The 140,995-nt window shown below is 54.2% G+C and overlaps 2 protein-coding genes, 1 long non-coding RNA gene and 1 pseudogene across 5 annotated transcripts; 3 read left to right on the top strand and 1 right to left on the bottom strand.

The window, feature by feature from the left end:
- Positions 1-6,984: 6,984 nt before the first annotated feature.
- JPH3 (junctophilin 3) lies at positions 6,985-84,223 on the top strand. Its single transcript, XM_042231529.1, has 5 exons — positions 6,985-7,653; positions 37,425-38,202; positions 78,967-79,091; positions 80,044-80,942; positions 82,465-84,223. The coding sequence occupies exons 1-5, from the start codon at positions 7,272-7,274 to the stop codon at positions 82,543-82,545; spliced, it is 2,265 nt and encodes a 754-aa protein (XP_042087463.1). The 5' UTR covers positions 6,985-7,271; the 3' UTR covers positions 82,546-84,223.
- Positions 84,224-87,105: 2,882 nt separating this feature from the next.
- On the bottom strand, positions 87,106-118,887 carry KLHDC4 (kelch domain containing 4). Of its 3 annotated transcripts, XM_027977715.3 has the most exons (12): positions 118,713-118,887; positions 115,059-115,150; positions 112,507-112,585; positions 111,832-111,930; positions 107,883-108,019; positions 96,929-97,021; positions 95,759-95,918; positions 91,577-91,652; positions 89,615-89,823; positions 88,760-89,162; positions 88,162-88,293; positions 87,106-87,595 (listed from the first exon to the last, which is right to left on the bottom strand). In XM_027977715.3, the coding sequence occupies exons 1-12, from the start codon at positions 118,809-118,811 to the stop codon at positions 87,384-87,386; spliced, it is 1,791 nt and encodes a 596-aa protein (XP_027833516.1). In that variant the 5' UTR covers positions 118,812-118,887; the 3' UTR covers positions 87,106-87,383. The 3 variants fall into 3 exon arrangements, with proteins under 3 accessions (XP_027833516.1, XP_027833519.1, XP_042087464.1); XM_027977718.3 differs by lacking the exons at positions 107,883-108,019; positions 118,713-118,887 and having other exon boundaries at positions 112,530-112,585; positions 115,059-115,116; XM_042231530.1 differs by lacking the exons at positions 107,883-108,019; positions 118,713-118,887 and having other exon boundaries at positions 115,059-115,098.
- LOC114117792 (large ribosomal subunit protein uL1-like) lies at positions 105,089-105,678 on the top strand (annotated as a pseudogene).
- Positions 118,888-118,912: 25 nt separating the features above from the next.
- LOC114117863 (uncharacterized) lies at positions 118,913-121,282 on the top strand. Its single transcript, XR_003591451.2, has 2 exons — positions 118,913-119,095; positions 121,103-121,282. It is a non-coding gene; the product is annotated as an uncharacterized LOC114117863 (long non-coding RNA).
- The last annotated feature ends 19,713 nt before the right edge of the window (positions 121,283-140,995 follow it).

Genomic DNA, 140,995 nt, shown 5'->3' on the forward strand with positions numbered 1-140,995 from the left:
GAGAAATGCCAGGCTGGAAGAAGCACAAGCTGGAATCAAGTTTGCCAGGAGAAATATCAATAACCTCAGATATGCAGATGACACCACCCTTATGGCAGAAAGTGAAGAGGAACTAAAAAGCCTCTTGATGAAAGTGAAAGTGGAGAGTGAAAAAATTGGCTTAAAGCTCCACATTCAGAAAACGAAGATCATGGCATCTGGTCCCATCACTTCATGGGAAATAGATGGGGAAACAGTGGAAACAGAGTCAGACTTTATTTTTTGAGGCTCCAAAATCACTGCAGATGGTGACTGCAGCCATGAAATTAAAAGACGCTTACTCTTTGGAAGAAAAGTTATGACCAACCTAGATAGCATATTGAAAAGCAGAGACATTACTTGGCCAACAAAGGTCTGTCTAGTCAAGGCTATGATTTTTCCAGTGGTCACGGATGGATGTGAGGGTTGGACTGCGAAGAAAGCTGAGCACCGCAGAATTGATGCTTTTGAACTGGGGTGTTGGAGAAGACTCTTGAGAGTCCCTTGGACTGCAAGGAGATCCAACCAGTCCATTCTGAAGGAGATCAGCCCTGGGATTTCTTGGGAAGGAATGATGCTAAAGCTGAAACTGCAGTACTTTGGCCACCTCATGCGAAGAGTTGACTCATTGGAAAAGACTGTGATGCTGGGAGGGATTGGGGGCAGGAGGAGAAGGGGACGACGGAAGATGAGATGGCTGGATGGAATCACTAACTCGGTGGACGCTGAACCTGAGTGAACTCTGAGAGTTGGTGATGGACAGGGAGGGCTGGTGTGCTGCGATTCATGGGGTCGCAAAGAGTTGGACACGACTGAGCGACTGAACTGAACTGATATAATAGAATATATGTGTTATTTGTATCATATGTATGTGTGTGTATATATATTATACAAATAATCTGAAAAAGTATACATATATAATATATATATTATTTTTAGATTATTTCTCTTCTAGGTTATTATAAAATATTGAGTATAGTGCCTGTGCTATACAGTAGGTCCTTGTTGGTTATCTATTTTACATATAGTCATGTGTATAAATTAATCCCACCCTCCTAATTTATCCTTCCCTACCCTTTCCCCTTTGGTAACCATAAGTTTGTTTTCTATGTCTGTGGGTCTAGTTCTGTCTTGTAAATAAGTTCATTTGTATCTTTTTATAAAAGATTTCACATATGAGTGATAGCATATGATATTTGTGTTTCTCTGTATGACTTACTTCACTCAGTATGTAAAATGTATATGTAAAACAGATAACCAACAAGGACCTACTATATAGCACAGGGCACTATACTCAATATTTTATAATAACCTAGGAGAGAAATAATCTGAAAATAATATATATATACTTTTCAGATTATTTGTATAATATATACACACACATACATATGATACAAATAATACATATACATATAATACATATACAAATAATACTTCACTCAATTTCTAAGTCAATCCATGTTGCTGAAAATGGCAATACCTCATTTTTTATGGCTGAGTAATATTTCATTGTATGTATATATATATATATATCTCACATGTTCTTTATCCATGTGAAATAGAAAGATATAGATATGATGAAATATTATTCAGCCATAAAAATGAATGAAATCTTGTCATTTGCAACAACATGGATGGATCATGAGGGCATTATGCTAAGTGAATTAAGTCAGACAGAGAAAGACAAATATTTCATTGCAACTATGTGTGGAATCTTTTTTTAAAAGGGGGGAAAGAAGCTCACAGATACAGGGAACGAACAGATTGGATTGAATGTTGCAGGGGAGGTGGGTGGGCGGAAAGGGTGAAGCAGGTCAAAAGGTACAGACTTCCATGTATGAAACAAGTAAGTCAGGGGGGTGTCATGTACCGCATGCTGTTGCTGCTAAGTCACTTCAGTCGTGTCCGACTCTGTGCAACCCCATAGACGGCAGCCCACCAGGCTCCCCCGTTCCTGGGATTCTCCAGGGAAGAACACTGGAGTGGGCTGCCATTTCCTTCTCCAATGCATGAAAGTGAAAAGCGAAAGTGAAGTCGCTCAGTCGTATCCGACTCTCAGCGACCCCATGGACTGCCGCCTACCAGGCTCCTCCATCCATGGGATTTTCCAGGCAAGAGTACTGGAGTGGGGTGCCATCGCCTGGCCTCTAGTTAACAACACTGACTGCATATTTGAAAGCTGCTAAGACTGTAAACCTTAATGTTGTCATCACGAAAAAACAATTCTATGACTCTGTGTGGTGATGGATGTTCATTTTAATTAGACTTATTGTGGCGGTCACTTTGCCGTATATACAAATATCAAATCATCATGTTGTACACCTGAAACTGGTAAAATGTATGTCAGTCATACCTCAAAAAGAAAAGAAGTATGAAAATCTCTAGGTCCATCCATGGTTGCTGCAAATGGCATTATCTCATTCATTTTTATGGCTAAGTAATATTTCATTGTATGTATACATATATACACCGTATTCTTTATCCACGTGAGATAGAGGAAATATAGATCATCATATAGACATGATAAAATATTATTATGTGGAATTATAACAAGGCATGGTGAAGAAAGCCCTGTGGGTGGGGTCTTGATCCACGTGGCAGACCTACTTTCAAAATGGTATGCTTACAGAGCTGTCACCTGGGACCGGCTGTGCGCCAGGAGTCCAGCTGGGCTGACAGCTGGAGGCTCTGTTTCTCTCCCGGCGCTGCTTGGGTTTCCTGACATCATGGCGAGTGGGGTCCAAGCTCTCCAGGATCTCAAGAGCATGAAGCAGAAGCTGCCTTTACGCTGTAACCTTCAAAATCACATTGCGCCCCCTCTGCTACACTCACCAGCCAGCCCACCTCCTGGCAGGAGAAGTATCCGCATTACGTTCTAAGAGAGCAGGAAGGAAGGGAGCTCTTGATGCAGGCATCTCACAGCGTGGGGTAAACACAGGCACATTCGTGAAGTTTCTGTTCAGTTACTCAGTCATGTCCGACACTTTGCAACCCCATGGACTGCAGCACGCCAGTCTTCCCTGTCCTTCACTATCTCCCAGAGTTTGCTCAGACTTATGTCCATTGAGTAGATGATGCCATCCAATCAGCTCATCCTCTGTCACCCACTTCTCCTCCTGCCTTCAATCTTTCCAGCATCAAGATCTTTTCCAATGAGTCAATTCTTCACATTAGGTGTCCAATGTATTGGAGTTTCAGCTTCAGCATCAGTCCTTCCAATGAATATTCAGGGTTGATTTCCTCGAGGATTGACCGGTTTGATCTCCTTGCTGTCAAGGGACTCTCAAGAGTCTTCTCCAGCACCACAGTTTGAAAACATCAATTCTTTGGTGCTCAGCCTTCTTTATGGTCCAACTCTTGCATCCATACATGACTACTGGAAAAACCATAGCTTTGACTACACAGAACTTTGTTGGCAAAGTGATGTCTCTGCTTTTTAATATGCTGTCTAGATTGGTCATAGCTTTTCTTCCAAGGAGCAAACATCTTAATTTCGTGGCTGCGGTCACCATCAGCTGTGATTCATGAAGATGAACCGTAAACTGTAGACTGAAGCTCAGTTCTCTGAAGGAAACACACAGGCTTCTGTGGAGGTGAAATGGGGCCGTTCTTTAGATAGGGAAGCCAAGAAGCCTTTCTGAAGCCAAAATCAGAAAACTTCTTGGTCACAGGAAGAGGGAGTGCGCAGGGAAATGGGGGCTTTCACTCCTGGAGGCTGGAAAACTGGACAGCTTGGGCTGGAATCCTGCTCAGTCATTATTTTTCCTTTGGCCAAGCACTTCACAGAGACAGCTCCAAGCTGGTGTGGTTTTTTTGTTTTTAATTTAGTATTTATTTATTTGGCTGTGTTGGGTCTTAGTCGGAGTATGGGAGATCTTTCTTTAGCTGCAGCATGTGGGATCTAGTTCTCTGACCAGGGATGGAACCTGGGCCCCCTGCATTGGGAGTATGGCGTCCTAGCCACTGGATCACCAAAGTCCCCTCCAAGCTGGCCTTTGTGGAAGCTGAGTGGGTAAGCCCAGGTCACCTGAGGAGTGCCCTGAGGTCACTACTGTGAGCTGTTCACCCCAGAGCCTGGTGCACAGAGTCGTGAAATTCCACATGGGGATCTGGCTTTTTGTGTTTTCTCCCTGGTCTGTATTTTGAAATTGCTGGGTGGTAGGTACTACGTTTATAACCTTAGAGAGTTTCCTCCAAAATGAAATCAATACCGTCAGCCCTACTTTATGGGAGAATGATTTCCAAATTGCAAAAAATGAATGCCTCTAATATCTGCATTTCAGGAAAGAGAGTCTGAAACCGCTGGAGCTAATCTGACCAAACCTGGAGAGGAGGGAGGGGTCCTGGGGGTGTGCACTAGAATTGCCTGGGGCAATTAGCTAGAGGCAGAAGGTGCTGGCCAGTAGTTACTTGGAACCAATCACCATTTCCCAATGAGATCTCAGTTGCAATCCACTGCTTGTGTGAGGAAGGGCCGCTGAATCAGCAAAAGACAGCTTGGAAATAAAATGGAAGAAAGAAAGTGCAGTGTCCAAGAGAAATGGCAATTTTATGTCAGCTATGTTAAGGGGAGCAGGCTGAAGGCTGGGTGTCTCATGTAGAAAGCCATGACCTTTGCTGGGGGTTGGCCTTCTAGTAACATCACATCCCATGTCTTGAGCACCTACGAGGTGCTGGGCACTCAGTTCAGATAAATCCTCACAGTGCTCTGATGGAAACTGTTATTGTGCCCACTTTACAGATGAGAAAAATGAGCTCAGAGACTTTAAGGGACTGCCCAGAGCCACACAGCTGCCAGTCCCTGGAGGCAGGATTTCAATCTGAATTGTGAGGAAAGTCTATAGCCCTTCACAACATTTAATCTTTCATTTACACGGAACAGCTCTGAAACGCTATTTCATATCCATTTAGAGAGACAAATGGCAACCCACTCCAGTACTATTGCCTGGAAAATCCCATGGACGGAGGAGCGTTGTAGGCTACAGTCCATGGGGTCGCAGAGTTGGACACGACTGAGCGACTTTACTTTACTTTAGAGAGACAAAATACAATAAAAGCAGACCTAAGCCTGATAACACTGAATTTCAGCTGAGGAACAGAGAACCAGAAACCCAGGGCACTTGCTCCAGGTGTTCTGGAGGGCTGATCGGCTACTTCCATTAAGTCTAAGACAGGCTAGGCCCAAGAACTCCACCCTGGGCAGGTAGGAAAACCTCCCAGAGGGCACAGGGAGGCGCCACCTAGAAAGTGCACTGAATCCCAGTAACTCCAAGTCACAAAGCAAAACTGAAAACTCCCTAATTGTCCCTCTGATGAGGGGTGGTGAAGAGGGTACAGCCCTGCAGGCTGATGGCTCTTCAGAGAGGGGGCTTTGGTTATCCCAGGCAGAAAAGAAACTGAACTTGAATTCTAGGAGGAGGAGGGGCTGGTTTTCTTTTGAGAGCCAAAGGTGGGAACACTGCTGGCTGGAGGTGTAACCCCGTCCCCTCACTCTGCCCCCGGAAGTGCAGCTCTCCTGGCCTGCCTAAACCTCAGCTGCAAAGTCTGCTCCTCTGAGTAACCCCCACCCCCCATCCCCCACGGCAACCAGCGGCGACCCTGTGCAATTTCGCGGTGCAGCACTTGGCTGCTGCCAGTTGCCCAACACGTTCCGGAGAGCTGGGAACTCGGGCTCCTGCCTGCGGATTTATGGTCCAGGAAATGCACTTCAAATTGGTCCCAGGATACCCGGATCCAGGAATCAGACACCATCTCTTGGGGGTGGGGGGTGGGAGTGTGTGTTGAGAGAGACCTAATGACGCCTGAGAGGCGATTCCACTTTGTTCCCCCAAAGCGCAACGGCTCACGGGATGGAAGGGGGCTACCTGTTGGCCGGGGTGCAGGGGAGGAACGGAATTTGGGTGTCTTTACTTTAAGGTCTCTGCGTAGCTGGACTTTCTCTTAATTTATGGGGAGGGGCCAATGGCCAAATACCAGTTTTCTAAGGCGAGCATCCCCTTTCCCCCACATGTGGACCCAAATCGCCTGTAAGGAAAAAGGAAGGATCATTTGTCATAGAGAAAACCACCTGTGGTCCGCCGAGAGCCTCTCCAGTCAAGTCAGGGCCAGGCGTCCCAGGCAGGAGTCCGGCGCGAGGGGCGAGGCGCGCGGTGGGCGAGCCGAAACATGCGGGGCGCCCCTGGCCTGCCCAAGGCCTACGGCGCCCGGCTTCAACTCGTGGCTCCCGGGAGGGGGCAGCGAGCGCCCTGGGTGCTGGGCGCCTTCCCGTTACGCAGTTCCTGTCCCTTTAAACCCAAGTCCCGGGAAAGATGGGGGGAGGGGGGGCGTCTGGGGCGCCGCGGCTGGACCCCTATTTCCAGGCCGATCGGAGGAAGAGGTGACGCCGGGCGGGCGGGGCGCCCCGGGTCCCCGCCTGCGCCACGCGCCCTCAGCCAGGCGGGCCAGCTCCCCTCTCCAGGCCGCGGGCGCGCCGGGGGCGGGGGTCCGGGCGGCCGGGCGGGGGCGCGCGGGCGGCGGGGTGCGGGGGCGCGCGCGCGGGCGGGGCGCGGAGTGCAGGCGCGCGCCGCGCCGGCCCGAGCGCGCGAGCCGGGCCCAGAGCGCACGCCGCCGCCGCCGCCACCGCCGCCGCCGCCGCCGCCGCCCGACCCGCCGCATTGCTGCTGCCGCCGCCGCCCGGCCCGGCCCGGCCCGCGGCCCCCAATATGGTGCAGCCGCCCGCGCCGCCGCCCGTGCCGCCGCCGCCCGCGGGCCCCGCCGCCGCCCTCGGGCGCCCGCAGCGCGGCAGCCGCAGGTGGGGGACTGCGCCCCGGGCCTGAGCGCCGCTGTCCCCGCCTGGCCTGCGCGGCCAGCCCGGCGGGCTCGCCTCCGAGGGGCACTTGCCGCTGAGGTGGAGCCGTTCGCACCAGCCGCTCTTGCTCCTGCCCCCTCCCTCCCCCTCCCCCCCCCTCCCCCGCCCTCCTCCCCTCCGGTCCTGTCTCCAGCGGGAGCGCGAGACGCTGGTCAGGCTCCGCGGCGCAGCTCGAAAATGAATAATCGCCCCCAATTGACTTGAATTCCTCCGAAGCCGACGCCGCGGCCGTCCGCCGCCCGGGATCTGTTTGCTGTGTTTTTTGCTTTCTCCATTCTTCCTTAAAAAAAAAAAAAAAAAGCAAAACAAAACCAGCCAGCCAGCCAACCAAGACTCCGGTTTGTTGATCGCCTTTTTTTTTTTTTTTTTTTCACCGTTTGCGGGATTTGCAAACCGAGTTACATGCATGTCCAGTGGGGGCAGGTTTAATTTTGACGATGGAGGGTCCTACTGTGGAGGCTGGGAGGACGGCAAGGCGCACGGCCATGGCGTCTGCACCGGCCCCAAGGGCCAAGGCGAATACACCGGCTCGTGGAGCCACGGCTTCGAGGTACTGGGCGTCTACACCTGGCCCAGCGGCAACACGTACCAGGGCACTTGGGCGCAGGGCAAGCGCCACGGCATCGGCCTGGAGAGCAAGGGGAAGTGGGTGTACAAGGGCGAGTGGACGCACGGATTTAAGGGGCGCTACGGGGTGCGGGAGTGCACGGGCAACGGGGCCAAGTACGAAGGGACCTGGAGCAACGGGCTGCAGGACGGCTACGGCACGGAGACCTACTCCGATGGAGGTAGGTGCGCCCGGCGCGCGGGGGCTGGCGGAGGAGGGACCTTCTTCTCTCGCTTCTTCTGTTTTATCTCTGGGGAAGTCGAGCTTTTCCCTCCAGAGGGCCGTGGGCACCTGGGGCATTTCCTGGGGCTCCCTGGAGGCCACAGCGGCCTTGGCTACAGGTTGCCTCACTGCCTGGTGGGGGACAGCGCCCCTGTGCCAGCAGAAGGGTGTTGGGGGCTTTCTGGGAGCATTGCCAGGCCCAGGAGCCTCAGAGCTGAGCCGGGTGTTAGTGCATCGTCCAAGAGCAGGCCGGAAAGGCCAGGCTGGGCCCGCGGCCTCCTCTGGGACCCAGCAAGGGCGCAGGGGGGCTGGGAGAACCCCCCCCGCCCCCGGCCCCCCTGCTGGCCCAGCTCCCTGGGTGTCGGCCTCTGGGAGTCAGGCCCCTGCTCTGCTGCTTGTTTTTCCTGCGGTGCCTCCGGGCCTCTCTTAGTCCTGATCAACCCAAGCCAATGGAGAGAGAGCGGCTGGGAGAGCTAGAGGCGGGGGACGCGAACCCAAACCATCACAACGAGGCAATAAACTTCTAGGTGGTTGGACGCGGGGCCAGCGCTGTTGGAGCAGGCTGCTGGCGGGCGGGAGGGAGGGAGGCCCATCTGTTTAGCGCGAGCCCAGGAATCTCGCCTTTCAGTGGCTGAATCATTTTCACCGTTAGTTTAGGGATGCTCCGTGCCTTCATTCCAAGATGCCGCCACATTCCCGGCTGAGCCGGCGCCGGAAGCCAGCGTGCTGCCCGCCCTGCGCGGCTCTAAGATGGTTTCTGTTCAGGGAGCCCTGGCTGTCCCAGACACTCCAGTGTCCGCTCCTCAGGGCATCTGAGAGGTGTGAGGCACTTCTGTTCCTGGAAGCCAGACCCCAAGCAAGCCTGCTCCCCAGAGGCCCCTTCCCCCATCTGGGAGCTTATCCTGATGAGTGGCTCCCTCTTGGCGGCTGGCTAATTTTTCAGGCTTGGATGCCTGGGAAAGGAGTGGGAACTGGAGGGGACTTGTGTGCTTCTGCTGGGCACAAGAGTCACAAACGTACGTGCGGTCCCCTGCTTGCTCTCTGAGGCTCCTGAAGCTTGTGCTAAACACCTGCTCCCTGGCCACATCCAGGAGTGTCAGAGGGCTGGAGAGTAATTATTATTTTGGCTTATGCAACTGAGAGGCAAGGTTCGTTATTCCTGCGAGGGGAGGAGGCGTGGGGGGCAGTTAATTATATAACGCTCCTGCCTGTCAAAGCCATGGCGCCCCGTCCCAGGCGGCCTCTTCTGTGCTGTTGTTGTTTTCCTGGAGTGGGTTGGAGAGCTTCCTTGACCCTGGGGTGCCCAGGCCAGGCCGAACAGACAGCCCTCCTTGGGTTCTAGGCCGTGGGCGTGTGTGTGTGTGTGTGTGTGTGTGTGTATGTGTGCAGGCACGGCGAGGCCCAGGCAGCAGATGTGGGTGGCTGAGGTGGGCGGCCGAGCAGCCTGGCGCTCCCAGCTGGGCACTTTGGGAGCCCAGGGCAGCCGTCACCCGTGGCTCTGGTCTGGCTGCTCTGCAGATCCGTCCCTCTGGAGCTTCTGCCAGCTGTGTCTGTGCCTGGAGACTGGAGCCTGGGAGGAGAGGGGCTGGGCTGGTCCCCCGTGGGACTCGGCAGGGTGTCTGCCGGGGAGGTCCAGCACCCTGGTCGGCCCCCCTTCCCCAGAGATCTTCAGTGGCCCATGGAAGTCAAGCCTCTGTTCATCAGACACCTCCCGAGTGCCTACTGTGAACAGGTGCTTGGGACCCTGCTGGATGGAAATCTCTGCCCTCGCGGAGCTTCCATTTTAGAGGGAAGGGTGGTGGTTTCACTGGGAGGAGAGGATCCCATCCTGTGGGGGCCACGAGTGTAGGATAGGCTATGTTGTTGTGAGAAGCGCTGCTGTCATTGGGTGGACATCCTTGGGTCTCCATCGGCTACCAACCAGCTCCGCTGTGTCCACCCCCTAAAATGCTTTCCTCCACATCATCTTGCTTGAGTCTCACAGGTTGCAGGGGAGGGAGTCATGTCCACCACCTATCGAGCCAGGGAGGCCCTGAAGCCCATGGGACAGTACTGAGCCCCCAACCTTTGGTGGCAGAGGCGGGGGTTTGAACCCCCAGTCTGTCCAGGCTGGGACCCCGGACCCCCCCTTTCCTCACTCACATCCCATCACCTGTGTGCCAGCCGAGGCAGGCACAGGATGCAGGGTACCAGGCCAACTTGCTGCCTTTTGGTTGGCGACAAGGGAGCACAGAAAGTTGAACTGACCTTTGTGGCCTGGAATAATCAGGCCAGACATCTGGGGCTACTGGAACTTGGTCCGCACCCCTCACTAGGAAGGGGGTGGCTGTTGAGAATGTTTGCCCTCAAGCAGTGCACGGGGCGAGCAGAGTTGACGTGATGTTTCATAATCCACCAGAACTGAGCGGTGGTCTCCACGCCTGCTCCCAAGTCAACTGGTAGGCAGCATGGGTCATGCTTAGAGAGGGCCAGCAGAGCCTTAACGAGCTCATGGTCCTGCCTCCAACCCTGCTTTCCTCTGCACACGGGGATGGGGATGTGGGGCGGGCAGCCGCCCAGTTCCCAGTGCTGACTTGGGGAAACGGTGATTTTCATGAATAATGCACCAACGGCAAATGTATTCTACATTTAGCTGGAATTGGTATGGAATCCATTTCAACTGGGGACACTTCTGCCAACTCCTCCTCCTCCAGGTTCATCCTCCCCCAGGCGCAAGGCCGGCATTGCTCACTCAACCGAGCTGAGTGGCTTCCACTGTCTGTCAGGTGACCCTGAAGAGATGGTGAGGCCTGAGGGCACAAGGGTGGCAGGAGCACACGCTGTGGGATCGACACCCATTGGACTTGAATCCCGGTTGTGCATTTGCTCTTTTCTGTGACCTTGGGGTGAGCTACTTAACATCTCTGAGCTTCTGTTTCTGAAGCCATCCAGAGGGCCGATAGCAATGACTGTGAAGTAGGTGGGGCTTAACTGAGGTGGTATACATGGCAGTGCCAGGAATAGAGTAAGCATTCATTATTATTTAGCACCATTTCATTATTAGAGTTCACGTGCAATGAATGCCACTTACAATGATCGTTATTAGAACCAAAAGCCAGACATGATGATAATGATCGTGAAAATGTTAATAAATGGCCATGCTCAACACTTACTGTGTGCCGGGCATGTGGCGAGTGTCTGCACGACTGCAGCACTCAGTCCCAGTTCATTTCCAGGCTTGGTTTTCTCCTTCCTCCCATTTCCCACTTTGGGAAGCAGAGGCTCAGAGGAGCCAGGTGACTTGACTGCTGCGCACTGGGCGGCACCTGGAATCACACTCAGGGCTGCAGTTCCCAAGCTCTTGCTTCTGTGTGGAACACCTCTCTCTGAACTCCCTTGTGCAAAGCCCCATCCTTGTTCTTCCTCTCCCTCCACACCCTCCTCCTCCTCTGGGTGCAGCAGAGGAGTTGCAGGCAGGTGCACACGGCCAGACACCCCACCCGGGCTCTCTTCTCCGCCTGATGGACCCCTGCTTTGCTGCACAGGTAAATATTTCCTGTCGGGTGCCATGTGCACAGGATCCCTCAGACCAAAAGTTACCCCCCGCAAATAAAACCCTCCCACAGCCCGAAAGATGTGAGTCATTGCACACACCCGGCCGCTCCCCCTCACATACAGATTCCGTTCACTGGCCCAGATCCCTCGGCCCACACGAATCACACACGCCCACAGTCAAAATTCAGACCCCCCCTGCGCCTGCGTGCGTGCACACGGTACACGTCACCCAGAGACGGTCTCCACCCTGCCCCCCAAAACACAGCCACGTGCGCCCTCCAGCTCTGTTCGCTTGCCAGGTACTCCAGGTCCCCCCACCTCCACTCCTTCCGAGAAGCGGCTCTCCCTGTAAAGAGAGGGTGCCAGCCACAGAGCAGGGCTCGGGTACATATACGGGTCTGCGGCTTTGTTTCCACTTTAAACACGCATTTAGGCAGTCAGTACCCCCCTTTAAGTGGGAGAAACCCTCTATCAAAATAAATGACCATTGGTGCTTGGAATATGTGAAAAGTGAACTTTTTTAAAAAAATCCAAATGCTTAATTTAAGAGGAGCCAGGTCCATGGACATGGATATTGCGCCAGTAGGAACTCATTTCAGAAACGAAAGGGAGTTGGAGATGAAAGTGCATCTTCAGAGAGTCTTTCAGCCCCTTTGGGGAAGGAAAAGGCTCCATGAGGTGAAAGGAGAAGGGAAAGCAAATAACTAGTTCTTTGTTGCCACTAATAGCTGAGAGAGGAGTGTTACTGAAAAGTCCCCTCACCCAGCACAGCCCTGGAGCAATTTGACGGGCTTTATATTAGGAAGCCTAACTGAGCTGGTGAGGATCAGCACCCTCCGAAAATAGCCATCCGCCGGGTAGCTAGTGAGTAGCCCTCGCTGACAGTAACAGTTCATGCAGCGAACCCAAGGACAGGGGACTGTGGGTCTATGTTCTGAGGGTGCCTGTGGAGAGAGGAAGCCCCCGGGAAAAGGGTGATGGTGGCATGAGGGCAGGGCCAGGAGCGTCTGCCATTTTTCCTCAAGACTTTCTCTTTCTCATCTTCCGCCAGGCCTCCACAGCTCTAAAGACAGCTAGCTATCAACCCTGAGCTGATAAGTCTGTATAAAACACTCCTCAGGTCCTTCAATGTCAGCACGATATTAGATTTTTGAGCCCTGGAAGGACGGGTGATGTTTGAATTTTCTGCAGCGATTCGCCCCCTCTTGGATCAACTGCTCCCCAGTTTGTAGTTTCCTGGCTTGGGAAAGGGCACGTGGTTGATGAAAGTGGTGCTCTGTGGCGTCCTGGCTTTGCCAAACAGGTTCTGTGGACTAGCGCAAGGGGCCGGCTCGCCCGTTGTTCCGGAGACGGGAGCGGCCCGTTCAGCACCATGGAGAGCGCTCCCCTGTTCTGCCTGAGCTGCTGGGAGACGGCCTTGCTCCGATTCCCCCTGGGCACTTCGTCCACTAAGACCTTGTCTACTGGCCGGTTGAATGCCTTCTCAGTGTCTCGGTGTCTTCTTGTGAGCCAAGGGGGCATTTCCCAGCTAGGGTGGGCAGGATTGGAATGGGGTCCTTTGGTAGAACTCATGCAAATAAAACCTGAGGTTTACTTCTGCCTTGGGTTGTGCGTGTTCAGTTCCCATGGGGTGTACAAGGGTTACAAGTGCACACCAGGGACTTTCCTGGTCATCCAGCGGTTAAGACTGAGCTTCCACTGCAGAGAGTGTGGGTTCAATCGCTGCTCAGGGAACTAAGACCCCACATGCCACGTGGCACAGCCCCATAAAGAGAAAACGTGCACACCAGGAAGTGCACACACGGCAGCAAAGGAAGGATTTTGTCTGTTGCAGACAATGAAAGATGGCCGTGCCTCCGTTCTGTTTAAATCAGCATCAATGGATTAGTCATCTGAACCAATTCTGCCCAATCTGCATGTGGCCATTTGAATTTAAATTTGAATTAATTGCAATTAAATGAAGTTTAGAAACTCAGTGCCTCTGCCATGCTAGCTGCATTCCACACGCTCAAATGCTGCTTGTGACTTGAGGCCACCACCTTGGACAGTGCAGAGACAGAACATTTCTGTCATCACAGAAAGTCGTCTTGTACAGCACCAGTGTGGAGCGTAAGAGTAGTGCAGGAAGGGCTGTGTGTCCCGCCAGTGAAGTAGTGCCCACATACAGTGGTCACTCAGCAAATGTGTGGGATGAATCCATGGGCAAATGAAGCAGTATTTGGTAATTTCATTCACTGTCATGATTTCACACATCCATCCTGCTGTAAGAACTTAGAACTGGATGTAGACAGTTAAAGGGAAATTTAAAAACCCTCTAAAGCATCGCTGTTAAAATTCCCTGATTGGTTTTGTTTTGTTATCAGCTCTGTTGTTGCTCATAGACCTGCCAGCATTTTACGTGAGTAAGATGGATGGTGTTGAATACAGTGAATAATAGAGAAGATGTACTATGCTGTGAGGCAGTCATGCCAGGAGGCTTTGTTGGAACACTGTCTAATGAGCAACATTCATTGTAAAGTGCTAAGCAAGGGACTTTCCTGGTGGTCCAGGAAAGCCTGGACCCTGGTTGGAGAAATAAGATCCCATGTGCCATGGGGCAACGAAACCCATGTGCTGCAACTGAGCTCACGCACTCTGGAGCCCATGTGCCACAACCAAAGAAGGCTGCGTGCCACAACAGAGAGCCTGCGTGCTGCAACTGAGGCCCAATGCAGCCAAATAAGTCATTTTTTTAAGTGCTAGGAAACACTAGCAGAAAAATAAGTACCCTTTCATCTGTCCACTTTCTAACAGTCCCTTTTCCTCAGCTTGATTTGTTCAGTAATTGAGCAGCATTTACCAAGTTCCTACTATGCTCACAGCGTAAAGACTGAAACCTCATTTTCAGTGGGTCCACCTGGCAATATCGGCTGTGCCTGACTCTGTGTCTCTGTCCCTTTGGGCTGCTGCAGCAGAAAACCATAGACCAGGTAGGGGATGGGGAGGTTATAAACAACAGCATTCATTCCTCATGCTTCTGGAGGCTGAGAAGTCCCAGATCAGGGCGCTGGCAGATTCAGTGTTTGGTGAGGACCTTCTGGGTTGCAGACCACCAGCTTCTCTGTGTCCTCACATGAGGGGGAGGACAGAGGAGTTCTGTGGGGTCTCCTTCGTAAGGGCACCGATCCCACCGTGGTGGGCCCCATCCTCATGACCTCATCACTCCCAAAGCCTGCACGGTTCTGGGGGGACACAAGCATAGTCCAGAGCACTATGGATACAGTACATAGTTTGCAGTAATGTAGGCTGTTGGAAAAGAAATAAGCAAAATCTAAAACACAAGAAACAGCATGACATGACTTTTACAGAAGAATATGTAGTCGGTACAAGACTATAATGTGTAAAATAATTAGGAGTTTCTCATGCCAGACTTTGGGCATCTCAAAAGGAAATGCCATAGGTGAGGGCTCTGTGAAGGGAAGGGAGAGCCATGTCTGTCCTTAAGTGAGCCCCGGAGGCATGCTCGGAGGGGCACCTGAGCCGAGTCTGGATGATGGGGGGTAGTGTGGTCATTACACCAGGACTGAAGCTGCTGGCCTTAAAGGAGACTTGTCCTCAGCATTGGTTTTCTCATCTCCATGATGAAAGTGTTATTCCCTTCAGTTGTGTCCGACTCTTTGTGATCCCATGGCCTGTAGCCCACCAGGCTCCTCTGTCCTTGGGATTCTCTAGGCAAGATTACCGGAGTGGGCAGCCATCCCCTTCTCCAGGGGATCTTTCCGACCCAAGGATCAAACTCGGATCTCCTGCATTGCAGGCAGATTCTTTACCATTTGAGCTACCATAGCAATTTTTTCCATACATGTCATCTCACAAATTCCCAGGAATGTCAGCGTTATTGATTTGGACACAGAGAGGGCTCCCTGGTGCTTTTGGAGACCTCCAGTTGAATCAAGGGTTAGTCTTGCTGCTGGTGCTGGCCTGCCACTGTCTGTTACCCCAGGCCAGTGTGTCCTCCGCCTGATCGTGTGTGAGTCACCTGGGAGGTGTGTTAACATAGATTGCTGACCTCCTGGGTCTGAGAGGTACCCCTGGGAATTTACATTTCTTACAAGTTTCAATTGATGCTGATGCTACTGGCCCAAGGACCCCACCTCTAGAACCACAGTGCTAGGCAGCCCTTTTCATCCCCAGCCACACAGTAGCTCCACCAAGGATGGTGTCCAGGGAGACTGTTAGAAATGCAGGCCTCCCATACACCTGCAGGGTCGGAATCCTTGTGCTTGCAAGATGTCCAGGGGGTTCGCATGTGGGCAGCTCCATTCAAGTTCCTTCCTTGGCTGCATGCAGAGTCATCTGGGCACTATGAAAAATACTTGGTGCCTGGCCCCACCCAGAGATGCTGACGGGGTGATCTGGGTGTGGCCTGGGTGTTTGAGTCCTTTTTCAAGCTGCCCGGAGGATTCTTATGTGTAGTTTGGTCAATGGCCTTGCATGCAGAGCAGCCTCAGCCACACGTTGGGATCACTGGGATGGTTTGAGGGAGGGATATGTCTGGGCTCCATGCGGCACCTCTCCAGCCAGGATCTCGGACGGTGGCATCCGGCTTGGGTGTGTGACAGAGGAGGCAGGGCTGAGAGTCACCGCTCTGGACAGAGTGTTTTAAACTCTGGGTCACATGGCTTACGAAAAGGAAATAGACCAGCATTTCCCCAGCACCACATCCATGAGGGTGAGCGATGTTTCACTTCTGCCCCATCGCCAATGGCCTCCTTCTCTGTGTCTCCCCTTTGTTTCTTGAAAGGATGCCTCTCATTAGATTTAAGGCTCAGCCAAAATCCAGGGTGATCTCATCTCAAGGACTTTAAGTTCGCTGCATCTGCAGAGACCCTTTTTCTAATTAAGAGCACACAAGAGACCTCCCTGACGGTCCAGTGGCTAAGACTCCATGCTTCCACTGCAGAGGGCATGGATTTGAGCCCTAGTTGGGGAACTGATATCCCACATGCCACCTGGCCCAGCCAAAAATAAATAAAGATGTTTAAATAAGAGCACATTCCTAGGTATCAGGGTTTAGGACTTGGACATCTCTTTGGGGGGACATTTTTCAACCCACTGCAACGTCATACCAGTTTTGGTTTGAAAGAGCTCCAATGCGAATACGTGTTAACTGGAATCCTGAAGCCAGGAGATTCCTCTGGAAGAAGGATACTCACTGTCTTAACATCCACTTTGTTCCAAGGACTGAGCTGTGCACTCACCACAGGTGTTATTGCTTTTAGTCCTTTGTTCTTGTTCAGTCGCTAACTCATGTCCGACTCTTTGCAGCCCCATGGACTGCAGCACGCCAGGCTTCCCTGTCCTTCACTGTCTCCCAGAGTTTGCTCAAACTCATGTCGATTGAGTTGGTGATGCCATCCAACCATCTCACCCTCTATCACCCCCTTGTCCTCCTACTCTCAGTCTGTCCCAGCATCAGGGTCTTTTCCAGTGAGTTGGCTGTTCACATCAGGTGGCCAAATATTGGAGCTTCAGCTTTGGCATCATTCCTTCCAATGAGTATTTGGGGTTGATTTCCTTTAGGATTGACTTATTTGATCTCCTTGCAGTCCAAGGGACCCTCAGCAGTCTTCTCTAGCCCCCCAGTTTGCAAGCATCAATTGTAGTCCTTAAATCAGTGGTTTGAGGTGAGGTGTGCATGCTCAGGCGCTTCAGTCACATCCAATTTTTTCAACCCCATGAACTGTAGCCCGCCAGGCTCCTCTATCCATGGGATTCCCTCAGTCAGGAATACTGCTATTTCCTTCTCCAGGGGATCTTCCCAACCCAGGGATCAAACCCGCGTCTCCTGTATTGCAGGTGGATTCTTTACCACTGAGCCACCAGGGAAGTCCTTGGGGTGAGGCATGGGGTCTCATTTAGGGGATGAGAAGGTGAAGTGCGCAGGTTCCGAGGCTTTAGGAGGTTGCATGACTGTTGGACGTTGGGCTTAGCTGGCCCAGAGCCACCCACAGTCCCAAGCGATGGTGTTCCCCAGTGGAGCCATCAGTTCATCCCCTTCCTTACAGCTGAGGAAGCTGGGGCCAGAGGAGCCCATGTCTCACCGTGAAGCAGAGCCTGGAGAGGGTGACACCATCCTTTGAGCCTGGGCCTCCAGTGGGCCTTTGTCCACATTTGTAAACACTTGGGTTCTCCCAGGCCCCGAGAACTCTGGCCCTCTCCCAGGGGCAGGCAAGTCCTGTGACATTTTGTGGGCACCTCTGGGGGTTGCAGACTCCCCAAGGCTTCTCCGTAGACCCCAGATGAGAATCCCACCATTCTCCATGGGTGTCTGTACATGCCGAGATTTCACAGCCAGTGGGAGGTGGACAGAGGAACTGCGGACTCCTACAGGTCTGAGTCCGAGGCATAGGGCAGGAGTGGGCAGTGGGCCTCCCCTGCCCCTCCGTCCCTCTTCCCTTCTCAGGATGCTCCACTCCAGAGGCCCACAGCCCGAGGCTTCTCCCGGAAGCCTCCAGGGCCCACGCTTGCAGCCAGCCTCTGGCGCCCTGACCTTCCTCCCATCGTGCTCCCCGCAGCTACCCTCTGTCAGCTACCCTCACTCCCATGCCTGGTGAGTGTCTAGCTTTTTGAGCTGGGAGTGACCCGGCCTTCTTCTTCCTTTTTAAAAAATTTTGGCTATGCTGGGTCTTCCCTGCCACGTGTGGGTTCTTCATTGCAGTGCGTGCTCAGTAGTTGGAGCACACAAGCTTAGCTACCCGTTAGCATGTAGGATTTTAGTTCCCCTACCAGGCATTGAACCCTGCATTGGAAGTGTGGATTCTTAACCACTGAGCCACCAGGAAAGTCCCTGCCCAGGCTTCTTCCCTGTGGTCCCCTTGTGAGATAAGCATGACCCCTCCATTTTACAGATGGGGGTGGGCCTGAGGTTCAGGGAGGTAGGGGAGATGGGAAGTGCTGAAACAGGGACTGAACTACTTGTGGTCTGACCGGGGCCGCCTGGACGGGCTCCCAAAGGAGAGCCTGGGGGCCTGCAGTGGGGCTGCTTGATGCGGGTGGTCATGAGGACCATGCTGGGAAGACCTGTCCCCCCACCCCAGCACGTCTTTGCATCAGGGCTGAGGACGGCTAATGGGGACAGGAGGTGTTTCCATGTGGGCCAGGTGGCACCTGCACTGTGGGACGTCCTGGAGGGGTTTCCAATGGGAGGGTTTCAGGGACTAAGGGGGCTTGAGGGGGCCCTGCCAGGAGTGCCAGGTGAGATCCTACGTGGCCGACCACTGTCGCAAACCACGCAGGCTTTCTCGGAGACTGGCTGTAGGAGAAAAGCCAGGGGGCGTGAGCTGGGGCCCCGCTGCCTACCTGGGGATGTGCAGCCAATGCGTGTGCATTTCGAGGCCCTACCCCCAACCACTGGGTTGTTACTGGTGAGTTTGGGGACCCAGCTGCTCGTGGGTCGCTCTGAGATAACAAGCATCACTCGAAATGCACGTTGGTGAGGACAGTGAGGGTGGTCTGTGGCTTGGCAGGTGTGGCGCCCCCGCCCTCCACTGGCCCCTCGGTGCCCCTGGGCCCCCCGTGTGTGCCCGTGCTTGTGCTCTGGCTCCCGTGACATCTTCTCTCCTTGGACTGGAAACTCCAGAAGGGCAGAGGCCCGTCTGTCGAGTTCCTGGCTGTGACCCCCGGTCCAGTCACAGGGCCTGCTGCAGGGGGACTTGGGGTTGGGTGGTGAATGAATGACCCCTTAGCAGGGAGCTGGAGATGTGAGAGCGCAGCCCCGTGGAGAGCGAGAGAAGGTGCGGGCGGGGAGGACAGCACGTGCAGAGGCCAGAGGCAGGGCTCGGTCTGCAGCAGAGGTAGGCAGAGCCCAGCGGTGTCCGAGCTCAGCTTCCGGGCTGCGGGAAGGATGCTGGATTTTGTCCAGAGGCCAGGGAAGGGCTCTGAACGATTTAAGCGGGGCAGCATGCGATCTGGTGTTTGTGCTTTCGTAATTAAGTGTTTTCTTTCCAGATGATTGTAGATTCACACGCACTCGTGAGAATGATACAGGACATCCCCTGAACCCTCCACCACATGCCCCAAGGGGTAACATTTTGCAAAACTCTAGTACGGTATTATAGTCCGAATGCCAGCGTGGGTACTGTCTCAGACAGAACATCTCGTCACCATCTGGACCCTCTGTCCTCCTTTAGGGCCACATCCATCCCTCCCCATCCCACCGCACCGGTCTCCTCAGCCTCTGCGACCACAGACCTGCTCTCCATTTCTGTCATTTCTCACTCCAAGAATATTCTACAGATGTGGCCTTTGGGAGCTGCCTTTGTCGCTCGCTGTGGTTCCCTGGAGACCATCCAGGCCATTGCTCCTGCCAACAGTTGGTTCCTTTCGCTGCCCACTGTGCTCCTCCGTGAATGGAGAGGCGCCCTGTCCCCGTTGAGGGGCGTCTGGGGTGTTCCCGCAGGGGCCTGCCATGAATGCCACCGCTGCGCTCTTCCACGCAGAGGCTTTGTGCGAACCTAAGCCTTCCTATCTCTGGGATAAATGCCCAGGTGCGCGCTTGCTGGGCCGTGCGGCAGTTGTGTGGCTGTGTTTAGATGATCACTCTGGCTGCTGGGTGGGAACGGAAAAGAGGGGCTAGAGAGGAAGCTGGGGGCCCCCGGGAGGGGTGCAGGTGTCCAAGAGGGAGGGGATGATGGCCTGAGTCTGGGTCAAGACAGTGTGCAGGGGAGAACCAGAGGCCTGAGAATTTGCAGGTGGGCAGAGCAGGGGGGTGGAGTGCAGACAGACAGTGCCCGGAAACTGGGGGCTGAGGGGACCCTGGGGAGGAGTGGATGTGGGTCGGGGGAGGACAGGGTATGGTGAGGGTTGTGAGTCGGGTCTCAGGGGACATCGTCCTGTGGGAGGTGATGCTGAAAGTCAGGGGAGGCATCTTCCTAGAAGGGCCCTAGGCCTCAAAATTGGAGGAGGACGAGGAGGATTGGGGGTGAAGACAGACCGAGGGAGCAACAGGACAGAGGCGGGCCAGGGACTCAGTCCTCGCTTGTCCTGTCCACATGGGCACCACTTTCCTCCATGAGGTCATCTGATCACTCCCACATAGTGTGCCCATTTACAGACCAGGAAAGCAGGGACAGAGGATAGAGCGGCCTGCCCAAGTCATGAGGGAGAGCTGGATTCCGGAAGCCACGGACTCACAGAGCACAGGGCTGAGTTCAGAGCACAGGCTATCGGTTAAAGCCCGCGCGGGCCTTCCTGAAGGTCCATGAGCTCAGGTGAAGATTTCCGCGCTCGCACCTGGTACCCACGGACGCTCCATGAATAAGCTGCTATTGCTGCTGTTGTGGACCCTTCGCAAACCCCAGGGGTGGATGGTAGCCCCCATTCTGTGCTTCACATCCTCCCCACTTACCCTATTATATCATAAGTGGTCCCAGGTCACGCCTGTGCCCTGAGAGAAGACAAATCGTATTGTGTTTATTGAGATATAATTTACATAGAACCCACTATTTTAAAGTGCATAATTCGGTGCTCTTTAGAATGTTCATAAGGTTGCGCAGCTGTCCTCACCGCCTAATTGTAGAACATTTTTATCACCCACAAAAGAAACCCTGTTCTGCCTTAAGCAGTGACTCCCCATTGCTCGCCACCCCCCAGCCCTTGACAAGCCCTGTTCTGCTGTCTGTGGACCTGCCTGTTCCGGACGTTTCATGGGGATGGAATCCTACGCTCTGCATGTGGTCTTCTGGGTTTGGCTTATTTCACTCAGCGCCCGGGTCCATCAGCATGCCATGTATCAGAAGTTCATTCCTTTTTTTGGTTTAAAAATTTTTTTAATTTACGTTTGGCTGTGCTGGGTCTTCCCTGCTGCGTGGGCTTTCCTCTAGCTGTGGTGAGCAGGGGCCACGCTCTAGTTCCGCTCCATGGGCTTCTCACTGGGACGGCTGCTCTTGTTGCAGAGCACGGGCTCTGGGCATGCGGGCTTCAGTAGTTGCAGCCCATGGGCTAAAGTAGTTGCAGCTCCTGGGCTCTAAAGCACCGGCTCAGCTGCACAGCATGTGGGATCAGGGATTAAACTTGTGTCTCTTCCATTGGCAAGTGGATTCTTTACCACTGAGCCACCAGGGAAGCCCCTTCTTTCCTTTTTAAGACTGAGTAGCAGTCTATATGGATAGACCTCGGTTTGTTTATCCATCCATCCGTCGATGGACATTTGTACTGGTTCCACCCTTGGACTGTTGTGAATATCGCTGCTGTGAACATTTGTGGATACAGTTTCATGTGGAAATGTTTTCCATTCTCTTGGGTAAATACTCACAAGTGGAACTGTGAGGTCTGATGGTAACCGTGTTTCACCTTTTGAGGAGCTGCGGGACTCTTCCAAAGCAGCTGCATGGTTTTGCAATCCCGTCAGTCTTGGGTCTGAGGGTTCCAATCCCTCCACATCCTCTCGAACACCTGTTATATCTGTCTTTTTGATTATGGCCATCCTGGTGGGTGTGAAGTGGTGTCTCACTGTGATTTTGATTTGTGTTTCCCTAATAACCAGTGATGTTGAACATCTTTTCATGTGCTTCTTGGCCATTTGTGAGACTTCAGAGAAATGTCTGTCCAGATCCTTGCCCACTTTAAGATGGGGTTATTTGTCTTTATATTATTTGGTTCTAAAGCTATTTTTAATGTATTGTAGATATCACAGTGACTTAAACTGAACCACCTGACTCTTAGCCACCCCCAGGGTGCCCACTGGCATGCTGCCGCCCCCTTGGGTGACAGATTCCTTGAAATACATTGTGGGTGCCTTTCTCTTCGCCCGAATACCTAGCACAGTGCCAGGCACACAGCAGGGGCTCAGTAAACATTGGGACCTCGGTGCACCAGCTAAGGGGCCAGGCGGTCCTGTCTACTTCTCAGTGAGGTGGCTGTGATGGGTTGCATTTAGGCTCCGTGTTACCAGCCAGGCGAGAACGGCAGTGGTGTCTGTGGGAAAGTGGGGACCCACGCAGGTATTTACTGAGCACTGACTGTGCTGGGCAATGAGCTAGGCCTTGGGGAGAGAGGGGTCCGAGAGCCCCAGGGCGGGTTGTGTGTTTGCACAGGCTGGGGACCTGTGTCAGCAAATCCTGGACAGGACCAGCAGGTGTCTGGGCATCTGGGAACACTTTCTAGTGCGGCACTTTTCCACAGAGACTTGAGAGTTTCAGGAGAGAGGCAGGTGTCAGAGGTGCACAAGGAAGAGATGTTTAATCACCCCCAGAGGCAGAGAGAACAAGGCAGCCCCGGGAAGTACGGGTGAGGGGTGGGGGACCAGCGTGGCTGTGTCTGGCCGGGCACAACGGGCCATGCCTGGGGGCCAGACCCCCTGCCCGGTGCGTGGGGACCCTTCTGTCTGCACAAAATCAACCCGATGGTCAGGAGAAACGAGCCAGGAGGTAACCCGCTGGGGCCCAAGGTCCCAGTCCACAGCTGGGCCGGATTCTCCCAGCATCCTGCGCTGCCCAGACAGACTGGGGACCCGCGCACCCTGCGTGGGGGCCTCAGTGGCTGCGTGCAGGGGGCCGGGCCCAAATGTGGAAGAAATGAATTATGAGTCCCCGAGAGAATGCGGCAGAAATACAGCAGAAGTCAGGGTTTTCTCGGGGCTGGAGGCTGCCCTGTTACTGACTGTGTTAGTGGAGAGACAGGAGAGAGGAAGGGAGGAGAGCAGGGGAGAGAGACAGAAGGAAGGAGAGACGGGGAGGGCAGAGAGAGATGGAGGGCAGAGAGGCAGGCCTGGGGAGGAAGAGCCGAGGAGCTGGGGGCGGGCCGTGGGGGCAGCGAGAGAGAATGAGCCCTTCCGCCCCGCCAAGGGCACACGTGTTATTGCTCAGTCCCCCTTGTTCAGAAGCCCAGTGCCCAGCCCTTCCCACGCACCTTTCCATGAAGCCCCAGCAGCTGTCCCCTGAGGCCGGCTGTCCTGAAGCCCAGAGCAGCCTGAGCAGGGCCGGGGTGATGGGGGGTGGGTGGCCTGTCTCACTGCCAGCAGCCAGGCTGCTTCCGTGCTTCAGGCTTCCGTGCTCCAGGCAGGCACCCCTGCCTCAGCGTTCAGCCCTGGGCCCCCTTCTCTGGACAGTGAGGGGTCCCTGGTAGAACTGGGTCCCCATCCCCCAAGCAGCCCACACCTGATCCCACTTGAGCTGCTGTCAGTTTGGTCCAAAGTCCTGGGGTGAAAACTCAGGGCCGCCTCACCCCACTGTGGATCAGAACTCCCCAACCTGGGGACACCCCCTCCTTCTGCCCGGAGCCGCTCCCTGGGCCATCCTGTAGGAGAACCCCAGGCCTGGACCCCTGCCCGGCAAGCTGCCTGAGGGTCATCGGGGGTGATTCTGAGCGTGTGCCTCCGGAGTCCTCCCAGCGCCCTTGCCTCTCCGGAAGGTCCCCGGGCCCCTTGGGCGTTGAGTCGGAGGGGCAGTGGAGGTGGGGGGTCTGCTGGCTGGTGGACACCGTGTGGGCCTCTCCTGCCCCTCCCTCTGCCCTTGGGGTCCACGGGGCGGGTTCAGGGCAGTGGTGCTGCGTGTCCCGGGCCTAGGCGCCCCCCGGCTGGCTACTCCGGTGTCCGGCAGAGTGGGCGTGTGAGCCATGTTTTCAGCTCTCTGGCCGGCAGGCCTGGGTATAACGCTCTTCCAGGGCGTTCGCAGCCACCCTCACTGGATGTGCCGTTTCCGGGGGTGACAGTGTCCCGGGTTTGGCGACCACCACCACAGTTTGCTGCCAGTGAAATAAGGATACAATTTCTTCCCCCGCAATCCCCAATTCCTCCCTCCCCGTGGGAGCCCACCGATCCTGGGGTGGGGGTCCCTGCCCCAGCACGCCCCCACCTCGGGAGCAGATGTATGGCCTGAAGTCAGAGAGCCCACCTCCTGAGGGGGGTCCTGACCGGAGCCTTCTCCACCCTACCTGCTGCCGGGGCCTCTGGGTTTGGGGGTGTTCTGTGGGAGTTCAGGGCACAGCTTGGAAATACTCCTAGGTTGTGGGGCCCCCTTGGGCTGCAGAGCAGGCTTTCTGGGAGTCTTCGTCTGTGGGGGCCCCCATGGAACCCAGTAATCAGAGGGTTTTTTCCTGACCTTGACTGGAAGTGGTCATGTCCCCACCGGGGTGGTCAGGGGAGCTGTGATGCCTGTCAGTGGGGGTTGGGGGGACGTGCAGAGACCCCCCAGGCCCCTCCCCAAGGCAGAGGAAGGGCGGGGCCAGCTCCCCGCCAGGGCCCACCCTGCTCAAACTGCAGGGCCTCTGCGGACCAAGGCTCTGTTTTTTATGGTTTGAGCTACAGTTCATACAACACACAGTTCCCCCATTTAAGGCGTGCAATCACGTGACCTCTAGTATATTCGGAGTTGGGTAGGCATCACCAGTCAATTTTAGAGCATTTTCATCACCTCAAAAAGAAGCCCTGTGCACAGCTGTCATCACCCCTGCTCATCCCCTAGCCCCTGGCAACCAGGAATCTGCTCTCTGTCTCTGCAGATCTGTCCACCGTGGACACTTCATGGAGCTGGAACCCTGTGCTGTCTGGCTTCTTTCTCTCCCTGTACCGTTTTCGAGATCCATCCTTGTCAAAGCTTGACTACAGGCCACATGAGTATTAAGACTGGGTAATATTCCAGCATATGGAAGGACCACATTCAGTTTATCCAGTCGTCCAGTGATGGACCTCTGGGTTGTTTCACGCGGTACTGCTGTGTGAACATTCTTGTACAGGTTTGTGTGTCAACTTGTGTTTTATTCATTTCATTCTTGGGTATCAAGCCAGGAATGAAATTACTGGGTCAGGCTGGACTTCTCCACTTAAGAGAAACTGCCAGACTGCTTTCCAGAGCGTCTGAACCCTTTTACATTTCAGCTTCTTTTAAAAAGAATTTCCTGGAAGCTGAGACATTTTTACGAATCCCCCCACCCCTCACCCAAACCTGGAAATCTGTTCCTGGACATGGTGAAGTCTGTGTTTGGAGAAAATCATTTCTTGAGCACACGGTCTGTGCCGAGCGCGGAGACCGCTCAGTGTCACCCCCTGCAGGTGGCCGCACCCATGTTCCTCCCCCTGACCCCCGACCTCCGATGCCCTGCTCTAGCTTTCTTCAGGGTGCGGTTCACCTAGTGTCTCTAAATCTGTCCCCCTAAATCTCAGGTCCATGAAGTTCTTTGTTCTCTATACCCTCAGCCCCTGGCACTCAGAAGGTGTCTGGTGGTTATGGGTCGGGATAACCAGTCATTTAGAGGAGGGGCTGTCCCCAAGCCACAGGAAGCCAGGGAGGGGACAGGGAGGGACCCTGGGGAGGCTCTCACACTGAGCGTGACCAGCGAGCCTGTTCTCCACGTTTGAGGGCTTTGGAAAAAGCCCTGCACACTAGGGCCCAGGCTGGTGGGGGTGTGGGAGCCCCTGCTTTTGGTGGTGGGCTTGGGTGTTTTCCTGTGACAGTGGCTCAGAGCTCAAGTCACATCAGGAGGGTCAGATCCCTCCGAAGCCCCAATCCTCCGTCCTTCCCCGGTGTCGGCCTGCAGCCTGGGCCCAGGCCATGGTCCTGGGGTGTCTGGTGTGTGTGTACAGCACTTGTCCCTGAGAAGAGCCGGCAGGGCTCCCCAGAGAGTGTGAAACAGAGGCTGCAGCCCGGGGGGAAGCTGGGAGCTTGACCTCTGGCAGCTCTTCAGCAAAATCTTGGTCCTCAAAAAATGTAACAAAGAAAATGGTTATTGGTCCTGAAATAAGAATCACACGCAAGCTGCTTCTTTTTTTTAATGGTTATTTATTCATTTGGCGGCTCTGAGTCTCAGTCGTAGCACTCAGGATTTTCCATCTTCACTGCGGCATGTGAGATCTAGTTCCCTGACCAGGGATTGAACCCAGGCCCCCTGCATTGGGAGTGTGGAGCTTTAGCCACTGGACCACCAGGGAAGTCCCCCTCGAGTTTTTAAAACCCACCTCTGCTCAGGCCTTGCCTCTGACCACTGCATCAGCGTCTCTGGGTGGATGGGGCATCGGTCATTAGTTTAAGGTCCTGCAGGTGTTCTAACAGGACAGCCTGGGTGCTTGACCTCAAGTGCTGAGAAACCCAGAGGGTGTTATAGCCCTGGTGGTCTGCCCATCCCCAGAGTTTCTGCTTCGAGGGGCCCAGGGGAGCCTGAGAATCTGCATTTCATCGAGGTCCTGGGTTGCGGACGCTGTCGGAGACCCCAGCCCAGAGCAGCCATGGCCACCACCGTCCTTCACAGCCCCCAAGTCCTCTGCCTGGTCACATGCAAGACAGTCGTGGCTTCTGGTGTGATGTACTTAATGCAGACCCTGCCACGCACCATCGTGAGGCGCTTTGCAAGTACAAATCCACTTTCTCCCCTTGAGTGTCCCCAGGGTGGACTGTCGCCCTCCACAGAAGGGGACGCAGAGCCACAGCCACGTCAGGTGTCTCAGGGCAGCTCTGGAGGCGTTGAGTGTCGGCCTGGCTCCAGCTCCTCGCTCCTCCCCTCTTTCTTTAGCCCGAGGGGAAATAATTTTACCCCCATTTTGCAGATAGAGGCCCAGGTCGGGTCATCCTTCCAGGATCTGTGCTCAGGCCTGCCTGACTTCCAGCCACGCTGATGAAGGGCCTCCCTGAGGAGGGGGCTCCCTTGCTTCCTCCTCCCACTCCTGCCCAGTGGCCCACGCTGCCACACCTCACAATTGCTTCTGTAACCCCCTCACTTCTAAGAGGCCAGCCCTGCCGTGATTCTGCAAGTGAATCACGATATCCCCTGGGTGACCAGAGAGAGAGGCACAGGCCCAGAAGGAGGCTTCCTGGGTGGCAGGCTTGGGAACCCTGCCTTCTATTCCGCTCTCCCCTGTTCAGGCCCAGGGGGAGGGGCAGGAGAGGTGGGCAGGGGTGGTCCCTGCTCACTGAGGCCCGAGAGGAGGTACGGCTGAAGCTTGGAAGCTATGGGAGGGATGCCCAGATCTCCCCAGCCTGTGCCTTGAAAACGTTGACTCTAGAGTGGAGGCTGCACTTGACATGACTGGGTCAGAAGCAGCAGCTGCCGCCTCTGAGCGAAGCCCGGGGTCCTCCCGCCTCCCGGGGCCAGCCCCTTAGTGCCAGGCGCAGAGCTGCATCCTAAAGGGACCTCCTATGGGGTGAGTCGTCCTGCCACCCTGAGTGAGGACCACTGAGCCAGGGGCCCTGGTGTGGTGGGAGCTGGAGGCTGTGTACTTCAATGCAGACCCCTCAGAGTTTTCCGGCGGGCAGTGGAGAAAGGTTGCAGGCCTGAGAACCCAGAACATGTGGCAGGGGTCCTAAGCTGAGCCACTTCCATCAGGACTCTGGGCAAGAGCCTTAACCTCATCATGCCTCAGTTTTTCTGTCTGTAAAATGGGCAGTGTCTCCCTTGCGGCTCCCTGGGGCCTGCTGTGAGCACTCTGCAGGGAGGTCAGGGTGACTGACAGGCAAGCAGAGGGGCTCTCCCCAGGGAGTGCAGCCCAGAGGGAACCAAGCTCAGGGAAGGGACCGCTGGCTGGGGTCTACAGACCAGCCGCTCCTTAGACTCGCCCCAGAGGTGCATGCGTCAGCTGATGGTGCCGGGGGTGGGCTGGCCCCTCATCCCCACAGCCCCTTCCAGCTCTGGGGACAGCAGAGGAGGGAGGTTCAGATCTTCACCCCTGCCTGCTGTGTGGCCTTGGACAAGTCACCCCACCACTCTGAGCTCCCTGATGTGACGGCAGGTCCTGGCCCTCCGTAGATGGTGAGAGCTCAGCGGATGTCAGCGGATGGTGTCCCCGAACGCTGTGGCTGTGGTTCCCAACCCGAGTGCCCTGGAGTGTTTTCTTGGTGCCTCCAGCTGAGAAGGTAGCCAGTGCAGGGAAGTTCAGTAGAACCCTGACTTGACAGGGCTCAGCTGTGAAGAAGCCCCCTGCAATGTGGGAGACCTGGGTTCGATCCCTGGGGTGGGAAGATCCCCTGGAGAAGGGAAGGCTACCCGCTCCAGTATTCTGGCCTGGAGAATTCCATGGACTGTATGGTCCATGGGGTCACAAAGAGTCGGACACGACTGAGCCGACTTTCACTTCACTTAACAGCGTTCGTTCATCTGAGGTTAGACCCATCTCTTTGTTTTCCTGATCTGGAAAAGACCTTCCATTTATTCGTAATCACCAAAACTTAGGCAACAAAGGTACTCTTGAGTTGGAGTGGAGGACGCAGTATGGTTCAGGCCCACAAGAGGCGCAGAGGTCTGAAGTGTGTGTTGCAACGTCAAAGAAGCCAGTCTGAAAAGGCTTCATACTGAGTCCAACCCCGACTTTCTGGAAAGGCAGCACTGTGGAGACGGCATAAACTGAGTGGTGGCCAGGCGCTGGGGGAGGGAGGGTGAGCAGGCTGAGTGCAGAGGGCTCTTAGGGCAAGGAGACACCCTGCATGTCCCGGTAATGGCAGATGCTTGTTGCATTTATCCAGAATCCGGGCACGGGCCACGCCAGGGGTGCGATGTGTCAGTATTGGCTCACTGGCTGTGAGACATGCGCCACACTCGTGTGTGTCTGTACTTGCACTCACTTTTCTGTAGACTTTATAGTTCAGTCGCTCAGTTGTGTCTGACTTTTTGCAACCCCCTGCACTGCAGCACACCAGGCCTCCCTGTCCATCACCAACCCCCGGAGCTTGCTCTAACTCATGTCCATCAAGTCGGTGATGCCATCCATCCTCTCTCATCCCCTCTTGACGTTTTAATCTTTTTTTAAGCTTTTTCTATTTTAATCTGTAAGAAATATCTGGTAACAGATAAATAGAGCATTTATTCATCTTAAAAAAAGAAAACTAAACTAAACCTTCCCAGGATGAGTGGATAAGGAGACAGTAAAAGATGACTGGTGCGGAAGGAGCAATGCTGGTGTGAAGTCGGGCGGGCGGGCACGACCTAGAATGCTTTCTGAGGCTGGCTCTGAGCCTGGTCCTCCCCCAGCCTTTGGGGACCCTGCCCCCCACCGTGGAGGTGGGCCTACCTGGGTGGCTCCCTGGTCCAAGGCCCTCCCCTCTGGGCAGCACGAGGGCCCATAATTGCTGGTCTCCACAGGCTCTGCTTTTGCTCCAGCCCCTCCCAGCCTTGGGTGGCTTCCTGGCTGGTGTCCTGTTCTCAGCGTGGGAATGGCCATCACCTGCACCCGATGCTCATGGCCTCTGAGGTCACTGACCTTTCCTGCCTCTCATCTGACATATCTGGTGCCTTCTCAGGGAGTTTTGTCCCCTCCATCCCTCCAAGACCTCCACCGACCTGCCGCCTGGGCTTCCTCTCTGACTTCCTCTACCCACCTGCTAAATACTAGGGCTGGGCATCCTCCAGGTCAGCGGCCTCTGTGAGGAGCAGGGCTTTAGCTTGACATCCAGGTTCACCTTTGGGCCCCCACGAGACACAAATCCTGAGGCTTAGTTTCTACAGCTGGGGAAACAGGCATAAGACCACTATTGTGAGAATTTTCTCGTGAAAGTCTCATCCCCCTTGACAAATTTAATCTTTGTCATGCTGATGGGCCCATAGTTTAATATGTCAGTGGGTGCTACAAAGAATAGCGCTTAGAACAAAATCAGCGGGATCCCAACCCCTACCGCTCCCCAGAACTACGGCTTTAAACTCCTGCAGTCGTGTCTTCAGAGACCCACCTCCGAGTTTCTACATCTGTGTGCTGACTGCTTCCTTGGCTCATCGTCTCTTTTAGCTGTTAGGTTCTGACTTCCTAAGGGCTACAGTCCATTAGGTCGCAAAGAAATCAGACACAACTGAGCAACTGAACACGCACGCACTGACTTCCTCAGACTCAGCATGGGACTCTTAGGTGAAGATTCTTAGTCTTGGGACTTGCCTGGTGGTCCAGTGGTTAAGAATCCACCTGCCAATGCCGGGGACATAGGTTCTATCCCTGATCCAGGAACTAAGATTCCACGTGCCTAGGGGCACAACTGCTGAGCCTGTGTGCTGCAACTGCTGAAGTCTACTTGCCCTAGAGCCCATGCTCTGCAACAAGAGAAGCCCCCGCAATCAGAAGCCACACACCACAACTAGAGAAAGTCTACGCGCAGCAACAAAGAACCAGCATAGCCTATGCATATTTATGTGTATAACTGAGGCAGGCTTAAACAAAAGGTTCTCAGTCTTTTAGAACCACCTTCCTCTTCCCTTCTTTAACCGTTTCAGCATGGTTACAATTCTTCTGTTAAATTCGTTGTGAGTTGTCATTATTACAAGACTATTAAGCATTACTTATTACTGGGGCCAGCAATGCATTGATTCTGTATACACTCAAGTACTTCTCCTGTGCAGCATAAGTTAGTAACTGCCTCATTTTTCAAATGTATGAAATGAAAGTCGCTCAGTTGTGTCCAATTCTTTGAGACCCCATTGACTGTAGCCCGCCAGGCTCCTCTGTCCTTGGAATTCTCCAGGCCAGAATATTGGGGTAGCCATTCCTTTCTCCAGCGGATCTTCCCAACCCAGGGATTGAACCCAGGTCTCCCACACTGCAGGTAGATTCTTTACCACCTAAGCCACTAGGGAAACTCAAGAATACTGGAATGGGTAGCCTATCTCTTTTCCAAGGGATCTTCCTGACCCAGGAATCGAACCGGGGTCTGCTGTATTACAGACGGATTCTTTACCAGCTGAGCTACCAGGGAAGCTCTGGTTCCCCTGTCAGGGAATCGAACCCCTGTCTCCCACATGACAGGCGGGAATGCTCACCACTATGCTGGTCATTTCTTTCCTCACCTTCCAAATGCTCAGTAAAATGCTACTCCATACAGCTTTTTGCCTGAACAAATACACCAAATTCTGTACATATACACAGTATACACGCATTTCATATTTGTATATTTTCTCTCATTGCTTGCTATAAGTTATGTACAATTGACCCTTGGACAGTGTCAGGATAAGGGGCTCCGACCCTCCACGAATTTGAAAATCTATGTATAATTGATAGTCAACCTCAGGGTATGCAGTTCCACAGTATCTGCAGTTCTGCATCTGCAGATTCAACCACTGTAGCTTTTACCTTTGGAAGAAAAACCAGTATAATTGGACCCTCAAACCCGTGGTATTTTTGTGCTCATATATAGAATCGTTTCCCCTCATGTTTGTTGGCTCCCCCGTGTCCTCCGTCTTCTGTGGTTTGCTTCCTCGTCTCGGTGGAGTACATCCTGCAGTAGCTTCCTGAGAAAGGATGCATGGAAGATAGTTGTTGTGGCTTAATTACTTGGTCAATTGGTTGTATATGTAGTTTTAGATTGAAAATCATTTTTGATCCAAATCTGAGTGAGAGAAATTCCCGCCGAAGTCTTGGTCTCAGTGTTGGTGCAGAAGGGTCTCATGCCATGCTCTCAGCCCTTCGTGTGAAGTCTCTTTTTCTTCTCTGGAAGCGCTCGGGGTCTTGCTTTGCTCACTGAGGTTCTGAAGTTTCACTGGGCTTGGGCTGTGCCTCTCTGCTTGGTCGTGCAGGGTGTCTTGAGCCCTTTCAGCCTGGATGCTCACATCCTTCAGTTCTGGGGCACTTTCCCAGTTTGCATCTTTGGTAAGTTTCCTTCCTTGCTTTCTGGAGCTCCTAGTATATAGATTTGAAGCCTTCCACATGACTCATGGATGGCTCTAAATTTCTTCTATCTCTCACTACTTTGCCTACCTCTTTTTGTTCTAGTTTCTAAAACATTTCCTTGGCTTTATCATCCAACTCACATCAAAATTTTTATTTTGGCCATTCCACTTTCAATTTCCAGGAACTCTTTTTCTCTGATTTTCTTTTCCTTTTTTTGAAAATTGCATTTGATACTCATTTTGAAGGTGCAGCATCTCATCTCTATGAGGATTTACCATTTGGTGTCCACACCCTGCATTTCCCATGATTCTCTCCAGTTTTACCCTAGGTGAGGTTCTTTCCTGCCCCCTCACCGTCAGGTGCCATGGGTGAGCATCCTTCCAGGGTGGGGCCCTGGCCTGAGCACCCCCACCACCCCCACCCTGTCTGCTGTGGGCTCCATGCCCTTCCCAGGAAGAACAGTCCCTGTCCCGCCCAGGGCTTGCTCTTGGAGGATGCAGCATCTGGCTGGACTGACCTGTCTTGTCCCCAGACTGGTCCTTGAAACTAACACAACATTGACAGTTGAACACGTTGTGTCTGTGATGAACGCATTGGAAGGACTTCAGTGGATGAGGCTGGGGAGGGGTTTCCACAGTAAGAAAATAAAAGCGTGTGAGAGACGCTAGGGCTCTGGGGAGACCTGAGTAAGTCAGCAAGAGCAGACTGTGCACAGCACCCAAGAGCCTGGCGGCGGGGGTGAGGCCTGGATCTCCGCTGGCTGAGCGCCGTGGAGCAGAGCCAGCTTTTTAATTTGGACCCGGTGGTGTCCAGAACCAGACGGCGCCAGTGTCCATGGTGTGCCCAGAGCGATGGTCACAGTGGCCCTCCAGTGGGTCCCTGAGCACAGTGTTGGCCTTCCCGGAAGGTTCGTCAGGAATGCAGGGGCTGTGGCCAGGAGCTCAGGGATGTTGGACAGCCCCGCAAGCCTGAGACCTGCTGGTGTTCATACCTCACTGGCTCTTCTCTGCAGGCCTGGGTCGCTCCAGTTGGCATCTCACAGGCCACGTTTGGGAGGTTTGTTTCCTTACCTGAGGTCCACTGAGCTCTAGTTCTGAGTTCTGGGTGACGGGGGTCATCCCTCATCTTCATTGCAATGTGCAGAGTCCCTGAGTGGGTCACCTGCATGCCACCCTACCCCCCTGAGGTTACCTGCCCCCCCACCCCCAGGTGCCCCCTGGATGATTCATCTGCATTTGGGTGTCTCCCTGTGAGGGGCAGACACAGGGCTTGCGGGGCCCCAGGTCGGGGTACGGAGTGCAGACAGGAAGTTGCCCCTGCCCTGGGGTCTGCGCCACCCAGACTGACCCCGCAGCATCGCAAGGGCGCCCCTGCGGGGCCACCCGCGGTCTTCTCTCTGCACTGGGCTGGCTTCTGTCCACATGCAAGCTGCTTGGCATATAAAACAAAACGGTGGACTTAGTCTCTTTCAAGAACCAACCAGATTCAATGAGACAGCCATGGGGAACCAGGGGTTTGATTTCAACCTGTCCTCTACTGGCCCAAACAAGAAAGGGAGATGGGAGGAGAAGAAAGGACCTGGCCCAGCGGGGGCCAGCCCAGAGCCCCCACTTTGGGAGAAGCTGGCTCCTGGCTGAAGGCCTGTCTTCTTTCTCCTGATCTGGACCAGCCCCGAAGCTGGGCCCAGCTATCCCAGCAGGTCACAGCAGAGCTGATCAGGAGTGTATTTCTGTAATATCAAAATTCATTTTTCTTACTGATATCAGCTGTAAATTCAGAAATCAAAAGTGCAGATACAATAAAACTGCACGCCCTGAGCAAGGAAGGCTCAACTGCCCGCGTCACACCGTGTGCAGGAGGCCACACCCGCGGCTCCATGTGTCTAGAGGATGGTTATGGTCGTCACCCCCATGTCACAGATGAATTGGGAGATCTGAGAGGTGGAGTGAGGACCCCAGGTCTGGGGTAAGTAGAAAGCCCCTGCTCTGAACTCGGGTCTCCTGAGTCCCGGTGCCCAAGCCCCAGGCTCCAGCACCGCTGGGCAGGCTGGCCCAGCAGGGCCCCAGCAACCACAGGCATTTGTTTCAAAGCCCCGACGCCCTCATTCTGCTTAAATCACCTAGAATATGACCAGTTCATCTTCTGTCTTGATATGTTTCTCACTGTGCATGCAAAGTTGCTTCAGTCATGTCTAATTCTGCGACCCCATGGACGGTAGCCTGCCAGCCTCCTCTGTCCATGGGATTCTCTAGGCCAGAGTACCGAAGTTGCCATGTCCTCCTCCTGGGGATCTTCCCAACCCAGGGATCGAACCAACGTCTCTTACGTCTCCTGCATTGGCAGGAGGGTTTTTTACCCCTAGCACAACCTGGGAAGCCCATTTCTCACTGCTTCTGTTCATTTTTCTGCTACCAGTTATTACCATCTAATTGCAGACCGTCTTGATCACCCCAAAAGGAAACCCTGACCCCGATAGCCGTCATTCTCGTCCTCCCTCCCCCAGCCCCTGGTGACCACCAACCTGCTATCTCCCTGGAATGTCCGTTGAGGCTGTGTATTTTAAAGCGGAGGCTGGCTGTGCGGAGCCTTCTCTTTAGCATTCGCTCCTGTCTGGGCACACCTTCTGCACACATCTCTGACCCTCTCCAGCCGCAGCTCACCTGTCCAGGGACCTCTGGAATCATGGAATTCAGGCATAGTATGCCGAGCAGCTTTTTCGCTGATGTGAAAAGAGACTCACCTCTGCAGGGCTGCGTGGCCTGTGGAAGGCCAGGGCAGCAGGACCCGGGAGCTCAGCGTGGGAGGGAGGCTCGAATCCCCACCTGGGACCCTTGCTTTGCCTGCGCCGAGGCTCAGAGCAAGCTGCAGCTTGCCTTTGCCTCCATGTATGCGATGGACTCCGCGTCCACGTCTGGAAGGTGGAACAATGCCCTCCAGCCTGTGGGGACGTCGTTCAGACTCCAAGATCGGCACAGGGAGGCCCACTTCCCGACGCCTCCCTGTTATTACCCTTTTATCTGAGGGAGGGGGTGTGGGCAATCATTTTCTCAGGGATGGAAGTGGCCCACACCTCACAGGATGCCAGGTGTGGCTTCCAGCCTGGTGCCCTCTGGACAAGGGTAGGCAGGACCTCACTGCGTGCAGAGCCCTGGCAGGGGGAGGACGCGAACCCTGGGGTTGAATCCTGTCGCTCTTTGAGCCTGTTTCCTCACCTGCCAGGTAAAGTGCTGTTTATCCCTAAGGGTTTCTTCCTTAACCGAATTCTCTTTCATTTTGTAAACTTTCTGTTTTATATTGGAGTATAGTTGATTTACAGTGTTGTGACAGTTTCAAGTGTACAGCTAAGGGATTCAGTTTTACGTATCCCTAAGGTTTTAATGACGGTGATGGACAATAGTTGGTGATTACTGAGCATTAACAACCTTTCCGCACTTTACGTGGATTACCGCATTTAATCCACACAGCCACCTTCCCTGTTTTACAGGTGAGGAAACTGAGGCATGGGAACTTAAAGCAGACATTCCCAAGGTCACAAATGCAGAGAGAGTGGAGCTGGGAACTCGATTCCGTGTCTGCCCCCCTCTGAGTCCTCCCTCTACCCCCATACCCACGACCTCCACGAGGCTGCGTGTGGAGCCCCCGTGTGTCCTCAGCTATATGCTCAGCCTGCCTTGAGGGGGTGCAGGGGTGTTGGTGGGGAGGTGGGCTGAGTCTCTTCATGCAAGGGCATCCTCAGCTTTGTGGGGGCCTGCCAGAGAAACCTGGGGTGACATGTTGGGAGACCCCAGCGGGGGCGGTTGGATTCAACAAATAAACACATGGGACATTTAGTTAACCCCGAATTTCAGATCATCAGTCTGATTGTTTCTAGCCTATGTCCCATGTAACACTCTCTAAAAATTACTTGTCCATGTGGAATTCAGATTTAACTCGGGGTCCTGTGTTTTATCTGTCCTCAACCCACAAGTGGAAGTGGCAGGAAGCTGGGAGCCAGAGATCCCTGCAACAGCTGCTGGCTCCCAGCTTGAACTGGCCACAGGAAGGCCGCTGTGTGGTGGAAGGGTCTGGCCTTAAAGGGCCAGCTTCCCACAGCCACCCACCCAGGACGGGAGGAGCCATCCAGGACTGAAAGGCTAGTCCAGCGTCCCTCTCACAACCCAGGGTGCAGGTCCAGGCTCTCTGCCTCAGCAAGGGCAGCTGTGGCCCAAGGGAAGAAAAGCTGTTGGTATTGGGGGGGGGGGGGGGGGGGGATGGAAGACGGTGGAGCGCCCCGCCCTGCTGTGTGAGGAATGCCATTTAATTTGCATAACTACCTAATGCAGGAGAAATGGAGACCCGGCCTGTAAAAGAGTCACACAGCCAATAAGCAGAGCAAGAATATGAGCCCAGTGCTGTGATGTTTTAGCTTGAGTGTGGTGAGATATATAGATAACATAAAACTCGCCACTTGAACCATTTCTAAGTGCACAGTTCAGTGGCGTCAGTCACTCTTACAGTGTCACACAGCCATCACCTCTGCCTGTTTTCAGGACTACCGTCCCCCCAAACAGTAACTCTGTACCCAATAAGCAGTAATTGCCCGCTCCCTGCCCCAGCCCTGGCCCCACCATCTACTTTCAGGCTGTCTGGTTTGACTCCTGGATATCTCCTGTGAGAGGAATCAAATAGCGAGTGTCCCTTGTGACATGTTTATTTCACCGAACATGGTGTCCTCAGGGTTCATCCATGTTGTGGCAAATGGCAGGATGGCCTTCCTCTTGAGGCTGCATGAACAATGTTTCATTGTTGGATGGACCACATTTTCTCTGGCTTTTGTGAGTAGTGCTGCTGGGCTCGTGCAGGTACGAGTGTCTATGTCTCCACTTTGGATTCTTTTGGAGACATCAGGTCCAGTCTTCCCAACTCTTCTTGGATGCCTCCAGCAATGGAGAACTCACTACCTCCCAGTGTCGTCAGTACCCAGTCTGTAGCCTGGCTCTGTGTGCTTATATCTGTCACTCATGAGCCCCACGAGGCCAGTGTGGAGCAGCTCACCTGGGGTGTGCTTCTTCGTCTCTCCCACACCCTTGTGCCCATGTGCCTGAGGAGCTCTGCTGTTCACTCCTGACTGCATCCGACTCCTCTCTCCCCATCTCTGAGCCCTAAGGGAGCAGAATTCAGCTTCAAGAAACAGGAGGGATAGGTCTTTAAAAATGACCACCGGGGAGTAACAGGGAAACTTATACTACCATATGTAAAATAGATAGCCAAGGGGGAAGTTGCTGTAAGGCTCAGGAAATTCAAACAGGGCTCTGTATCAACCTAGAGGAGTAGGATGGGGAGGGAGATGGGAGGGAGTTTCAAAAGAGAGGGGATATATGTATACCTATGGGTGATTCATGTTGCATTTTGACAGAAAACAGCAAAATTCTGTAAAGCAATTATTCTTTAATAAAAAATAAATAAATTTTAAAAATAAATTAAAAAAAAGAATGGTATACTTTAGGCAGCACACAAAGAAATGACCACCCGTGATAGCAATCGTCAAACCACCTGGGGGCTGACTGCCTCGCTGTGAACCTGGCCGAGTTGCCCCAGGACGGGGCGAACCGTGGAGGCCGCCTCACCCCTCCCGCCCGTGAGCCTCACCCTCTCCTTTGTCTCCGCAGGGACCTACCAGGGCCAGTGGGTCGGCGGCATGCGCCAGGGCTACGGCGTGCGGCAGAGTGTCCCCTACGGCATGGCGGCGGTCATCCGCTCGCCCCTGAGGACCTCCATCAACTCCCTGCGCAGCGAGCACACCAATGGCGCGGCGCTTCACCCCGACGCCTCCCCCGCCGTGGCCGGCAGCCCCGCCGTGTCCCGCGGGGGCTTCGTGCTGGTGGCGCACAGCGACTCCGAGATCCTCAAGAGCAAGAAGAAAGGGCTGTTCCGGCGCTCGCTGCTGAGCGGGCTGAAGCTGCGCAAGTCGGAGTCCAAGAGCAGCCTGGCCAGCCAGCGCAGCAAGCAGAGCTCCTTCCGCAGCGAGGCCGGCATGAGCTCGGTCAGCTCCACGGCCAGCGACATCCACTCCACCATCAGCCTGGGCGAGGGCGAGGCCGAGCTGTCGGCCATCGAGGACGACATCGACGCCACCACCACCGAGACCTACGTGGGCGAGTGGAAGAGCGACAAGCGCTCGGGCTTCGGCGTGAGCCAGCGCTCGGATGGGCTCAAGTACGAGGGCGAGTGGGCGGGCAACCGGCGGCACGGCTACGGCTGCATGACCTTCCCCGACGGCACGAAGGAGGAGGGCAAGTACAAGCAGAACATCCTCGTGAGCGGCAAGCGCAAGAACCTCATCCCGCTGCGCGCCAGCAAGATCCGCGAGAAGGTGGACCGGGCCGTGGAGGCGGCCGAGCGGGCGGCCACCATCGCCAAGCAGAAGGCGGAGATCGCGGCCTCCAGGTAGGAGGGTGAGGGGCGGCGTGATAGGGGGTGGGGCGCGGGGCGGTTCTGGGCCGCCGGACCTGGTCTGGTTGGTTGGGCTGCCTGGTTCGATGCCTAAGCGTGTGTTTCTCAAACTATGCCCCGTGGAACCCTGCTGTTCCTCAGAGGTGGTGCAAGGAGATGGTTGGTCTGAGGAGGCTCTGGGTCTTACAGGCTCCCCTCAAATGGAGCAAACCTCCCTTCCCCTCTCTTCCTTGTTTTATATGCTGGTGTTTGATGGAGAACGATGTTGGCCATTCTCTTAGTAGGATGCATAGCACAGCTGCTGGCTGAGAGGAAGGTGTGTGCCCCCACGGCTGCATCCCCAGGCGGCATGGAGTCCCCCGGTGCTGCAGGGATGTGGGAGGCAGGGAGTAGCTGTCCCGGCCACCCCAGCCTGAGGCAGATTCTCCACAGGCCCTGGAGATGGCACCAAGTGAACAGGGCTGGGCTGTGGGCGCTGGCCCAGGAGTCACTTGCAACTTGGTGCTGTCGGCCATCAGCTGTTCTCAGTGGGACATGGGGCTCACTGTGTGGGTTCAGAAGCCTCCAGACCCTAAGCAGGGTCCAGAGTTGACTGTAGGTGGGCGCTGTGTTGGCTATTGAGGTGGCTTTGTATTGGTGCAGGGGTGGGAACTTCAGAACTGGTAAAAGAGGTCCCTGGGTCCCCCCAGGAAGCACAGATGAAAGTGTGTGAGCCTGGGTCTGCCCCGTGCTGCTGCTGCGGGAGACACGGACAACAGGAGCTGCCAGCCCCAGGTTGAAGGAAGCCACCCAGTTGAAAACCAGGGCCCCCGGGTGGCCACGCTCCTGGGTTCTCAGGGTACCATTCCTGACTTGAGTGTGTCGAGAGCTTCCGGCCACCTGTGTACTTTTCCGGGTCAGGGTAGGGCCCTGGGGTCAGCCCCGAGGATCATGGGGCCTAGGACAGGAGTCTGGGGAAACTTTGGATGCCTCAGGCTGCCCAGACAGGAGGTGTCCAGGAGGACAGACACTGAGTCTTTCTGGATGATTCTGAATTCCCGGCCAAGGCAGGCTGGGGTTATTCCAGGGAGACACCCAGCTCAGTTACGGCTCAGGCCTTCCCAACCTCATCGCTAATAAAACTTTATTGTAGCCTATTTGGTTCTGATTTTCAGCGACCTTCCACCCATACTGGAAGAACAAAAAAAGGTGGCTCTGGTTTGTTGGCAGGATATCTGCCACTCACATCCAAGATCTTAGAGGGGAACGAAACCCATTCCAAGAAGCCAAGGGGAAAAAGGAATTACTGCCTGAATGTCGGGGTCCAGCCCTGCTCTGTTCACCCCTTCCAGTTCCCCCAGAAGTGTTCAACGATAAATAGGAGCAGCTTTTATCACTGCTCCTCTGGTATTGTACAATCAAATTTGGTTCCCTGGTTATTTTTTCCTTTATGAATGTATAACCCTTGCTCCACATAGAAAAACGGAATGATGGAACATGAAAGGCAAGGAGCAGCCTAAGGGCAGGTCGCATGCATCACCCAGAGACCCGGCTGGTGTTGGGCTTTTTTCTTTCCTTCCAATAGTTCATCTGTTTTTTACCATTTGTGTTTGTTTGTCTTGTTGACCTCAGTGGATACGAGGCACTTTACAGGGCAGGGGGTCAGTGTCGTCAGAAATTTAGAGGCTTGTGAGGCAAGAAGCACAAAGATTTCATGGACAGTATGCCCTGGAATTGGCTATTTTATTTTTGCTAGTATTTATTTATTTGGCTGCGCCAAGTCTTGGTTGTAGTAACGGGATCTTCAATCTTTGTTGCGGCTGCAGGATCTTTAGTTGTGGTGTGCGAACTCTGAGTCGTGGCATGTGGGATCTAGTTCCCTGACCAGGGATTGAACCCGGGCCCCCTGCATTGGAAGTGTGGGGTCTTAGCCTCTGGACCACCAGGGAAGTTCTGATTTTATTTGAAAGTCTGTCACTCAGGTGAACCTCTTGGAACTGGGGACATGGGATGCAGGGCAGTTTTCTGACACACTCCCAGAACCTGGGGGGTGCTGGTCTCTAAGAAGGAGTACATGGATGTGGTGGTGTGGGTGGAGCTCAGAGCCAGCTCCCTGAGGACCCCTACCTGGGCCCCCATGCAGCTGCCTGCCTGCTGCAAAGGCCTGAGGGTGGCTCCGTGAATTGCGTGCTGGCTCGCTGAACATCCAGCCTGGCCCACCACTGCTAAGCAGCCTGGGGAGGGCACTCACCCTCTCTGGGCTGGGTCCTTGTAGACAGATGACATGGAGCAGCATGCAGTGCCCTCAGCGAGTGTGGGACCTGGCTACCCTCCCAGGTGACCCCTGAACCAGGTTGGCCCCTCGCCTTGCACCCCGGCCTGCGGGGAGTTGGGTGTGAATGCACACCCTGATGTGGTCTCAGCCTGGCGGCCTCATAGTGCCCTGGGCCACCATCAGAGGTGGGAGGGGACAGTGTCCTCAGTCCCCAGACACAGTGAGGACGAGCCTCCATTCCAGGCTGCGGCAGGAGCTGCACTTGCCTGCGTTTTCTCAATGGGCTTAGATTTAAAAAAAAAAAAAGAGAGAGAAGCCAGAGGCTGCCGTCCTGGAGAGTGAAGCCAGTGGACGCCCTGGAGCCCCGAGGCCCGCCCTCCACCGGAGCGTGAAAGCGGCCGCGGCAGCCGCGTGGGGCCGCGGAGCGGCTGGCCCCGGCGGGCTGCAGTCACTGTCACAGCCAGGAGCCGGCCTGGCGTCAGCGAGCCGCGTCCTCGGGCCTAGGAGGGCGCAGTCGCTGAGCCGAGCCAGCCAGAAACGGTTGTGTGTGTGTGTGTGTGTGTGTGTGTGTGTGTGTGTGTGTGTTCTCTCTCCCAGTGTGAGGACCTCCTGGAGGGCGGCTGCCGTGAGGACGCCACGGGCCTTCCTGGGAAGGGGGACGGCACGGAGCTTGGGGTCCCAGACGGGGTCCTGTTCCCTCTGTTTCAGAGTGAACTGCACCCACCCTGGCTTTTAGGGCCAGGGCCGGGCCACATGGCTGAGATGGGAAGCTGGGGTTCCTCCTGAGCGCCAGGTCTGCAGGTTGGTCCCCATCATCGCTGCCCGTCGTGCAGGCTGGCATCACCAGGGATACACAGGCAGCCTGCCCAGAGATGCCAAGCTCCTCGACAGGGGTGCCACCTGGGCTCTAGAGCCCTGCCCCAGCCCCCTCAGGACGTGTGTAAAATGCAGATGCCTCAGCAGATCCTGGTGGGGCTTGAGAACCTGTATTCCCGGGGAGCCCCTGGGATGCTAGTGCTTGCTGGGCCCCCAGGGCGGGGAGCAGATATGCCTGCGGCCGAGGTGGGAGGTGGAGGAGCTTCCTGCCCAATCAGGTAACGTGGAGCCCGGGCTGAGGGAAAGGTGTGCCAGGCTGGTCAGTCTGCAGAGATAGGCGGGCTCAGAGGCCCCGCTGGCCTACCCTGGGGTGCACAAAAGCTGGTTCTGAATGAATGAATGAAGCTAGTTCTGAATGAATGAATGAATGAAGATGCTCAGCCCCGCCCCTTCTCATCGTCAGGGGCCTGGCCGCCTCCTTCGGTTCTGAGACCTGGAGGCAAGGCCGTGGCCACCGTGGAGCTGGGCCAGGTTCCCCAGGAGCCACAGCCACATCGTTCATCCCGGGAGGATCACAGGTCTGTTCTTGCTCCTGGGTGCCCGCAGACTCTCCAGGGCGAGAGGCGGACCCACCGCGAACCAGCAGGGCAGCGTCCTCGGCAAAGCCTGCAGGATAGAACTGCAAGTTCCCACAGGTTTGGTCTGTCTCTGGCCGGACCTCCTGTAGACATGGTCAGTCCTGATCCAGGGGCGCTGTGGGGCCTGGCGGGTCAGCTGACTCCACGGGGGGAGGAGAGGCAAATTTCCCCCAAGGTCCTGGATGGTAGGGGTTACACCAGAGCCTGAGTTTGGTGAATGTGACAGCTCGCTGTCCTCACCCGAGACCCTGCGGGGACCAGAGAGGGAGGGGCTGGGTGTGGAACAGTCGCTCCTGTCCCCGCTGCCTCTTCTTGGCCAGGCTGCCCTCTGGCGCTAAACCCGCAGCCTGGAGCGTGGAGGCGGCTCTGCTTCCTGGGAGTGACTGCTGCGCTCGGGGGTGAGAGGGGAGGAGGTGTGGCGGGGCGGCCTCGCGGTTCCAGGCTGCGGGATCCCCGCGGGGCAGGGGTGTTGGGGCAGGAGGTGCGCCAAGGCTGCCAGTGGTCGTGGTGGTCGGCAGGGCTGTGACCACAGGCCTGCGTGCTGCCCATCAGCTGATACCTGTCTCCTGATGCTTTGCTGAGTGAGCAGAGTCGTGGGCAGGTGGAGCTAGGAGGGACCTTGACCTGACGTTTAGGTGGAAGATGACAAGTTCCTGGCAGGGGGCAGCCATTCCTCCTTCCTGCACCCATGGGGGGCTGCACACCACATCCTCGCGCCAGGCCGGCCGGCCCTTCTGAAGGACGGGAGTGGTCCCCGCCAGCGAGGTGGGAAAGCGGGCTCTGAGCGCAGCCTGGCTGAGTCAGGCCCCCGTGCTGGCAGGGCGGAGCCAGTCTCAGAGCCAGGCAGTGGCCCAGGCAGGACTAGAACTCACATCTCCGCGCTGCCTGCTGCCCTGTGCCTGCTCTCAGCCCCTTCAGATCTGGGCCCAGATTGGGGGCTCTGTGAATAGAGGGGTGCTGGCTGCCTTCCATGAAGTGCTCTTGAAATCCAGCCCTGCCCCTGGACAGAAGGGCGTCACGCATGAAACCTCGGTGAGGTCTGCTCAGGGACAGGCGTCTACGTCCCCAGTCGCCTTTTTATGTCGATCCTGGGCTGGCGTCTGTCTGGGCCTCGGGGAGACCTGTTTGCTTTAAGCCTTCTGCTGTGGCTTCTCTCTCTCTCCTTTTTTGTTGCTGTGCGGGCTTCTCTTTAGCTGCAGTGTGCAGGCTTCTCATTGCGGTGGCTTCTCTTGTTGCAGAGCGCAGGTTCTAGGGCGAACGGGCTTCAGTAGAGGCTCCCGGGCTCCAGGGATGGAACCCATGTCTCCTGCTTCCGCAGGTGAATTCTTTACCACTGAGCCACCAGGGAAGCCGTGCTGTGGCTTCTCTGCCCCTGTCAGTTACGTGTCTTCAGCAGGTCGTCCCCAGAGCCTGGGGGGGCAGGGGGACAGTGCATGAGCCCAATGTGGGTCAAGACAGGGAGGGCGCATTATCTGCAGGGGAGACGGCCTGGGGCTGTCTCACTGGGGCATCTTTCCCTCTTAAAGAAAACAAAATATTTAAGGACCTGAAATCAGGGTGGGGGTTGTGGTTTATTATGGGATTAAAATATGTTCATATCATTCCTTGTTAAAATGTAATACATCCCTGTAAAAATACTAAAGCAATAAGGGAGATGGCTTCCCAGGTGGCCCTAGTGGTAAAGAATCTGCCTGCCGGTTCAATCCCAGGGTTGGGAAGATCCCCTGGAGAAGGAAATGGCAACCCACTCCAGTGTTCTTCCTAGGAGAATCCCATGGACAGAGGAACCTGGCAGGCTACAGTCCCGGGGGTTGTAAAGAGCTGGACACACTGAGTAATGGAGCGCTCACATAATGAGGCAGACAGCATCGAGTAGGCATGTCCCACCGTGGGCTGTCCATCTCCTTAGAGGAAATCACAGTTTTTTCAACGTGTGTACAGATAACCATATCACACCTACAGGATTCTGGGTCATGGTGAAGGAGTCGTACTGTCGACCTGTTCTGCGGCTTGGTTCCCTTTTCCCCTCACTTATGTCAAAGACCTCTTTCCGTGTCGGGTTTTTGCCCTGGTGCCTGTGTCATATTCTATGTTACGGGTGCACCACCACTGTCCAGCCGTTAGGTGTGTGCTAGGTCGCTTCAGTCGTGTCTGACTCTGCAACCCCAGGGACTGTAGCCCACCAGGCTCCTCTGTCCGTGGGACTCTCCAGGCAAGAAGACTGGAGTGGGTTGCCACGCCCTCCCCCAGGGGATCTTCCCGACCCAGGGATCGACCCCTCGTCTCTTGTGTCTCCTGCATTGGCAGGCAGTCCTTTACCATTAGCGCCGCCTGGGAAGCCTGGCCCAAGTCTGCATCCCATCCTGCAGTCTTACAAGGCAGCTAAGACTGTGCTTGTCTGCCTGGCTCCGCTGCTGGCACAGGTCTTTCCCACCGCGACCCCTAGAGCAAGTGTGTGTGGCTGAGGGACGTGTGCAAGGTGCTGCCTCATCCTGGTGCCAGGCTCCATCACCTTACCTTGGCTGGGAGGGAGGGCTGCAGGAGGAGGCGGTGGGGCAGCCTTGAGTGACTGCTCTGTCGTTGAGGGGTTTCTCCCTGCAGTCAGCCAGTGACAGCCCCCTGTCCCCACCAAGAAGCCTGCATCCTGATAATCCCTGGAACCTGTGGACGTGTGACCTTCCTAAGGAGAAGGGACTTGGCGGATGAGATTACATTCGGCGCTGCTCAGGATGGCTTGGGTGGGGGCCCAGTGTCATCACAAGCGTCCTTGTTGGAGGGAGGCGAGAGGGCAGAGTAAGTGATGTTGCAAGTGGATGTCAGGATGACGTGGCCACAAGCCAGGGGGTGCTGGTGCCTCCAGATGCTGGAAGGGAGGAGATGGATCTCCCTGGAGCCTCCATCGGGAACCGGCCCCAGTTCAGCCGATAAGACAGATGTGTTCTGGACTCCTGACCTCCGGAACCGTAGGATAATGAGTGTGTGCTGTTCTGGGCTGCTGCAGCTCCATAGGAAGCCCATGCGCCCCCAGCTCTGGCACCGGGTGGGCTGTGTCACCGGTGTCCCCCTTCTAGAGGGGGCAGGCCCGGCCCCTTCCCGCCCCCGGCAGGAGACCTGCTCTGCAGCCGTGCTTCCAGGCCCTGCGGAGATGGACTCTCGGTGAGGAGTACGTGCGGCTTCCTGCCTCCGGGGGAGGGCCGGCCACACGCCAGGAGAGGCCTTCTGGTGGGCGACAGCCATCTGTTCCAGCTCTGGCCTCCCAACGTTAAAAAAAAAGAAGGAGCAGAAGAGGCTGGGGAATGGGGTGCCAGGTCCTGGAAATACCTGGGTCAGGGGCCGGCCTGAGGGCCCCTGGGGGTGTGAGGCCGCGGAACCCCCAGACCTGGCTTCACCCCAAAGACCCAGGAGCACTTGGCCTTGGGCCTGCGTGTCGCGTCTGTGAGCCGCTTCCTGGGGCTGGAGGGTGTCGGCTTGGGGTGCCAGGCTGTGCCTACACCTCTGTCACCTCCGGTCCTCGCGTGTGGGGTCGGGGATTCAGGCTGTCAGATGGGATTAGGATCGCTGCCCGCTTTGCTCTGGGCCACTTGTCAGACAGACGCGCGGAGCTCTGACTCACCCATGGGCAGCTTTCCCACCTGGCATCAGAAGGCGCCTGGGGTGACCTGGGCCCTGTGTTGGCCGTGTCCAGGAGATCCCTGGCCCAGGGTTTTGGGCTGCGGGGCTGTTGAACTCGCCCCTTCACAGAGAAGCTGTGGGCTTTTCCACAGCCCTGGAGGATGGGCCTCCCACGTGGCCTTGGTGACCTGTCCCCAGACTTGGTGGCGCAGGGATTTTTCATCCTAATCTAAACCCAAGCCCTTCTGTTACCACTCGCGCCTGTTTCTTTCCTGTTGTTGAGGGAAACAGTAAAACGATCTGCTGTTAGCAGGTCTGTGGCCTCAGGCAAGGGACATAAACTCCCTGCATCTCCAATTTCTACCCTGTGAAATGGGTTGAAGAGGTGATGTGCCCAGTAGGGTCGTTGTGGAGAGTGACATGTCACCGGGAAAGACAGGACACCAGCTGTCTTCCTCGTGACATGTTAGAGCAGGCAAGAGGGGTGAGGGGGTGTAGGGGAGACTCCCCTGCCCTTGACCCCTTTAACCCCTGGGCAGCCACGGAGCCTCAGTCTCCTCACCCGAGTGCCTGCCTCCCTAGATGTGGAAACGACCATATCCACACTCGTCAGATCCGAGTTTAATTTGAGTTTAAACTGAGGAGTTTCAACAAATCGAAGTTTGCTTCAGTGCAGCCTGGAACAGGCAGGCATGTGTGTAGGCTACATGTCTGTTCGTCACCCCCACGCCCTTGGCCCTGTGACTGTGGTTCGCCCCCTGGAGCCTCGGCCACGGGCTTTGCCCGGTCCGCGAGACCGGCCTGGAGTGATGGAGGGCCCCATCGCGGGCTGAGGCCCTGGGAGCCTCTCAGTTTCTGCTCATCCTGCTTATACTTCTGCCATCGCCGTGACAACATGCCCTGGGCGCCCCCATCCCTGGGGGCGGGGGAGAGGGACACCTGGGGACACCTGGATGCATAAGCAAGAATAATGATCATTTTAAATCACCTCCTTTTCCACATCTAGGGAGGCAGGCACTCGGGTGAGGAGACTGAGGCTCTGTGGCTGCCCAGGGGTTAAAGGGGTCAAGGGCAGGGGAGTCTCCCCTACACCTCCTCACCCCTCTTGCCTGCTCTAACACATCGCGGGGAAGACAGCTGGTGTCCTGTCTTTCCCGGTGACATGTCACTCATTCCCGGTGACATGTTGAAAAGCGTTGTTTGGCATCGCTGACTGCTACAGCCCTTGTGGGTGGTCTTGGATAAAAGGCTCACACTAGACCATTAGTCCTCTGGGGGAACATTCCTGATCCTTTGTGTGAGTGTCCTGGGGCTGCCATATCAAAGTGCCACAAATGAGGTGGGCTTAAACAATGGGAATGTTCTCTCACAGTTCTGGAGCCAGAAGTCCAACGTCAGGCTGTGGGCAGCATCACCATCCCTCTGGATCCTCTAGAGGGGTGGTGGGGGCGGTCCTTCCTGTCTCTTCCAGCTCCTAGGTGTCCAGGCATCCTTGTGGGGTGGCCACATCCCTCCAACTTCTGCCGGTGTCTGTCCTTCCTTCTTATAAGGACATGTCATTGGATTTAGGGCAGCCACCATCCAGTGTCACCTTATTACATCTGCAAAGACCCTGTTCCAAAGAAGGCCCCACTCTGAGGTTCCCAATGGATGTGAACTTGGGGTCTGCACTCTGCACGGCTGCCCCACGGCCACGGCTCCTGCGGACGTGAATGCCTTCTCCCACTGCCTCACTTCAACTCCTGTGATCACAGCTTCTGCCTCGGAGTCAGGCTGGCCTCTGGAGGGCTTGGAACAAAACTTACTACTCTCCTGGGGAGCTCCCTGCTTCCCTACAAAGTGTCTTTGAGTCTCAGGGTCTTACGTGCTCTGGGTCTTCGTGTCCCAAGCTCTGAGGGGCCACTTTAGCTTTCCCTTGCTTTTTCTAACCTTGAATGTCTTCCATGAGAAGCTGCCTTATCCTCATCTAAGGGTTGTGTGTTTGAGAGGTGCAGCTTGCAGATGGCTTGGGGAGATAGAAGGGGTTTCCTCGGTCACTGCTTGCTGACCACCCTGTTCTCACAATGCCCAGCCTCTGCTCCAGTATGAGCTTCAGGCTTTGTCTGCCAACAGCACCCCCACCTACCCCCGCTGCCACCCCAGACTCTGCCCCGGGCTCCCCTCTGCCTCTCGAAAGACCCACTTATGGGTTCTGCCAGGGCGGAAGGGTCATCCCAGCCCGTCTGGTATCCGGAGGAATCACAAGCCATGTGAGCACTGAAGTTACAGATTTAGAAATTCCCTGGTGGTCCAGTGGTTAAGACCTCATGCTTCCACTGCAAGGAGACCCAGGTGTGATCCCTGCTTGGGGAACTAAGATCCCACATGCTGCATGACACAGGCCAAAAAAAAGTTATGGATTCAGCCTTAACAGCGACAAGGCAGGAAGGAGAAACAAAAGCTGGGAAGAACAGAACATCCGGTGTGTAAGCACCTGAACTTACTGGTGTCTGCTGTTTAAAGACCTGTATGTTCTGCGCAGCAGAGCTGCTCAGTGTATATATTTGGGGGATCTTGAAGAGTCACTGTGACCACTTGAAGTTTTCTCTAAACCTAAAGTCTATGTAGAATGCGACTTGGCTTCATTAATCAGGACTCTTGCAAGCAGTAGCATCATCATTCAAAGCAGCTCAAGCAGAGAGGCACTGTGTTGGCTCCCAGTCGCCGGGTTGGCGTCGGGCACAGCTGGATCCGGGGATTCAGATAATGTCAGAGCTCTGTCGTTACCTCCCTTTCTTGGTTCTGCTTTCCTCTGCGTGTTAATTCCACTCTCCAGGTTCTCTGCATGCGGTGGGAAAGGCCACCGGGTCTGCGTTCACATACTCCTTAGAGCTCTCGGTCCTGGCGGGAAGGCGAGATGGTTTTCTCCGGGGGCCCGTATAGTGATGGTCTGGAAAGGCTCAGCTTGGCTCTGCAGGAGTCACCCGCCTGCTAATTGCCCTTGACGATGGAATTTGCTGATTGGCCAGGCTGGGTCATGTGCCCACCTGAGATGTGAGGGGTGTGGTCAGAGGACGGACATCCTGACACCCCATCAGGAGTGCAGTGGAGGAGGGAAGGTCCCTGATGGGGGGCGCTGGGCAAGCAAACCTCTGTCCAGCTCCAGAAGGGAACACTCTCAGGTCATGTTCTCCCGTCCATGTGGAAGGTTAGTGGTGCCTCATGAAGACACTTTCACATACCATCAAGTCACTCTTTAAAGTGCACGACACAGTGATCTCTGGAGTGTTCAGAGTGGTGCAGCTGTCCTCGCTGCTTTTAGAACATTTCCACCACCCCAAAAGAAACCTGTACCCCTCAGCAGCCTCCTCCAGCCCCTGGCAGCCGCAGATCTAAATTCTGTTTGCCTGCTCAGAGCACTCCGTGTAAGTGGAGTCGCTCAATACATGCTGTGGCTTGTCTGGCTTCTCCATTCGGCACAGTGTGGTCGTGCTGTCAGCATTCAGCCCCGCTGCAGCCTGCGTCTGAGCTTCATCCCTCTCCACCTGAGTGACAGCCTGCCGTGCGCGTGGGTCTCGCGTTGTCGATCCCCTCCCCAGCTGAGAAGCAGTTGGGTGGTCTCTGCTCCTGTCTGGTCCGGATAGTGCCGCTGTGAACGTTCGTGTAGGAATCTTCGGGTGGTGTCCAGTTCTCTTGGGCGGGCACCTGGGAGAGAAATTGCTGGGCCGAATGGCGATTCCGGGCTTAACGGTCAGAGGTGCTGCCTGCTGTCTCCCACGGCCTGCTCCTCTGACTTCCCCGTCAGCATGGGATCCCGCGTCTCGGCATCCTCCCTGACTTGTTCCCGTGCGTCTCTGATTCTAGCCGCCCCTGTGGGTGTGGAGTGGATTGCCTTGCATGGTTGTTTTTTTTAATATTTATTTACTTTATTCGACTCTGCCAGACCTTAGTTGTGCCATGCAGGATCTTCAGGTGCAGCACGTGGGATCTAGTTCCCTGACCAGGGATCGAACCCCAGCCCCTTGCAATTGGGAGCGTGGAGTCTTAGCCACGAGACCACCAGGGAAGTCCCTCCTTGTGGTTTCAATGGACATTTCGAGCATCTTTCCTTGTGCTTCTTGGCCATCTGGGCATCTTCTTGGGAGATCTGTTGGCAGCTTGGGTTTTAGTGAATGTTCGTTTCTCTCCCCCGTGGGCTCTGTGTGTTGGTTGGAGGCACCCACCCCGGGAGGCAGAGCTGCCCCGTGCTCTAGAGTGCGCCTCCCCGGGGCTCTGGGCTGGGTTTGGCGGGCACCAAGGGAGGGACCCCTTCCCCAGCAGGGCTGTGCCGCCTGACTCAGAGCCCTCAGCCACAGTGCTGTCCCGGGGGAGCAGTAGGGCCCTGCCGGGGGCAGAACTGACTCGCCTCTAGCTGTCGCCAGGGAGACCCGGTCCCTCCAGCCCCGAGGCCCTGGTGAGCTCATCTTCCGGAGAGGTTACTGCAGAGCCCTCCCCGGCTGGGGTCCCCTGGGGAAGAGACTGAGGCTGCCCAGGACCCTGGCCCCTCCCCGAACCTCAGCTGCCACCGGGCTTCCAGGACCTTGCCGTGTCAGGAGTGCTGGCGCCTGCCGGTCGCTCTCCCATCCCACCTTGGCTTCTCTGGCTTCTCTCCCTTGAGCTCCTAGCCCTGCCCTGGGCTTCTGGGCTTGGGGAGGGGCGGTGTAGGCAGTAGAGTTCCAGCTGTGCGTCTCAGGTCTCAGTGCTGCCGCCCACCGGTGGGGGGCTGGTGAGAGACCGCGTACATCTCTGCAGTGGACAGACAGGCGCATCTGCAGCTGTAGGGTCAGTCTGCTGTTCTCTGTGCCAGTGCTTCCAGGCCTCAGGATAAAGTCCAGATCTCCAGCTGGACGGCTGCCCTTGTGTTCTGGCCCTCTGTCCCACACACCCGCCCTACCACCCTCTTCTTCGCACGCATTGTTCCCTGTGCTCTGAATGCCTCAGCTCCACCAGCCAACTCCTGTGCACCCCTCAAGACCCAGTTCAGATATACCTTTCCAAACTCATCCCTGGTTGAGGCAGGGATCAGCTGCTCCCTTTCTGTGATCCCAAAGCGCTTTCTCTTCCCCTCTGTGTTGGCATCTGTCTGGCGGTGCAGGAGTTTTTGTCTGTTTGTTGGGTTGTGAGTTCCCTGAAGTTAGGACTATTTCCTTCTCAGCACCGAGTAGATACAGGAGTGAGCAAGGGAAGGAGGGAGCCTCTCTAATAAAGAGAAGCGTGTCTGAGTAGTAAGGGTTGGGGGCTGTAGGGTCAGGCCAGCCGTGGTGGGCTGACCTCACGTGAGCCTTCACTGAGCCTTGGTTTCCCTCTCAGTATGTCAGGCGTGATGATAGACCCACTCTTGGGGGCAGTTGGGATGGACCAGGAGGACACTTGTAGAATGCTCAGCATGTCCCTGCCTCCAGGAAGCCCTCAGGACTTATATTTCCACCTTGGGATCTTCAGGGTGGTGGGAACTCACAAGAGGCTACCTAAACACTAACTCAGGAATCAGAAGGATTCTCCTGCCAGACTCAGGTCCTCTCACTGCCCACGACACTGTTCTTCAGGTTCCGGTCACCAGTCCATCGTCTTCTTGTGGGAGGGTGACTGCACACAGGCACTGGTCACCTGGCCCCTCCCAACAAGGACTCAAAAGAAATCCCTGCCCTCGTTTGGCTCCAGGAAAACATTGTCACTGCAGACAAGCTGCTGTTTGTTGCCAAGCACCCGAAGGGCGTGGCTATGCAGGCTCCCGTGGTCCATCATGGACAAGGGCAGTGTGCCACCATTTCCCTCGGGGGTCAAGGGGTGGCACTGGGCTAGAAAGGGCTGTAGCTCATGTCTCCAGCCCTGGTCTTCCTGCTTCAAAGTCTTGCTGGTGTGTATTCGGCAAGAGGTGGGGACCTCCATCCACAACAGCCCTGCCCGCCAACCCCCGTGAGCACCGGATCCTGCACACGAGGTGCAGAGCTGGCCCCAGGCCAGTGGCCACCTTGGCAATGCTGCCTCTCCTTGCTGAGCTGGTTTCTCTGTCTGTAGGACAGGATCATTTTCTGTTTTGGTTTTAATTTTCATTTCCTCTTTTGCCCTCAACAATTATGACTATTCCCAGGAGTGGCAGTCAGAATACTTACTGCCCATCAGCACAGCATCAGCCGGCGTGCCTACCAGTACATGGAGAAGCGAGCACCTGTCTCCATCCGTGCCCCTGCCCGGCCCACCTCCTGGGTAGTCGGGGTTGAATGAGGCAGGAGGCAAGTGCACACAGCACAGGGCCCGAGCGCACCTGGAGTCTCGGCTGCTCCACTGGCGTCACGGCCCCGCACGGCTGCCTTTCGCCACTGCCCGGCCACCCTCTGCAAGCTGACTGAGTGGGGCTGCCAAAGGCGAGGCCGTGACAGTGGGGCTTGGATGAGTAGGTCTCTCCAGGGTTGCCAGCAGCCCCCAGAGCTAACTCGTCAGTGCCCCGACCGTGAGCGGGCCTCCCCGAGCGGGTCAGACGAGCGGGATGCCACTGGTCACACTGGGGCCTCTGTGTCCCATCTTCACTGGCCCTCGGGGCAGCGCAGGAGCCTGTGTGCCTGCTTCACAACTGAGGAAACAGCACCTTCCTCACCCTAACCCACTCCTGGCATCCTTGTCCTGCTCCTTCCCTGGTGTCTTAGACGTGTGACAAAATCTCTCAGACACAGGCCTTACACAAGACGTGGTCTCCCCCAGGCCTGGAGTCTGCAGAGTCTGAGGTCAGGGTGCCCGTGGGGCCGGCTCTGGCCGCTCTCCCTGGAGGCGGGCAGCACCATCTCTGTGTCCTCGCGTGGCGTGTCCTCTGTGTGTGCGGAGAGCTCTCTTCCCCTTCTAATAAGGACACCAGTGCTGCTGGATGGGGACCCCAGCTTTATGACCTCATTTATCCATAAGGACCTCCTATAAGTGCTGTCACCAAATACAGTCACATTGCAGTGGTGGGGCTTCACACAAAAATTTCAGGGGGTACAACCAGTCCACAGCACCTGGTGTGTTAGGAAGGAGGCAGATTGAGAAGACCTAAAATAACATCGGTTTTAAGGTCTGATACAGGCTGTAACGTGGATGAACCCCGGGGACGTGGTGCTGAGTGACAGAAGCCAGACACAAAAGGACAAGTCCCGTCTGACTCCATTCAAGTGAAATACCTAGAAGAGGAGAAAGAAGAGCAGAGGTTCCCAGGGCTGTGCAGGGGAGGGCAGAGAGTCCCTGGTACTGGTCCTGGGATTCTGTTTGGGGCACTGGAAATGGGTTTGAAATAGATCGTGCTGATGGTCACACGACACTGTGGATGTCACCCCTGCTGCTGAATTGCACGCTCCAGAAGGGTTAACTCCATATAGTTTGCCACAATAAGAAGCTCATAGCGGTGCAAAGGAGGTGCTTATGTCTTGCATGGAACATCCACACTGTCCCCTCTGAGGTTCACAGGACACTGAGCTCACACCCCATTGGCCAGAACAGAGTCACATGGCCACCCAGCTTCAAGGGAGGCTGGGTAATGTAGTCCTTATTCTGGGCAGCCATGCGCTGCTGTGCAGGAGTGGGGCCAGTGGTTCCTGGGTGGGCAGCAGCCGTCCCAGCCACACCTGGTCACAGGGAGGTCATTCTTGAGGACCTAGCGTCCACTCTTCTGTGCAGCCTTCCCTGAGCCCCAGAATTCAGGCCCTGCGGTGCGCCCTATGTTGCCCACATTAGGGAGGTGGGACCTGGCTTTCTCCACCCCACCTGCCCCAGACTCTTGCTCTTTGGGTGCCAGGCGCTGCCTGTTTGTTGACTGGCATCTCCAGGGCCAGGTGAGAACCTGGCACTGAGGGGATACTCAGCAAATACTTCACGAATGAGCCAGAGTGAGTGAAAGTGCCCTCCTGGGGGTCACAGCAATTCAACAGCGGGGCCATGATTTGAACCTCAAACGTGACACCTGGGTGGAGAGTTCTCTGTTTGCCTTTTTCCCAAAAGCATTGGGACAGGGGTTCCATCTCTGTGTCTCCCCCTGCTCTGTCTCTCCACTGTGGGTTCTGACACAGACCCTGAGCACAGGGAGGACAGTGAGAAGAGGGTCTTGCCCTTGACCCCAAATATGGGGCACTGGTGGCAGGGAGGTAGGGTACTGCAGGGCTGTGCTCCCTGTTTCCCACTGTGGGGAAGCTGGACAAGCTGCTGGGTGGCTGCTGGCAGAGTCTGTGGGAGTCTGAACCCCAGCCTGGTGGGCGGGCAGCTGGGAGCCCGGCTGGCTGCCGGCCTGGAGTGCGGCGTCTGCCCCCTCGCAGCCCAGCTCCTGCCCTTTCCGACTGAACGTGCCCTTGTTAGCTGTCTGCCCGGCAGGAGACTTGACAGGCCCAGTAATTGTGTGAAGTAGCTGAACAAGGGCGCGATCACAGGCAGGGTGCCACCGTGGCCGTGACCTCGGTCATCACTGGCCTTGGCAGAGGCATCTGGCCAGCCAGGGGGCCCAGCCAAGGCCTGAGATGGCCTGCCCTGCATCTGGGGCCTGGTGCTGGGCTGCATGAGTTGTGAGGCCCTGGGGTGAGCACCACCCCCAACCTTGTCTGATGGGCAGAAGCCGCCCTTGGGCTCTGGGTTGAGAAGGATTCTGAGGCCAAGTCTGGGCTCAATGGAAGGGCCCTGTCAGTGATCCAGACCGTCTGTCATGGGTTTGGGCAGGGGGTGGGAGGAACACCAGGAGGGGCTGTGGGAGCAGACTGGGGCTCCCACTTGTGGACGTGAACCTCTCCAGAGTGAGTTGCTCACCCTCTCTGGCCCTTGGTGCCTGCAGCATTTTTTTTTTTTTTAATGTAAAAAAAGTTTGTAAAACATACATAACATCCTGTGCTTAGGTCGCTTAGTCGTGTCTGACTCTCTGTGAGCCCATGGACTGTAGTCCGCCGGGCTGCTCTGTCCATGGGATTTCCCAGGCAAGAACAATGGAGTGGGTTGCCATTTCCTGCTCTAGGGGACCTTCCCGACCCAGGGGTCGCACCCGCGTCTCTTGCATCTCCTGCACTGGCAGGCAGATTCTTGGCCAGTAGCACCACCGTGAAGTATGGGCTTCCTGGTAGTGACAGTGGTAAAGAATCCACCTGCCAGTGCAAGAGACGAAAGAGACAAGAGTCGGATCCCCAGTCCTTCCCCAGCCCCTTCCCAATCCCCTCTCCAGCCGCAGCCCCTCCCCAGCTCCCAGCCACAGCCCTTCTTCTCTCTGTGAGCCTGGTGGTTCTTGGAACCTCACGAAAGTGGCGTTGTACAGTGTCTTGCATGCGGCTTATTTTACTGAGCCTAAGGTCAAGGTACATCCGTGTGGTGGTGTGTGTCAGAATCCTCCTTTCTGAGGCTGAATGATACTCCGCTGTGTGGGTGGACCACCTTTTGTTTATCCACGAGTCTAGTGATGGACATGTGGGTCACTTCCATGTTTTGGCTGTTGTGAATAGTCCTGGAGTGAATATGGGTGTGCAGATACCCTTTTGAGACCCTGTTTTCAGTTCTTTTGGGTCTATACCCACAAGGGGCAGGTGCCGACAGGCATTGTCTTCAATAGGAGGTAAGGGGCTCACTGCGAGTGGTCAGACTAGACCCTTCTTCCCCAGGGAGTGCTCAGGGAACCCTTCCCTGGACCCTGGGCCTGCCTGGAACCTCCTGTCTCACCTCAGGGGCTGGCCCAAAAAGCCAGGTCAGGGCTGGCAAGGGCTGTGGTCTCTCCCTCCTGCTGGTCAGGGTAGAGATCCCTTCCTCCCTGGGCCTTGAGCTTGGGCCTTGCTGTGAGGTTGTGTCCATGATAATGACTGTAGGCTGATCCCTGGCCACTGTGGGAACGGTCTCCTGTGAGCCCCTGATGCTAAGCACTCACCACGTCTTCCCGTGTGGCTCCAAGCTGGGGGCAGAGGGGACGGGACACAGGCTGGTCCACTACCAGCCTCTGAAACTGTCCCCTACTGCACCTGCCTGCCCGAGTCCGGTTTCCTCCGCGTCCTGCCCAGCCCAGCTCACCCCAGCAACCACATCCACACTCCTCCATTTCCTGAGGCTATTCAGACAAAGCACTTTGTCTCTTGTCCAGAATGTTCCATCCCCGGTTGGCAGCTGGGTCATCGTGGCTCCATCCTCGGCTTTGAGGTTAGATCTAACGGTCGGCCCTGGCCCCAGGCATCCCGTGAACCACTACCCCCACACCTGCATGGAGAACCCAGTCCTGGTCCTTCGTGGTGACAGCTGGGCTCCTGAGCCAGGCACCTCCATCTCAGGGCCTCAGAGCTAGAGTGGTGTGAGTCCTTGGCCTGCAAAGTTCCCCTCCATCAGTGTCAACACGCTTTTCTGTAAAGGATGAGACAGTAAATATTTTAGGTTTTGGCGGCCCTGAGCTCCCTGTCATAGAATCATCTCTTTTTAAAAATTCTTTAAAAAAATATTTGTCTTTATCTTATTTATTTGGCTGCACTGGATTTGGGTTTCGGCATGTGGAATCTGGTTTCCTGACCAGGGATCGAACTCGGGCCTCCTCCACTGGGAGCTTGGAGTGTTAGCGCTGGACCACCATTTGCTGTTGTTCAGTTGCTCAGCCCTGTCTGACTCTTTTCGACCCCATGGACTGCAGTGTGCCAGGCTTCCGTCTTTTACCATCTTCCAGAGTTTGTTCAAACCCATGTCCATTGAGGCAGTGATGCCATCCAACCATCTCGTCCTCTGTCGTCCCCTTCTTCTCCCGCCCTCAATCTTTCCCAGCATCAGGGTCTTTCCTAATGAGTCAGCTCTTCACATCAGATGGCCAAAGTATTGGAGATTCAGCTTTGGCATCAGTCCTTCCAATGAATATTTAGGACTGATTTCCTTTAGGATGGACTGGTTGGATCTTCATGCAGTCCAAGGGACTCTCAAGAGTCTTCTCCAACACCACAGTTCAAAAGCATCAGTTTTTTGGTGTTCAGCCTTCTTTATGGTCCAACTCTCACATCCATACATGACCACTGGAAAAACCATAGCTTTGACTGTATGGATCTTTGTCGACAAAGTAACATCTCTGCTTGTTAATATGTTGTCTAAGTTTCTCATAGCTTTTCTTCCAAGGAGCAAGTGAGGAAGTCATTTTTCCTAAAATCATTGAAAACGCAAAACCCACTCTCAGCTCCAGGCATCAGCTGGATTTGGCTGGTGGGCTGTGAGTGCCAGTGCCCTGCCCTAAGAGGGGCCTCTGACTCTGTCTACAAGTGCCACACTACCCTCTGGCTCCACGGGTACTGGCCCACGAGTGGAGTGTTAGGCTCTGTCCGCCCTGCTTTGGGTGTTTCTTTTCTTTGGCTGTGCACTGGTGAGCGGAGCATGCTGGCCCCCCATTTCCTCCAATGTTTGTTCCTTGTCCTCCCTCTGACTGCTCCAGGTCATCTGCCTGCAGTGGCACTTCTTCCAGAAAGTCCTCCTGGTCTGCACCCAGACTCCCCACATTTGCTGCCTGAACGCATGAGAGCTGGGCCTTGGCCGGGGCTGACCTGGCACTTGGGGGCAGCCTTACTCCAGCACCATGCTGCATTCTCTGATGTGGACACCAGGATTTGGAGTCCCATCGAGCCCCACCCCTTCTACAGGTGTTTGGAGGTGAGGTATCTACTCACACCCTTTCTGGTCCATCTCAAATCCGGGCCCCACTGGTGGGACTTGGGTGGGGAGCTGGTGAGCACAGCTGAGCCTTCATCCCACTTAATTTCATAGAGGAGGTGATAACGTCTCCCTGTCTGTTGTTTGAGGGCCGGGGGCTTTCATTTCACGAAGAGTGGCCTGTCAGGCTGGCCCTGCCCAGTATCCAGGGAGAGTCGGAAGACCCGATGGAGGGGGCAAGATCTTGTCCTTCCCTTCCTGGCAGTGACTGGGGCTCAATCTCTGAAGAGATCTTTCGTGGCCAGTGCTGAGCCCCTTGTGCACTCAAATTACCGCCTAAAGAGATAGACGCCAGTGCCACCTCCTCCCCTTCCTCCCCTGGGATCAGGCCTCCAGCCCCCACCCCCTCGGGCCACCTCACTGGGCGGGGTTCCTCCTAGCACTCACCGGGATCTGGCCTCCGGGAGCTCCAGACTTTTTACAAACATCTCATTAATCCTCTGTGAGGTCCCACGAGCTTAAGCCTGCGCAGCTCTGCCTTCAGAGAACTGACGATTAGTTACGAAATCTCCCCCAGTTTAAATCTCCCCCAGCTTCTCCAGCTGGGCGCACAGAGCCTTGAGGTGCTGCTGGCGTCTCCTGCCTCATGTCCCATGGGACGAGGGATGTCTGCAGTCCAGGGTCGGGGTCCGCCCTGGGTCCTCCCGGGTGGAGTTGGCTGAAAGCCCCTGGTCCCCCCTGCACACCTGCAGGAAATGTCAGGTCAGTGAGTAGATTCCCAATCCAGGATGCTTACCTGCAGGGTGGGGCTCCGAGCCCAGACCAGGTGTCTTGTTCCACCCACACCTGACTTGGGAGATGCTGAAAAAAAAAAAAGGAGAGACTGGTTACTGTTAGACAGCAGCCTGTGCCCAGACTGGAGCTTCATCAGAGTGGGAGGAGCGGGCACCTGAGCTCAGCAGGCAGGATCTTACCCCCTGCCCCGTCTGTCACCCGAGGCAGCTTATCAACCTCCCCTGGGCCACAGCGTCCTCCTCTGTAAAGCGGGGTGATCCTCACACCAGCCACTGGGATGGATGCTGCGTGGAAAGTCCGGGGCATCGGGTTGCTGGGACCGGTAGGCTGGATGCCTGAGAGCCACCAGCCCGGGGGAGGGGGGCAGGCTGGATGGCGCAGAGGGAGGAGGATTAATGACGTTCGTGGTGAGACCGGCAGCTGATCCAGGGCACGACCCTGTTCCCGGCTCTGCAGGGGCCTTCGTGTGCTCACTCTGGCTGAGGAGCTTACGTTTAGGGGCTCTGGGGCTCAGAGAAGCTGGTTGAGACCTGGAGGACTTCCTGTAGGAAGTGCCACTGCAGGCAGAGGACCTGGAGCAGTCTGAGGGAGGGCAAGGAGCAAACAGCGGAGGAAATGGGGGGCCAGCATCACACGGCAAGAGTCCAGCTACATGTGGAGCCCAGCCTCGTGTCCTGGAGGCTGTGGGAACTGTTCCCTTAGCTCTGCCTCCAGCACGGCTCCCTGGTGGCTCAGACGGTTAAGAATCTGCCTGCAGTGCAGGAGACCTGGGTTTGATCCCTGGGTGAGGAAGATCCCTTGGAGAAGGGAATGGCTACCCACTCCAGCATTCTTGCCTGGAGAATCCCATGGACAGAGGAGCTTGGCGGGTTACGGTCCATGGGGTCATAAAGATCTGGACACGACTGAGCAACTGACTCTTTCACCAGCGTAGTTCAGCCCTTCCCGAACTGTGGGGACTTCCTACAGCAAGTCAGGGACTGAGTGAGGCCCATCCCACCACTGGCAGCCAGTCCTACAAGCCTGAGGCCCTGATCGAACTTGCTGTCACTCTGCAGGAGCAAAGGTAGTGATGGGATCACGAGGGGGGGTTCTGAATGGGCACGGGTGGGTGATTGCTGCACCCACGGGGGCCCAGGTACAGGGACCTGGCAGAAAGTTGGCAGCACCTCTGAGCGGCCTTTTTCTCCACTCCTCCTGGAACTGAGGCCTGGAGGAGGGAGCCCACAGGTAACATCCCCAGGATCTCAGTGCAGGGCTGGCCCACTGGCCTGGTTTTGTTTATCAACCAGCCAGCAGTGCCCATGGGTTCTGCGGTGTGAACAGCCAGGTGCTGGAACCGTGGGTAGACCCTGGACGAAGGCCCATCCCTCATCCACAGTGCCATCCACCTGCTGGCCACACCGTTCCACCCTCTTTTCCATCCGCTCATTCATCAGGAGAGTGTCTCCTGAGATACCTCTGTGCCCCAGACGGACGCCGGAAATGGGCACAGCCGTTCTCAAGGGACTGGAATGGGGCAGGGTTGGGGAGCCAGTGTTCCTGGAGAATCACTCTCCTGCACCATCCATCCACCATCTGTCCAGTCCCCAGATGCCTGATGGGACAGGTCTGCCCCCTGCCGCTGTGCTTGGTACTTGGAAGGAAGAAGGAAGATGCTGCTTACGGATCATCCACGCTGAGGCAGGAACAGGATCTGGGCCCGGAGTGCCAAGGGGAAAGGGTGGGGGGTGCAGGAAGGACTTCCCCACAGAAGTCACCTTGGTCAGAGATCCCAGGGCCAGTGTGATCAGGTCCTGGCCCTCCTGGAGTCGGGAGGCAGTGTTGCCATCACAGAGGGGGCCATGGGGTAAGCAGGGCACTGGGTGGGCTGTAGGTAGTGTGGTCATCCGGGTTCCCTGACCCAAAGGGCCCTGATGCCTGGCCTCACCATCTTGACATACCTCACCCTTGGCGTCTGTGTTGACTCAGTGCAGTTCGATGGGACAGCGCGTAGGTCTTTTCTTTTATCCCAGGGGCAAGTTTGTGGCCGCTTGCCCCCTGACCTCTCCTGGCCCCGCCTCCCCTTCCAGTCCCACAGTGTGGCCAGTGTTGTTGGTGAGGGGCCCACGTCCCACCACTGCTTGCTGCTCCGTGGGACTGGGGATGTCGGGCTGGGCACACAGGCCACGCTGAGCTGAGCCGGGTCACAGAAATTTGGTGGGGGACAGGGCAGGCCACCTCAGGGCTCTTGGAGAGCCGTGGGGGCCAGAGTCCTGGGCCCAGTCCAGATGTCGTGGACAATCTGGTGCCTTGTGAAGCTGAACACAACTGAGTTATTTCAAGTTTCAGGGAGTAAGTAGGCAAACCAAAGAGGGCAGGGACCTGCTTCCTTTTAAACTGGTTTAAAAAAAAAATTTTTTTTAAACTGGGTTTTAAGTGACTGTGGATTCCATGGGGCCTTACCCCGGTCCCCTTCCCTCTGTCCCACCCCCTGCCCAGCCCCCTCCCTGGCCCCCACCCTGTCTGGGCGCACAGACAACCCCTGGCAGATGCGGCCTGCCCGCTGGAACGTAGTGCTGGCATCAGCCGTGTTCCCCTCACTGGGTGGGTATATAGGCTACTCACGGGGTGGCAGCTCGCCTGCTATTCCTGGTGTGCGGGGGCTTGGGGTGCGGGGTGAGGGAGGAGAAGGGGGGTGCTTGCTCTAAACATAGACTGCAGCCTGGAGGGAGGTGGCAGGAAGGAGGGAGAGATGATGGTGGAAAATCAACTCTTCAAGAGACTTGTGTTTCTAATGAGCGGGAGAGCTTGTGGGTTGCCGTGGCAACTAGGGTGTGCCTCCCCCACCTCCACCCCCACCCCCACCCCCTTGATCATGGCCCTTCTCTCTGGGCTTGCCCAGCTCAGACCGCAGGTGGGCTTGTCAACGCACCAGCAGTACCAGCAGGGTCCTACCTGCAGAGGCCTTGGTGTTCTCACCTGTGAAATGGGGAGAGGGGATGGTGCTGGCAACCTCGACATATCTTTACGAATGGTCCTGAAATGAACAACAAACTCACCTTCACTGTTAATAACCAAAGTACAGATTCAAACTACAAGGGTATAATATTGTTTCACCTGTCAGCTTGGGAAGGAAAAAAAAAAGTGTCCCACTGAATTGGAGATGCCGGAAACGGGCAGCCAGCTTCTGGAAATGTGTCCTGGAGGTGGATTTGTGTGTCAATACCAAAGGCACAAGGATGTCACTGGCCCTTGATTTGTAAAAAAAAAAAAAAAAAACAGAGTAGAGAGCAGCCTACCCATCTGTCAGTGGGGCAGGCCCGGTGTGTTTGGCACAAGGACCACGAAAGAGAACAAGAAAGGCCTGCGTTTGCTGGTGTGGAACAATGTCCAAGACACAGTGGAAGGCGAAAACAACGGAAGAAGCGAGAGGCAGAACCAGGTCAAGGGCGGGGCTGATGCCAGTGTCCAGACTTCCTAGTGTGGGAGCCCGTACAGGCTTCAGAAACGGTGTGGAAAACCATGGGGAACTCATTCGTCGAAATGTGTGCGACATGTGACAGGCAAAAGCAAGTCTTAGGAAATAGTGCATGGAGTGTGACCCCAGTTGTATTCAAATGAGCGTGCCTGTGCGTGCGGATTTCCCCCGCTATCCGAAAGCAGAGCACATCTGCGAACTCTCTCCTGAACCGGAATGGTGTGAAGCAAAGAAGTAGGACTTCAGTCTGCGGGGTCACAAAGAGGTGGACACGACTGAGCGACTGAACTACAAGGACCTCGGGACACATCCGGCTCTCAGATGCACAAGAAAGTCCAGGCAAAGCACAGGGGCTTCCGGGGCGGCTCAGGGGTAGAGAGTCTGCCTGCTGGTCCAGGAGACACGGGATCGACCCCTGCTCGGGGAAGATCCCACCTGCCGCGGAGCAGCTAAGCCCGTGAGCCACGGCTACTGAAGCCCGCGTGCGCTAGAGCCTGCGTGCTGCAACCCCAGCTCAAGAGGGGCCCCTGCCTGCCGCAACCAGAGAAGAGCCCGTGCAGCAGACAAAGGCCCAGCACAGCCAAAATTAATTAATTAATCAAATTATGGTTTTTAAGAGAACCCCGCAGATGCTGATGGAGGTCACGGTGCCGGCGGCTGATGCCGAGACTCTGGCTGTGGCTCCCGGGGAAGGGGCCTGGCCCCTCTCGCCGCAGAGCCAGCCCTGAACTCTGTTTTCAGTTTTCTTCTCTTCTCATATGAATGATGGAAAACAGGGATGAACGTAGGTTTTTCCTAAAAACAAAGTGGCATAAAGTGAACTTTGGAGAAGCAAGGGATCCCTTTATGTAGAAAGAGAGCTGGAAGGGCGTTGGCCAGAGTTAACAGTAGTTCCTGTGGGGCTGGGGGCTTCCCTGGTGGCTCAGGCACTAAAGAATCCGCCTATAACGCAGGAGACTCGAGTTCCATCCCTGGGTCGGGAAGATCCCCTGAAGAAGGGAATGGCTACCCACTCCAGTATTCTTGCCTGAAGAATCTCATGGACAGAGGAGTCTGGTGGGCTACAGTCCATGGGGTCGCAAAGAGTCGGACACAACAGAGCTGCTGTCTACTGAGCACTGTGGCGCTGAGTAGATGGGGAGGGTGGAAGGGGAATTTACATTCATTCTCCACAGTTTTTATTTGAACGTTTTTTAAAAAAGAAATCACATTTCTATATATATACACACACACGTGTGTGTGTGTGTGTGTGTATGTGTGTGTATTGTGTTTTTTTTTTTTTAAAGAGAGAGCATCCAGCCGTAATAGCCTGGCACTGGGAGGTTTTAAACCTTCATCTTCCGGGCTGGTCCCACTGCCCCACTGTGAGGCAGACACCCACATCGGCCTCCCCAGCTTCTCCAGCACACAGCTTGCTCCCCTGCCCCGGGCCTTGGCTCTCACTGCGACTTCATCCCAAGATTGTTTACCTGGCCAGCTCCTTCCTCTCAGGCTTCGGGAGGCCCGTGTCCAAACCAGCCTCCCCATCAGGCCATCCACTCCCTCAGGGCAGGTCCTGCCCCTGTGCTCAGAGTCCCTGGTGCCCCCACGTGTCCAGTGTGTGGCGGTCAGCCCACTTGGAGCAAGGAGACAAGCGAGCCCTGCTCTCCCAGGGCGTGTCTGGCGGTGACGGAGAGCGTGTCTGTGTCTGGGTTGTTTTACCCTCCTCTCTGCCATTTCCTCTTTCGATCCAGGAGGGTGGTTTTCTAGATTTTGGTGTATTTTATTTATTTATTTATTTTTAATTGGAGGATAATTGCTTTACAGTATTGTGTTGGTTTCTGCCATCCACAGAGTTTGTTGTATTTTCTAACTGAGAAAGTGAAGTGAAGTCGCTCAGTCGTGCCTGACTCTTTACAACCCCATGGACAGTAGCCTGCACCAAGCTCCTCCATCCATGAGATTTTCCAGGCAAGAGTACTGGAGTGGGTTGCCATTTCCTTCTCCAGGGAATCTTCCCGACCCAGGGAGTGAACCCAGGTCTCCTGCACTGTAGGCAGACGCTTTACTATCTGAGCCACCAGGAAGTCCTGGTGAAAGGACAGTCCTGAGAAAGGAACTGTCCAAAACAGAGGAAGTTCAGAAGCGGCCAGGCACCGTGGAGAGCAGGAAGGGGGCTGCAGCGAGGCCCTGCCCCCGGTCTCCCAGCCCCTAGCTGCACCTAGTTCAAACACAGCCGCCCTTCCCCTGCCAGCGCAGGCCCTTAATTCCTTCCCAGAGAAATACTTCCATCAAAACAACAACGGAACAGCCGACTGGCTGCTGCCGTGAGCCCGGGAACGGGCGTGAGGGCTAATGGGGATGAGATTTCTTAGTGGCGCTGAAAATGTAAAATCCGGTTATGGTGACAGTTACAGGACTCTAAGTACCCTGAGTATCACTGAACTGCACCATTAAATAGGAGAAATTATTCTGTCATAATTATGATACATAAATTACACCACAGTGCAAACCTCGTCTGTGAAATACCCACTAATAAGGAAAGCTGAGCTGTGTGCCATCTACGCCTTGTCTCAGGGACCTTTGCTGAGATCCCACAGGATCCTTGTTACTGTACCTTTTTCCATTGAGACCCAGAGAGGCATAACGTGCCCCAGATGGAGAAGGAGGTGGATGGAGCCTGGATGCCAACACTCACCCCCGTCACACCTTCTTGGGAGTTGATGGGGGTCCTGGGAAACCTGGGTTGCTCTTAGAGGGGCAGGTGGAGGGTGGGGTCACTTTCTGGGAGTTATTTTGGCCTGAGATCAAAGGTTCCAGAGAAGTGGAGAATTAATACCCTATAGTGACTATAGGACTATATTCATCTGTAGGACGGTGACTGCAGCCACAAAAGTAAAAGACGCTCTGTGGAAGAAAAGCTTTGACAAACCTAGATAGCAAATTAAAAAGCAGAGCCATTACTTTGCTGACAAAGGTCTGTATAGTCAGAGCTATGGTTTCTCCAGTAGTCATGTATGGATGTGAGACTTGGACTATAAAGAAGGCAGAGTGTCGAATAATTGATGCTTTCAAATTGTGGTGTCAGAGAAGACTCTTAAGAATCTCTTGGACAGCAAGGCAATCCAACTAGTCAATCCTAAAGGAAATCAATCCTGAATATTCATTGGAAGGACTGATGCTGAAGCTGAAGTTGCAATACTTCAGCCACGTGATGTGAAGAGCCAACTCACTAGAGAAGACCCTAATGCTGGGAAAGACTGAAGACAGGAGGAGAAGGAGGTGACAGAGGATGAGATGGTTGGATGGCATCACCGACTGGAGGGACATGAGTTTGAACAAACTCCAGGAGATAGTGACGGACAGGGAAACCTGGCGTGCTGCAGCCCCTGGTATCACAGAGTCGGACATGACTGAACAGTGACAGCAATACCTTGCAGTAGGCTAGATGGTGGACCCCAGAAGACTTGTCCAGCTGGAACCTTAGACCATGCCCTTATTTGGAAGAAGGGTTTCTGTAGATGTAATTAAAGATCTTGACATGGCATCATTCTGGCTTAGGGTGGCCCAAATCCAATGATGAGTGTCTTTATAAGAAGCAGACAAGGAGAGACATAGACACGGGAAGAGGCCACAGGAGGATGAAGGCAGAGACTAGTGCAGCCCCACGACAAGGACTGCCGGGGGCCACCAGCCCTGCAGGAACTGGGAGGGAGGCCTGGAACAGTTTCTCCCAGGGCTTCGGGGGTGTGGACTTCGGGCCTCTGGAGCTGAGGGAGAATGGGTTTCTCTTTTAAGCCCCCAGTTGGTGGTCCCTTGTTACTGCAGCCCCAGGATCTCCCACAGACCCCAAGGCTGCTCTCCGGGTGGGGTCTCAGTGTCAGACCCGTGACCTCAGGGCCTCCCCCGCCCCTCTCGTCTCAGCGCTGGGGCTGGATGTCCCTCTGTGCGGCATCTGGACCCCCATCTGCTCTGTGCTTTGTGAGTCAGCCTCGCTGGACCTGCCAGTGCGCTGGACAGCGGTTCCTTCATCACTTTGAGTTCTCCTTTCTCTTCCTTTGAAGGTTTTTTTAATAGAAAAAAAAAGAGGTGGAGGGGGAAGTGGGGAAATATGGCAGGAGGAAGAGAGGCCAGCTGTCACGGTTTGATCCAGAATGTTCCCTGGTTTTCTGGGCTACTCATCTTAGACGTTCTAACTGGGTCTGACCAGATGAAATACCCTTTTCAGAGCCTCAGGTGGGATTCAGGCAGTACAGACCCTTACCAATTTCCTGGCTTCAGTAGAAAATGCCATTAAGATAGCTGCAATAAGGGACTTGTTTTATTCCGGCTTGTTTTTTGTCTGTTTGCTTTTGCTTTTGGCTGCACTGAGTGGTAAATGTGCAGCGTCCTTAGTTGCGGCATGCGGGACCTAGTTCCCCAACCAGGAATTGAACCGAGGGCCCCCGTATTGGAAGTGTGGAGTCTTAACCACTGCAGCAGCAAGGAAGTCCCAGCTACTGTCCTGTTTTGACTTGAATCCTCTTTGAAGATCCTGCCGGTCCCCTGCCTTACTTGTGTGGATGGACTGAGGCAGTGGACAGGGCTCAGATGACAGGTTTATTCCTTCCCAGTCCTGGAGGCTGGACGTCTGACATCGAGGTCTGGGCAGGCTGGTTTTGGGGGCCTCTCTCCCTGGCGTGTAGACCCTCCCTCCTCCCTGCGTCCTCACGTGACCTTCCCTCTTTGTATGTGTGCTGGTCTCTCTTCTTAAACCGGTCATCAGGATTTAAGGGTTTAAACTGGATCAGAGCCACCCAAGTGACCTCATTTTAACTCGATGACCTCAGTAAAGACTCGAGGGTGCCCGGGTTAGAGCTTCAGCGTGTGTATTTGGGAGGACACGAGTCAGCATACACGTGTTCTCAGTGCCTACAACATACGAGTATTCTCTGTAACACACCTGGCTGTGGGGGCTGAGAGCCACCCAGCCATGCTGGGTGTCCTTTGCCTCGGCTCTCTCCCCTGTGAACTGGGTCATGTGGGGATTTGATGCCCCCCCCAACGGTGCTCGCCACAGCCTGGCTCCTGGCTGGCATCGTCGGAGTCCCCATCGGGCAGCAGGCTCTGGTCGGCGCCACTCCTAGTGAAAAAGCCTCCGTTCTCCATTTTCTGCCCCGTCTCTGCTCTCTTCTGTGATCCGAAGGTGTGGACAGGGAAAAATGACATGAGGGCAGTCCTGAATGGGAGCCAGTGGGGAGCTGACGGGGCCACACGAGGCCCTGGATGCGGCTTCTGTTCAGAGGGGTCAGGAGTCTGGTCCTCCCCTGACCTATCCCACGCACCCTGGGCTCTGCACCACCCCTCTGGACCTCAAGCAAGCCTCTCCACCCCTGGGGCCCCAAGTCGTCTTGTCTGTGAGATGAGGGTGGCCACAGCTTGTGGCGGCTTGAAGTGGAATCTGAGTTCCCTGACGGGGAATTGAACCCAGGCCCCGGAGGTGAGCGCACCGAATCCTGGCCACTAGGCCACCAGAGACTGGCAGCTAGAAGTGGGTCTCCAGATCTTCTCTTCTTTAAAGAAAATGTTCAGCAAAGAGAAGGAAAGTTTGTGAAACAGGTAGGATGTTTATTAGAAGTAAAATGTGCAGAAGGATATGTGGGCAGGCTCAGGGAGTCTTGCACTTTGGGGATGGTTTAAATGCTCACACGGTGGGCAGTTTCCAGGCGTTCTCTGGCCAGTCATCTTGCATTGTCTGGCTTCATGTCCATATTCGATCTGACCCAGGGCCCTCCCAGATACGTGCATCTTTTACCCAAGATGGATTCCAGCTCAAGGGTTTCGGGAGGTTGGCGGGGACATATTTTGGTTTGACACCCCTCCCTCCTCTGATCTCCACACATGTGTAGTCTGGGAGATCTCCTTGACCCTGAGAATGAGAAATATGTGGGTGAAATATCCTTAAGATGAGGAGCCCAGAAATATCCTTACTTTTATTCAAACAGGGCCCAGCTCCTCCCTTCTGCCTTACTGTTAGCTTGAAGTGTCAGAAGGAGACGAAGCCCAGCTGCTCAGGGGCCTGACTGCTACACCCTGTCTCCTGGTGACGCAGTGCGGGGGCCCCCTCTGTTGTGTCTGCCCACTCGGGGCTCGGGGCTCAGCCACTTGCCTTTAGCCTGGTCGTCCTGGAGGAGCGTCCATGCCTGGGACTGCGTTCTCACTGGCGTGCACACAGCCTTGCACGTTTCCATCTATAGGGATGCACTGCTCTTTGGCTGGAAGCCCTTAGCAAGGACCTAACAATGCGAAGGCAAAGGGTTACTGCACTGGCCCTGCCTGTGAAAGGAAGGCTTGTGCGCCTCTGTCTCCCCTTCTTTCTCCCCTGCCAGCCTCTCTTCAAGGGAACTAAGCCCTGGGTTCTGCCCTTAGAGATGCCCACACGCCTCAGGCCGCGTGCAGGTGGGGACAGATACAGGTCTGGCTCTGCCCTCCTGCAGGCAGGGGGCGGCCTTGCTCACAACAGTTAGAAAGAAGAGATCCTGTGGCCTGGGGGGGCCGGCAGGGCTGGGGCTGGAGGGACAGTGGAGCATTTCCCCTTCCTCCACCCCCTGTCCCCAGCCTGGCATCCTGCCCACCAGGGTGGGCTGAGTGGTACCCCTGAGAAGTCACCTCCATCTGCAGACACCCTGGAGACGCAGCGTAGCCCTCTCTGGGGAAGCAGATCAACCAGAGTGAGGGTCTGGAGACGTAGTCATCCTAGATAGGTGTGGTCTGAGTCCAAGGACAGCGCCCTCACAGAGGTTGGGGGAGGGGATGCCATACATGGAGAAGACAGCCCGTGAAGGCAGTCATGGAGGGACATGGATCAAGCTCAGTTAAACTGTTATAAAACCAGAGGGGGGAGGTGGTGGTGACGAGGTCAGATGCCGTCTGCAGAGAGACCTGCTGGGAGGACAGTGTAAGGCCAGAGTGCAGGGGCCGTGGGGATGAGAGATGAACGTGGAGCTCGGTCACGGCCTTGGGCAGCGAGGGCAGGGCCCCAGGTTGTCGGGCGGGCAGGGCCACGATCCTTCTTCCTTGGGCCCAAGAACACCTCTGGGCCCGTGAAGGAGCCCTTGGCACCGAGGGCCTCATGCTCAGCTCGGCCATCCTGGCTGGAATCACATGTGGGTGGGCTCCAGAGGCTCCTGGGGGCCCTCAAGAAGGCCATCAGGAGAAGGAGTGGGGTGGGTGGGGCTAACACCTGGCTTCCACTTGGCGCCTTCCCCCTGAATGTGCTCATGGCACGTCTCCACCTCTGAAAGGCGGTCCTTCACTGGCTGGAGAAGTGTGTGTACCTGTCCCAGCCCTGGGCCCCAGAGCGCGCCCAGATCCCTGTGCCTCGGTCTCCTGACTGGTCAGTGAGGAGTAGCCCACACACTGGCCTCAGCGTCGCCACGGGCATGGAAGCCAGCTAGCTGCCAGGGCCAACAGGGCCCACGACAGTGTGCAGAGGACCCCTGACCCCTGGGCGTCCCCACGTGTACACAGCAGGCGCTCAGCACGTGCTGAATTGAATCCGGGCATGAGAAAGTCAAGCCTGGACTTGGGGATGGGAGCTGGCGGCTGTGAGTGGGACCACACACCTCCTCCTGAGCAAACAGTGAGCTGGGGGGCCCAGGGCAGCCCTGGGGGGTGGGCACGCCTCAGTCTGGGGTGTGGGAACACAAACCGGTTCACTGCGGTGTCAGCCGGGGGCAGAGGGCTGACTGCAGACAAGTTCAGGTTCCCAGGCCCACCCAGACCTGCTGAGTCAGACACTTGGAGGGGCTTGGCCGTTTGGGGTTTTATCACACCCCCCCTCAAATAAGGTGACATTCCCAGTTCCCAGATGGACAGAGCTTGGGGGGGCACAGGCAGGTCACTGCACGCCCCACCCGTGTGTCCATCCGTCTGATGCACCTGTGGCCTTGTCTTGTGCAGCCCTGTGTCTGGGAGCTGCTGTCCCCCTGGTTGGCGGGAATGCCTGGCGCTCCTCTCTGGGAGCTGGGGTGCAGGGGGCAGAGGTGCAGGACACCAGGTGGAGCTGCCAGGGTGTGGGGACCCAGGACTCCCCAGCCGGCTCACGGCACCGGCCGGACCCCTGCTCAGTGTCCCCAGAGGGCAGGTCACCTCACTACCAGCCAAGAGCCCTGCATGTCTCACTTCCGGGGAACCTTCGCGATGCCTTGGGAGGTTTCTTCTCTATTAAATGCAGTTGCTTGATTTAATTTTATTTTAGGGTTGCCGCAGCACGTTCTTTTTATATATGTGTGAACGTATATGTGTAAATATACGTATGATGTTGGGGGATTAATGTCCGTGTGTTTTTACTAAGCAAAGCGGCAGGAACCAGACCGTGGCCCCTCTGGGATGTCTCCCATCCCTCCCTCTCAGTGTGTGTGTGTGTGTGTGTGTGTGTGTGTGTGTGCTCCCGAGCAGGTGGGAACAGCGGGACCTCCTCTCTGGGAGCCTCCGGTCGAGGGGGTGTTCACCAAATACACCATGAGGGGGACTGGATATGGGGGTCGGGGCTCAGCCACACCCACCATGCTGGCTTTGAGGCCAGGGCCAAGGTGGCCATCTGAGGACGGGGACCCAGCTCCTGCCATCCAGCCAGGCCTCCCAGGAGGGTGGGCAGGAGGTGCTTGTTCTTAGTTCCACGGGCTCAGAATAAACAGGGAAACAGCCCATCATGCTGGGCCTGATGAAAGCTGGGCCTCCATCAGCCTCTTGGATGAGTCCGTCCCCAGAACTGCTGTCGTGTCTGAGCCACGTCTCCCTTGGGACAGAGGGGACGGCACACGCGTGTTTACACAGGATGTGTGTGCAGAGATGCGCTAGGTGACACCTGTTGGCCTGACCTTTGGGGGGATTTGCACTGAACTCTTCAAAGTGGGCGCTGATACAGTAAAGTTCACATCATTCCTCTAATAACGAACCAGCAACCCCACTAGTTCACAGTGCACAAACCCTCCTCGATTCCACATCCCCCTGTGGCCCGCAGTCTGGCCTTGCCACTGCCTAGGGACCTGCCCTGCCCACCGGCCCCCTCGGTCCTGTGCCTGCCACCCCATCCCTGGGGAGGGATGGGGGGGTCTGGGCTCCAGCATCAGCATTTGTCAGTGAGTGTGGGGACCTGCCATTAGTCAGGGGATACTCCCTGGGGGGGTTGGGGAGGGATGTCGACTCGGAGTCACCAAACCTTCACGGACGCGCACTGTCCCCTCCAGGCCCACAGTGCTGGTCTCTGGGTCATTCCAGCCTTCCACATTTAGTGCTGGGCTCAGCCTGTGTGGCTCCCCATCCTGCCCTGAGGAAGCCTGGAAGCCAAGAAGCTTCCTACAGGCCCAGAGCCCAGGCTGGCCACCTCTCTCCTGAGCCAAGGCTTTGATTCTGTCCGGCAAACCCCCTGAATGGGATCAATGCTGTTTCAAGCCTACCTTGGGCACCGGGGAGCTCAGAGTCCTTCCACGGCCTGGGCCCTCCAGCACCCTCTCTGTGCTCACCCCGCGTCCTTCCTTCTTCCTGACCCTAAAATACCCCACTATCAGCTCATGCATCAGCCTGCTCAGCATGCTAGTAAAGTAATGCTCAAAATTCTCCAAGCCAGGCTTCAGCAATACGTGAACTGTGAACTTCCTGATGTTCAAGCTGGTTTTATAAAAGGCAGAGGAACCAGAGATCAAATTGCCAACATCCGCTGGATCATGGAAAAAGCAAGGAGTTCCAGAAAACATCTATTTCTGCTTTATTGACTATGCCAAAGCCTTTGACTGTGTAGATCACAATCAACTGTGGAAAATTCTGAGAGAGATCGAAATACCAGACCACCTGACCTGCCTCTTGAGAAATCTGTATGCAGGTCAGGAAGCAACAGTTAGAACTGGACATGGAACAACAAACTGGTTCCAAATAGGAAAAGGAGTACGTCAAGGCTGTATATTGTCACCCTGCTTATTTAACTTCTATGCAGAGTACATCATGAGAAACGCTGGACTGGAAGAAACACAAGCTGGAATCAAGATTGCTGGGAGAAATATCAATAACCTCAGATATGCAGATGACACCACCCTTATGGCAGAAAGTGAAGAGGAACTAAAAAGCCTCTTGATGAAAGTGAAAGAGGAGAGTGAAAAAGTTGGCTTAAAGCTCAACATTCAGAAAACGAAGATCATGGCATCCGGTCCCATCACTTCATGGGAAATAGATGGGGAAACAGTGGAAACAGTGTCAGACTTTATTTTTCTGGGCTCCAAAATCACTGCAGATGGTGACTGCAGCCATGAAATTAAAAGACACTTACTCCTTGAAAGAAAAGTTATGACCAACCTAGATAGCATATTCAAAAGCAGAGACATTACTTTGCCGACTAAGGTCCATCTAGTCAAGGCTATGGTTTTTCCTGTGGTCATGTATGGATGTGAGAGTTGGACTGTGAAGAAGGCTGAGTGCTGAAGAATTGATGCTTTTGAACTGTGGTGTTGGAGAAGACTCTTGAGAGTCCCTTGGACTGCAAGGAGATCCAACCAGTCCATCGTAAAGGAGATCAGCCCTGGGATTTCTTTGGAAGGAATGATGCTAAAGCTGAAACTCCAGTACTTTGGCCACCTCATGCGAAGATTTGACTCATTGGAAAAGACTGTGATGCTGGGAGGGATTGGGGGCAGGAGGAGAAGGGGACGACAGAGGATGAGATGGCTGGATGGCATCATTGACTCGATGGACGTGAATCTGAGTGAACTCCGGGAGATGGTGATGGACAGGGAGGCCTGGCGTGCTGCGATTCATGGGGTCGCAAAGAGTCGGACACGACTGAGAGACTGAACTGAACTGAAAGTCATAGATAGGGCTTCCCAGGGGGCACTAGTGGTAAAGAACCCCCCTGACAATGCAGGAGACATAAGAGATTCAGGTTCCATCCCTGGATCAAGAAGATGCCCTGGAGGAGGGCCTGGCAACCCACTCCAGGGTTCTTGCCTGGAGAATCCCCATGGAGAGAGGAGCCTGGTGGGCTACAGTCCATGGGGTCACAAAGGGTCAGCCACGACTGAAGCAACTTGGCACATGCGCAGAGGCACACAACGCCATAGATAAGAAGCGACTTATTAGAATAGGAGGCTTACAGGTGGGTGGGCAAGAAGCTGGGCTGCAGTTCTATAATCAAGGAAAAGTGGGGAGGAGAAAAAGACCACTTTCTTCTTCATTCTTGAGTAGACATCAGGCTAACATCATCAACCTCTCCTCCAGGTTGGGTAGGGGAGTCTTCTTGTCCCTGCATGATCAATCCAGGACTGTTGTGGGGCATTGGAAATGAGCGAAAAGGTGGTAACATATGCTAAAAATGGGAAATCATCCCAGGTTTCAGCATCATGTCACCTTTTCCTACCCTTGTTTGTAATGAACACGTCCTAGGAAGCAGTAACTGCCTAAACCCCCAGGGCAGGGTGCAGAGCTCATGCCACCACCGTTGTTCCGGGCAACCCTGCTGACCACCACGGGCTGGTGGGGAGGCTCTGGGAGAGGTGGGGGTGACTGATAGAGGGAGCGGGGTCTTCGGGGGTGGGTAGAAGATTCTAAGACTGACTGCAGTGGTTGTAGTACAACGGTGCCACCAGTTTTGGGGTGTGTCTCCTCCTCCTATTACATGGTTTTGGGGTTAAGTAAACCTGCTTTCTGGAGTCACGTGAACATACAGGGTCTCCCGCACTTTTTTCTTTGCTTCCAACCCCCAGTGGGATTAACAATTCAATTACCTACCTTGTCCCTGGCACTCTTAGGGCTTCGGGACACCTGCTCCGATGACAGGCGCACCTGGAGACACTCGAGCCCTGTCCCCACCCTCAGCCTCCTGGACCTCCTGTCCTGCAGCCTCCTCGCTTGAGGCACGTCCCCCGCTCGGCTCACGACCCGCACACATTTCCTTCTCAGGGTTCCATTGTCTGTGACAGGAGCACGCTCACCCTGGGGGCCAGGCCTGTCCCTACGTCACGTCTGAGGGCCTTCAGGAGGCTCAGGGTGGACGTCACCAGCTTGGGGGACATTCGTTAGCCAGGTGACGACCCCGGGTCCCCGGGAGTAGGGACAGCACAGGGTGGCGGGGCGCTCCCCTCAGACCCCAGGAGCAGCCCCGGGACTCGCCCCGCTGCTCCACCCAGGAGGGGGTCCCCGTCTCCACGCAGCGATGGGAGGGGCTGAACTGAGGCTCAGACCCCTGGTGCTGGGCTGGGGTGCAGGTGGGAGTGACTGCCCTGGGGAGGGGGCTGTTTGAGGGTGGTGCGAAGGTCCCAGCACTGGACAGGGGTGGTGGCTGCGTGGCCTGTGGACATGCTCGACGGCCCTGCCCCGCGACCTCCCAGGTGGCGCCCGTTGTGACGTGCGTCTCCCTCAGTCAACTCAAGCATGCGTGAAGCGTGCACAGCGGGCAACCCTGCTGACCACCGAGGGCTGGTGGGAGGCTCTGGGGAAGACGGGGCTGACTGATGGAGGGAGCAGGGTCTTTGGGGGTGAGTAGAAGATTCTAAGACTGACTGCAGTGGTGGTACTGCAGCTCCACAGATGGGCTAAAGCCACTGGATTGCACTCCTCATACGGGCGAGTTATCTCTGTGTGTATTATGTATGTACAGTCACTATTACGCATGCACACTGTTACATATATGTTAGATAAGCCACCGGATCGCACTCCTCGGACGGGCGAGTTATCTCTGTGTGTATTAGGTATGTACGGTCACTATTATACACACACACTGTTACATACAGATTATATACAACACACTATTACACAGATACACAGTATTTTATATATAATAGTGTGCGTGTATATAATAGTTGTGTATATAATATATATCCACGTATATATACACACATGTATACACTATTTTTTAATTTATTTTTTAATTGAAGGATAATTGCCTTACAGAATTTTATTGTTTTCTGTCAAACCTCAGCATCAGTCAGCCATAGGTATATGTATGTCCCCTCCCTCTTGAACCTCCCTCCCATCTTCCTCCCCATCCCACCCCTCTGGGTTGATACAGAGCCCCTGTTTTAGTTTCCTGAGCCATACCGCAAATTCCCATTGGCTATCTATTTTAGATAAGGTAGACACACTATTATATATACACACGCTATTATATAGATACAAACACTGTTATATGGATACACTCTTATATATACCGACATTATTATATAGATACAATTTTATAGACACACACTATTATATAGGCACAGTATTATAGACATGCACACTATTATAAACACACATACACACACAAACTATTATAGATACACACTATTCTATACAATTATACATGCACCCTATTTCATATATGCACACATTTTTATATATACACCATTGTGTGTGTGTGTGTGTGTGTGTATATGGGACTCACTGGTGGCTCAGATGGTAAAGAGTCTGCCTGCAGTGCAGGAGACCCAGGGTCACGGGAAGATCCCCTGGAGGAGGAAATGACAACCCACTCCAGCTTCTTGCCTGAAAAACCCCATGGCCGGAGGAGCCAGGTGCGCTACAGTCCATGGGGTCATAAAGAGTCGGACATGACTGAGCACCTTCACTTTCTTCACTTTCACTTAACTATGTATATGTGTACAGACACTATTATATATACAGACACACATAGACACACACTATTATATGGACAGGTATATATACACAAGCTATTATAGAGACACACTATTATATACAATTACATATGCACCCTATTTCATATATACACACATTTTTATATATACACCATTGTGTGTGTGTGTGTGTATACATGGGATTATAGATACACAATATTACATATACACACACACTGTTACAGATACATACAGATACACACATACATACACACGTGTACATATTACACAGTCACACACTATTATAGACATATTGTTGTTTAGTCACTAAGTCATGTCCAACTCTTTTGTGACCCCAAGGATTGTAGCCAGCCAGGCTCCGCTAAGCATGGGGTTTTCCAGGCAAGAATACCGGAGTAGGTTGCATTTCCTTCTCCAGGGGCGCTTACCACCAGAGAGACTGAACCCACGTCTCCTGCTTTGGCAGGCGGATCCTTTACCACTGAGCCACCAGGGAAGCCCTTTTATATACGTACCTATACTATTATATTTATACACACACTATTACAGACATACACACAATCATACATATTCACACACTATTACACTCTATTACAGACACACATGCTAGTTTTTATACACAATTATATATACACACACACACTGTTAAATAATACACTAACATATAATATGCACACACTAATGTGTATACACTGCTGCTAAGTCGCTTCAGTCGTGTCCGACTCAGTGTGACCCCATAGATGGCAGCCCACCAGGCTCCCCCGTCCCTGGGATTCTCCAGGCAAGAACACTGGAGTGGGTTGCCATTTCCGTCTCCAGTGCATGAAAGTGAAAAGTGAAAGGGAAGTTGCTCAGTCCTGTCTGACTCTTCATGACCCCATGGACTGCAGCCTACCAGGCTCCTCCGTCCATGGGATTTTCCAGGCAAGAGTACTGGAGTGGGGTGCCATCGCCTTCTGCAGTGATTATATAGACACACACTATATATAGACACATTACATACACGTGTGTGTGGATGTGTGCTCAGTTGTGTCCGACTCTTTGTGACCCCAGAGACTGTAGCCCACCAGCTCCTCTGTCCATGGGAGTCTCCAGACAAGAATACTGCAGTGGGTTGCATTTCCTCCTCCAGGGGATCTTCTCAACCCAGGGACTGAACCTCATCTCTTGCGTCTCCTACATTGGCAGGCAGATTCTTTACCACTGCAGTACTTATTATATACACACACACACATGCTATTGTATATGAATACACACTGATAAATATATTCACACACTGTTTTATGTATATACACACTATTATTTGGACTTCCCTGGTGACTCAGAGGTTAAAGCGTCTGCCTGGAATGCTGGAGACCCGGGTTCGATCCCTGGGTCGGGAAGATCCCCTGGAGAAGGAAATGGCAACCCACTCCAGTACTCTTGCCTGGAGAATCCCATGGACGGAGGAGCCTGGTAGGCTACAGTCCATGGTGTCGCAAAGAGTCGGACATGACTGAGCGACTTCACTTTATATATATATTACATATATACATTATTATATATATAATATATATATACACATTCTGTTATAGCTCAATAAAGTGTTACTAGAAAAGCCAGCCCCTGGCACATTCTGGAGAAGCCGCAGCATCAGCTAAGCCGAGCCTCGGCCCACGGGCAGGTTCCAAGGGAGGTGGTGTCCTGCCCCGACCACAACCCTCTCAGCTGTGGGAGCCGCCTTGCAGGAACCAGATCACACCGTTGGCCCAGGAAGGGCCGTGTCCAGTCCAGCGCATGTGGGGCTGTGGGGCCTCACAGGGTCAGATAAAAACCGTGGGCCCCTGCTAGGGGTAAGGAAGAAGCAGGTGGGGCACTTCGAACACGATTTCAGAATGCCCGGGTCTCCAGGTCGGGGTGTCCGTGTAGGAGTTGCTCACCGGGTCCCATGCAGCAGACAGACAGAGAAGGACGGGGAGGCGGGACCCCCGCAGCTGGAAACCCTGCCTCGGTTCTTTCTGCTCTGTCCCCAGGGCCCTGGCCCCGAGATGGGCCTGGGCGGCCGGGGCCTCACAGTGACCCTCACTGGGTCTGACGCGACCCTGCCAGTTCTGAAAGTGAACACGGGCCTCGGCCAGCCGTGCCCCCATCAGCGCGGACGGCACAGCCCCTGAGGGCCGCAGACACTCCCTGTGCCTTCGGGGGTGCAGGTGGGGGACGCCCCATGGGAGCCCGTGGGCTGCAGCCACGGCTTATCAACTGATGACCACCGATGAGCTCCGTGCTCGTAACTGGTGCTGCGTTACTGGCTTGCCAACCCCCGGACTTCCTGCCCCTCGTCTGTCATGATGACAAGCACGGGTTCCCCGAGGGATCGTCCGCGGGGCGCTGCTTCTCTGCTTCCATGCCGAGGGGCCCGGGCAGCCGCCACACTGAGAGGCGCTGTCTTTCCCCGTTGTTCAGAAACCGTGTGAAGGGAAGAATTTCCTTGGCACTGCGCTTCTACGCTTCTGCGGTTAGTTCCGCCTTAGCGGCCACTCCCAGGTGAAGCAGCAGGCTGGCGGGCGAGGGGCCTGGGGGCGGCGGCTCTGGGTCCTGCACTCCTGCTCGTGCGATGGCATACACACTCTCTGGGCACATCACACCCTGTTCTCTTCTTGTAAACTCGTCCTGGTTAGCACAGGGGCATTCTGAGAAAAAACAGAACCCTGTGGCTTGCAAAGAGTGAGGGGTCTCCTGGTGGACCCCATGGAGCGGGTCCCATGGGCACTGAGGGGTGTGTGGCCAGGCTGTTTAGAGCGCTCCGGGGAAGGGAGGAGGCCCCTGGGGGGTCAGACTGCAATCGTCTCGGGGGACTGGCGGTTAGGAAGCAGGCCCCTGGAGCCAGGACAGGAGGCAGGAACAAGTGGAACCCAGAGGCAGGTGAGACCCTCCATCTGAGTGACCCAGCCCTGCCCCCTGCGTGTCTCATGTGGACTCAGCTGGGGAGGGACAGGTCTGAGCGTTGGGCCGGAGGCTGTCCTGCTTTAAGTTTCTGGGCCGTACATCAAGCTCGTTTGGAGTCGTGGCTCCCGTGTCCACCCTGGGGTGTGAGGTCCCCACGCTGGGCCTGTGCCCTCACACAAGGGCGGTGCCATCACCAAATCCAAGTGACTGCGGAGAACCGTCACCCTGAGTGCTAAGGGGAGTCGGGCTTCGCCTTCTCTCAGCGCCTGGAGACCATGGCTCCCACCCACTTGGGGAGGTTTTCTCAGAACCCCCGGATGTGTCTCCTCCACATCCACAGGGTTGGAGGCACCAGCCTGTGGAGGCACTGTGGTGGCCGGGATAGGGTCTGGGGGAAGAAATGCTGGGCTGGGGGCCAGGGGCCAACACACCCATCCTGGCCTGTGTCCTGGGAACAGGAGCCGTGCAGCCCTTGGCTCAGCTGGGTTGAACAAGGGCCCTTCACACAGGGTGGGACGGAGGCTAAGCAGTCGCCTGGGGTAGGTCAGAGCTGGTGTGCAGGCAGGCCACACTCCTTGGGCCCTGGCACCCTCTCTGAGCCAGGCTGGTGGGCCCCACCCCTTCCTGCTCCAGGCCGGCCACCTGGAGCACGGCCCACTCTGCGCACTGGTGGCAGTGGCATCCTTTCAGTTCAGTCGCTCAGTCATGTCCGGCTCTTTGCGACCCCGTGGAGTGCAGCACACCAGGCTTCCCTGTCCATCAGGGAATAGCCACCCCCAGAACCCCCGTCTCTAGTCAGGGCCACACTGAGCACCGGCCCACCCCTGGAGGCTGAGACGAGTCAGCCAGGGGTCTAGTCTGTGGCCAGGACCCGGAGAGGAGGGACACTCCTCCGGCAGGACTGGGCCCGTCCCAGGCCAGGTTCCACTCTCGAGTGTGGCCTGCCCCGTGCCTGCAGCGGCTGAAGGGCACCGAGGCCCTGGTGGGACCGTGTGGGTGAGCGAGGTGTCAGGCACCCTGTCCTGACCCATCCCAGGCCCTCACTGCCCTCCCGTCTCCCCCACCCAGGACTTCTCACTCCCGGGCCAAGGCGGAGGCAGCCCTCACCGCGGCCCAGAAGGCCCAGGAGGAGGCGCGCATCGCCCGGATCACTGCCAAAGAGTTCTCCCCTTCCTTCCAGCACCGGGAAAACGGTGAGTCTGCTCAGCCAGGGTCCCTGGATGCCTCCCATGGGCTGTGCCCCAGAGCCCCCCGCCAGCCCATCGCATCCCTCCTGCCTGCTTCACCCCTAAGACTCCGGTGTGCTCTACGCCCCCCAGGGCTGTTCTAAAACTCTGTCCCTGCTCTGCCCAACCAGGTGGCTGCCCTCCACGCAGGAACTGTGGCCACTGCAGCCCCTGGCCTGCTCTTCAGTCACATTTAAACATCAGCAGCCACACATGACCGAGCTGGTGGCCGAGCTGGGCAGTGAAGCTCGGAGACACTCGGGGTGCCCACCTGTGCTCTCGGAGCGGGGAAGGGATGAAAGGAGTTAGAAGCCCCTTGAGTCAGCCAGACCCGAGACCCTCCTCCCTCCTCGAGAGCAGGGGGTGACTGGTCCGAGGGTCTGCCGAGGCTGAGGTCCTGGCAGCCCAGCCCCCACCCTCCTCACGCAGCTCAGGATCATGCCTCTGGATGCACGCTTCCCAGAGCGACTGGAAGGCTCTTGAGGTGCTGGGGTCGGATCCGTCCTGGGACCACCCTCTGGAGCTCTGCTCTCAGCCCTGCCTTCACAGTGGCCTGGAGAACCCCAGGACCCAGGATGGGGGCAGGGGCAGTGGGACTGTCACTTAAGCTCCACATCCTGCCTTGCGGAAGGGTCACCCAGCACAAGACATTCTGTCCTCAGGAGGAACACATCGGGCCTCGGGTCACCTCTGCAGCTGGGGGCCACCCCATCATCCTGATCCGGTCACCCTCAATAGTGGCCACAGATGGGGATGGGGGTCTCCTCGGGACTTTGAGAACACTGTCCTCCCACTTTCTCTGCCCCTCACCCGCTGGCAGGCAGTGAGTGCCACCTGGCCCAATCCTGGTCCCCCCTAGGCCTGAGCACAGAACCCCCAAGTAACCTGCCCACCCACATCTGTCTCCACCCCTGGGCAGGGCTCGAGTACCAGCGGCCGAAGCATCAGCTTTCGAGCGACGACATCGAGGTGACCTCCACGGGGACGCCCCCGCAGCAGGAGAGCCCCGAGCTGTACCGCAAGGGCACCACCCCCTCGGACCTGACCCCCGACGACAGCCCCCTGCAGAGCTTCCCCGCCAGCCCCACGGCCACCCCACCCCCAGCCCCCGCCGCAAGGAACAAGGTGGCCCACTTCTCCCGGCAGGTCTCGGTGGACGAGGAGCGGGGCGGGGACATCCAGATGCTGCTGGAGGGCAGGGGAGGGGACTACACCCGCAACAGCTGGGCCGAGGAGAAGGCCGGGGCCTCCCGCGGCATCCGCAGCGGTGTCCTCCGCAGCGGCCAGCCGGCGGATGACTTCCGCACCCGGGGCGTGGGCCACAAGCAGTCCGGCAACCCCAAGCCTCGGGAGCGGCGGACGGAGTCCCCCACCACTTTCTCCTGGACTTCCCACCACCGGGCCGGCAACCCCGGCCCCGGGGGCCCCAAGCTGCTGGAGCTGGATGAGGAGAAACTGAGCAACTACGAGATGGAGATGAAGCCCCTGCTGAGGATGGACTCGTACACACAAGACGTGCACCCTCCGAAAAGACGCTACAGCAAGGGGGGCGCCTGCCGGGGCCCCGGGGAGGACCACCGCCCGGAGGACCGGGCCTTCGGGGCCCAGAGACTGCGGTCCAAGTCCCAGAACAAGGAGCACGCCAGGCCAGCCCCCTGCGCGGAGCCCGCAGTGCAGAGGCTGGAGAGCCTGAGGCTGGGGGACCGCGCAGAGCCGCGGCTGCTGCGCTGGGACTTGACCTTCTCCCCGCCCCAGAGGTCCGCACCCGTGGCGCTGGAGTCTGACGATGAGAATGGGGACGAGCTCAAGGCCAGCACGGTGAGTGGGCACCAGCCGACCGGGGTGGGGTCAGGGATGGAGGGTGGGGGCGAGAGCCCGACCCCGCCCATCCAGCTCTCAGGACCCTCCCCTGCTGAAAGCCCACCCACGGGAATTCCGGAACTGCCTCTGACAGGTCCACGCGAGGGTTGCTCCCCTGGGGCATCTTTCCAGCAAAAGCGCCTGGGTGGTTCTGAAAGCTCCCCTAAAAGAACTGGGCAGCCTGGAACGCCTCCCCACCCCAACCTTTCCTCCAGCTTTCTCAGACCTTTCCCCCTGCTGTCCTTTAAGGAAAGTTCTGTGTCCTGGAGGGAAACCCAGAGGCCAGACAGAGCAGGCGAGACACAGGCATGTCCGCTCCCACATGGGTGAGATGGACACAGTGCCTCAGGCCCGTGGGGTCAGATACGCGGGCGGGGCTGTGACCCAGGATCCTCAGGCCCTGTGGGGGGTGGGGCACCTCCTGCTCAGCTGTGAGGTCCACGTTGTCTCCTGCATGCCCCCTGTGGAGGGCAGGCGGTTTGGAGGAGAGGACAGAGGCCTGGGCCAGACTGAGCGCTGGGGCTCTTGCACCCCAGAGGGACCTCCCCAGGTCCCTTGTTCCCCCCACCCCTGGCTCCCACCTGGAGGCAGACACTCCCTGCTTCCTCCACCGCATGGCGGCAGGCAGGACCCATGAAACTTCTCTGACCACGGCCCAGTGGCTGACAGACGCCCCATGCGACCAGCCCTCAGGGCCCCTCGCAGTGTGCTCAGCCCCCAGCAGCCAGTGTGAGCCTGTGTCCGGGTGGAGGGCTGTCCTGAGGCATGCCCGCCCTCTCTGAGCCCAGGCGGTCCTCGCGGACCGAGCGCCCAGGCCTCTTCCAGAAATGCGCGTGGTGTGTGCGCATGCACGCAGCTAGTTTAGAAAGCCGAGCAGTGCGCATGGTGGGAGATGCGGGAGCCTCTTAAAGCGCATCTTGGGTGCTTTAAAACAAAGCTACTCACGGGAGCACCACCACTGCCAAACCCTTCCATGGAAGGGCTTCCTGCAGAGACCTGGGGTGGCCGGGGCAGCCGTTTGTCCCTGTACAGCCCTGGGGCCTGCAGAGGGTTGAGGATGGAGGGTCCAGGGAGGGAAGGGCTGGGGTCCCTGTGCCCTGGTGGGCTTCGTGTCCCAGGATTGCACAGGGGGCTCCTGGCGGCTGCACACCGCAAGCCAGTGGAGAGGACTGGGAGAGCTCCGCCCTCCCTGGGTTGGGGCCACGCTTGGGTGGAGGGGCCGCTTCTGAAGCCTGCTTGTGCAGAGCTGGAGGCAGCGACGCCGTAGGCCAGGGGGCGACTGTGTTCAGAGACTCGGGGCAGGAGAGGTGCAGGCCTGAAGGGCTTCAGAGTCCAGACTTGGACGCTCATGGGAGCCTCTGACTGGTTCCTCAGCGATCCATGTCCGTTCCCCCACCCCAGTCCCCTGGGAACCCCTAGTTTGGCTCAGGAGTAGGGGAGTGGCCACAGGCTCACCTCACCTTTTCTCATTCTGTTCCAGGGCTCTGCGCCGATCCTGGTTGCCATGGTGATCTTGCTAAACATCGGAGTCGCCATTTTGTTTATTAACTTTTTCATCTGAGGAGATTGTCACGTTCGGAAAAAACAGTTGGGGTACAAACGGGAGATGTTTCAAAGCAAAACAACAAAAGGGAAGGCTCGTCGCTTGGACACCCAATGACAACTTCCGAGTCTTTTCACAGAACCACACGATTGGGTATTACTCACAGTTTGCCTTTTTTTCTGGGTAATGTTTTTTGGATTTTAGCCACAGTTCCTTGCTTGTATAACACTTTGCTGTGTGGCATGGCAGAAGGAGGCCAGCACGCCGACCCTCCAGCTTGACATGGAAAGAAAAGGGATCCCGGCAAGTCCGCGGCAAAAAAAAAAAAAAATCGTCGTCGTCATCACACTCCATCTGGGACGTGGAGGGGGCAGCCTGGGTGGAGGATCGGGTGGTCCAGCCTTGGGGGACGGGGGCGGGGGCCAGCGGCTGGGGACGGGCCGCACACAGGGAGTCCAGTAACCCTGCGTTCCTGTTCTGGACGAGCAGGTGACAGGCGTGGGCATCCCCCTGGGCCTTGTTCTGTCTCAGACCTCTGCTGCACACAAAGAGCGGGGGCAGGCATCTGCCCTCTCTACTGCCCGTGAAGCCATCACACCCCGGCCCCTGGCACTGCCCCACGGCCCTCCTCACGAGGCCACCTTCCCACACCGAGTCTTACAGCCAAGTTCTTATTTTTCTCACTGTCTCTCCCTCCCCCACCGACCCAGGCCCCCAGGGCTGCTGCGCAGTGGGTGTCCAGGGGACTGGCCCTGGGGGCAGGAGAGGGGTAGCACTGTGGTTGGGGACGGGGATGAGACCTCGCGGGGACAGCCTGCCACTGGGCCCAGGCCCCAGCACGTGGCATTCGTGCACTGCAGGCGCAAGATGCCTGTCCAGGCTCCTGCCGAGGTCCACAGCCCGGTCGGCCCCCACGCCACGTGGTCCTCTCTGGCTGTCTCTGAGGCCGCAGTCTCCACATTCTCGTCCTGTGCCTGCCTCCACTGCCCCGGCAGACACGCGTTTTCCTCCTAGATGCCTCACGCACACTTTGGGGCTGGTCGGGTCCCAGGACAGGAATGTGGTCGCAACCCAGGGGGGCTTGACAGCTCCTAAGCAGTCATGACATATCCACCTCCAGAATATGCAACCTACTTGTTTCAGCCCCTCGAGACCAGGTTCTGGTGTGTCTGCCGCCAGCGCTGTCCACCGTCCAAACTAAACACCAAGGTCCCAGACCGTCTGGGTGCCCGCCTGGCGGGCTGTGTGCGCGGATGCGTGTGTGGGGCCCGCGCTCAGCCTGGGAAGGCCCGGGGCTTGGCGCCCGTGGGCTCTGCTTGCTCTGCTTCTGTTCAGCTGTCTCTCTGCTACGTTTCGAGCAGATTTCTTTACTACACTGCACTGGATTGCTATATTTTTAACCAGAAATAAACTAAAGATTAGAGCATGTTCCAGTTAAATTCAGTTCTTTTTTTTTTTTTCCTGTTACAGACTCACCCCCTGATCCTTTTCCCAGCTGGGTTGAGTTTGGGGGTCTTCTTCGGGGGAGTGGGGGACACAGGAGAGGGAGGGAGGATCTGCAGAAGATACATTTTTGCTGCTGTTACTTTCTGAAGGGATGTTCCATGTTTTTGTACATCTTTGTTTTTTTTTTTTTTACTACCGCGTGGTTGCCGCAGCCCTGGAGAGAACCAAATAAACATGCCTGCTCCTCGCAGCTCCACGCGTCGTCCGTGCTGGGTGTGTGTCCTGTGATTCCGTCCGCAGCACTTGGTAAAGGTCCGATACCTCTGGTACATTCCGGGCACTGCAGGACACAGATGGTACCCGCACAGGCAGGGCACATATTCATTCACATGCAAACACCCTGAGCCACGTGCAAAACAGTGGCAGCACAAACGCCCATCATTCGAGGCAGGGGTCTCACCGGGGGCAGGCTGGCATCCCATCCTGCGTCCGGCTGCCGGCAGCACCCCTAAAAACGGAGCAGTGCCCACCTGGACGGCTGCCATCTCCCTGCACCTGGGGAATCCCAGGTGGGTTCCGCCAAGACCATCATACCCTGGGGCTGATGGGCTCCACAAGCTAGTTTTTAACCGGTTTCCAGACGGTGGTCAAAGACTGGACTGCCCCGCAGGCTGGCCGGCCGGCCTTCTGTTGGCACCCTGGGTTTCCCAACAAGCACATCCACGGGCTCCCTCCGGGCCAGGCTGGCTGGCCCGCCACTGCTGGGCATGTCCCTGGTGGACACGCAGGCCAGGGAAGAACGGGCGCAGTGGCGGCCCCGATGGTGAGGAGCGCTGGCAGGCTTTAATTAACCCCAGAGCAGCCTCGCGAGAGGCATCTTGTCCCCTGACAGCTGCTTCCGAGCTCGAGATGTGAAAACCAGGGCAGAGAAACCGAGAGACCTGGGCTGCTCGGCTGGGCTGTGGAGAGCGGGGCGGGGCTGCCCTCAGGCTGGAAGCCGCACCTGCACCCAAACAACCGACGGGGAAGATGGGGTCTGTGCAGAATAGCTCAGCGTGGCTGCAGGAACGCAACCGTGGGCCCGCTTCCCTGCTGGACGCCCTCCATGAGGGCTCTGTGGGAGCATAAGGGCACTCTCCACTTTCCTACCTTCATGAAGCCCACAACTCCCCGGAAAGTGTGCAGAGCGCACCGGCCTGCTCATCAAACGGCTCCCTTGTTTCTAGAGCCCCACTTTGGACAGTAAGTCATATGGCCACCCCACTTAAAAACCCAAGAGGACACTCCCAAGAGCCGAGGAGAGGTCCAGGTAACAAGCCCGGGACGTGACGGACTTGAGGCAGACGAATATTGGGGAGAGTGAAATGAGCTGTTTCTGTCTTTCGCCCTTTCTTAGTTTGGGTTTTCCTGACCCAGCAGCAGGACCCACCCTGCGGGTCCCCCCAGCCCCCTGGGCAGAGGCCATCTTTGGGTGATGCTCAGCTCACCCAAGGGCTCGCCTCCAGCTCTTCCTGCTTTTGTCTCGGAAACTTGACACAACAGTGCCTCCCACACATCACGACCCCTCTGCCCACGGCCACACGCGGTCAGCTCACGACACCCAGCTCTTACGTCCTAGCGTCATGAGCCTCATGGGGGAACGAGGGTTTTCTACCAGGTAGTTTGGTAAGAGGAGGAGCCCAGACAAGGGCGGAGTGACGGGCAGCCAGGCTCAGGCTGGTCGGTCTTACTCTGCCCAGAGCTGCCCACATCAGGAACTCGGCAGGAAGCAAGACCGAGAAACCACAGGCCCCAGTTACCAACCATGTCTCTGACTCAGCCGGAAAGGAAGCAAGCGCAGCTGCCTTTGTCTCTGTAAAACCAGAGACGAAGCTGTACTTACGCCGCATGCGCGTGAACCTGGGAACACGACCTCCGGGACACAGACTGTGCCCCAGCAGTGGGGGTGTGCAGGCGTGGGCACAGACACACTAGGGTGCTGGCCACCCAAGGGAGCAGCTGGACAGCCAGCCAGGCCAGGCAGAGGAGACCAGAACAGGAGGACCCCACGAGGGCGATGGAAGCAGGACACGGCACTGACCCTGTCCCCTGAAGGGAAGCCCCTGTTCTGTCCAGGGGAGCCCCCGACTCCTTCCAGGGGAATCCTCTCTCCTTCCAAACGAGGAGTGCCCATGTCATCCAGGAGAGCCGCAGCTCAATCCAGGGGAAGCCCCTCTCCTCCAGAAGAACCCTCACCTTCCAGGAGAATCTCCCTCTCCTTCCAGGGGAAGCCCCTCTCCGTTCAGGAGAAGCCCCTCTTCATCCCAAGGAGCTCCTACTCCATCCTGGGGAGTTCTGTCTGTCCAAGGGAGCCTTCAATCTGTCTAGGGGAGTCCCCCTTCATCCTAGGTTACTCACCCTGTCCAGGGGAGCCTCCTGTCACTCCAGCAGAGCCCCTTTTCTGTCCCAGGGTACCCCTTCTCTGTCCAGGGGAGCCCCCACCCTATCCAAGGGAGCCCCATCTTTCCAGGGGAGACCCACCTCCATCCAGGGGCATCCCGAGTCCCCTCCAGGGGGGCCTGCACTCCTTCCAGGGAGCCCCTCCAGGGGAGGACCGCATCTCCATCAAGGCACCCCTCTCCACCCAGGGGAGTCCCCCCTCTAAGGGAGTCCCCTCACTGTCCATGGCAGTTCCCCCTCAATCCAAGGGGAGATTCCTCCGTCCAGGGGCACCCCCGCCCCACCCAGGGGATCCCCTCTCCACCCTGGGGCACCCCTTCTCCACCCTGGGGTGCCCCCCTCTGTTCTGGGGCACCCACATTCTTTCCTGGGGAGCCCTCTCCACTGTGGGGAGCCCCCCTCCACCCAGGGGAGCCCCCACTCCATCCTGGGGAACCCCCTCTCCACCCTGAGGAGCCTGCACTCTGTCCTGGGGAGCCCCCCTTCACCCTGGGGAGCCCGCTCTCCGTCCTGGGGAGCCAGTGAGAGAAAGGAGTGGAGCCCATCCGAAGGTGGGGAGGGGAGGTGGGCTCACCAGCCAGTCAGCACAGCATGGAGCAGGCAGGAGGCCCACGGAGGGCCCAGGCAAGCCTGACACAGCAGACACACCAGGAGACCCCAGGCCAGGCCCGAGAGCACAGCAAGCAGGCCACCCACCGACAGGCACTTTATTTTCCAAAGAACCAAGAAAACTGTACAGCAAGTGGTCGAAAGCTGCCGCACTTTTTAGACACGAATGAGACGGCTGACCGTGCAGTCAGGCAGAGCTGGACTCCTGCTCCTGCTGAGGGGAAGCCCTGTGAGCCCCACGTCCCACCAGGCGCTGCACCGTGGGCGCGGCTCACCCTCACCCTCAGTCCGGCCCCGACCTGCCAGAGGCCCAGCCAGACGTGCGGCACAGAAGAGGGACAGCAACCTCAGGCCAGGTCAGTTTATTTTAAGCCGCAGGGAACCGTGCCTCCCTCGGTCCATCTTCCGGCCGAGCTGTCGTAGAAGGCCTGGGCCAGGGCCTGCGCGGCCCTCAGCACCCTCCTCTCCGGGGCGCCGGGCCCAACATCGTCCCGCGCACACCTCAGCCAGTGCTGCTCCGTCCTGGGCAGGTAGTCTGCGAACAGCTCGCCAGGTGCCACCGAGGGGTGCTCCTCTTTGGTGGGGAAGGAGAGAGAAACGTGTTCAGTGAGGAAGGGGCCTACGTCCTGCAGAGCGAGCGTGTGAGCACCCCACGTCCACAGAGGACTGCACGAGGAAAGAGCACAGCAAGTGCTCACACACCCTCCACACAGTGAGAAACACACACCCCAGCTGCCTGCCTCGGGGGCACACCTACACAGTAAAGTAAAAGAAGTGAGAGAAAGTGTTAGTTGCTCGGTCGTGTCCGACTCTGTGAGACCCCGTGGACTGTGGCCCACCAGGTTCCTCTGTCCATGGGAGTCTCCAGGCAAGAACAGTGGGGTGGGTTACCATTTCCTTCTCCAGGGAATCTTCCCAACCCAGCGATCAGACCCGGGTCTCCTGCATTGCAGGCAGATTCTTTACCATCTAAGCCACACAGCAAAGTAAGTCTTAACAAAAACTTAGTAAACTTTAAAATCTTATTACCAAAAAAAGAAAAGGAGAGGAGCTGCGAGCTCAGAGGGAGCTGGCCCCTCCCCAGGGCCCCCACTCCTCCCCTCCCCCTCCTCCCAGTGCCCCTCACCCCCCGGCACTCACCCCCGCCCTCCTCGCTGCTCTCCTCCTCCTCGTCCTCGTCCTCATCCTCGTCCTCCTCCCCACCGCCCTCAGCACCCTCGGCCTCCTCGCTGTCCTCGTCCGAGTCAGTCTCCTCCAGCCACTCCTGAGATTCTTTAAGAAAAGGGAGGAACCAGTGTCGGTGCGGCTGCCTCGAGGATGCCACCCTCTGTCTAAATACCGGGATGTGAGCGCGGGGCCCACCCAGCATGTCTGGGGCTCCAGGTCAACACCTCATCCCTGCATCTCACAGCAGGGCTCCGTGGGGAGGCTGTGCTCCGAGACAGGAGGGTCTCACAGCCACTCCGAGCCTCTCCCCAGACATGTGGATCTGAAGGTACTTCAGCCTCAGCTCAGGACGGAGCAGTGACCATGTCCACGCAGCCTGCCTGTGGTGTGACTGGGCGGTGGGGAGGAGGGTCCACTCGGGGCACACAGGGCCCCTTGGGGAGAACAGGCGTCCAGTCCATGCTGCCTGGGGCTGGTCTGGGGCTCACGAGTGGTGCTGGGGTGAGCCTGCGCCCTCCCCGGGCCTGGAAGCACTCTCTGTGGGCGTGGGGTGGACGGCGCTCCCCCTCACCTGGGTCCGTCTCTACCAAGACCGTCCACTCCTCCATCTTATGGAGGTCCAGGCAGTAGAGGTCGCTGAGGGTCACCTGGCGGTCGCCGGCCTCAAACATGCCGCCGTAGAGGTAGAGGCGCCCGTGCTTCACGGCCAGCATGGCGTTGGAGCGGGGGCTGGGCTCCACCGGGGCAACAGCTGCCTCCTCGGGGCCGTCGTCGTCATCCGACTCCAGCTGTCCTGCCGCTCCCGGGGCGGCGAGCACCTGTTTGATGGTGACTACGGTCCCGTCCTCTGAGACCACCTCCCTGACCACCTCCAGGGGCTCCTGGGCACCGGGCCCCTTCACCGCCTGCTTGTCGGCGCCCCCGGGCTCCGCCTTTCTGCCCCGCCTGCGCCTCCTCTTCTCCGCCTTGGGCCCCTGTGGATGGAGAGCAGGCAGCATGATGTGGCAAGTGCCCAAGCGTTAGAGGACCCTGCCCCCGCCAGGCTTGCCCCAGGCCACCCCCTCGCCGGGGTGACCTCTCGGAGGAACGAGCCAGAGCACAGCACTCACGCCGTCCGACCCCTGTCAGAGGCGCCAGGGCACTTCGTCCGGAGCCAGTCTTCCCCACGAGGTGGACCGTCCCCCTTTGTGGCCCTAGGGCCCTGTTTCTGAGGCCCCCGACCTGACACAGCCCCAGGGAGCCGAGCCCCGGGACAGCAGCCCGAGCCGCACTCCCGGCCTGTGCTGGCAGCAAGGGCAGGGGCGACCTGGTCCCCGCCTTCAGTGATGCGGAAGACGGTGACGATGGCTCCACAGAGCTCAGCAGACCCAGAGACAGGGGAGGCCCTGAGGTGAGGGAGCTGTCGCAGGCCGGGGGCCCACACTACCTTCAGTTGCCCTGCAAACCAGCGGTTCCTGACGGGGTCGTAGAAGTGCAGGTCGTTGAGGAAGTCCCCCTCCAGGCTCTCCTCCTCCTCCTCGTCACACACCCCTCCGAAGAGCAGCGTCTGGTGGTTTGGGGCCACAGCCACCGAGAATCCAGACCTCGGCGTGGGCTTAGCTCCAGAAGGGTTAATCCGTGTCCACGACCACTTGCCTGCCAAGGAGAGGAGGCGGGGACCCATGGACCCGCAGGAGGGCGCGGCCGTGGTCTGTGGCTCCTGGGCCAGCCGCCCCGGAGGCCGTGCGTCCTCAAGGGCTGGTCTACACAGAAGCCACCCGTCCACACAACCTCCTGACACTCGCCTAGGGCACTGGGCAGCGGAGCTGTGAAGGCAGGGGTGAAGAGGAGGCCGGCCCACTGGCTCTGGGACCCGCACACCATGCCCTGGGGCGGGCCAGCACTGCAGTCCTGCCCTCTGAGTGGGCACTGGGTCTGCCAATAACCCTCAAGAGGGGGTTGGGCGTGGTACGTGAGGGAGTCTCCCCAGCACATTTAGAGAAGGACAGGGATGTCTTCTGTAATGAAGCGACCCACAGCAAGCACCCCCTGGAGGTGCGACCCCAGCTGCATGCACCAGCGGGCCAGAAGGTCACTCATGACAGCCAGCGTCTCAGTGTTTAAATAAGAGAAGGCTGTCAGCGTGCCTCGCATGGGGTGAGGGTGGCAGGGTGTGCTCGCCCAACTATGAAAGGGCTAGGGCTCCACTGCCGAGAACACAGCCCTTTCAAGTGCAGGCGCGCTGACGGGTGAAAGGGGCTCTACTCTTTGGCTCCAGGTCCCCATCACCCCTGCACCTGAGAAACACCTTGTACGGAAAGAGCGTCACAGCAAGGAGGAGGACAGGCCCTACCCAGCAGGCCTCTGGCCCCACAGAGACGCCCCTCCCAGGGCAGGGAGCAGCCCAGGGCCAGACAGGCCCCATCCCCTTAGGCCTCTCGCCCACCACTGGCACCATGCAAGCCAACCACCTCCCTAACACCCCCCCCTTCTTTTTTTTTGAGAAAAGCCAGTATAAAGCACTATTATAGCAGTAACAAAACTTAGACTCATATGTAGTGCGGGGGATGGCAGTAGGGTGGGGGAGGAGGCAATGATTTCTCTCACCAATCACTAGTTTTTGAGCTTTAAATAATGAACAACGGGAGGACACCTACATGACTACTGACAGAAGAAATGGATGAAGACGACGCGATACATATTCACAATGGAATATGGCTCGGTCATTAGAAAGAATGCAATAATGCTGTCTGCATGGACCCAGAGGTGATCACACTCGGTGAGGTAAATACCACAGGATCCCATGCATGTGTGGGATCTAAGAAGAAGGATACAAGTGCACTCACAAAACAGAAGCAGACCCACAGACACAGGAGCAAAGTTAGGGTTACCAAAGCGGAGGTGTGGGGGGGAATTAGGAGTACGGGACTGACAGAAACACGTCACTGCGTGTAAAATCAACAAAGACCTACTGTGGCGCACAAGAGCTCGCTCAGCATTTTACGGCCTGTAAGGAAAACCGTCTGAAAAGCAACGTGTACGCTTAGATATAACTGCATCACTCTGCTGAGTACCTGAAACTAACACAGCACCGGGTGTTAACTGTGCTTCAATTAACAAAAAAGAACAGTGGTGACTTCAATCCCACCATAAGACCTCCGGGAGTCTCCGTCCTACCACTGAGCAGGAAGGAGAGAGAGACGACAGGCACCGTGGACCAACCGACACCACCGGGGTTTTAACTCTGCATCCTCAGTGCCCCAGAGGGCATGTGGGAGCCGTTCGCGAGGTGTCCGCTGGCCTCCCGAGGGGGCACGTGCCGGGGCTCCCCACCAACCCCAAACCCTCTGCCCGCCTTCCCACCGACACACAGCTGCCCACGTAGCTTGTCCTGGCACAGCGCACACACCTTCTCTCCCCTCCTCAGCCTTCAGCAGGAACATGTCAGAGTGCTGGGTGCCTCTGTCCACATCTTTCCTGACTCTCTGCAAAAGGAACAGGAAGCCGTGAGAAGAACACGTGCCACACCACGCCATGCACGGCCCCTCAAGCTCGCGGTCCCAGGTCCTGTGGAGGCGACTCGGGAGCCTTCACTCAGATCAGCTTCAAAATCTGAAACACGACAGGCTCCCTCCAAGCCCATCCGCACAGAGCCCTCTGCTCAGGGTGGACGGGCTGGCACGGGGACCTCTCCTGTCGTCACACGGCCACCCTCCGCCTCCAGCCCACGTGCCCTCCATCCCCGTCACCTCTGAATATCGGGACTCAAGCTGTGGTCCAAGGACCGGATGAAACTCTGCAGACACCGGCCCAGCCGCTTGAAAGCTTCGCTGAGCTCTCAGCAGCACCGCCTGCCTCACACCAGGCTCACGGCCCAGTCAGACACGTGGCTCTCTAGAGCACACCCAGTGTGCACACTGCACCTCCCCGCAGGGCACAGGTGTCGGGACGGCGACCTAGCAGACTGGCTCTCCCGGCGGCTCCAGCTGCTGGGGGCACCAGCTTTCGCTTCCAGGTCTTTATCCTTCAAACTCCCGATTTTTAATAGACTCTTAACTTCGGAGTACTTCTACGTTTACAGAAAACCTGAGCTGTATTTCTACATGTACAGAAAACCGTGCAAGCTGGCACGGAGAGTTCCCATGTGCCCAGCACTGTTCTCCTTCCTGTTGGTCCCCTGACTTCGTGGTGCGTGTGGCACCATCAACGAGCCACACGTGAGCCCATGGCTCACTCACACTCCTGTTCTCCCCAAAGTCCTTCTCCCGTCCCAGAGCCCACCAGGCTGTTGTGGGTCCTTGGGCCTTCTGGGCCATGAAGACTGCTCAGACTGGCTTGTTTCTGGTGACCCTGATGTTGAGGAGTGCTGGTTGTGCGTCCTGTAGAGTGCCCTCCACTGGGACCCGGCCGACACTGTACTCATGACTGGACAGGCTGTGGGTTCCAGGTGGGGTCTCAGAGGTCAAGTGCCCTTCCATCCCACCCTACCAGGGGTACGTGCTGTCACCGTGACCGCCACCGCAGACGTGGACCTGGGCCACCTGGCTGAGGTGCTCACCGGGTCTCTCCGTGGTCCAGTCACTGCCCCCACCCCCACTTTCCAGGCTGTCCTCGGGGGGAAAGTGCCCCCTGTGCAGCCCCTCTAACAGGGGCCGGGGGCCGCGCTCCACCTCCTGGAGGGTGGCAGGTCTTCCTTGGGGTGGGACGGTGTGCAGGGCGTCTGCCTCTCCTCCCCGTGTATGAACTCATTCAGTCACTGGCTTGGCATCACATGCGCCCGTGCACCATCGCGTCTCCTCTGGACTACAGTCTGACACCACCTGATTCACTCCGCTGCTCACACGCCTCCAGCTCTGCCCCTGGGGACCCTCTAGGACGGGTCCCAGGCCCCTGATGTGTCCCACTGGCGCAGATTTCTTGGGTTTCCTGGGCTCTGGCACCATTCACACACTCCCTGCTCCAGTTCTGGAATCGGCCGCTTCCCCACAGAGCCCTGTGACTTCACTGGACAGTCCTAGAATCCCAGGTCTGGGTGCGAGGCCTTATCACTGGGCAGTATGGTTTTGTTCTCTCAGCCGAAGTGCACGATTCATCTTGCCTTGTTTGCTAATGAGTACGTGTTGTGTTTACTGTAAAGGGGAAAGTTACTTTCCTTTTGGAAAACAAAACAATCCACCTTCCCTGACTAGACTGTGGCCTGAGCGTCCTAGCACCAAGGATGACGCGGGGACCCTGCCTCCTCTTTCGTCCGCGGGGACCCTCACAGTCAGGCGGTCAGCCTCTGTGTGCCACAGCCCCCAAGACGGACAGTCCTCCCGTCCTGCAGGTTGACCAGGAAGTGGCTGCCACTCCCAGGCCCACCCTCCAGGCCAACGCCCCCCACTCACAGGAGCTAAGCCCACACCGAGGCCTCACCCATGGGGGCACATAGGGGAAGTCAGCGCCGCAGGCGGGTTACTAGAAACCAGTCACAGCCAGCGCAGCCCTTCCCCTCGTCCCCCCACACCTGCGGTATCCATGGTATTGCTCCACTGACAGCAACCATCTTTCCTAGACCAATGAACGGAGCGGGTCTTCCTCACCATCACGTGTAAATACGCCCCCTGTGGCCTGTGAGCCAGAGCCCCTCCCAAGCAGGCGCTCTGCCCGCCGGGTCCATGGCTTCCACAGAGCGGCCGGGGAGCAAGGATGCCGCAGCCATCAGGGCTCCTCCTGAAGTCTGCAACGCCCCCATTCCACCCCCGATCCTCACGGGGGTGACTGGAGGTCACCGGGCGCTGGCCTCTCTCGTGGTGGCCTGTGCTGTCCTTCCCGGTGACGCGCAGCACGCTGGCACAACACTCAGCCCTCCCACTGGAGGACACGGGCTGGGCATGACTCCCGGGGCTGTGGCGCATCCACCTGGGGTCTCGGCTATTCTCAAGGGTGAGCGGATGTTGACCCCACAGAGTGGTGACTCGGGCGTGCACTTCACACACGATTCCTTCGTCTGCTCATACGGACACCTAAGAGATGTGTGCCAAGTGCGACAGCGCTAAGCTGTCACAGCACAACCGTCAGTGACCCCAGAGCCCAGGACGGCCTGTGCACGCACCCCCACGGCCTCCTGCCTGGACCACGAGCTCTGGACACGTGTCCTGAGTCTCCTGCTGCCCCAGCCTCACACTCAGAGCCAGGCCCTTCAACTGTCAGCAGGAGACAGCCCTGGCCAGGCTCCCAACTTCGGTGCGCCTGTCCCAGCAGGGGGCATGCTCCGGCACTCCAAGGGTGGCACTGCAGCAGACGGGGCTCCCGGCCACTCTGAGAAAGGGCTCCCAGCAGCGCTGGGGGAGGACTGGAGCGGGGGCACGGGGGCACCAAGCTGAGGGAGACAGAGCTGCCGGGGAGGGGCCAAGGGCCCCCACAGCACTCCTGGCCTGAGCACTGAGACACAGTGGCAGCCTGACAGCAGAGCAGGAGGCCCGGTCAGCACAGGGGACACCAGGGAGGTCAAGGGCACGCTGGGCCGCCTCGCAGCAGGTGGACAAACCACCCTATTGTGTGCGCTGGAGGTGCCGTCTGGACAGGCCAGGACGCACTGCTATAAACCTGCCAGGACTGCCTCTTGGCTCTGTGTCCGGAAGAGTGAGGCACATGGGGCCTTCCTTTGCCTGCCAGCATGACCGCTGGCCAGAGGCCGCCCTCAGCACCTTGGCAACAAGAGGTCAGTCTTTAGCACCACTTCACACTGGTTCTGCGGGACCGACAACGGCAGGAATTTTTCAGAACTCGGGGTGATGATGGCTGAGGTCTCCAGATGGACTGTTTGTGGAACACAGAAGCCACCAAGAGGTCGATCCCCATGAGTTAAGGGCTTGCTGGTAAAGGCCGCCTCCCTGGATGCTGCCCAGCTCAACCAGACACCCAGAGCTGGTGGTAACCCAGGCAGGAGGAGCCATGCGCCGCTCCTGTGTCCCCAGCCAGACGAACCACACCATCACACCTGCATCTTTCATCAATTCTGGTAAACCCCCATGAAGGCAAACAGACCAGCTTCTCACTCCATCCAGTGCCAAGGCCTGGCATCAGTGGGCTCTGAGTCGTGGTGCTAGGACCGCCCCCTGGCTGGCTGTGCAGCTGTAGAAGAGCAGCGGTGGGGAATGAGACCCTGTCTTGATTAAAGTGGGGTCAGCCTAATGCGGCTTACCGTTCGTCATCCTGTTTGGCTCTGTGGAGCATCTGCTGTGACTAACAGGCAGCCCTGGCCACAGCCCACGTCTCTCACGTCTAGATGAGACCCGGGCAGGTCACAACTACAGAGAACTGTCTATTTTCCTTTCCAGAGCGAGCGCTGACCACTGGCTTAGGAGGGGTGGGGCAGAGCGGGAGGAGGAGGGCAGGGCACCTCGTGGCACATGGATGAGAACGCAGCAAGGCTGTACAGAACCTCAGTGTGTTCAGAGGAGCAGAGCACACACCCCTGTCCACGTCTCATCGAAACAACAGAAAAGACTTTCACGTTAAACTAAGGTGCAGTCTTATTTGAGGTTCTCACCGCTGGCAAGACTGAAAGCACGGCAGGCAGAAGCCCCCTGCGTCCCGCACGTCTTACCTGCTTTGAGTAGCCCCCATAGATGAGGACGCTGCCCTGAGGGGTGACGGTCATCTGGCAGCCCGACCGGGGTGTGGGCCCAGTCCCGGATGGGGACAGCCTGCTCCATGTGAAAGTGTCCAGGCTGAAGGCATACACATCATTGTAATAGATGTAATCTCTGTTGCAACACAGGAACAAAAACAAAGAGGCGGCAACATGAACACGTGAACTTCACTTAAAGGCACCTTTCCTACACACTGTACTTTCTGAGGCGTTCCAAAAGGCACGGTGGCCCAGCTCAAAGCACGCTCCTGGGACTTCAGGGGCAAAGCACTCAAAACACAGATGGGGCCTTGAGAAGGCAGACGAATGGGGAACAGTGGGTCTGCCCAAGTCACACACAGGGGGAATGGTGCCCTGAAGGCAGGTCACAGGCAGCCATGGGCAAGGGGCTCGGGTCAGAGTCACATGATGAGAGCTGGGCCTGCTTCCGCAGGAAGGACACACAGACACGTGGAAGGAGCAAGCAGCTCCACCTGTGGGACATGGTTCCTGTCGCCCCTACTGCACTCGGGTCGCCCTGGTCTGGGGCCCTGCGCCCACATGCAGGCCACTGTGGCCCCGGGAGCCCCATCCACAGCAGGGCACTGGGAACGAGACGGGAGCACACGTGAGCTCTCCGACCTGCGCCCACCACACAAACGCACCCTTCCGTGGGAGCAAGGCTTTCAGGAGGCGAACTAAGGAAGCCGGGGGCTCAGTTCTTAGAAGACTTCATCACATTCCACGGTTTTCTCCGATTTCACATGGCAGATATCTAGCAAAAAAACTCTGTTCTGCACGTGGGATAAATAAAAACTGTAATTGCGTTCTCAAGGTCAAACGGACTTGTTTGATACAAATGGTGACCACACAGATTATCTCTCTGAAAACTTTAAATTTCTTCTGTACTCTTGAAACACTTCATAAACAGTCATTTTAACAACGATGAAGAATTCCACAAGAGGGACAGCAGAGCAGTAAACCAAGCTCAGGGCCCTCCTGTGCGACTGCCCAAGCAATGTGCCCATGCCGTCAGCCCTTGTTTGAAGGGATGGGCAGTGTCCTGCACGTGTGTTCTAAGCGGCTCTTCCCAGAGAGCCCCCTCCTTACTGCACCAGGAAAGAGGACCTTCCTGTTGGTACTGACCTTGTACTCTCATGGAAGCCACCAAAAAGGATTAACTGTCTCTTCCAGGCCACCATCCGATGTCCACTCCGGCCTGAAGGACCACCTGGTGATCTAAAATTGAAAACACACAAAAAATAGGCACTTGGCAAGCAGAGGAGGAGGATGTGGAGCTCGCGAGCTCCCACAAACACATCAAAGCATGTCTACGAGTGGAACGACTCAAACAGAACGTCTACTAAGTGCCAGGCAGAAGACCTCAGACTCCCAAAATCACAAAAAAACCTCCACATCACCAGGCAGGAGAAAAGAAAAAAGTGAACAAACTGAACAGACGTGAAAGGGGGCCCACACCCACGAAGGAGCTGAGGAGGGGGAGAGGCTCCGCACCCGGGGCAGGCCCCTCACCGGCAGGGAGGCTGACCTGGACGTAGGAGGGGCTTTGGAGCCTCAGAGAAGAGGACAGGACCCAGTGAGCAGAAGGCACAACAGAGTGACCTGCACGGACAGTGGGGACTGCCACTCTGCGCTCCCCAGCCTCAGACACTTGTCCACAGGTGTGTGCGGGGGCCTCATGCTTGACGCCTGGGCATCAGAGGTCAGATCCAGGGGGAGGATCGGGCTTAGCTACACAGAGACAGCCTGAATAGGCTGGACTATGGCCACTGAGGGTGCACTGGGAAGAAGCCTGGGCCCACCAGATGCAAGGTACCATTGCTGGGGGCACACAGAGGAGGGGCAGGACCACCACAGAGCTTCCTTCCCTGCACACATACTCTCAGGGAACAGGTCACACCTACATGAACTCCAAAGGCACGCATGGGCATCACAACAGCTAAGACGCCCACGAGCAGGCCCCAAGGGCTGCCCCCGCCACAAGATCCATGAGCAGGCACCAGGCGCTGCCCCCACTGTACGAGGAGGACACAGTCCCCTACTACCGCCAAGAGACCCGCAAGCATGTGACAAGTGCTGCCCCCCAAGCTGGGGAGTGCGCGTAGGCGGCACTGGGCGCCAATCACTGTCCCTGCCATCTCAGGAGCTCACAGGCTGCCAGCGCTAAGAGACTCGGGAGCAGGCACCAAGCACTGTCCCTACTGTCTCTACTGTCCCATGGGCCCAGCGGCCGCCACCACTGTGGGGACCCACAAGCAGGCACTGACCACTGCCCCGCCATACCAGGAGTGTGCAGGGGCCACAACATCCACACACCCTGTATCCAGGGAGTAACAGGCAGCACACACGAGGAAAGGAGCAGCAAGCATCCAAGCCTGCATGTCGCAACAAAGACCCAGCGCGGCCCAATAAACAAACATTTTTTTAAGAGTTTTACAGACAAGCAAGTTCAGTTCAGTTGCTCAGCCATATCCAGCTCTTTGTGACCCCATGGACTGCAGCACGCCAGGCCTCCCTGTGTATCATCAACTCCCAGAGCTTACTCAAACTCATGTCCATCGAGTCAGAGATGCCATCCAAAAGCTAAGGTAAGGTGGTTTGGCACCACCAAACCAGCTTTACGATGAATGTTAAAAGAACTTCTCTAAGCAGAAAAGGCCGTTAACTAGAAACAAGAAAATTATGAACAGAAAAGCTCATCAGTAAAGGCAAACACACAGTAAAGGTAGGAAATGACCCACACACAAATATGACACCAAACTCAGCAATCATGAGGAGAATATAAATGTAGGATATTGGACGTGCACTTGAAATTAAGACGCCAGCAACGTGAAACAATCTTGCAAATATACAGACACAGACTGCTTTATCAAAGCCTCACAAGGGAGACTCCTGGGTGGCCCGGTGGACAGGAATCCACCTGCCAATGCAGGGACACAGGTTCGATCCCCGGTCTGGGAAGATCCCACGTGCCGCAGAGCAACTAAGCCCAGGTCCCACAACTACCGAGGCCCATGCACTCTGGAGCACATGCGCCGCAGCAGGAGAGTCGCATGCCACATCTAAGACCCAAGCCAGCCAAATAAACAAACAACTGCCTACAAAACTCACTAATGGAGCAAACTGCCAGCCACAGGTGCCAGCTTCTGTGGAAATCCCCCAGTGTGTTAAATGACACATTAGAGTAGACGGGCTTAAGTGATATGTGTACAACACCCCACCTGAGGGCAGCAGAATACACATTCCTCTCAAGTGCACACAGAACATTCTCCAGGACAGATCACAAGCTGGGTCACAAAGCAAGCTGCAGTAATTTTAAGAAAACCTGAAATCCTATCAAGCATCTTTTCAGACCATAACACTATGAGACCAAAATCAATCATAAGAACTTTAAATAGCACAAACGTGTGGAGGCTAAACAATGTTATTAAACAACCAATGTATCACTGAAGAAATCAAAGAGCAAATTAAAAAAAAAAACAACTTAGAAACAAATGACAACAAAAACATGGCAATCCAAAACTGATGAGACATGGCAAAAGCAGTTCTAAGAGGGAAGTTTACAGCAATACAATCTTATCTCAGGAAACAAGAAAAGTCTTGAACAAATAAACCTAACCTTACACTGAAAGCAACTAGAGAAAGAAGTAGAAGCAAAACCCAAAGTTAGCAAAAGGGAAAAAAAATCATAAAGAACAGAGCAGAAACAAATGTAATAAAAGGGAAAACAGCAGAAAAGATTAATGAAACTAAAAGCTGATTCTTTGAAAAGATAAACAAAATTGACAAGCCTTTAGCCAGACTCACCAAAAAAAAAAAAAAAATGGGAGAGGGGTCAAACCAATAAAATTAGAATCAAAAAAGAAGTTACAACTGACATCACGAAATATAAAGAATCACAAGAGACTACTACAAGCAACTACATGCCAATAAAATAAGACAACCTAGAAGAAATGGACAGGTTCTTAGAAAGGTTCTAACTTTTCAAGACTGAACCAGGAAGAAGCAGAAACTACGAACAGACCAATCATAAGTACTGAAATTAGAACTGCGACTTAAAATCTTCCAACAAACAGTCTAGGACCAGATGGCTTCACAAACAAATTTTACCAAACACTTAGAGAAGAGTTAACACCTACCCTTCTGAAACTATTCCAAAAAACCGCGGAGGAAGAAACACTCCAAACTCATTCTATGGGGCCACCATCACTCTAATACCAAAATTAGACAAAGATACAATAGAAGAAAATTAAAGGCCAATATCACTGATGAACACAGACACAAAAATTCTCAACAAAATACTAGCAAACTAAATACAATAACATATTAAAAGGATCGCACACCATAATCAAGTGGGATTTATCCCAAGAATGCAAGGATTCTTCAACATTTGCAAATCAACCAGTGTGATACACCACATTAACAAACTGATGAATAAAAACCATATAATCGTCTCAATAGACACAGAAAAAGCTTTTAACAAAACACCCATTTATGACTAAAAGTCTTCAGAAAGTGGGCACAGAGAGAACCTAACATAATAAAGGCCATATATGACAAGCTCACAGCTAATATCATTCTCAATGGTGAAAAGCTAAAAGCTCTTCCTCTAAAATCAGGTACAGAACAAGAATGTCCACTCTTGCCACTTTTATTCAACACAGTTTTGGAAGTCCTAGCCATGGTAATCAGAGAAGAAAAAGAAAAGGAATCCAAATTGGAAAAGAAGTAATTATCTGTCATTGTTTGCAGATGACATGCAACTATATACAGACAATCCTAAACATGCTAACAGAAAACTATGAAAAAAAAAGAAAAAGACTACTAGAGCTCATCAGTGAATTCTGTAAGGCTGTAGGATACAAAATTAATACACAGAAACCTGTTGCATTTCTATATACTATAGTGAAAGATCAGAAAGAGAAATTAATGAAGAAATCTCATTTGTTACATCAAAAAATAAACAAATAAAATACCTAGGAATAAATTTACCTAAGGAGACAAGAGATCTGTACTCAGAATATAAGACGGAGATTAAAGAAACTGAAGATGTGGGGGAGGGGGAGGAATTGAAACCGATATAAACAGATGGAAAGATATACCATGTTGGAAGAATCAATGTGGTCAAAAAAAGGATACTACCCAAGGCAATCTACAGATTCAGTGCAATCCCTATCAAATTATCAATGGCATTTTTCAAAGAAGTAAGATTTTTATAATTGTATAAAAACACACAAGACCTCAAATAGCCAAAACAATCCCAAGAAAGAAAAACAGAGCTGGAGGAACCAGACTTCCTGACATCAGACTACACTACAAAGCTACAGTAAGCAAAGCAGTTGGGTATTGGTGAAAGAATGAACAAGTAGGTCAGTGGAACAGAAAAGACAGCCCAGAAATAAATTTCCTAAGTACAGTCAGCCAGGACTTCCCTGTGCTCCAGTGGCTGAGTCAGCCTGCTATGGTTTCAGGGAAGACCATGCCATGGGGCAACAACTAAACCCACGTGCCACACCTACTGAGCCCACGCGCAGCAACTGCTGAAGCGCACTCGCCCTGGAGCCCGTGCCCCGCAACAAAGCCACTGCAATGAGAAGCCTGCGCAACGCAATGAAAATTGGTCCCCGCTCGATGCAACGAGAGAAAGCCTGCGTGCGGCAAAGGACTCAGCACAGCCAAAAACTCACTAATCAACTTTTTAAGAGTACAGTCAACTGATCTTTGACAAAAGAGCAAAGGCAATACAATGGAGCAGACAATCTCTTCAACAAATGGTGCTGGATCAACTGGACGTCCAAATGCAAAAGAATGAACCTGGACACAAGCCTTACGTGTCCTTTTGCAAACCTTTTGCAAAAAATACTCAAAATGGATCACAGGCCTGCATGTAAAATAACTGACAGATAAGCTGGCTTCCCAAGGTGCTCAGCAGTAAAGAATTCACCCTCCAATGCAGGAGATGCAGGAGACACGGGTTCAATCCCTGGGTAGGGAAGATCCCCCGGAGGAAGAAATGGCAACCCACTCCATATCGCTGCCTGGAGAACCCCATGGACAGAGGAGCCTGGTGCGCTATGGTCTGTGGGGTCGCAGAGAGTCGGACACGACAGAGCATGCATGCAAGCCGGACTGTATTAAGATTTAAAACTTGTGCTCTGCAAAAGATGTATCAAGAGAATTAGAAGCCAGAGTCTGGAAGAAAATATTTGCAAAAAACACACCTGATAAACGACTGTTATCCAAAATACACAAACACTTAAAACTCAAGAGTAAGTAAACAAGTGACCCCATTTAAAGAGCACCGGCATGGTCAAGCCAGGCCCATCTGCCAGACTACCTCTGCTCACCCTGTTCTGCGCTGGTGCTGTCTCCATCCAGCTCTCTGACCTACACAATCCAACCACCAAGTCCAGGCTACAAAGGATGGTTACAACCTGAGCCCCTCAGTCCAGCTCTTCTCTACGATTTCCACTTTTTTCTACAAAGCTTTCCCCCAAACCACAGGCCCTAAAAGATACAACAGAGACTCTCAAAATGAACCAGAAGCTTGAGCTGCCCAACCCAGCATCTCCCCACCAGCAAATCTCAGATGAATGACTCATCACATGTGGCCATGAGGACCCCCAGGGTCCTTCCTTATTCCAATCTAGAACAAATCCCTTTCTCTCATCTTTCCTCAAATGCCTGACCATCCCAGTCTCTCTCTCCTAACCCCAGTTTACTAACATCCCTTTTAACATGTCATTCAAACGGACCAATGTACTCAGCCATGGAAAGTCAACCAAAAGCTATCTGTCCCTGTCAACTATATCCTGCTAATCCAATCTTTAAGCATCAGCCTTGGGGTAGCGTCACCATATGCAGACAACGACAAGGATTTCAACTTACTAAATCCTTCTTCCCTTCTAGCAAGGGTAGTTCTTCCAAATGCAACCTACAAGGAAAATTCAGCCCCACTTCAATTTCATCCTGCTTGATTTGGTCCACAAAGATGATTTTGGAAGCTGAATTTGCCAACCAACGTATCTGCTTTCCCTCATAGCTTTTTATCACCCACTAATTGAGTAAGCATGTTTTCTCATGTAAATTTGTGATAAAAAACACCAGCAGGACAAGGTTCAGAAGGAGGAGCTGTGCCAGGCCGAGACACCACAGGTCCACGCCTGTGCTCTCTGCAAAGAGGAAGCAGCACTGTCCTCGGAGCAGGCCACAGGTGGAAGCGGCTGCACCACCCCATGCCCCCATGCTGGGTGCCACGGTGATGAGCCCCAACATACAGTCACCTACACAACAGAGAAGGTGAATGAGAAGAACACCACCTTGCTGGGTGCGCAGCAGACTCCCTTTCTGAGAAACTTTCTGTTATAGCACTTTACAAATATACAACCTGGGGAACAGGTTTTCATTCAAAAGCTAGTAGGTTTGCTTCCAATTCTACTTCAAGAAAAGGTACACAGGAGAGCCCAAACGTTCCCAGTGTTAACTCTAGGAACTGTGACTGCAGAGGCCCAGTGACCTACGGAAACAGTGCCAGCAAGCCAAGCCACCTCGAGATGACCCCCAGGGTGGCCAGGTCAGGGCCTCCCGCCCAAGAATCTGAAGGGAGTGTCATCCTTCCGTGGGCCAGGCACGGAGGACTCAATTAACTTTCCTGGCAGTAGCCAAGTATCGCTGTGTTTTGTAACCAAAATGGGAATTTTTTTTCTATAAAAAGGCTCTATATACCCCATCAGAAAAATAAACTCACCCAAAAAAACCTGTTTATATTTCAATCTTCAACAGGCACTTTTCAACTGCCGTCACTCCTAAATACGGAGTCTTAAAAAATTCACATGTCCTACTCAGCCAGATCTATAAGCAGCACAAAAATACATGTGTCCTGACGTGGGAGGGAGAGCTTTCAGCACATCCGAGTTACATGTGGTGCGGCGCTCTGGCAGGGCACGCTGCCACTCAGCATCACCCAGGCCCTTTCCAAGCCGCCGCTGCAGTGACATTTACAGAAAATGCACACACATCAAGTAACTCCATGGGCTTCGGATACAAACAGAGCGTTAGGCACTCAGTATGCAAATGCGTCCCCGAGTTATTTTAAAGTTTACCCCTTACAAAAGATATGCCATAGTACCACGCTGTTCCTGAGACATTTACCGAGCAGAGGAAAAATTTCTCTTGTAACCCCAGAGATTCAAGGCCACACAGGCTGAGCTGATGGGTAACTTGATCTAGCAGCCCATCCTTTGAAAAAGAAGGGACCTTCCTGCAAGACTGGTTCTGACATGGCCAGAAGCCAGACTCAAACCGCACGCAACAGCATCTCCCCCATAACCAAACACGTACCTTCAGAATCTGGCCCCTCTTTTCCAAGCGCCACTCGAAACACAGATTTGGGAAGTTAGTAAGTATTTAATCACGTTGCACAGAATAATTAGCAGCAGTTTCTAGAATCCAGGCAGCCTATCAGAGCTGTGTCCTTCTTTTAACTATTACGATCAGTACTAAAACCCCCATTAGTGGGGTGTTCGTATAATAAGAAACTGCCACAGAGAAGTCTGTGCTGTGAGAGACAGGTGTTCAGCAGCTCAGCAGTGTCCTACTCTTTGCGACCCCATGGGCTATAGCCTGCCAGGTAGCGCTGTCCATGGAATGTCTCAGGCAAGAATACTGGAGCAGATTGCCATTTCTTCCTCCAGGAAAGACAGGAGACAGGGCAGGCGGGTCAATGTCGACTCCTGCCTTTGCATGTCCACAGAATACAGCCCACTCTTCTCCCCTACTTTCTGGAGGAAATGCAGCTGAGGATAGGGAGAGAGGCTGTATGCTATGAAAGTAAGAACAGGATTAGTAGACAGAATCTTAAAATCAGGTCAGTTGTCCAGGCACCTACCACCGAAGGCAGAGACTGAAGGGACTCTCGAAACATCTGGTAAAGCTGGTCACGCTTGCCCAACATAAATTGGGAGGCCATGCTGACATTTAAGCTCTGGTCTCCTTGACATTAGTAACACCAGGACTTTTCCTCTTGTTTTCAAACTATCATGATGTCTATTAAACGTTGCTAGAATGGAGAGCATGCATAAAGGAAGAGACAGCAAAGTCTCCAAAGGGGCTACTCGTAAACGTGCTACAGAAACATGGGCAGGGCAAACAGGAAGGACAAAACGGACATCTGGGAATCACCCTGCCTCCCAGCAGAGAAGGCTGCTTAAAAGCCAAGGGAAAAAAAAAAAAAAAAGCCAAGGGACTTCCCAGGTGGTCCAGTGATTAAGACTATGCACTCCCAACACAGGGGCATGGGTTCAAACAATGGTCAGGGAACTAAGATCCCACACTATGTGGTGTGGCCCAAACAACAACAAAAAGAACCATGACCCTCAAACGCTTCTCAGGACCATCAGGCTTAAGCCCGCTCCCCGCCCCTATTCTCCATAAATGCTCTGGGGACCAGCAGCACTGTGATAAGGCCAAGGCTGTGGTATCCCCCACATGGACATCCAGGCACTGAAGGAATTCAACAGGAATAAGAAGCTGGCCAAGAAGTACGATGTGGTTTTGCCTTCAGAGTCTGATCAAGTAGATCCCACAAATGTGGGGCCCAGGCCTGAACAAGGCTGGCAGGTTCCCTTCCTTGCGGACCCACAATGAGGACACGGAGGCCAAAGTGGATGAAGAGAAGTCCAGGATCAAGCTCCAGATGGAGATGCTGCTGGGTCTGGCAGTGGCTACTGGCCCCGTGGAGATGACAGATGAGGAGCTCGGGCACAATATCCACTTAGCTGTCAACTTCCTGGTGCCATTGCTCAAGAAAAACTGGGGGAAATGTCCAGGTTTCATACAGTAAGAGCACCGTGGATCAGCCCCTACGCCAGTACTAAAGCACGGCTTCATAAACCCTAATTCACAAGCTGAGAAAGGTTCTACAGACCCCAGTGCTGATATAACCCTGCCTCTACGGCCTTCACTGTTGGGTAGACTTTTCTCACTCTCTCTTTCCCTCAAACTACACCCACAAGAGTAAAAAACGTTTCCTAGAAAATGAAACTTTTCTAGGCGTTCTAATGCTTTCCTAGAGAGCGGGGCCAAATCCTGGAGTCTAGAGAAACTCAGTTCACAGTGAACTCCTGCTGTGTTCTTCCCAGGACTGGAGCCCACACCGTGTGGATTCCCCCAGGCTCAGCGATATTCCCTAGGAACAGCAAAACCAGCCTTCATTTTGGCTGAAGCTCCTTCCCTTTGCTTCTTAGTCAGTAAGAAAAAATTACAGAGAAGCTGCCAGCAGTCACCTAAGACTCCTAAGGGTGGGTATGTGAAACGTTCCTGGGGTGTGGCATGGGAGGGGGACCCTGAGGATTAGAAAGGTGTTAATTCTCCCTAGGTGCAATCTACAAACTGCAATCCAATCGAAATCCCATTAGAATGGTTAAGGACAGAACCTGAAAATTGATATTAAAGCTCTTATGAAAACGAGTGCACGGCAAAAAATTTTTCAAGTAAATGAGAAAAACCTTCTGGCTACAAAACCATACAGCAATTAAAATGGAGCGTGATACTAGAACAGGTGCAAACAGAAGATCCAGGAGTCAGAAGAAAACTTGGAAACATCCAGACCCTTCTGGACCGTGTGTATACAGAGGCACTCGTCTGTGCGTGTACGTATGCACACATATGGGCCTGCACCTCTCTCTGGCCCCCTCTGCAGGCACCTGTGTGCACATACACTCAGGCACGGGTTGCTCTGCATCTTGGTTTTTCCTGCACATACTTTATTTCCATATACGCTTTCCTGTATGAAATGAAAAGCAGTATTTCTTTAGGGTCTGTTCCTAACGGTGAACGGGGTTGATGGCAGGCGTGCAACAGGAAGTTGCCGACCCTCTGGCCAGCATGACCTTGCTTGCTCCGCCCACCCCACCGGACTGCCCCAACCTGCTCTGGGAGCCCTCGAGCCTGCTGTCTCACATCCAGGAGCTTGCTACTGGCCGCTCGACAGAGAGTCTCTATTCTGGACACAAGCTCACTCTCTGCTGTACAGCTGCCATGACTCCCCACTATCCTGGCGGCGTCATCCCCCCCGAGAAGGCTTCCTACTTGCCATGCTCGGGCAGTCCCTCTCCTGTGGCTTCTGGAGTGTGGCTCACGGAGGACCCCTCCCCAAGACACCTGCCCCCTCCACCCATGGTGTTCGCAGACCCTGTAACAGCAAGAGAAGAGGCCACATGAGGCACGCTGTCCTGGCCGTCTTACGGACCACGCCAGGCTGGGCAGCGCGGGGGCTGCAGCCCAGCGCCATAACAATGGGAGCAGACGCAGACAGAGGAAGACGCGAAGCCAGGGAGACAGGCTCCATGCCCTGACATCCACCCTGCAGGGACCAGGGTTCCGGTCAGTCGCACAGCTGCGCCCTGCCACTGAGCTCTTCCTAGAGCTCAGCACAGCTCTGCCCCTCTGCTCATCTCACTGAGAACCAGAGACCATGGCCCAGAAGGCAGGCCTGGGAAAAAATCCACCAGACAAAAAGACAGAAAATAAAGCACTACCACCTTCCCTGCCACACCACTCTACCCAGGCTGGAACAGAGAGGCCAAGCTGTCTCTGCACCTCTGTATTAGCATGGCGCAGCCTCCACATTTCTTACAGAATTCTCCGCCTTCAGCAACAATCAACAATGAAGTAAAGACCTGCTTAGCAGGAACAACCTCTGACTCAGGACGGAGGCTTCAAATGCTTTGCAAGCGTCACTGAGCTAACAGCAGCAGAACACAGCTCGAGTGGGACACTCAGCTGGGACTGGAGTCCGTGGCCACAGGCAGCCCTGCAAAGGGCAGTGACTGTGCATCCCCAGGGCCTCCCTGTTTCCTTGAAACTAACACCTGTCACAGAGCTGGAAAGTCTGAAGGCCACGAGACAGCTCACGTCACACACGGCCTGGCAGGTCACTGCAGGACACCCCACCACGTGCCGCCACCACCACCATCAGGCCTGCACAAATGTACCTTCCCAGAGCCACGTGCCACAAACTCCAGATGCTGGCAGGGGACAGGAGCAGGCCCAGGGGCTGGGCTCATCACCCAGCACTCACCTGACTTGCTCCCAGGTCTTGGTGGCCAAATGCAGCACCCAGAGGTCCTTGTAGTGGTAAAACTGCTCTCCATCAGGAGAGGCAAACTCCCCACCGAAGATCCACAGCTGCCCACCACCCTGGGGCACCACCACAGCCTGTTGAGAGAACGGTGATGGGTCAGGGCACAGCCAGACAGCTCTCAGTCCAACTGGAGACCTGTCCCTGGTCACTCGGTTCCAAGCCCACACCCCAGCCTCAAAGGCCTGCCCCTCTGGTTCTGAAGGCCCAGGACTCACACAGGACCATGCAGGACTGCCTGGGCTGACAGAGCTACAAAGTCACTGGAGGCCAGTGGCCAATGGAGCCCCTCCCTGGAGAACTCCTCCCTGGAGTGCCCCCCACCCAGGGAGGGCACGGCTGCGGAGACAGTCTCAACTTGGCTGCTTTTATGTGAATCATGTGAGGGGACAGACTCCACGGAAATCACTTGTGCCAGTACCCCAAAAATGTGGGGGTGCTGCCTAGTCAGTGAATGCCTGTAGGGGGCGGGCAGACGGCAAGCCAGCCTGCCTCGGTGTCACCAGTCCCAGGGCTCTGGCAGCAAAGCAGGCCACAGGACACATCTTGACACCAAGTGGCTGAGTAGCTCCTGGCCAGGGGCTCAGAAGCAGTGTCCAGGGCAGCAGGCACAGCTTGGCCAGGCAGAAGTGGGCTGGGGCAGCTGGACGCCAGGCACTACCAAGCATTCTGGGTGAATGCCTCCTGCCCTGGCAAACCTCTATGGACAAGCACACACTGGGCGGTCAGACAGTGGTTCCCAGGATGCCGCCTCTCAGCACCGTCGGAGCACCCCAGGCTTTTGCCGCAGCACAGGCTGTTGCTTAACTCAGCTTAATGCCGGAAAACTGTGGCTCCATCACCATGCTGCCCCTGCCCTGGACGAACTGGAGGGCCCTGTGGCACACGCGGGGTGATGTGGCCCCCCACGCCATCTCCACTCAGCTCTGTGCATCCTCTCAGCACTGACCTATCAGAAGACACATCAGCTTCCCGTGATTCTAAAACCGTGACTGTAAGGAACTATTTCAAATCTTCAAACCAGACATGAAAATTAGCTTAGGCCCAAACTTAACACATTTTTCTGAGTTTAAAGAAGTTTGGGTGGTATAGTCATGCTATGCGATCCAATGTGGTCCTGAAATATCTCATTATAGAAGCTATTTAACGCCTGGGATAGCATTACAAATAATGCATCAACCGGAAAGAACACACCCACACACATGCGCTCAGTTGTGTCCAACTCTTTGCAACCCCATCGACTGTAGCCTGCTGGGCTCCTCTGTCCATGGGATTCTCCAGGCAAGAATACAGGAGTGGGCTGCCATCTCCTCCTCCTCATCCCGATGAGGGATGGAACCCACATCTCTTGTGTTTCCTGCACTGCAGGCAGATTTTTTACCACTGAGCCCCCTGGCCCACTTTGGAGTGATTAATTTATGTATTTGAAAATAAAGCAATAAAAATAAACTCCTTTACATCCATATATTCACACACACATATACACACTCACAGTGGTTTTGAAGTAATGGTTTAGATGGACTGACGGCCAATGTCCCCTGGACCTAACAAAGGTCGAACACCGTCCAGTGGCCAGAGCAGGACAGCTCTGCTCCCAGGCCGAGGCGGGGCTTCCCCCACCAGTGTCTACTTTCCTACGTGTCACTTGAGGCTGTACGCTTCCCAAGCATTTGGGTTTCTGTGTTACTGTCTTCAATGGAATAAAGTCATGTCCAGAAAACCTTAAGGTCACAACTCTCCCTCCAAAGGCCAAAAAAAAAAAGGCACAATGGAGTCCAAAGCAACATACAGACTCGGTGACTAGACTGTGATGTCAGCCACATGCACCCGCTTTGTGAAAGCCAAGTCCTAACAACCTGCCAGGCCACCAGGACCAAGGAAAGCAGAGCCCAGGGGACGTAATAAGAAGTGGCAAACGGGCCCTTCTCGTTGGTGCGTCTCAGCCCTGGAAGCGCACCTCTCGTGTGAAAGGTGCTCGGCTCCCAGTGAACAAGCCTCCCCTGCTGCTCAGGTGGAACGAGACAGAGCTGTGACCGAGCTGCAAGGAAATGCCTTCTGCAGCTCCCCTGGGCACCGTGGGCACAATGCCAATCACCCAGGAGTAGGCATTCTGTAAACACCGACTACTTACTGCTCACGCACACACAAAGGCTGACGAGAACAGAGGTGACTTTTTTAAAACCATAGGGAACTGCTTGTTCTACTGTTTGCAAGAACGCATTTTGTTTCAAGTGAGTTATTGCTTCAGGAAAAACAAACCATCAGATGAATAAGAAGAGGAGAACTTCAGCTGCGCCCAAACCCCTCCTCCCCCACCCTTCAACTCTCAACAGTCCTGCTCAGTCCACCCCAACAGGAGCATCTGAATATTCTACCCAGGGAGGGTCCCAGGAGGGGAGCACCAGGCAAGACCTGACGAGTGAGGTCCATGAGGCTGCTGGGCACACCTTCAGGGGCCTTGGGGCCCTTTCCTTTCTCTCACCAGCTGTACTAATTTTAGAAAATGGCATTAAATTTTCAAATTACATGCTAAAATAAACTTCACCCCCCAAAAATCTAAGATCTCAGAGAAATGACAGAATGATGGGTGCACATATAAGCTTTCTCTTTCTACTCCTTCTGCCCCTGATTGATTAAAGAGAAGATAAAGAACGTGGCTTCTGTTATCACATTCAATAAACTAGTCCAAAATGAGGAAATTTTTACATCTCAAAATATAATGCAGTGGAATTTGAACTGTAATGACCTCTAGGCAGAAGACTTCACCCCCTATTTTCTGTTTCCCATAGCTCTGATTTGTTGGAAAATTCAGAGTAAATAGCAAGCCAACCTTACCTACAGGGATAATATTAAGTCCCAGACTCAAAAAATACTCACAAGATATGCATATGAATCAGAGCCTGCCCAAATGACTGAAATAAAATCTCAAAGACTCTTATGATACTAGTTCTTCAAGGACAGTTAATAACTAATTGAAACAGATAAAACACCACCAAAGAAGCCCCTCAGCCTGCACGCCTGGGGCCCGGGAACTGGCCGGGCATTGGGTGGGGGCACTTAGAGTACTCCTTGCTGGACCAGGACAGGACTCGATGCTTAGCCTGGAGGCCTGGGTGAACACGTTCTCAGAGCTGGAGTAGGCTCAGGTGAATGGACTTGAACTTATCAAGAGCCATTTACTAATTAAAACCCAGGCTTACTAAGATCTAGGTTCTAAATCAAAAAGCAGTGCACGCTTCTCTTCCAAAATATGAACCAGTCCAAATGGCTGCAAGCCTTGCTGTGCATGAGACGTCGATGCAGTTCAGACAGGCAGGTCCCCCTTGCGGACCCAATTTCAAATCAGGAGGCTACCTCTGAGCACTGAATCAGAAGAACCACAGTGTGGAGGAATGTTTCAGTCACGCCCTGGGAGGCTGACACTGGAGAGGTTTCACTCTTTCAAACTACCTTTTGAGCCCCAACACTGTTTCACATAGTTGTAAGAATGAACGAGAGGACTCCTCTGGTGGTCCAGTGGGTGGGAGTCCGCCTGCCAATGCAAGGAACATGGGTTCTATTCCTGGTCCGGGAAGACTTCACGTGACGCGGAACAACTGTGGCTGTGCGCCACAACTAATGAGCCCGCGTGCCCTAGGGACTCTACTCTGTGATGAGAAAGGCCACCGCAACGAGAACGCACCGCAGCTAGAGAGCAGCCCTCGCTCTTCTCAACTAGAGAAAAGCACATGCAGTAATGAAGACCCAGCACAGCCGAAAAATAGGAAAAACACGTTCCAGGCGGAGACAGCAGAGTGAGGAGGTCGCCAGCTCGAAAGTCCGTCATGGAATCCTGCATCAGGACCCCAGCATGAGAAGAGAGGAGGCCGAAGATCACACAGACACGTACCTGGTGAGCACAGCGCCTCGGAGGTGGGTTGGGAATCTCCACTTTGGTCCAGCTGTCCTTCCTGATGTTGTAGACATAGAGTTCGTTATATAGAAAAGTCTGCAGGAAGGAAGAGGAACATCGCGAACAATGCTTCCACACAAGCAAAGGCAAGCAGAAGGTAGAGCTCAATCACTAGCTCTCCCCGGGCAGTGTGCTTCCTAAGGCCAGTCCCTGGACCCTCCAGGATGGTGACACAAAGACAAAGACCACCTCTGGACCGCCACGCAGGGAAGCTGAACTCAGGACTCTGGAACTATTTCATCTGTAGCTCTGAAACACGGGGTTATCTGGTCTGCTCAAAAATAAAACTTATAGTTTTTATGATGTTATCAATTGCTCTACCATGTATCAGCACTTTGCCTATTCAAATACCTCTGGAAACTTATCGTGAGGAAGGACAGCAGGGCGTGGCCCACCTCATGCAGGCAGGGAGAGCTGTGACCCTCAAGGGCCCACAAGGACCCTGGTGGCTTGTCAAGGACCACACCCCAGGCCTGTCCTGCCGTGTGGAGGCAGGACACATGAGGGGGAGTTAAAGGACCAATGGGTATTTGACATCACTGCCTAAAAGGGATTTTCCTCTAAATGAGACTCATGAAAATTTGAAGGGAAAGAATAAAATATATACTTTACTTTTTGGCCATTGAAATATTCACCTCCGAAAAGGATTAATTCATCTTTCTCAGGATGAGCGGAGAGGGAGGCATTTAACCTGCAAGAGACACAAGCAGCAGCTCAACACAATAATCAAACCACGTGACGCCCAAACTGAGGGCCTGTCTCCCTCCCTCCACAGGCTGCACCACCGGGGACCAGCCTGTCCTGAACTTCTGGGAAAGAGGAGCCCGGGCCGAGGACGGAAGCTGAGCCACCGCCCTTAATGGCAGCCTCACCCTCAGGACACTGACACCCAGGCTAGCCTCCCAGGAGGGGCCAGGGCCTCTCACACAGCATCTGGCTACAAATCATCAAGAGGGGTGGAGTCGGCGGGCCTACGCCTGTGCCACTCTTCCCAGAGCCGTCCTCCTTCACAGCTCTGTCCTCCTCCATCACAACTGAACTGTCTTCAGGGGTCCACTGTTCAAGCGTTTCAGTATGCATCCCAGACTGCTTCCATGTGGAAAACACAAACACCTTTCTGCTTAATTTCACACGTGAGGACGAGGCAACAGCTCTGCAGGAATTTCAAGTGCACCCTGACATCTCAGCAGGAAGCACTGAACGGTATGGCCACAGGGAGGGAAAACATTCTCTGTGCAGAAGCCTCTGGGGCAGTGTTCCCGAGGTGTCCTCTACCACATCAATGCCAAACGGTGCTTCTCAAAGGGAAAGGGAAAACTGTTTTTTTGTTGTTGTTGTTAACTGGGGATTTATTATATACAGAGACATTCTATAGGCTGAGAGACTGTAGTCAAACCCTCAAGTCAAAATAGTGCACCCTGGTCTCCAGTACAACCGAGCACCTCGCCCTCACGCTCCCATTAAATTATCTCTGAGCAAAGACGTGGGGATATACACACTTAAACTTGGTGATTTTCATAGATTTTTCCTGTAATTCAATGGAGTGGAAGGAAGTGAGACGGTACTGAAGTGACCCCTGAAAGGTCTGTGTCCCAGCAGATCTCAGCTCTAACACCTGTCCTTTTCCTTCAGGAGGCTGCCCAGTGACCTGGTGACCTAGGGCACTGCCAAGGTTTCAAATTATACTGGAACATTACACCTGACTTTTAGGGCAACATACTTTAAGGCAAATGTCATCCAAAAAAAATCGAACCAAATCAACCCACATTCAAAGTGAGTTCCCTCAGGGGTTCTGCACAGGTAAAGACTTCACGATCTCATGGATTTATCTGCTTCAACAATTCAGATGAACATGTCCACCTACCACATGTGACCCTTAGGCTTGACCCAAAGATAACATGATGAATAAAATGAAAATAAAGCGTGACTCCCAGGGGAATTTATGAACTGAAGGACAGGAGGAACCTCTGGGAGCCTAGGGAAAGCCCCTGGTGTCCGCTCAGGAGTGAGCACACTGCTTCTGACCCTGAAAGGTAAAGACCACATGCCGGGGCGAGGTCGTGGGATTCAGGCCATGCCCTGCACCCCACTGAGGCAGAGGGGACACTCCACCACCTCCCTTCCTGATGTGCTGGGCAAAGGCCTCCACTCAGGCCTGAAGGAAATAAAGCAAATCATTTCTCAGCTTAACAAGGCAGCCCTGGATGCTCGGGAGGTTAGGCATTTCCCCTTCTCTGAAGGGCATGCATCTCCTCGCCAGGGTCACTTGGCCTCCCAGGCTCCTAGCTCAAGGTGCTCTGTGTCCTGGCCATACTCTGCCCGGAGCAGGGATGAGAATGACGGAGCCCTGGGTCCTGCATCCAACCAGAGGACTGCGGGCATTCAAGAGCTGAGGAGGCAAGAACGAAGGGATAAGGAGCCAGGGAAAGACCACAGCCTGCTCCTTCCTCCTCCTTCCACTGGGTCTGAAATCCTACAAAAGACACTGGAGCTCCTCGCATAAACTACAAACCCATCTGAAATGGCTTACAGTTCTATGTTTAATGGTCATGCTTTCCACATGAGAACACAGAAGCGCTATGAATGAGCACAGTGAAAAGCATCGTGATTTTTTAACTTTTGTACGTCTGAGGACCCTTTAAAATCTTCAGACACATGGAGAAGGAAACGGCAACCCACTCTAGTACTCTTGCTCTGGCCTGGGAAATCCCATGAACAGAGGAGCCTGGCAGGCTACAGTCCCTGGGGTCACAAAGGGTTGGACATGACTTAGCAACTAAACAACAACAACATACATGTATGTATGTACAACCGAGGCACTTTGCTGTGTGGCAGAAACTAATAAAACATTGTTTTAAAAAAAAACCCTCAAACACAGATTGTCACCAGGTGGGGTTTCAAACCCACATAACCTCCCTGATGAGCAGCAGGGCCGGCGGACCTCTTCTCCGTGTTTCCATGTGACAACAGAGCTGGACTGCCTCCCTCCCACTCGTCAGAGGCAGAGGTGAAAAAAGCGTCTTGTCTTGTAGGAGCTCATCTAGTAGCTTCTAATGATGGAAATGCCCAAGTGCCCAGTTACTTAGGAAAACATGGTGCCTGTTTCAAGCAGCTTTCCAGTTTCTACCAGAAAACTATCAGAAGCTACCCTGTAGCTTGCTTACCGTGGGGAAGGAGGCGAGCAGGGTGTTTCCACGACCTGAGTCTTTCTGGCATCGAGAGTCTGGAAGTGGGCTATGAGGGCTTCCAGGTCCTCCTGCAGACAGACAAGCAGTTACACATGGCCAAATGCCTGGGTCTGCTCTCCCTGACCCCTTGACCTGACCGGATTAGACCTTGTTCCTTCCACTTAAAAGTCACAGAACCTAACACAGGCACAAACACTCAGCACCTGAGCTTCTGGCACACGGCACACAGCATCTCAGTCCAAACCCTCATTCCCCACACCCACCAAAGGCCTGCTTCTCAGACAAGCCCACCCAATTTCACACCAATACCTCCAATCACCGCTGAAACCGAGGCCCCGGGCCACCACACCAGCCTGCTCTGTTGTCCACAGAGCAGGGTCTGACATTTCTAAGTTCATTTATTTAGTTTCCATCTTCTACCAACATAACAAAATGTACGTTCCACGTGACCCAGACATGTCAGTCTGCTTACTGACATGTGCCTGCACACTGCGGGGGGCTCGTCAACTACCAGCTGCAACCAACCTGTGTAAGAACATCTCCACTGTTACAACTACAGACTTAGAGGTTTAGGTGCCTATTTCTGTGCACGCCTGGGCAGTGCTGGAACTCAGACTTCCCACCCCCAGTCCCTGCATTTACGCTAGTGTCCCCCAGCCCACAGGGATGCTGACCCGCCTGTCACGGGAAAGTCTCCCACCTGCCCGTCAATGCTCATCCTAGCCCCTGGCTCATGCTGACACCTGGCATCTGTCCCCCATCATTCCTCCCCATTTCACCTCACACCGGCTCTCCCTCAGCTTCCACACTCCGCAGGGCCTCAAAGTCGGTGAGGCGTCCTTCCCGCGCCTACATATACTTCCACGCCATTCTTCCTCCTTCGCCCACCTCATGTCTCACCCCACCTCCTCACTCTCCAGCTGCCCAGGCTCCCTCTTGGCTTCTTTCAGCGGAACATCACTTGCCCTGGGCTTGAACAGCCACCGGCAACCTCCCTCCCCCACTGTACCCCCTTCACCTTCCAGAAGCAGCCACTGTCTGGAACTAAGGGCTCCTGACTCTCAGGCATCTCCCTAGATACTTTCACTACCCATTAATGTATCCCTAAGCTCTGTACATTACTGTCTCAGGTTTTCCAATTCCATATAAATGTCATCACACTGAATATTCCCTTGCGACTTGCTTCTTTGCTTTACCCTGCTGAAAGAGCAGCCTGATGCCCCAAGTCTGTTCGCTGTCACGGTGGCAGCGCCACACGGCTTCACCACCCATTCCGCTGCTGCTGAACATCTGACTCAACTCCAAAACTTTACAAGCACTACTACCATGGCTGCTGGAGGACCTGTCTTTGCAGAGCTGGGGGTAATTTTTCCAAGCTAAATCTTTATGTGTGCAACTGCTATGTTTTATCTGCCATTCTTGCATGTACTGACTCTACTAATTTGCACCCTCACAAAAGTCCACAGAAATACCTGTCATCCTATTACTTCTGTGTAACAGCTGACCTGCTGACTCCAAGTCCCAAGTGCAAAACACGCTCCTTTAGGTACTAAAGACAAGTTACTGAACCACTGGCTCTTTCCAGGAAGGGACAGGTGAACGAGGGACTACTGGAATCTTGATGAACTCAGGTTCCAGTCCAGTGTCATTACCTTCCTTAAGGCGGAAGGGAAGACGGGATCAAGGTGGGAGGGAGGCGTGGTTGCAACAAGCAGGCCTGGAGGGAGAGCTGCTGTGTCAGTCATGGGGCGAGTATCAGTCATGGTACTGATGCACACCGGGCGAGGCCAGCAGGAAGCACTGAACACCCTGTCACTAGAGAGCAGGAGCGACCCTGATGTCTCTGGCTGGGAGCAGGCCTGGTCGCCCCCTTCGTTAGAAGCACAGGCCCTGCCGTCTTCTAACCAAGACTTCGGGGTCTTTGGGGTCTTCCTGGGACAGAACCACCCCATCCCACCCCAGCGCACACCCCCGCCATGTCCCCCGCCTACCTCTTGTCTGTAAAAACTTTGGCGTCCCAGGCCTTCTCGAGTTCCAAAGAATAAACTTAATCAGAAGCATGGGAAATTGCAGAAAAGAGTCAAGCAAGACAAAATAAAAGTAACTTAGCCTTAAAGTCAGGACTTTTAGTTCCTCTCCAAGGCCTACAGATAATATTCTGAGCTATGTCCGTTGAGCTGTTTTGCAGATACCGAAACCCCTACCAGGTGGAAGAAGTTAACCACATGCTGCCCACAAGGATGGAGACTCCAGACCAGCTGGAATCAGAAGGTTGAGGACGTTGATTTCCAACTACTTCACCATCAACCAACCAGAAGAATGTCCACGAGCTGATGCTGTGACAGCCCCTTCCCTCACCCTGTCTTTAAAAACCTTCCCTGCAAGCCTTTGGGGAGTGAGCTGCTGAGGAGGCAGAGCCCAGGAGATGCAGGGCGCCCAGGCAGGGTGAAGAAATGGGGCTTCAGCAGGACCATGCAGAAGGGAAGGAATCAATCTGTGTGACTGCCACCTGTGTGCAGATGTCACCAGGTATCTGAGACATGAATTCTGTGCAGAGCAGAACTCTTAAGTTGTCCCTAAAGACCGCTGGCTTAGCCACCTGCCCCTACCCTAGCTGAAAAATGACGGGAGATGGAGAGAGAAAAGAGCCCAACCTCATTATTTGATAGATAACGAAATGGACACACGAATGCCTTAGGAAGAAAAGGGACAAGGGTATGTGGTCAAGAGCTCTGGATGTGAGATGTCTGGTCAAATTTCAGCTCCCGGCCACCTCACAGCCGACCTGCGTAACCTGCTAGCTTCTGATTTCCTGACTGTCAGGTGGAGATGCCAAAGCTACCTAACTCAACTGGCTGTGAGAAAGCCCAGAGAGCACAAAGTCTGGAGACAGCAAACACTCGTTAACCATTATAAACTGTCCCGGGTTAGGGAGTCCCTGCTGCTGCTGCTGCTGCTGCTGCTGCTGCTGCTAAGTCACTTCAGTCGTGTCCGACCCCATATTCGGCAGCCCACCAGGATCTCCTGTCCCTGGGATTCTCCAGGCAGGAACACTGGAGTGGGTTGCCATTTTCTTTTCCAATGCATGAAAGTGAAAAGCGAAAGTGAAGTTGCTCAGTCATGTCCGACCCTCAGCGACCCCAGACTGCAGCCTTCCAGGCTCCTCCGTCCATGGGATTTTCCAGGCAGGAGTACTGGAGTGGGGTGCCATTGCCTTCTCCGAGGGAGTCCCTGAGCAACAGTCAATTAGGAACAGAGCGCTCGCCTCTTAGTTTAGCACTGACCCATCTGCAGACCCTGCTAAAGATGTGGAAAGAGAAAGAGGGTAAGAGAAGAAAGAGGGAGGGAGCGAGAGGAAGGGAGAGACAAAGGGAGACAGGGACAGACACAGAGAAAGACCCCTGGTCGCCATCAACTGTTATGGAACTTCCCACAGTCCCACTCACTCCACTGATGCTCACTGCTCAGGGCTGCCCTGAGGGTCACGTGCCCCGTTTAAAGCCGAGGACTAAGGCTTGCAGAGGTGCTCCGGCTCAGCCCGGCCGCTGCCAGCACCCCTCACAGTGGGGGCCCGGATACGCCCGCGACCCCGGACGAAAGAAGCTTGCCCGCCCCCCCGGGCCCGCTCACCTCCTCCTTCCGCGAGCGCTTGGACACTTTCTTCTCCATCTTAGCGGCCGTCTTCTCCGCCCCGCGGCCCTTCTTCTCTTTCTTGCCCTTTTTGCCCATCGCGCCGGGTCCAAGGAGCCTTCTGAACCGCCTGTGAGATTCTAGCGGCGCGTGGTGCGCGGCGCGCAGGAAATACGTATGGGGCGCGCAGAGAGCGCGTCACTTCCGGTTCGCCTCGCGCGCCTGTCCGGGCGGGTGGTGGGGCCTGCGCCTGGGGATGGCTCCTTCCGTAGTCCTTCCTGGTCCGCCTATACAAACCGGCCTGGGGACCTCCGGCTCGGGGTGGTGTCCGCCTAGAACCAGCGAGGCCGCGCTCCTTCCCCTTCCCCCTTCAGCTGTACCAGGTACGCGGCGCCTGTCGCTCCGCCGTGTTCAACAATGCTGAGCCCCGTGCACAGTGACTTAGTTGGCTTACTTGGTAACACGAACCCTTGTGCAAATTAAATGATTGTTGTGGCTTCCTGCCCCGGAGAGACGGTCATGCACTTAAAGGATTCGCAGACCCCGAGCGAAGGTGTTAAACGCGCTAGATACTGTTAGGGGCTGAGGATACTGTGCTCAGCAAGAAAAACAGCCCTGCCCATCCGCCTTCTAGGTGACTGTCCTCAAGTGTACTGTGTGAGGGGACTTGTTTTCTCCATCATGGCGCAGGGCTAATGACCCCTCTCCAAGAGCAGTCAGTTTCCAAGTCTGGAAAACCAAAACTGCCCGCTAGCGTTTGACTAAACGTAATAAATGCGAAAAAACACGTATAATACGTGGACTGCTAAGGTTTGGACAGAGCAGAGTGAAAATGCCTCTCATTGCTTAGAAGGCATAATTTCATGCTCAAAATCAGGAAATAGAACAAATTAAGGATAAGGACGAGTAAACCCGCAGCAAAGGGAAAGCATAAACAAGGAAATAATCTTTCCTGCTTTGTGAGTGAACCACCACAAGACTCAACCTTAAATTAAGACCAGCTGGGACCTGGAACCCTTTCCTCAGTGCTCGCACCTGGACAAATGCCTCTTCCATAAACAAAATGCAAAGAAACTATAAGGGATTAAAAATAACTGCACGCATGCATGCACAGTTGGGGCAAATTATGAGCATGATACAAAAAGACAAAAACCCCAACTGCCACTTCTGAGAAGTCAGAAACGAAAGCATGGTTACTGTACATGATCCTTGCACACAGCGCCACTAAGGGAATGAGCAAGCCACCACCTCCCACTCCTGGGCCAACCCTACCCTCACCTGTATAAAACCAGCTCACCTGCCCCATCCCCTGTCTGGGAGCAAGCAAGGGAACCTTCTCTGGCTTCTTATCAATTTCTGTTGATTATGAGTGCTGTGCTAAGTCATTTCAGTTGTGTCCAACTCTGCCCACCAACCTCTGATGTTTGTGAGATTATCCAGGCAAGAATACTGGAGTGGGTTGCCAAAGAAGTCCTAGAATCCTGATAGGTAGTGAAATCAACTTAGATCCAATCAATTTATTAATCAGTGAGCAGCCAGGGAGGAATCCTTTTTCAGCCAGCTCCAAGCCTTGTCCATAAACCTAGTCTTCAGGAAGGAAAATATAACTGGGGAACTATGAGGGCGGGGTAGACTAGGATTCAGGCTGCTGCTGTCTCCAGCATTGATGGTAGGAGAATGGGAGGACATTCCAGATGCCAGAGAAAAGAACCAGCTAGAAGTCAGTCAGAAGGGAATGCAGAATTTGACAGGAACCTGGCCCCTGAGCCTGCAGACATAATTACCCTCAACGGTGAGCAACACGGGGTCAAAGCCTCAATACTGCCAGAGGGAAATTGTTCCATTCCCTCTAGTGCAATATGTCTAAGAACGTACCTAATCCTTGTATCCTTTTCCGAGAACTGGGTAATCTGGGGGCAATGCACTTGAAGCAAGATGGCCCTTCAGTCACAGCACATCTGTTTGCAACACATTATAGTGGTCACCTCTTAAGAGCTACCAAAGGGGGATCCTATTCCCTACTGAAGATTTTGAAGGATCTGGTAGATGCAGGATTCAATACTTACATTATCTGAAAGAATCGTGAAGCTAAATTGGAAGGTTCTTGGAATTAATAGTGTCATGGTGATTTACGTGAGGTTGAAACTCTCATTACCAAAAAAGAAGGAGAAGAGAACATTTAAAATGAGATCAGAATCCAAAAATAGTAGATGAAATACAAAGTCCTATTTTAGTGAAATTCACATTTTTGAAACTTTAATGAATAATCTTAAATCTAATGTTTAGAGCGTACCTTTCATGTAGTCAGGCGCCCTCTGCTGTCTTCAAGTTGAAATCCAGAAGAGAAAAAGAGATGAACAAGGCGTCTAACTTCTAATCATCCTTCCCAGGAACAATCAGCATAACAGGAGAGATGTTCCAAGTGAGCTACAGATGAAGTGGATCTCTGTACTTAACCACCTGGAAAGTGATCATCTTAAACCTGCCCACCTACGGCACAGAACTCCTGAATCAAATGAAATACAATTTTTCAAAACCTTAGAGTAATAAAAAGGAAAATACAAATTTAAGAGATTCTGTGTGCTTCAGAGTGGGGTCACAATGGTTGTGGACTGACAGATGGTCATTTCATTTAACAACATTCACTGGTTACTACAACTTGGCGACTTTGTACCTGCACGCATGAGATAGAAAACAAGACCCAGACACCAGCTTCGAGGAGATTTTGTTCTAATGAGACAAGCCTGATGGCATTCCTCAAATGCTTTGTGCAGTTAAGCTGGGAATAGGACAGAAGGAGGGGATGGGGGAGAAGGGGAAGAGGGAAGGGAAGGGAAGGAGTGGCTTCAAAACCTTTGTTTCATATGTTTTGTCTGGTTTTCTAGACATTTGAGGGGAACGGGTAAATCCAGACTCTTTGCTTCATCATGGGTGATAGCAAAATTTTCTCCTTTCTAGGATTCAAGTGTTTAATTTCCAAACATTTGGAGATCTCTTTGTTATTTATTGGCAAATCAATTCATTGATTTGAGAGCTCTTCATTTCCCTTTAATTCTGTTTCAGCTGCATCCTACAAAATTTAATATTTGTGCTTTGATTTTCATTCCGCTCGAGATACTTCCTAATTCCCTTTTTGATTTCTTCTTTGGCCCTTGGGTTGCTTAGAAGTGTGTTAGTTTGTTTCCAGATATTTGGAGTTGTTCTAAAGATCCTTCTGGAAAGTAATTTTCTTTTTCTCTAACCCTTTTTATTTTACCTTCCTCTCTATTATCCTGCCTTTTCACTAAGATATGCTTTTTTATTCACCTTGCTTGGAAATGACCAGTCCCCATGAAGCCACGCATGGCAGGATTTCTCTGTCACCCTCCCTTCAGGAGATGCTGTTGCTCCTTTCTCTTGTGGGGCTCCCTTCTCCTTTCCTTTGGCTTTCTTAACCTCTCTTCATTTCTCCCATTTTCCCTGTTTGTCCCTCTGTGCTGCACTTCTGGATAATCTGTCCTTCTGGAAAATTCCTCCTACTTGTTCATGAATTGTTTGCTGAACCCCATCAAATCTGTCTAATTTGTCCATATAACTTGATTATGATTAGTAATTTTCAAAGATTCCATTTTTCTCAAATCTGCTGGATCACTTTTGCAGCTTTCAGTTCCCTGCAGACATTTTCGAACGTGTCTCGTCCTTAGAGGAAGTATATCAATCGGTTTGTGCTGCAGTGACGCTGCTTCTCTCTTGAAGAACTGCTTGTGAATGACCTTTGAAAGACTTCAGCCAGAGCATCTTTCTCCCAAGGGGAATTGCTTTTGCTGCTGCCAGACAGCCATGGGCACTGCCAGCTCGTGACATCCAGTCCAGATTGTCTTTTGGACAATCCAGGTGATGCAAATTGAGGCTGAAAATCCAAGGAAAGGCTGGGATGTGGTCACAGCGTCTCAGGGACCTTGCCTTCCCACCTTGCTTGGCACTGGGGTAACATCCCCAGTTGCCAGGGTTCTGGGGAGCTAGCTTACTTCTGCTGTGTCAGGATCCTCAGGGAATCTCTGCTCATCTGCAGGGTATCTCTCTGAGATCCACCCCTCTGCCCCCGAGGATTTGCTGAGCTCTCCTTGCACTTCAGAACTTCCCTGGTGGTTCAGATGGTAAAGAATCTGCCTGCAATGTGGGAGACCTGGGTTTGATCCCTGGGTTGGGAAGATCCCCTGGAGGAGAGCAACACACTCCAGTATTCTTGCCTGGAGAATCTCCATGGACAGAGGAGCTTGGCGGGCTACAGTCCCTGGGATTGCAGAGTCGGAACCACTGAGCGACTAACAGCACTCCTTGCACTTCAAGCTTGTTGAACTGACTGAAGTAAAGTGTGGCACTGCCTGCTCGTGCCCAGAAGAGACCCATCACTGAGCCCAGCCTCTACCCCAGTGTTTTCTTTTTTTTTTCTTTTTCCCCAGTGTTTTCATATATACTCCTGGTTAGGTTCCCATCTGGTGATACTTGACTCCTTGTTAGCTTTCCAGTGCCATTAAGAAGATGAGTCTTCCATCGTTAATCCCTCATTTTCTAGTTTGAATAGGAGGATTGGTCCAAATAACCTAGTCTACCATACTGTAGCACTGCTCAGTCTTTAAATGGTATTTTTCAGTGTGTCATTAATATACACTAAAGTTTAAAATTTGGAAAATGCAGGCATGTATGATGAAGGAAACCCCAAACTCACCCACAGTCTTCTTCCACTCACAAGCATGCTTAGCATGGAGGGAATTCCCTGCTGACTGATACTAAGCAAAGATCTGGGATTCCCCTGGTGGTCCAGCAGTTAAGAATCCATCTGCCAATGCAGGGGACACAGGTTCAATCCCTGGTCTGGGAAGATTACATGCTGTGGGACAATAAGCCCGTGTGTCACGGCTACTGAGCCCTCACTCTAGAGCCCATGCTCTGCAGCAAGAGAAACCAGCACAATGAGAAGCCTGCACAGATGCAACTAGAGGACAGCCCCTGATCACTGCAACTAGAGAGAGCCCGCATGCAGCAATGAAAACCCAGCATCCAGCACAGCCAAACATCAATAATGAATTAATTTAGAAAAGCAAAGCTCTGTGTTGTAGTTTCACTCAGCTGCTTGGCTCTCAAGTGCAGGGCCTGCTTCATCCTTGCTTTTGCCAGGCAATAGTGCAGGAAGTGGAACAGGAGACAAAGCCCTGTGGCTGTGCTAACTGCAGCGTCACAGCGAGTCTGGGAGCAAGCAGGGTGTGAGGAAGCTGAGGATCTTGCACGCTGCCCTGTGAGCCTGCAGCCGGGCATCTGTTTACCAGCCACTGTATCCCCTAAACTACCCAGATGCAGCCCGAAGCCAGCTCCCCCGCACATGGGGTTCAGAGGCACCAGCCTAGAGGACATGCGGTCTGTGAAACTGCACATCTGTTCCTAAGGTTAAATTTGTTTTTAAAAAGGTAAAACTTGACCACATAGTTAGCGATATTGGTGGTTTTTGAGTTTTTAAATCCCTATAACATCACATGGTCTTCCCAGGTGGTTCAGTGATAAAGAATCCCACTGCCAATGCAGGAGATGTGGGTTCAATCCCTGAGTCTCTGGGGAAGGAAATGCCAACCCACTCCAGTATTCTTGCCTGGGAAATCCCATGGACAGAAGGAGCCTGGTGGACTACAGTCCATGGGGTCGCAAAAAGTCGGACACCACTTAGTGTCAGCAACAACAATATCACCCTCACAACAATTCTGAGTCTCTGGCCCTTTAATCCTCCCTGACCCAGAAACCAGCTCAGCTTTCAAGCTTGACCATCTCACAGTCAACAACTTATGCTCAGGGTTCATAGCTGTAGCCCCTTAAGTTTCAGCTGCCAGGTTTTGAAAACAGATGGCATTCACTAACCCTCCTAATTCTCCAGAAGAACTGTTCTGAGTACCTTCTCCATCTGGGAGGAGGCCACTTTCTAAAACCCTTCGCGGAAACAAAGCTCAAAAACCCAAGTTGCAGGCGCATCCTCCCATCTGGGGCCACATTCGTGAATGATGCAATTAACAGAAAATACGTAAAATGCAACAAAGAACTTATACATCAACACCTACCTGAGGGCTGGAATGTTGTTAGAGGCATTTAGAAACCGGATAGGAGAATTGATTACACATTGCTTGGTATTTCAAAGGCGTGCCAGGAGTAATGTTCATGTTATCTGATTTCCGAGAAAATCAAGATTTTCCATTAACGCATTTCCTCGATCTGTATGAGCATACTTAAGAGCTTATTGCATCAGTCATCTGTGTACTGTTTCTTTCGTCCACTAGATGTCAGTCTCCTCAGGCTGTGTCTTACTCCTCTTTGTATCCCCAGGACAAAAATGTTGCTCTCTGTGTTAAACGTTAATAAATTATGAATAAACAGTGAAGGAGTAAAACTCCCCAAGTGACAGTACAACTTAATGCAGAGAACGTTTGTCCAGCACGGTCAGAGTGAGGGTATGTTTCAGTTGGTTAAATATTTCCCAGTAATGACCTGTATATAGACCATTCGTTCCCAAAGATGAAGAACCACACACATTTGAAATGAAAACTCAAGGGAGAGAAAAAAAATGAAGATCAAGAAAGATCTATTAGAGAGGAATGTAGGGCCAGTGAGTAAATGGGACGTAGGGCCCTTTGAATAAGATGCCCGTCCTACCTACCTTGTGAAGCAGCTTTGATGGCAAGCTTGATCCTCACATTGCAAACTTTTAACTCTGCTCCTTAACATCCCCTCTAAGGGATCCAGGGTCAGCTCTCACCCCAATTCATATCTCATCGGTTCAGTTCAGTCGCTCAGTCATGTCCAACTCTTTCCAACCCCATGCACTGCAGCACACCAACCTTCCCTGTCCATCACCAACTCACAGCTTAATCGAACTCATGTCCTTCTTTCCCAGAATCAGGGTCTTTTCTAATAAGTTGGCTCTTTGCATCAGATGGCCAAAGTGTTGGAGTTTCAGCTTCAGCATCTGTCCTTCCAATGACTATTCAAGACTGATTTCCTTTAGGATGGACTGGTTGGATCCTCTTGCAGTCCAAGGCACTCTCAAGAGTCTTCTCCAACACCAACTCAATGTTAAAGCAACAATTCTTCAGTGCTCAGCTTTCTTTACAGTCCAACTATCACATCCACACATGACCACTGGAAAACCATAGCTTTGACTAGATGGACCTTTGTTGGCAAAGTAATGTCTCTGCTTTTTAATACGCTGTCCAGGTTGGTCATAGCTTTTCTTCCAAGGAGCAAGTGTCTTTTAATTTCATGGCTGCAGTCACCATCTGCAGTGATTTTGGAACCCAAGAAATAAAGTCTCTCACTGTTTCCATGTTTCCCCATCTATTTGCCATGAAGTAACCGGATCGGATACCATGATCTTAGTTTTCTGAATGTTGAGTTTTAGGTCAACTTTTCGCTCTCCTCTTTCACTTTCATCAAGAGACTAGTTCTTCACTTTCTGCCATCAGGGTGGTGTCATCTGCATGCTTGGTGTATTTTTTTTCCTCATTTCTGTTGACTGAAAGTAAAAGACACAACATAAAAGTTGTCAGTTAGGTGAAAAGACAGCCTTCTGAATGGGAGAAAATAATAGCAAATGAAGCAACTGACAAACAACTCATCTCAAAAATATACAAGCAACTTATGCAGCTCAATTCCAGAAAAATAAACGACCCAATCAAAAAATGGGCCAAAGAACTAAATAGACATTTCTCCAAAGAAGACATACGAATGGCTAACAAACACATGAAAAGATGCTCAACATCACTCATTATTAGAGAAATGCAAATCAAAACCACAATGAGGTACCACTTCACACCAGTCAGAATGGCTGCGATCCAAAAATCTGCAAGCAATAAATGCTGGAGAGGGTGTGGAGAAAAGGGAACCCTCCTACACTGTTGGTGGGAATGCAAACTAGTACAGCCACTATGGAGAACAGTGTGGAGATTCCTTAAAAAATTGCAAATAGAACTACCTTATGACCCAGCAATCCCACTGCTGGGCATACACACCAAGGAAACCAGAATGGAAAGAGACACATGTACCCCAATGTTCATCACAGCACTGTTTATAATAGCCAGGACATGGAAACAACCTAGATGTCCATCAGCAGATGAATGGATAAGAAAGCTGTGGTACATATACACAATGGAGTATTACTCAGCCGTTAAAAAGAATTCATTTGAATCAGTTCTGATGAGATGGATGAAACTGGAGCCAATTATACAGAGTGAAGTAAGCCAGAAAGAAAAACACCAATACAGTATACTAACACATATATATGGAATTTAGGAAGATGGCAATGACGACCCTGTATGCAAGACAGGAAAAAAGACACAGATGTGTATAACGGACTTTTGGACTCAGAGGGAGAGGGAGAGGGTGGGATGATTTGGGAGAATGGCATTCTAACATGTATACTATCATGTAAGAATTGAATCGCCAGTCTATGTCTGACGCAGGATACAGCATGCTTGGGGCTGGTGCATGGGGATGACCCAGAGAGATGTTATGGGGAGGGAGGTGGGAGGGGGTTCATGTTTGGGAACGCATGTAAGAATTAAAGATTTTAAAATTTAAAAAATAAAAAACTAAAAAAAAAAAAAAAGACTTCATGAAAAAAAAAAAGTTGTCAGTTAAGTTTTATTTCCAAAAATGGAGTTTTTAAAGTACCCTTGACATCATTTCTCATATAAATGCTTTCTTCTTTGCAATCACCCTCTGTGGTTTTAGTCTTTTAACTTTATTGAGGTTTTCAACAACTAAATCCAAAATTTCTTGGTAAATGTCACATTGCATTTGAAAATATGTGGGTTATTTTTGTTGCAGGAAAGGGGACCCCTTCCAGGTCCGGAAACTGGGCTCTTGTCCAACACTCGGAAATGAATTGTCGGAGGAGACACATGTGCTGACAAATCAAGAGATTTTATTGGGAAAGGGCACCCGGGTGGAGAGCAGTAGGGTAAGGGAACCCAGGAGAACTGCTCTGCCGTGTGGCTCACAGTCTCAGGTTTTATGGTGATGGGATTAGTTTCCGGGTGGTCTTTGGCCAATCATTCTAATTCAGAGTCTTTCCTGGTGGCGCATGCATCACCCAGCCAAGATAGATGCTAGCGAGAGGGATTCTGGGAAGTGGACAGACATGCAGTGTCTCCTTTAGACCTTCCCTGAACTCTCCCATGGGACTTCCCTGGTGGTTCAGAGGTTAAAGCATCTGCCTCCAATGTGGGAGACCCAGGTTTGATCCCTGGGTCGGGAAGATCCCCTGGAGAAGGAAATGGCAACCCACTCCAGTATTCTTGCCTGGAGAATCCCATGGACAGAGAAGCCTAGTAGGTTACAGTTCATGGGGTCGCAAAGAGTCGGACACGACTGAGTGACTTCACCTTACTGAACTCTTCTGGTTAGTGGTGGTTTATTAGTTCTGTATTCTTTATCAGGATCTCCTCTCATAAGACAGCTCATGCAGATGGTTACTATGGTGCCTGGCCAGGGTGGGCGGTTTAATCAGTGTGCTTCCCCTAACATTTTCACTTATTTTTTGATATTGATTTCTAACATAATTCCACAGTGATAACAGAAAGGCTCTGTATGATTTCAACACCTATAGACCATGAAATTTTTGCACCTTGCTTTATGTCCCTGGATATGTTCCAGTGTCTCCTAGTCTATAGTTTATAGGAACTTGAATAGAATTTGTATCTTGCTGCTTTTGTGAAAATTGCATCAATCTTAATTTTGTTGAATTGGTTCGTAGTGCTTTTAAGGTCTCCTATATCCTACTTTTCTGTGTGTTCATTCTATCAATTTTGAGAGTTTGATATTCAAACTCCAACTAAAAATCTTAATTCACCTACTTAAAAAAATAACTGTAATATACAGTGGAACTACACATGACTTTGTTCTGTAGTTCCCAAGTCTCCTGTAAATGTGTTATCATACTTTCATAATTTAAAAAATAAAAAGAAAGCTTTTTTCGGAGACCTTCCTAAGGACTACACCCCTCTCTCTCTCACAGGGCCCTGAGGAACTGCTCCAAAGAGGTGAGGGAAGGGCCAAGACATATAAGAACTTTTTTACTGGAAAAACGTGTAATCAAGCACACAAAGACTGCGGCTAATCACAGAGGAGAGCCGCCTCAAGTTAATGGTTTTACTGTGCTTTTCTATGTAGGACAAGATGTGAGCATCTAGGGTCATTGAAGGTTTTCCTTAGATATTTAACTGAGCTGTCTGGGAGGCCTGCATCCACATCACAGAGCACTTCCTGTTTTTCTCCACCTGATTCCCGCCGCCCCCCACCCAGCTCTGTTGGTGGGCGACTGCCAAAAGCTTGATCCCCATGGAACTGGAGTGGCAGGAGACAGTTTTTCCTTTCCTCTCCTTTCGTCCCTTTCTTCTCTCTTTCCCTTTCTTTCTCCAGCCCCCTTCCTTCCTTAGTATTTTTTGCTCTGGCCTGAGAAGGAAGGCCTGGGGTAGGCAGAGGGAAATTCCACCTCGATGGGCCCTGGAAGCACTGCTGATGCTGAGAGTGAAAATACGTGTGTGTGCCAAGTTGCTTCAGTCACGTCCGACTCTTTGAGACCCTGCGGGCCGTAGCCCGTCAGGCTTCTCTGTCCATAGGAGTCTCCAAGCAGGAATACTGGAGTGGGTTGCCATGACCTCCTCCAGGGAATCTTCCTGACCCAGGGATTGAAGCTGCATCTCCTGCAACTGGTATGTGGATTCTTTACCACTGAGCCACCTGAGAAGCCCCTGCGGCTGAGTGAAAACAAAACAAGTAGATTCTTCGGGAAATGAGTGTAAAGCAGGAAGGCAGGGGCAAAGTGCAACCTTTGAAAGAATGAAGGAATGTTGAGTCTGAAGACACAACATAAACTGATTAGAACCAAATGGGTCTGAGATGGTGGACAAGATGACCTCCACTGGATCTTGAGCCTCATTATATGCTCATTGTAACACACCAGTAAATGACACACCCACAGGCCCTGTGACAGTTCCAAAGCTGACTGTCAAAGACCAAAACGTGGGTGGTGGCCCAATTCGTGGGAATCGCTGCCTCTTCTCCAAAATAGTTGGAATAATCCTCCCACTCACTGGCCTATGAAACTATAAAAGTTAACAACACCATATTTGGAGGCTGGTCTACAAGGGCTCACACTCTTGTCCTGAAACGTGTTTCTCTCCAAATAAATCCACTCCTTACCTAAGACTTAGTCTCTCACTGAATTCTTTCTCCGAGGAGACATCAAGAACCTGAGCGCCATTAAGTCTTAAAACCAGGTAAATGATCTCGGAAGACAGTGGGATTTGGCCAGGTTCTGTTAGGGGGAGACACTGACTGAAACTTCCCACCCTGACAGGCACCATAATAACCATTTGCATGAGTTATTTTATGACAAGAGGTCCTGATAAGGAACACAGAACTAATTCAGTTCAGTTCAGTTCAGTTCAGTCGCTCAGTCGTGTCTGACTCTTTGCGACCCCATGAACTGCAGCACGCCAGGCCTCCCTGTCCATCACCAACTCCCGGAGTTCACTCAAACTCACGTCCATCGAGTCCGTGATGCCATCCAGCCATCTCATCCTCTGTCGTCCCCTTCTCCTCCTGCCCCCAATCCCTCCCAGCATCAGAGTCTTTTCCAATGAGTCCACTCTTCGCATGAGGTGGCCAAAGCACTGGAGTTTCAGCTTTAGCATCATTCCTTCCAAAGAACACCCAGGGCTGACCTCCTTCAGAATGGACTGGCTGGATCTCCTTGCAGTCCAAGGGACTATTAGCCACCACCAGCCAAAAGAGTTCAGGAAAAGTCAAAAGGAGATGCCATGTGTCCAACCATCTCCCAGAATCCTTCTTGCTGGCGTCCATCTTGGCTGAGCAATGAGTGCACCACCAGGAAGGACCCTGAGTCAGAGTGATTGGCCAAAGAAAACCCAGAAACTACTCCTATCACCGTAAAACCTGAGACTGTGAGCCGCGCGGCAGAGCAGTTCTCCTGGGTTCCCTTACCCTGCTACTTCCTGCCGGGGCATTCTTCCCAACAGTCTCTTGCTTTGTCAGCTCATGGGTCTCCTCGGACAATTCATTTCCCAGTGTTAGACAAGGGCCTGCTCTCCAGCTCCAGAAGGGGTCCCCCTTCCTGTAACAGTTCGAGTCCCAGCCCCATGGGTTCAAGTCCCAACCTGAGGAACACGGTTTCAGGTGGAGGCTGATCAAAGCAAATGCCAGTGGCATTGCTGTGAAGCTGTGCAAGGCCCCTGTGTTCCTGCCACCTGGACCCTCCCTCCGAAGTGGAAATCCACTCTAAGTGCTTGAATCCCACTGAAATGTCTGCCATCCCAGCCTCTCAAATAGCCTCTCCCCAGGATGACACCATCAACTAATGGTTTGATAAATAATGCAGATTCTTTGCATCACATGTCATCAGGGAAACACAGGTTACAGCAGCTGGGAGACACCCCACACACCGATCAGACCCAGGACACTAACACCCAAGGCTGGTGAGGAGGTGTTGCATAGTTTTACATAAGTAATGTTGGGGAAGACATTTTCCTCCATAACCTCCAGTTTCCTCTGGCTGGTCTATGGATCAGATTAACAGGAGAAAAATCAAAGTTTAATAACATGTGTACATAGGAGAGATCCAGAAAAACTGCACAACTCACCAAAATGGCTAAAACCCTCATCTTAAATACCACTTTCAGCTACAGACGGAATAGGATGATGAGTGGAGTGGTTTGGGACATCGAAGGGGCAGAAGATCATTCACCTGGACTGTTTGCTGGGCCAGCAGAGATGATGGGACATGGAGTGGGCTCCGATGGCAGGCCCCGCCGAGTCCCCCGCCCCGCCCAACCATACTCTCGTAGACGTCTTCACTGACAGTCCTATTCTGGGAACAAGCCCTCTATCTAAATCCTTTGGGCAGTTGGAGAAAGGTCAAAGTTTCTTCCTGAGGGTTTTAGGGCCTTGATTGTCTTCAATTTGAAGTGATTTGCAGGCCAGAGACATTTTGGGTGACAAATTTTGTTCCCCTACAGTAATGTATTTAAAAGAAAATACATAAAAAGAAAGCGAAAGTCGCTCAGTTGTGCCTGACTCCTTGGGACCCTGTGGACTGTATCCCGCCAGGCTCCTCGGTCCATAGGATTCTCCAGGCAGGAATACTGGAGTGGGTTGCCATTTCCTTCTCCAGGGGATCCTCTCAACCCAGGGATCAAACCTGCATATCCTGCTTTTCAGGCGGATTCTTTACCATCTGAGCGACCAAGGGGCCCAGTGTATTTAATGTTACAATCCATTCATCCGCAAAGAGAAGCGAACCTGTAGGAGCGATGCTGTGAAGAAGCCAGGGTACAGTGGGTGGGCTCTCGCGAGCCAATGCCCTCCTCCCAGAAGGTAGGCTTAGGGTACTGTCTCTGGGACACAGACTTGAACCTGCACTCTTGAGCCTGTGGCACTAAGGCTCATGGTGCCACTATAACCCACTTGTAAACCAAGCTGTTACTCAATTTGATAACAGCTGCTTCCTGGCTGGCAGGAGACCTCGTCTTCCTGGGGTATCTCTGAGGTTCCCTGATAAAGACATGGAAACTTCTCTCCCAGCCTGCACCGGTGAGCAGGGACTACAGGCACGCCACAAGGAAGTCAGCTCCACCCACAGCACTCAGGGAAGTGTTCACATTGGTATATGTTCAGTAATAGTAATAAGAGAACAAGCGAAAAAGAGAGAAAACCTGGTCACCAGGCTTGCCACATTAAAAATTACCAGGCACTGGCGGTCCACTGCACGGGACATAGGTTCAGTCCCTGGTCAGGGAACTAAGATCTCGTATGCCTCATAGTGTGGAAAAAAAAAAATTACCAGGTACGATGTGAAGCAGGCATCCTCTCCATGGCTAACTCCTCCTTACTTCTGACCCTTGACAAGAGGATGCATCGAAGTGTCTGCTGTTAGCATTTCTTGGGGATGATAATAACAACTTGGTGACGATATTCTTGAAAGCAGAAGGGGGTGTCTCGTTTTGTCTGAGCACCAGACCGCTTTGGTCCAAGGCTGGGCACCTCCTGGCCGTCACAGAGCCAGAGACAACCAGACCTCCCCCTGGGCCTGGGGATGAAGGACAGGAGGTGGGCAAAGACTGAGAGAGCTGGGCCCAGTGAGACCAGACGGTGCCCCCTTAGGGTTGAGGAGCAGCCCTGTGGTCCCAGTGGGTCACCAGCTCCCAGGGAGCCAGGCCCTAGACATGTGCTGTGGACACAGTCCCCACAGGTGAAAGGGGCCTGAGGGGCACCCCTCAGCATACACCCTCAGCCTGCAAAGGCGCCCGGGGATAGGAAGGGCCTGCGGCTCCCGTGGGGCACACAGACGGCATAGAAGCTGGGAGGAGCATTCAGTTCAGTTCAGTTCAGTTCAGTTGCTCAGTTGTGTCCAACTCTGCGACCCTGTGGACTGCAGCACACCAGACTTCCCTGTCCACCACCAACTCCCGGGGTTTACTCAAACTCATATCCATCAAGTCAGTGATACCATCCAACCATCTCATCCTCTGTCGCCCCCTTCTCCTCCCACGTTCAATCTTTCCCAGCATCAGGGTCTTTTCCAATGAGTCAGTTCTTCGCATCAGATGGCCAAAGTATTGGAGCTTCAGCATCAGTCCTTCCATTGAATATTCAGGACTGATCTCCTTTAGGATGGACTGGTTGGATCTCCTTGCAGTCCAAGGCACTCTCAAGAGTCTTCTCCAACACCAACTCAATGTTAAAGCAACAATTCTTTGGTGCTCAGCTTTCTTTATAGTCCAACTCTCACATCCATACATGAATACTGGAAAAACCATAGCTTTGACTAGATGGACCTTTGTTGGCAAAGTAATGTCTCTGCTTTTTAATATGCTGTCTAGGTTGGCCATAACTTTTTTTCCAAGGAGCAAGCGTCTTTTAATTTCATGGCTGCAGTCACCAACTGCAGTGATTTTGGAGCCCAAGAAAAATAAAGCCTGTCACTGTTTCTGTTGTTTCCCCTTCTATTTGCCATGAAGTAATGCAATACTGGAATCTGTCACCAGAGGTCAGCCCTTCCCCACTGACGGCCTCCGGCCACGTGACAATGGCCTTGCATGATCCCCGCGTGGCATCAGGGAAGAGCCTGCTGGAAATCTCCTGGCATCAGAAACAGAAGCACCCGCAGCCTTCCGTGGCTGGAACTGTGTCCCTCGTGGCCGTCACACTGAAGGTGGCCGGTCCCCAGGCAGGCTGCCAAGAGGGACCAGACAGGAGGGGCTGGACTGGAGGTGGCTGGGAAAAGCGTCTTTTCAGAACTCACTTTCACCTCCCCAATGTGTTAGGAGAAACGTAGGTTTTTTTGACTGCGCTGTGTGACTTGTGGGATCTTAGTTCCTGGACCAGGGGTCAAACCTAGGCCCCAGCATCAGCTTTGGCAGCTCAGGGTCCTAACCATTGGACTGCCTGGAATTCCCAGAAGGTGCGTTTTTAAGAAGGACTTCCATGGCGGCTTTGGGGTCATTTTACAGGGTGAACTGAGGTCAGAAGGGCCTGCCGGCCTTCACACATATAGGACACAGGGGAAGGCCCGGCCCGAGCCCTGGGGCCCCAGGGGAGTGGAAAGATGGTGGAAAGAATTGTTTGTGATCCCTAGTGTCAGCTGCCCAGTGTCCTCAGGCGTCCATGGAAACCTGTAAATGATTGTTTGCTCAACTGTTCTGAAAACAGATAGGCACCGGGACAGTCCTCCCTGCTGCCCAGGTGAGGAGAGCCCAGCCGGGGCTGGATGGAGGCCAACTGTTCCTTCTTAAAATGTTAACCTTCATCTCCACCATCAAAGTGTGGAGAACAAGAGCTGACACGCCTCTCTGCTTCTGGGGCTCAAACCCATGCAACTCTACCCACGAGGTCTAAAATGGGCTCCCGGCCCTGCCTCCTGCCCTCCTGCCCTCCGCCCTGCACCTGCACTCTCCCCTCCCAAACCTATTGCTTTCACCTTTGGCCTACTTTTTTTTTTTTAATCAGATACACTTTTTTTTTCTTTTGAAATACTTTTAGATTTACAAAAATGTTGCAAAGATTGTTCTGAGTTTTTGTATGTTCATCTTCCAGGACATCGGTAAATCGGTAGAAATGGAGAAACCAACACGGGGACACAGGTACATGACCATCAACTCAACTACAGATGCTGTTTGGATCCAGCTGGCTTCCCCGTGAATGCCTGGTCCCGCTCAGGATCTCACGCAGGTCATGATGCTGCATTTAGAGGCCACTCGCGTCTCAGGATGTGGTCTGTAAAGCACCCCGTGCCCATCAGGGGTGCACCGCACACACCCCTGCCCCCCGCCCCCCCACCGCCAGATCCCACCACTGCTGCTCTGGGGAGAAAACACGCCCTTGAGTGAAAGTCCAGGTTGTCTCTGAAATGCCTCAGGGCTCCAGATAGAGAGCTGGACCTTGCTTTGCCTGCTCCCAGCAGTCCCCACACTGGCCTGCCTCCATCCATCCCTCTGGGGTCCCCTTGGCCTCCTCTCAGCTCCCAGAGATGCAAAGATGCAGAGTTTTCCAGAACGGGAATAGTCTCGAGTCTTGGGTGGTATTAGGGATTAAAGCTTTTCTTAGAGTCCTGATGCTTGGAGGTCACTCCTGTGACTCTGACCCTTTCTACCCTGCCCACCCCTGCAGAGTCTCCCCTGAATCCCACAGCTGGAGCGCTGACACAGGGCGTCATTTGAGACTCACTTGCATGCAGCAAGACAGGTCTGTACTCTAGAAAACGGGAGGGAATCTGTAAGTTTTGCTCAGGCTGAGTCTCTGGGTAACCTCGATGCCTTGGCCAGGGGATCAGAACAACCCCCGGGGTAAGGGATGCAGAAATCAAAACATCCCCACCAGGCACCAAAGTGACTGGTCTCCCCCGCTCGCTTGGGGGCCACCAGCCGCAGGGCGCCAGGACGTTAGCCACGGTATCCATTCAATCCTGACTTCATTGTGATTGTGAAATGAGGCCAAAGCCAGGGATGACAGGAGCACTGCTTTTCTGAATTAGTGACCGCGGTGGAAGCCGCAATGACCTCGCGGGGCCGCGTCCCTGAGTCCCTGGCTCGGAGCCACTTGGGTGGCTCAAACTTGGACAGACTGGACCATCTCCTTCCTAGTCTTTCTGCGGTGCCCTCTGAACAGTATTGGGGTGGGAAAACCGAGAGAGACCCCTGCACACCTGGGAGGGTGGGGCTTGGGGAGGTGATGAGGCTGAGGGGCTGTGTCCCGTGCCCACCTGGGGGCAGAGGCTCCACCTGTGAGCTCTGTGCCCACGGCTGTCCCTCTCCTCCCTGCTCCTCCCCAAGCCCCAGACGGTTCATTCCGCACAGCTGCCCCCGCAGTCATCTTTCCATTTCCCTTCCCCCATGCTGGCCCTGCAGAATACCCCTGGCTTTACTTTGTAAATCTAGGAACCTCCGGACACAGCACAAAGAGCTGCTGAGTCTGCAGCCAGGACCTGGGATCCCAGGCCCCAGGCTGCAGGGTCTTCACCCGGGGAAGATTTCGAACCCGGCAGAGGTTGGGGGCACAGTGACACCTGTGGCAGCTGCCAGCTCCTGCTCAGCTGTCCCCTGGCTCAGGGACCATCCCTTCTCCCGGTTTCCTGTGGTTACCCCACTCTCACTTCATCTACTCAGGACAATGAGACCCAGCAAACCCTCTCCTACCACGTGGCAGTGAAGCAGAAATTACCCCCAAACCTGGTGGTAAACGGCCTGGGTGGCAGTGACACGCCCGTGTGGGCTCCTGATGGTGATAGGTGCAGGGCTGTGGGGCCCAGAGTTCCCCGGGTGCAGGCTGAATGGGGCCTCTGGGAACCTCTAACTGCTTAAAAAATGGAGGCTAGTCTTCTTTTCTTTGGCTGCATTTGCAGCACGTGGGATCTTCGTTCTCTGCTCAGGGATCAACTCCAGGCCCCCTGCACAGGGAATGCAGAGCAAAAGTGAACATACTACCAGAGCTAAAATAGACAACTAACAGGGACCTGCTCTATAGCACGGGGAGTTTTGTGCTCAGTATTCGCTAATAACCTACAAGGGAAAAGAATCTGGAAAATATATGTATATTCTAAAAAGCCAGCTTCTGTGGCTTGAGAGACCTCATTTCCTCCAGGAGCTCACTAGGGGTCTCAAGGACCCCTGGGATGACAAATTTAGAATGTCCCTTAATTAATTTGTCCCACAATCTTTGTTTCCTTTTCAGTTTTAAAAAACTTCTCTTTACCTTCTACTTCTCTTAGAGCATTATTTATTGTGTTTATTTACTCTTGGATTCCTCGTAATTTAGTCCTCACGTAGGAAATGATTTTTTATTTTCTTTTTTCTTTTGGCCATGCAGCATCTTCATTTTCCAACCAGGGGTAGAACCTTGGCCCCTGCCTCGGAAGCAAGGAGTCCTGTCCACTGTACTGCCTGTCAAGGAAGTTTCTTTCCTGTTTTAAATTCTTTTCTTGAGTCTCTCACTTGTGAGTTGTAAAAATTGACTTACAATGGTGTTTTTCTCAGGCCTTGTATCATTGTGTGAAACTTTTTAGCTCATTTTGAGACGGCGAGTTTCGGGTTTATCTCTTTACAGATGCCTCCTTCTCAGTCTTCTCGCTTCTCCTCTGTAGGAGTGTCACTCTACTGCCTGTTCTTGTTTTTCTTGCAGTAACTTGTGTATGGAATTTGACCTTGACACTTTTCTGTTGCTTCTTATGTGAATTTCATGTTCATGAGCTTTTAGCAGGAGGCCTGGTACAAAGGCTTTTCTTGTTTCGCAGACGCCCTCCTGCTGTTGGCCTCATGTGCTTATAACACGAAACACACACACACACACACACACACATACACACACACACACACACACGGTAAGTGGAACAACCCCCTCTCATCCACACCCTCCCCTCTCCCTCATTTGTCTCCATCAGCCCTGAGGAGCTATGGTTCCTCAGCTTCATTTCTAAAAGCCGAATGGATCTGTGGACCAGAGTGCGGTGTCAGGCACTGCTCGCGCTCTCTCCTCCTGTCCTGCACGGCCCACACGTTTGCATTCGGCGCTTTCCTTGATTCCAACCTGGGACTCAGGCCTGGGAGGCAAGAGGAACCAAGACCAGCAGGGGCGTGAAGCTGGAAAGAAGCAGCCTCTCAGACTTGTCCGGTCGGGTTGAATGGGCCGTTAATCCACTGGAACGAGAGCCCAGCATTCTTGGGTCCCTCTGGCTGTTTCATTCTTTGGGAATTAGCACATAGGATCCTGCAAGTTTCAACAAACGAGGCCAGGAGAGGGGAGCGGGTCATGCCCCGAGCATCCGAGGCCGTGGTCCCTGGTGGAACACGAGGTCCCTGCATCCACGAGGCAGTCACGGGTCAGTTTCAAATGTCCACCCTGCGCCATAAAGGAGGCTTAATGAGGAGGCAGAAATACGCTGTGTGAAACATGTCACATGCTCACTGTGAGTGGGGAGTGTGGGTGAGGGGCTTCTGATGGCAGACCCCCACAGCAGCCCCCAGCCTCTCAGAGGCTACATGTGATCATTACAGGCACCTTGGACCCTCTCCCATGGAAGCTTGCTCTTGGCCTCTTTGCTGGGCACCTTGGGGTCTCCAGATCTCCACATTGTTTTCCATTTCTCTGCAGAACCTAGAGAAGACTCGCCTCACTGGCCTTCCATCTGTTGGCTGGTGAGCACATCTCTTCAGCCGTAAGCAAAAATCCTGCAACAGTGCTTTCTCCAGAGATAATCTTTTAACTCGCTGTAATTAACAAGCACGCCAGACTGTGTGAAGGGCCCTGGGCCTCGGGGTAGGCACAGCGAATGTGCTGGGACCTGGCCGTGGCTGCTTCCTGGGCTTGGCTGCCACTGGTCTCCAAGCATCACACCCTCTGGCTCCCCAAGGCTCTCCCACCCAGGAGGAACAGGCCACACTCTGCTGCCAAGATGTGGGTGTTATTTGTCTCACAGTCACAGAGCTGAGCCAGGCCGTGGCACCCCACCAATAAATATTATCGTCCGCTGCCGGTAGCCAAGGCCAAGTTGGGATCTGGGAGTGGAGGTCACAGGAGCAAGATTCCCAGATGGCACAGGGTTCGGGGGGGACAAGGGAGAAGCAGGAGCCTCCCTCTCTGGGTCGTTGGTGAGAGTTGGCGGGAATGGCTTCTGCTGAAGCGGCAGAATGAAACTCCAGGGGCTGAGACCTGGGGCCCCGGCGCCAACACTGCCCCTTCTGTTGTCCCCAGCCGAGGCCAAGAGCCCTTTGTATGTCTGAATAACTGGCCAAGGACCGGACGGCACATTGTGCCAAGACCGGCGACGGGCCGGCTTGAGCTGGGCGGCCTCTGCTGGAATCCCTCGACACTTTACAACACTTGGCCAGCGTGGTCCGCGGGCTCCGGGCACTCAGAGGCCGAGGTGTTCACAGAACTCACAGCTGGTCCTCAGAGGGGGACGGACAGGAACAGGTGCACGGACCCACAGGTAACCTGGGGCAATGAGCAGTGTGTGAATGAAGTAAACAGGCCAGCCCGGTAGGCAGGATGGGGTCTCCTGCGGGGCAGAGGCCGGAGGGGCCCTGCTGGGGTGACCTGGTGTCAGACACACTGTGCCCTGAGAGGGGGCTGGGGGAGAGGCAGGGCAGCTTCCCACAGGGCAGTGGACGTGAGGAGGGGTTTGGACTCTGTTCTAAGCACCAGGGCAGTATGCCGGGCTGTGACACAAAGGGGCCTGGCACCTAGGGAAAGGGCACTCTGGCCACTGCGGAGCAGCAGGAGTCTGGGGAGGTGGGTAGGGTGACCACGACCTGCACCAGGGGGACCTGTGGATGTGCGGCCTCACGTGGCAAAAGCAGCTCTACAGGTGGGATAAAGTGAGGCCCTTGAGGTGAGACATGGCCCCGGATCGTCTGAGGGTCCCGATCTCATCACGTGGATCTTTATCAGGGAGATGGGAGGTCAGAGGAGGAGAGGCGGCAACAGAAGCAGAGGTCAGACATGGGGCCACCCCTCGAGGAGAGGGCCTCCTTAACCCTCCAGCTTCTGGTGGCCTGCAGGCCTTGGCGTCTGGGCTTCTAACTGCACCTTTCCAACCTCTGTCCAGCCTCACATGGCTTTCTCCTCTCTGTCTCCATGTCTTCACACAAAGTCGCCAGTCACTGGCTTTAGGGCCCACCCTCACCCAGCATGAGGCAGAATAGTGTCCCCCCCACCCCAAAATAAATGTCCAAGTCCTGACCCCGGAGACCTGGGAATGTGACCTTATTGGAAAACAGGGTCTTTGCAGATCTAATTAATTTGTATCCTTATAGAGGCAAAAGAGGCAGAGTGGAGACGCACAGATGCTGACTCTTCCAGGGACCATGTGAGCGCAGAAGCAGGTGTTGGAGTGATACAGCATAAGCCAGGAAACACCAGGAGCCCAGGAGCTTGAAGAAACTGCAAGTGTTACTCGCTCAATCGTGTCTGACTCTTCGTAGCCCCATGGACTGTAGCCTGCCAAGCTCCTCTGTCCCTGGGATTCTCCAGGCAAGAATACTGGAGTGGGTTGCCATGCCCTTCTCAAGGGGATCTTCCCAACCCAGGGATCGAACCTGGGTGTCCTGCATTGCAGACAGATTCTTTACCATCTGAGCCCACCAGGGTGAAGCTGGAAGAAGCAGCAAAAGTTCGAGGATTAATCTTATTTATGTCAGCTTGACTGGGCCACAGCTTTGTGTTCCAACACAATTCTAAGTATTTCTCTAAGGATGTCTTTGGATGAAAGTAACATGTAAATTTGTGGACTGAGTATGCAGATTGCCTTCAGTAGTGTGGGTAGGCCTCATCTAATCTGATAGAACTAATCTGATAGGCCTCATCTAATAGAACAAAAAGGCCAACCTCTTCTGAGTAAGAGAGAGTTCTTCCTGCTCAGCGGCCTTGGAACTGGGACAAGTTTTCCAGGGAACCTGGAGGAAGTGATTTGGTGCCTGTGGTGACCAGACCATAGGAGGTTGGTAGCTTCCATTTCCTGTCCTGGGACAGTCACTCCTGGACCCCAGAATTTCCCTGTAAGGCTTCTGACCACAGGGAGACCCTCAGGGTCTGGGAAGCCCCATGGAAAGCCTGCATGGAGAGAAAGATGTCCGCCCAGCCCCCAAAACTCCAGCCACACCAGCCCAGGACCAAGAAGCAGATGATTCTAGACTCCAGGTCTACCTGCCCGCGATTGCAGCTATGTGAGACCCTAGGCAAGAAGCGCCTGCTGA

Source organism: Ovis aries, chromosome 14, assembly GCF_016772045.2.
Source record: "Ovis aries strain OAR_USU_Benz2616 breed Rambouillet chromosome 14, ARS-UI_Ramb_v3.0, whole genome shotgun sequence".
NCBI lineage: Eukaryota > Metazoa > Chordata > Mammalia > Artiodactyla > Bovidae > Ovis > Ovis aries.

What these genes read in the sequence shown, in the direction of transcription:
- KLHDC4 (XM_027977715.3), bottom strand. Translation starts at nt 118,811, where the DNA reads ATGGGCAAAAAGGGCAAGAAAGAGAAGAAGGGCCGCGGGGCGGAGAAG. An exon ending in TGCTCGCCTCCTTCCCCACG is followed by an intron (nt 112,586 to 115,058) that starts GTAAGCAAGCTA and finishes TGTCTCTTGCAG; the next exon opens with GTTAAATGCCTCCCTCTCCG. An exon ending in GGTTTGCAGGGCAACTGAAG is followed by an intron (nt 89,163 to 89,614) that starts GTAGTGTGGGCC and finishes CTCCATCCACAG; the next exon opens with GGGCCCAAGGCGGAGAAGAG.
- JPH3 (XM_042231529.1), top strand. Translation starts at nt 7,272, where the DNA reads ATGTCCAGTGGGGGCAGGTTTAATTTTGACGATGGAGGGTCCTACTGT. An exon ending in CTTCCAGCACCGGGAAAACG is followed by an intron (nt 79,092 to 80,043) that starts GTGAGTCTGCTC and finishes ACCCCTGGGCAG; the next exon opens with GGCTCGAGTACCAGCGGCCG. An exon ending in ACGAGCTCAAGGCCAGCACG is followed by an intron (nt 80,943 to 82,464) that starts GTGAGTGGGCAC and finishes ATTCTGTTCCAG; the next exon opens with GGCTCTGCGCCGATCCTGGT.